The 104,854-nt window shown below is 42.3% G+C and overlaps 1 protein-coding gene across 1 annotated transcript; it reads left to right on the top strand.

The window, feature by feature from the left end:
* The first annotated feature begins 13,251 nt into the window (after nt 1-13,251).
* LOC102458176 (amine oxidase [flavin-containing] B) lies at nt 13,252-84,848 on the top strand. Its single transcript, XM_075912844.1, has 15 exons — nt 13,252-13,485; nt 43,610-43,704; nt 44,197-44,334; nt 59,886-59,990; nt 60,475-60,566; nt 67,282-67,423; nt 68,476-68,625; nt 69,264-69,423; nt 70,828-70,924; nt 72,254-72,307; nt 80,049-80,106; nt 81,819-81,916; nt 83,051-83,162; nt 83,689-83,751; nt 84,604-84,848. The coding sequence occupies exons 1-15, from the start codon at nt 13,440-13,442 to the stop codon at nt 84,757-84,759; spliced, it is 1,566 nt and encodes a 521-aa protein (XP_075768959.1). The 5' UTR covers nt 13,252-13,439; the 3' UTR covers nt 84,760-84,848.
* Nucleotides 84,849-104,854: the final 20,006 nt, after the last annotated feature.

Genomic DNA, 104,854 nt, shown 5'->3' on the forward strand with positions numbered 1-104,854 from the left:
CACTGCCATTCTTAGTGTGCTAGCTTGGGATGAGCTAGTGTGAGTCTGTCCCTCTGAATGGGGAAACTCTCCATTCAGACATTGTAGACATTGTTTTACAAAGATTATGTTGCTTCTTGTGAAGCCTTACCCACCTTTATTGCTAGAGGCCAAGATGATTCCAGTGAATTATGCACTGAGGTGAATTATGCACTGAGGTACATGTTTGTCCTTGCCTGGATCTTCCCGAATCATATGGTACACTGGGAAAAAATGGGATAGTGTAACAAGACGTATAACCATAGAAACAGGTTATGCGTCAACCTCAGTTTGTTTGCAGCTCAAGAGGTCACAGCACTGACCATTAATACTTGGTATAAGTGGGGAGAGATTAGGGATGTAAGCAACTAGTCAAGTCGCCTACTCGACTATTCTCATTTCCCACCCATCTTGCTGCCTCTGATAAAGAGGCAGCAAGTGTGTGTGTGTGGGGGGGGGGAAGCAGTAGCTGGTGCTGGGGGAGCTTAGAGGTAGCACTGCGGAGAGTGGGCAGGGGAGGCTGCCACGAAGCAGCCTTTGCCTGGAGTGGGCCCAGGCTCACCATGAGCATAGGCTGCTCTGCATCTGGTGGAGTAGCTCCTGTCTGGGGGTGGGTTTCCAGAGGGAAGCTGGGACCCCCGCAGACAGGGGCTGCTGCCAAAGCAACCTCTGTTCATGGCCAGCCCCAGCTGCCTCAGACAGGGGCTGCTTCATGGTAGCAGCCACTGATGAGAGGCTCTTACTACTTTTAAAATGCAGAGGCGCAGTGGGGATAGGCCCCCGCCCCAGCACAAGCTGGGACTGAGCAAACTCGGCTCGTGCTGGGTTCAGCAGCCACTGCAGCTATACATTTTGAATGTAGTAAGAGCCACCAGGATCTCATTATATTTAAAATGCAGAGCCACAGCAGGAGTAGCTTCCAGACCTGGCCCAAGCAGGGACTGAGCCAGGCTTGCTAAGTCCTGGCTTGCACTGGATCTGGGGCCTACTTCCGCTGCGGCTCTGCAGTTTAAATGTAGTAGGAGCTGGGCTGCCAGTGCACCTGGACCTGGTGTGAGCTAGGAAAGAGTGCCTTCCCTTATCAACTAATCATATACTCAATACAAATTGTATCGACTAATGATTAGCCAGTTACCTGCCTCTTAACATCGTTAGTATAGACACAAACATGACTGAAAACATATTCATACAACATCAAACAGCTACCACAACAACAGTCTGCATCCAGATCAATGTTATATTATTATTCCACTAGATCTCCTGAGGCATCAAGGACTCTCATCTCCCATATGCTACCTCCTCTAGGTCTTCTCTTACACTGTATAGTGTTTTATTGATATAATCTCTCATAACAGTAAGCCAGTGTTTTTTTTAGACATAGCGAACCACAATATTATTAAAGATTACAACAGGGACAGGAAAATGGAGTAGCAGGAGATGATACACCAAGACAGCAGGTCACTACAATGGATGTTTTTGCCAATTTATCATATTAGATTTACCTTTTTTACCTACAGCATATTACTTTTACTGGGCAATCAATCTCAGATACATTAGAGGCAAATGATAATTACTGTTCTAATGAGCTCAGGGTATTTTAAATCACTAAACAATATTCAAAAGGCCATTTCTTCCTGGTATGGTCAAGAATATAAATAACTTTGCAGAGCTACTTTTGAGCACAAAGCTTCTTGTACCATAAGAAAATAAAAAGCTTCCAAAATGTGAAATGTCACAAATGCAATCTTTTTTAAAAAAATTAAAAAGTGAGATAAATGCTAAAGCTCGTATAGTTGCGAACTCAGAAGACCTGACTGCTTATGTGACATGTATATAATGGAATGTAGTGGTGAAGTAGTCCACTCCATCAGGAAAAGGGTTACAAGCAGGCCAGAGGGATGCAGAGCAAGGAAGAAGGAGCTGGATCCCAGTAGGGGAGGGAACCCATGTCCTTTTGGACAGAGCATTTCTGGGCAGGCCCTGGGGAGCCAGAGAGAAGCTCCAGCATGATCCTTCCCAGACTGAGAACCTTGATACGGAGACCAAGAAGGTGCAGGGGTCATGGGAAAGTGCTCCAGGGTAGTGATGTGAAGATGTGGTTAATTGGCTAATCAAGTAGTCGATAGAATTTTTATTGACTACTTGATTAATTGATAAGGGAAGGCAGCCTGGCTCGGGTCTGGGACCTGCCCCCGCTGCAGCTCTGTAGTTTAAATGTACGAAGAGCCAGGCAGGCAGGTAGCCCAGCTCAGTCCTGGCTTGCGCCAAGTCCGAGACCTACCCCCTCTTGTTCTACATTTTAAAGTTAGCAAGAGCCGGGCTGCCTGCTCCCTGGCTCTTAGTACATTTAAACTGCAGAGCTGCAGTGGGGGTATGTCCCGGACCTGCGCAAGCCGGGACTGAGCTGAGCTGCCTGCCCGGCCAGAGCAGCTCTGTCCACAGCCAGCCCAGGCCACTGCAGACAGTGGTTACTACCCCCTGCCACTGGCCTCCCAGCCACCGCCCCGCCCTTCTGCTAGTGCCTTGTGGGCTTTCTCTGCTATGCTGCCCCCAGGCTTGGGCTCTGGCCCAGCCTCGCTGCTGCTGGGCTCTGGTCCCAGTTCTGCCACTCCTGGGGCCAGCACTCCCCACCAGACTGCCTGCTCCTCCTGCCATGGGGCTCATGCTTGAGTTACTAGCCCCCCTGCTGCACTCCCAGCCCTGCTGCTAGATCTCAATGTCCCTGGGCTTTGTGGTCCAGGAACATCCGTGGTCCTACCAAAGAGTGGACCAGAGAGTTCCAGTGTAGGAAAGTATAACCTGTAGTACTTATCTACCTATTCAGTTCTGCACTCTTCCAGTGTTTTGCCCAAAAGAAATGAGTCTGTATTCCAGTACATTCCTCCGCTGCATTCCACCTGTTGTGACTTAACAAATCAGCTTACCAAAACAATGACTTCAAAACAACAATTAAGAAATTGTTATCTGAACCTGAGAATCCAAATTACATTGCTTAATTATTGGATTAATCCATGACCAATGTGACAAAATCAGTCCATTGAACACACCATCTTGTAAAGGGTAACTTCTGACACATTGGTTGTATTACTCCTACTGAAGTTCAGGAGATATGTGTTTTATTCCAGACATCTAGCTGAAATCTCATTGTAATGGTTGACTAAGGGGACAACAGCAAAACCACCACACTTGGACAGTCAATGGCCACATCGTATGGCTTTATTCATAGTATCAAAAGTTTTATGGGGGTATTACAGATCTGGTGTAGCTCAATTAATCATGCATGACCATGTTGTCATCACCAGTCTGTAGCTTGGCAATGTCCGATTCTGACAACAAGTCCTATATCTAGGCTCCCTGTCCAGGGACTTTGCCCTCAAGGTATCTGAACAAAAAGTGCCAGGCAGTGGAGACTGATGATTTCAATCTTCTCAGGGCCAGTAATCAATATAGCCATACTACTGATAAAATCAAATCAATTTATGCCCAGTAGTCACTATTAGCAATGTACATGAAATGCTTCGAGTCTCCCAAAGTTTTGTTCAAGCAACTTTTGTTCAAGTTCAGGTCCGTATGAGAGGATCAGAAGTACACACCATTTGATAAATCCATACTTTTATACAATTTCTTTTTTTTTTTGTCCAGACCTTATGCAGATCCTTCACAGCTGATGCTGTTCAATGATTCTGATGATGTTTGGCTGGCTGCACCTACTGACTAGATGAAATCACCCACTACTTCCACCATTTGTCTGCCAGCACTGATGTCTTCCATTACCACTTTTGTGCCAATGTTCCAGATTTTTGTTCTTGCCCAAGAAAACCTTAGCCCTAGGGCAGCTGCCATGTGCTGGGAACTCACTAGAATGTCTTGTTTGTGTCTTCACTGAAGAGGACATCATCCATATAATGCAGGTCAAGTAAATGCCATTGAAACGAACGTTTATACCAGTATATTTGGAGATATGATCAGAGAGCTAATCCTCTGCAGGGCAGAATAAGACTGGAGGAAGGGCACATCCCTAGTTCACCTTGGATCTACTGTGAAACCTCAGATGAGTGTCTCCTTTCCCCCATACACAATATCACGCCCATGCCCCTGACTGAGTAATTATGTACATCTTGAATTAATCTTGTTGAGAACAGAATATACTTGAGTGTTATTGGCCAATGTCTGTATGCAATGGCAACTGCTACTCGAGCAATATCTAAGTTAAATATAATGATTTTTATTGAAGACAGTGAGAAGATTGGATTTAAGATCTGGTTATACATATGAAGTAAACACTGAAAGATAATTTTGTAGTAAGTAAGGAGACAGATGGCTGATACTGTCTGCACTATAGAAAAATGTTAAGAAAAAAATCAAATAAGAGTTAAAAAAATAACAAATTGCCTCAAGAAAAGCAGGATTTATAAATTAAGGACAATAATGTGAAGGCAAAATTATATATTTAGAAAGACTGGATCTCAACATAAAGATAAGAACAACAAAAAGCCCTAAAGGATTTTGAAATCTTGGTTCTGAATTTTTTAAACTACAGTACAGCTAACATACTTATTTAGTCTAAGCTGTTTTTAGATGAGGCTTCTCTTTTATTGAATCTCTGTTTAAGGAAAGGTACAAGGAAATGTCCACTAGAAGATTAACTTGTGAATTAATAGGGTAATCCAAGACTTTAAAAAAAGACTAGTGCTTGAAAGGAATGAAACAGTGTTCAATGGAAGAAAAATAAGTAAAATGAATCTAGAAAATAATCCCAGCCTTTCTGTATTTAGTACAGAAAGCTTTGTGTTAGACAGAATACTTGAGGCAGTGTTCTGAATATTTAAAAAATATATCGTGTAGAACACAACTATAATGTAGGAAATTAGTTCAGGTTCAGCACATGGAAGAGTTTGACTCACTCTGTGAGGTTAAAATCCTCAAAGAAGCACTAACACTTAATAACTAATGGCCTAATCATCCTTCTGAGATTAGTGGGTAGTGTGGCCCATCCATGTCACTGCAGGAGTCCCTATTGGCATGCTTCCAGAGACCTGGAATGAATGCACCAATCAGGAGATGGGAAGTGTGTGGAGAGGCAAAGCTCCTTTGCTGAGATGTTTCCACCTTATCATTGAGGGTCCGCAGGGCTTTGAGGTAGAACAGCTTGCTGCTTCTGAGGAGTGAAGAACAAAAGCCTTCACGCTATACAGAAGGATTTGGAAAGTTAATTCACTGAAGAGCTCCTCCCAGAATTGTCTTCACACATTTTAAGGACAGAAGGTACTAATGAGATTATTTTGCCTGAACTCCTGAACAGTGCAGGCCACAGGACTTCCCTGAATTAATTCCTGTTTGAACTGGAGCATGCCTTTTGTAAAAACAACCAATATTGATTTAAACACTTACAGTGATGGAGAATCCATCACAACCCATGACTAAATTGTTCCATGATTAGTTCCATGATTGCTCTCCATAAAAAAATGCATCTTAATTTGAATCTGAATTTGTCTAGCTCCAACTTCCAGCCATTACATCCTGTTATGCCATTGTCTAGTAGATAAAAGATCCTCTTATTATCAGATTTCTGTTCTCTGTGAGGTAATTTATAGCTTGTGATCAAACCACCCCTTAATGTTCTCTTTCACACTAAAGAGATTCAAGGAACTAAATCACTTTAAGGCATGATTGGCTAGCATTTAATTCATCCTTGTGGCTCATCTGTGAACTCTCTCCAAATTGTCAACATCCTTCTTGAATTGTGGAAACCTGTGGTGGACACAGTATTCCAGAGAGCAGTTGCACCAGTGCTAAATACAGAGGTTATATAATTTTCCCCACTTCTATTCAATTTTACCTTGTTTATTTACCCAAGGACTACATTGGCCTTTTTGATCACACCATCCCAAAAGGAACTTTTGTTCTTTTCACTGGACTTCCTCCATGTGGATTTCATTGTAAGAAGGGGAATCTGGGCCCAGCAGCTAGTTGCTGGCACAATTTTTTCCCTTGCTGCTGGCAATGAGAAACAGCAGGTTTCTCAGGAAGCTTTCCTGCATTCTATTAGAATAATCATTGAAAGAGAAGACAGTCTAACCTGCTTCTCAGCACCAAGACTGCCGAAGTGGAAGTGCTTCTGATTACAGTTCAAGAGAAATAATTTAGGAACGAACTAATAACTGGGTGCTACCCATCAAGAGATGGATAAAAAGTGGAAGCTGTGGCTATGGCAGTTGCTAAGCAGCAGCACCAGCATGATAAAAATGAAAGGCCACACACTGTGAAAGCATTAGATGTGACTGAGGGGGTGAAAATTGTTTGTCTCCGTGGGAACTTTTTGAATTGTAATGAGGGGGGAGAGAAGTTTATTTTGTTAATTGGATACAAATGTGGTATTTCACCAGGTGCACAGTGCTACCCCCAATACATTTTATTCAGGACATTTTCATCCTGGTAGGAATGGCAGGCAGCAATTTCTCTTTCACTGCTGCCATTTGCTCTGCATCTCCAAAATGTACTGCTGAAATTCAAGGCTAAGACTCAGATCATCAAGATTCTAGCAGGAGAGTAGGACATGAAAATGGCATTTCATAGCAATGATAGCTTATTTTCAGCCCAGTGATCTTTCTTCTGGCCATTGCTCACAGAGCAAGATTGACTATTTTTGGAATAGTATCTCTGGATTGTAAAATTAAACATAGTTCTACCTCAGGGAGGGGCAATAATTTTTGATGGGGGGGCACTCCAAGAATTTGGTAAGTGATCAAGGGCTGCCCTCTTTCATGATATTAAAGGAGGACGTGCAGGGTCTGGGATGGAGGTTGAGTATAGCAAGGAGCTTGGGGGTGTGGGATCTGTGGCAGAGTTTGGGTGAAGGAGAATGTTGTGACCTGGGGCAGAGGACTGGGGTGCAGGGTGTGGGTGCAGGGCAGAGGTTTGGGTTATGTGTGGGGGGGTGGAGAATTATGGGGAGGGATGGTCTGTAGTGCCAAAAGCAGGCTCTGGCTGGGAGATGTTTACATGGGTGATTGCTGGATATGAGTCAGCGGTTTCTCAGAAAGCTTCCCTGCCTTCCATGCCCCAGCAGGCTGCTCAAAGCAGCCAGCTGCAGGGCAATGTTCATTGCTGAACAGCTGTGAGCCTAGGAAAAGGAGGAGGAGAAGAGAGTGGCGGGGAGAGGGGTTCTTTGATCACTGCCTATTTTTTAAACAGGCACCTTCCATTGGCTGTAATCCAGCCAATGGGAGCTACAAGATAGTGGTGAAGGGGGCACTGTGTGAAGTGGGCTGGCTGTTGTTCACAGACAAACAGTCTTGCGACTGGCTTTTCAGAGGCTCACAGCCCAGATCCAGCAACTTGGCAGGCTAGATCTGGCTCCTAATCTGTATTTTGCCCAGCCCTGCTCTACTGGAAGCTTTTTAAAGCTCTCTTCCACTCTGGCTTGTCTGTAGATTAGCATCCTCTTCTAGAGTGCTCAGAGTTATTTTAGGCTTTGGTTACCCCTAATATTATCCCTTTAAAAATTCTCCATGTCTCTCCCCAGCTGTGGCCTATCAGGAACAGCATTGGTTCAAAGAATCCTAGCACAACAAATGCTAAGTATATAGCTTACTGATAAAGGAGGATTCCATTCCACTGATATGATTAAAAGCTATGTCAATATTTCCACATCATGCTGCTCTTGGTAAAGGAGTGATTTTCAACCTGTGGTCCACGGACTCCCCATGGTGTCTGTAAATCAGGGGAGCCAACAGCCTGCATGAGCCCCTGGTCAAGGTGGGGGAGGGGCTGGCTCTGCACTTCCTGAAGGTGCTGGGCTGCAAGCAGAAGGGATGGGGCTGGAGTTAGCCAGCCCTCCACCCTGTCCAGAGTGTGCAGCATGGTGCTCCAACAGCAATTTAAAGGGTCTGGGGCTTTGGCAGCTGCCTCAGTAAAAGTGGTGGTGTCTGGGAGCCCTGCGCCCCTTTGAATTGCTGGCCCCCAGGGCAACTACCTCCTTTGCTTCCTCTCTTCCCCTTCAGTGGGCCTGTTGCAAACTCTGAGATGCCCAAATGGGTCTGCACCTCCATTTGAAAATTTTCAGGAGTCCACCAATGAAAACATTTGAAAACAACTACTTGAGGGGATTTATTTCTTAGAACTGAAAACTCATTCCTTCTGTTGCAGAAACTTCCCCTCTGCATACAGTGAACAGAGTTTGTAGCATACAAAAAAAATTAAGTTTGCTGTGCAAGGGACTGCCACATAACAAGCAATGCTGAGTGCATGTGTGATTTTTAAATTGCTTGCTTTAAAACAGTTTGAATGTTTCTATAACTAGTTAGGCAAGCAGTTGAGTATTCTCACAAATGTGAATATTTGTCTCAGAGGGGTAGCGGTATTAGTCTGTAACTTTAATGCTTAAAACTTTAAAGTTACAAATATGAATGATATTTGTGAATCAAGTGACTGAAATCATCCAATTAGAACCTCTGAACATTTGGTCAATTTTTTTGGTCTTTTGAAACTATCTAGTCAAAATATTACCTACCCACCAACTTTTGAATATCTAATCCAGAATGTCAGTTTTGTCAGTTCAGTATGCATATCCGGTGTCCATTAATTTCTGACATTCAAAAATATTAAAATCTGTCAAAGGAAAAGTCACAGGTTATTCTATTACACAGTCAGATGCCCCAGTTTCTGACAAATCTACTTGCGTTACTCTCAAGAGGCACCCTGGCCTTCCAGATGTTGTCTTCACCCCCAACTGCCTCACTCTCAACCTTGCCTCAAATTCTGACATCCCTTCCTTGAGTTCAAGTCAATGCTGATCATCAGAATGAAAAGTAAAAAGCACAAAAGACTTTCTCTGTGTGGATATGCTGGGTATTGCTGTTAAAAAGTAACAAATCTAGCAGGTGATCCAAAAAGATCACCTCCTCCTATCTGAACTCCTGAGAGCTGTGATTGGCTACTCTTAGCTGGAAGTTGCCCTCTAAAGATTTATAGAATCTCTAATTAATGTTCAGTAACCCAACCTCTTTCCTTATCTTGAAATCAAAAGCAGGTGGCATGGGGAGAGCCAGTTATTTTTCAGTTCTCTGCTTTCTCACCTGTTCCTTCAGTTTCTGGAGGCATTCATTGTGTGGAGATTAAATCATGGTGCATTGCTCTGTCAGGTATAACAGACATTTACAGGGTAAAAAGAATGAAAGTTGTAGCAAATGGGAAGGAGGGGACTAAAGAAGAGCAATATCTAGGGCAGGGCAGGGCAGGGCAACTCAACACACGGCCCGTGGGCCCTTTCCATCCGGCCTGCGAAGCCTTGATCTGATTCCCGGCCGCCTGCCTGCCTGATTGCTACCAGCTGGCAGGGGTGAGGGTGCGGTGGCAAGAGGCGGCAGAGACTCCCCACAGGTGCTGCCATATGGGTGGAAATTGGGTAAATATTGAATTTTATTAATATAAGCAGAACTGACTTAAATGGGGCCTGTGTGTTGTATAGTCTTGTGGGTATCATTGTGGCCCCCGGGACTTCCAAAGTTGAGTAGCCTTGATCTAGGGAATGGCAGACCAAGCAGATATGGAGGGGAAGGTGAGGTGAGGAACAGGAAACATACAAAGGTAAAGTGACGAAGATGACAGCAAGGTGGTCACTACAGAAAATGAAGACAAGCTGACTGCTGAATTAGCTAAGATGGTTGTTGGGCCCTTGGGGGAAGTATGTGATTCTTTAGGAGGGCTAAGAAAAAACTTGGTTACATTTAGTTGCTAAGGGAAAGTGCTACTTATGCCCTTTTATTTACTTATATAAAAAATCCAAGGAAGGGGCCAAACCAAGGCAGTCTCCATCTATCCACATTAAGTGTTTTTGAGATATCTTATCACCAGCGTGCTTAGTATCCAGAAACCTTTGAAATGTAAATGATAGAAATCAATATTTTTATTTTTAAATTAAATTGTGTATTCTTCTCAGATTACAGAGCTGTATTTTTCTAACCTGAATCGTAACTTTCCCAAGGCTCAGGGGAGGTAATGGTTCACCTGTAGGGATTTAAATGGCATTTAATCAGCTAATTGACTAGTTGATGGAATTTCCATCGGCTAGTCTATTAGTTGATAAGGGAAGGGGGCTTCGGGGTTGCAGCAGGCTCCGGGAGCTAGTGCCGCTGTGGCTCTGCCTTTTAACTGTATTGAGAGCCATTAGGCTCTTAATACATTTAAAAGGCTGAAGATCAGCATGGGGGACCAGGTGTGAGCTGGGACAGCTGATTCCCCACTCCTGGTCGTCGTCCCCCCACTGCGCTTTAGCCTTTTAAATGTATTAAGAGCCTAGTGGCTCATGCCCAGGTCCCCCCCCCCCCACTATACCTTGGCCTCTGCTGCCCCCTGTGAAGATGGTGCTGGGGGGGGCTGTCTTTTAAGCCAGCTCCCCCCTGCACCAGCTCCTGCTCCACTTCCTTTGCTGCCTCTCTCTAATAGAGGCAGCAAGGGGTGGGGGATGTGACTAGTCAAGTCACTAGTCAACTAGTTGCTTACATCCCTATTTAGTTGTGCGGTTTTGGTTAGGGCACAACTCTATTTTAAGGCAGAAAGTTCAGCAATTGGTTCTTAAAACTTTTTTCATAGTCCAAATCACATTTTAACCATGAGATTTTCATTTGGACACACCCATACTAGTTTGCCACAGGGCAGATTTCATCCCATTCACAACCACATAAAGTCTTTATGACAATTGCCTATATGGAAAAACAGTATTAGAGAAAGCCTCCAATATATTATTTGCCTTCTTTAACATGACAAAGCAACTGTAAAGAAGAGGGGAACCACTCCAGGAGATCAGCAAGATTTGTGGGAGTTGTCATTTCAGGAGAGAAACAGGAGTCTCATGTCAGACACAGGAGGTAATTGTTCTCCACCTATTAGCACTGAAAGTGATGTGTCCAGTTTTGAGCCCCTCTCTGTATTTGTCCTTTCCTCTTTTTGCCCCTTCATCTAGTCCCCTCCTTCCCACTAACTAAGCTTTCCTTCTTTTGCCATGTAAAATATTGGCAATCAAAAGCCTCTTTCACCTCTTGGAGAAAGATTTGATCAAACTGGAGAACTACGAGAGGAAAGGAACAAAAATAAGAGATTTAGAAAATGTGAACCTATGAGTAAAGAGTGAAAGATTTGGGAGTGTTTAGTCTGGCGATGAGAAGAGTGAGGAGGGACGTAAGTCTTCAAATATGAAAAAGGTTATTATAAAGACTACAGTGATGAACTTTTCACCATGTCCTCCACCAAGTGTAGTAGAACAAGATTTAGGCTGAATATTAGGAATAACTGTCTAGCTATAAGGATACTTAAGCTCTGCAGTTGGTTACTTAAGGAGGCTGTGAAATCCTCCTCCTTGGAGTTTTTGAAGAACTGGTTAAATACTGTTTCATCAGTTTCATCTGAAGAAGTGAGTTGTACCCACGGAAACTCATGATACCATCTACATGGTTTGTTAGTCTTTAAAGCACTGCTAGACCATTTGTTGTTTTTAATTTTTTTCTGGTTAAATATGGTCAGTGATGGTCAAATTATTCTTCATTGTAGTCACAGAACCATAGTGTTTAGGGCCATAAAGGACCATTGTATCATCTAGTCTGACTTCCTGTATATCATATGCCACCAGCAGCCCCAGTACCTGCACTATGACTCCAGCAAAGGAAAGGAGCTCAAGTAAATGAGACTCTCAAGAGTCTATATTATTATGTGCCCACAGGCAGAATATAAGAGAAACTGAGGTGCACTAGTTCCTGAGGTTCCTGAAATAGAGAAGTGATTAGGTGAGTTATACCCAGGCAATCCCAGCAAGTAGGGTAAGGCTGCAAAGGAATTTTCCTCCAGATCAGACTAGCAGAGACCTTAAGGGGTAGGATGGGCTTTCTTTCCTCTGCAGCATGGAGTGTGGGGTGATGTTACAAAATGATCTTCGCCAGGATTAATCCTGCCTTTGTGCAGGTGCTGAATTAGATGACCTCCTCTATTCCCTTCCAGCGCTCTGTTTCTATGAGTCTATGATAAAAAGTTCTTTGGAGCAGAGACTTACTTTTTGGTTTCTGTTTATACAGCACCTACCACAATTGTGCGGTGGTCCCTGATTAGGACTCCTAGGACACAGACTGAAATGCCAACAAACAAATAATAAATAAAAATTAATAACAGCTCACTGGATCCCAATTTGAAGATCACTGAGTTACATAAGGACCCCGGACAACATTCAAGATGTAGGGCTAAATCAGCTGGTGTCAGTAGAGTTATTGTTCATGTATATGTGCTCTTTCACCAGTGCAGAATATTGTAAGGCCAAGGTTAATAATTGATTGGATTCTATGTGGCTAGGGGTTGTAAAGGGCCCTGCCTGTCCATCTAGGACAGGGATCTGAAATTCCCAAGCCATGGGCCAGCTGGAATGATTGTGCTATCTGGCCCATGTCTCCTGTCAGACTGGTGGGGGGGCAGGGGTCTTGTCCATTACTGGCCCCCAAACCCTGCCATCTCCCCCTGATAGCACCATCCCCCAACCACGTGGCTTTGGAGATCACCAGGGGGACCTGGTGCTGTGTGGTGGCAATGATTGTGCCATTCCCAACCCCACACTCCCTGTGGTGGCAGGAGCTGATGAAGAAGTGGGGCACACTCATTCCACTTCCCCCATGGCTCTTACAGCATCAGGGAGTGTGGGAGTGGGGGTGCAGTGCATCTCCTCCCGTGATCCCAAAAGCTGTGTGCTTCGGGACAGAGTGCCAAGTGTGGGGTGATGGTGGGGAGGGGCAGAATCTGGGGGCCGATATAGGACAGGGGATGCCAGGAGTCCCAAGCCAGATTGTGCAATTGTTTTGGCCAGGACTGACCCATGGGCTGGCTGAGCCTCCTGATCTAGGGTGACCAGTCAGCCACTGTGAAAAATCAGGATGGGGTGTGAGGGCAATCAGCGTCTACATAAGACAAAGCCCGAGATTTTGGGGCTTTCTTTCTAAACAGAGACACCTGTGGAGCCCTGCAAATATCTGTTTTATATCTCTGGGCATCGATATCCCGGGGTCATTTTGGCAGATGCCGATGTCGGTGCAAATTCTGTGTTCCTGCAGGGCTGTAGACCTCTGGTCACCCCGGGTCCTTCCCAGTTCCAGCAGGGGGGTGCCCCAGCTGTGGGACAGGACAGCCAAGCTCCATTAAGCCCCCCCCCCTTTTTTTTCCCTTTAGCAGTTCCAGCCCCTCCCGGCGGGGGCGGAGCTGCTGTGGGAGGGGTCTACGCATGAGCTCCCCCCTGCCCCTTGCCACCGGGGCGGGACACGCCGGCCGCCTTCGCACCTGCCCAGCCGGGACTGCGAGCTGCTAGTGGCGGGCGCGGCGCTGTCAGGCTGCAGCTGGGAGACGCGAGCAGCAGCAGCAGCAGCAGCAGCTCGGGGAGCCGGGGCCGCGCCATGAGCGAGCTGTACGATGTGGTGGTTGTTGGAGGCGGCATCTCAGGTCAGTGCAGCCCCCGGCCGGACACGCGCGCGGCTGGCCGCAGGGTCGGGCCCGCAGGGGGCGGAGGAGCTCGTGGCTGCGGCTGGGCTCTCCCCGGGGGGGAGCTCGGACAGGGGCGCGAAACTCTGCCGCTGTGTCACCGTCACTGCGCGGGGCCCTTTGGGCTCGCTCCCCACTGGGGCGAGCTGGCTCCGCAGTGCCCTGGAGCGCTTGCTAGTAGGACACCTTATTGAATGGCCCGACGCGCACCTTAGTGCACGCAGCTCGTGCCCCTAACTAATGTATTAAAACTTGGCTCCTTATGTGCGTATCACCCCCCTCCCCAGACCCAACCCAACTACAAACGCTTTTTCAGAGCCCAGCCTTTTTAGGGGTGCCAGATGGTTTCAACAAAAACACCCGATCCACTTGATATTACATCACAATCCACATTACATCTTGTCTAGAAAATACCGGACACTTCTGTTTTCTCAAGTTGTTTCCCGAACAGAAAGCTCAAATACTGGACTGTGGTTCAAATCCGGACACCTGGCAACCCTAAGCCTTGTCTGTCGGCTCAGTAGTGCACTTTGTACAGAAACCAACCTGGCTGTGTATGAGTTGCATTTTTCAAATAGGAAAGGCTTATTGGGTAATGCAGCAGGCGAGGTGTGGGGGAGGAGGGGAAGAAACAAGAGGGGCCAACCTGTCACTGAATGTTTTCTTGTCACAGGATCAGTGTGCAGCCAAATATTCTCTTAGCAAACCTAGAAGAAGGCTTCCACCGTTTGTCCCTTATTAGCTCACTAGAGCTGAGCTAATGCAGATAATTCATTTTGCAAGAATTAATAAATGTGTCACCAAGAATATGCTCACTTTCTTCATAAAAGAAGTATAATGATAAGATTCACTACCACAGTAATGTGACTGGCCTTGATGGTGAAGTATGGGTGATGGAGGGGGATCACTTCCAGGTTTACTCTGTTACTGACATTCAGTAAATATCACACTGAAAAGGAAATGGAGCCCCACTGAGTGAGATTATGATGATGATGTTGGACACTGGTTAATCTGGTATTGATGCAGTTTTTAGTCAATCTCACCCTCACTACAACTAATGTAAGAATAAAGTCCCAGCAAGGCCTGCAGGATTGGGAGGTTTGCTTTAGCACAGGTTTAATAATCCAAGTGTTTCTTAACAGAATAATCAATAATATTTTTGGTTACATTTTGAATCAAAATAGCACTCCTTTTTGGCAGTACCCTAGAGAACTCAATAAAGAATTGAGAGCTGTCCTGAAAACCACATAGCACTTATTTTCTACAAGCTCTCTAGGGAGGGTGACCATCAAATACTTTACCCTTTACCTTCTCACCCCTTCCAGGACTGCATGCTAGTTCTTCTTCATGGAACTCTAATGTGCTACATACATACATTTAATCTCAGCCATTACCTAAATATTTTTCTAAAGCAGGTGATGGACGCCCCTATTAACATGTTGATTGAAGAAGATTGGATGTTGGCATGGATTTTATGGATTAATGAAAAACAAAGGTGAAAGCAGAGAAATATAGAGCTGGTTCAAAGCTTCTCTTGTTTTCTGAGTCAAGACACTTCAGGATTGGCAATGGGTACCCTTTGGTCAATCTGTGCTGCCCATACCTTCTAGTAGAGACCTGCTGTGGGGTCCATCTTGTTAGTAGATCTCCTCTGAATTATAATTAACGTATAATTGGAAAGGGTACAGAGAAGAGCGACAAGAATGATTAAAGGTTTAGAGAACATGACCTATGAAGCCAGGCTTCATGAACTGGGCTTGTTTAGTTTGGAAAAAAGAAGATTAAGGGGGGACATGATAGCGGTTTTCAAATATCTAAAAGGGTGTCACAAGGAGGAAGGAGAAAATTTGTTCCTCTTGGTTTCTGAGGACAGGACAAGGAGTAATGGGCTTAAAGTGCAGCAGGGGAGGTTTAGATTGGACATTAGGAAAAAATTCCTAACTGTCAGGGTGGTCAAATATTGGAATAAATTGCCAAGGGAGGTGGTGGAATCTCCCTCTCTGGAGATATTTAAGAACAGGTTAGATAGACATCTGTCAGGGATGGTGTAGACGGAGCTTGATCCTGCCTTGAGGGCGGGGGGCTGGACTCGATGACCTCTCGAGGTCCCTTCCAGTCCTATTATTCTATGATTCTATGATTCTATAACTTATCTATTTGTCCAAACTACTTTTTATGGCACTTGGCTCTAGATTCACTGACAAAATTATCCAGAATCAGTTCCTTGATGACAAAGTGCTGACTAAATTTTATTATTAAAAGATCCAAATGCTTGATATGTCTGAAGGGTTCTGTTAGCTGACTTTTTTAAGCTGTCAGAAAAAAAATCACTAGTATTTTGTAAACTAAGAATGATTCTGAGGATTTGGCTAATTTTAACTCATACTTTATTTCATACCGAAAGGCTATTGCAATAAATTGTACAGTAGTTTTCAATCATATCTTCTAAATGAAACAGATTTCAATGGCATGTTTTTAAACAACATCAGTGCAATGGATCACTTCTGTTTAATGAGTGGAGTCAAAGAGTTCAGTACAACATAAATAGGTATTTTTAATATAACCTTGTTTTTCATTGTTGCCATGGAAATATTTGTGTGTAATTCCTGTACAGCTTCTGTAATAATACATCCTGAAAGAACCAGGCAAAGATGAGATAGCTGTTGCTTGAACAGCATAAATTTTATTTTTTGCTACCTGCAGATAGAAGTAAATAATGGGGGTTGCAATAAATCACTTTCCTTTGTCATTGTAAGGAGTAAGTCAGTCCATTTCCAAAACACTATATTTTCCTTTGGCCTATTAATGTTAATCCTGCCCTCCAAGAGATGGTACCAAAATAACACACATGCACATCCACAAAGAAAGTGGAATCAACCAATATATCAAACACTTCCACTCAATCATTTATCTGTAGTTATTTCCTACCAGCCATCCTCCACCTATGAGTTTTCTATCTAGTTTTTAAAATCCTCGGAGCAGTGATCTTGAATTTATACTTGGTTGGGAAGCACTTACCACACTTTTGAATGATAAAAATAAAAGTTATGTCTCCATGTGCCCACTGAAAACCTCAACTGGAGTGTAACTTATTGCCAGTTGTGTGATTGTGTTGGTTCTAATGTGCAATTAAACCGATCAGCTTTAAAGCAAGTCACATTACTGAGTCCAGATTTGCCCCTAATTCAGCTTTGATGCATCATTCTACCACAAAGGCATTGCCTTCCTGCTATAGGAATAGGCTAGCAGCCAGGTCTCTCATTCTTCATTTTTTTCATCTGTCTTCTGGCAAGACAGGCATCATTGAGGTCAAATGCTCAGGAAATAGTACAAGTTTGAACTATTCTTGATTTAGTGTTACAGAACTATCAATAAAGAAGGCAAAAAGCAGGTGGAAATGCACCATTTGCATTGCTGATCTAGCAATGTGAGTAAGCATACAAAACAGATTCCTTCCACCGATGTTAGTATTTAGAAGTGTACAAATGATCTAGAAGTATGCCCATCTATAATGCTCTAAGCACTCTTAACAAGCAGCTCCATCCATCATGGCCTCTCTTCATCCAGATTTAGAAAGGAGATTTCGACCTTTAGGGATGGAAAGGCTCTATTAGATCTTAATCCATCACTTTGCCAGTACAGGCTTGTTTCTTATAATTCAGAGCCATCACAATCCATGTTCTCCTAGGGAGGTGAGGAGATTCTAACCCAAGATGCTACTCCCACCAGTTTAATCATTTTTAGGCTCTTTTAGTATAGAAGTTTGTTGAAAAGCAAAGAATAAAAGTAAAGACCTGGATGATTCAGCTCCTAACTCAGTAATAAAAATCTGCTCTTCTCCAATTCTTTCAGGTATGTCTACAGTGCACTGGGGAGCAAGCCTCCCAGCCAGGGTAGATAGACTCATGCTAGCTTCACCTGAGTTACCACATTACAAACAATAGCATGGATGTTGTGGCACAGAGGGGGTGGCTTGTGCTAGCCACCCAGATCCAGGACTGTCTGCTATTCTGGGTCTGAGTTCAGGTGGTATGTCACAGTGCACACACTGCTATTTTTAATGTGCTAATTTGAGCGACTTCTAGCTGGAGACTGTCAGAGCTGGAAGATTTGTTCTCAGCTTAAGTGTGGACATACCCATAGAGCTGAAGAACCTATTGTTATGTCTACACTACAGCGTTATTTTGAAATATCTAATTTCGCAATAGTTATTTTGAAATAAATAACGCGTCTACACACAAAACGCATTTTGAAATAGCTTTTTGCTATTTTTGTTTTGCTATGCTTTGGTTAACCAAAATAAAAAGAAAGAAAAAGAAAAAAAAAGAACTGCTCTTTGTAGAGTCAGCTGTGTGCACACTAATGTTCACAATACCTGAGGCTTTTTACCAATATTCCCCCTTTCGCATTCTCCACCAAAATGTTATACCAAATAAAAGCAAGCAGGATCTTATGAGGGGGATAAGGCAAAAAGCCACATTTATTGTAAAGATGATAATAAAAAATAAAGAAAAGATAGAAGCAAACAACGTTGTTTAACTACTTATTCCTATCACTACTTAACCCTTATACACTTATATATAACCATTCATTCATACATCCATTCATTCAAGTTCTGTGTATAGTTACCAGCCTGGAAGTTGCTTGTGACAGAATACTGGCCAGGTACTCTGTACACAAGTGATGGTAGTGGGGAGCGAAGTCCTGATCAGATGCGCATCTGAAGCTCCTGGTAGGCTGGCAGCAGAACCTTGGACTCTGATTCCATAGTTTTTTAGTCCAGTTCTTATAGGAATTTCTTCCTATGCCAGTCTATGGAAATTGCTGTATCATGCTGATGTCTCCAGGGTGGCTGCCAGGTGCTCATCAGTGATCTCATTGGGTGGACCTCCAGTTTCTCCACTTGACACCTTTTGGTTGCACTGGCACCTGACGCCTTCTTCAGCCCTTTGTTGCTGTATTCTCAGGCTGGCACCTCTCAGAACCATTCACTCATCATCCAAGCATTCTCTCATACATTCATACAGTATTTTGTATAATAATAAAAGTTGTAGTTACAGAAAGTTTCTGGGTGGTATTGCTTAAAACATTCTCTGAGTGCTGAATAAAGTTACAATGTTTTAAAGAGAACAGGCCTCAATTAAGTAACAATGCCCTTAAGTCAATTACAGGGCTTGGCTCCCATAGCAGAGTTAGTGGCTTGACAATGCATTGTTACAATGTATCTCTGCAATGTCAATTTCAAGCAGCCCCTTGCACAAGCTTGAGTATGCCCTGGAGCGCAGAGAGGGGGGGAGGGGGCTGTTTCTGGCTACATAGGATTATATTCTTAACAGTTCTAAGTTACATGACCTAATACATTATATTCTAAAGGGACAATAATAATAATAAATCTAAACATTTAACAATCTTAACAAATAATAATAATAATAATAATAAGAAGAAGAATTAATAATAAATCTAAACACTAAGTTGTGGGGAACAAATTATGGGGAGTCACTTCCATTTGGAGGAATCATTTTCAATACATTAATATGTTATCCCTACATTTTGAAATAGCATGTCCACACTGATTGGACACTGAATAGCATTTAAGGCCAGCCGGATGCTGGTTCTGGCAGGGCATCAGGTCAGAAGTTACCTTGTGGCCAGGGTGGCCAGCAGGGCACCCTGGGAAGGGCGGGGGGCCCCCCTATTTCGAAATAAGCGTCTACACAGTGCTTATTTCGAAATAGCAATTTCAAAATTGGCGCTATTCCTCATAGAATGAGGTTTACCAATTTCGAAATAAGCCCTCCGCTATTTTGAATTAATTTCGAAATAGCAGTTGGCTTGTGTAGACGCTAGGAAAGTTATTTCGAAATAAACAGCTTTAAATGGCTGTGATGGCTGTTCAGCTTGCAGTTTTTAAGGATCAGATTCTATTCTGAGGGTAGAATTTCTGCTGAAGTCACTACAGTGTCTGTGCATGGGGTGACTGAAGAAATGGGCTCTCTGTGGGAAGAAGCTCTCCTGATTTGAAAATGTATTGGTGAAAGCACCAAGCTGTACAACTCCTAGAAAATCCTAGACAGAAAGTTGGTGACAACTGTAAGAAAAGCAATGGTGCACCCATCATACCAGCTGAGAACCTTAATTTATTTAATATCAGTGACAACAGCTCCTTTACAGTGGATTTTTGGGAATCCTTGAGTTTAACTTGTTTCTCTAAATTTTCCAAAAGTGTTTTCAGAACATCCTTTCTCATCTCTTGTGGTTCAGATTGCTTTTAAGAATGAAGTTTAGGTAGTTTCTTGGCTTTCAAAGAGGCTGGGTGAAAACAGGCTATTAGTTTAAAGATTTATGTCACAACAGCAGCCATCTAGTAAAAAAGGTGCTTTATCTAAAATATTCATCTACAGTGCTCCCAGCCAATAAAAGATTAATTGCATTTGCTTTCAAAGGTGAAAAACTTTTTGAAGGTTAAATGCTGTTATTAAAGATGTGGTAGAGTCATGTTTTCTTTCTACACATGGGAAACTAACATGACACTTTCTTTAAACCAAAAACTACTGTAAGAAAAAATCCAACCAAAATCTTGGATTTATAAGAAAATTTCAAACCTTTAGAGCATAATGGTACCATGAGACTACCCTCCTCCTTCTCATAAGACTTTACTGTTTATATGATACTTGAGTGCATTACATACTTGTTGTAGCTCTCACTGTATATGTGAGCCAATAAAAATATACTTCATAAAAGCAGGTCAGATGTACTACAGATAACATCTGAGGATGTTCAGTTCATTTTTCAGAAAATCTCAGTAACAACAACAGCCTGTTATTATTCAAGGATAAACTGTTGGAGCAGGAGTATAGGTGACCGGAGTTATTTCCACTGCTTATTCACCTCTTGTTCCGGATAATATTTTTGGCTTTCCCTGGTCCCTAAAGATGGGGGAGGAATATTTTTGTTATTTAATATCTTTGATAAGAGTTTAATAATGTTAGTATCCCCCTAGTATAAATGCTGAGGTATCTATGCCAGATATTTCTCTGTTTTAAAATATCAGATGGATGAAACAGCCTTAAGTGGGTGAAACAGCCCATGTGAGTGTAATCCCACAGAATGCCAATTATGTTCACTCTGGTACAGGGAATTCCAGGGAATTATAGCATTGTTAGTTTTAATGGTCCCCTAAATCCATATTCTGGCTACTCTCTTTCTTCAAAAGTTCTTCCTTTTGTTCTCAGTTACCTTCATTTACACTACAAAGTGAAATGAGATGAAATATATGAAACCTGGCATTCAGCCTCTCAGTGGTTGTTTGTATAGTCAGAAATATGATAATACTCAGCAACAAACCATGTACAGCAAATAAGTCCATTAGATTGCATCAGAATGGCGTGGTAATCAATGTACATGTCAGAGAGGCAAAATCTCTAGGCCTGCCTCAATCAATGGGCCTGGTAATGGATTTTGAAAAAGTATCATTGCAAAAAATTTGATGCCTGGAGGCTCAGATTGATTTCATCAGTAGGAAAAGCTTTTTCCATACCATCTTCCTCATTATCACGAAAAAGCATTCAGATTATATGGCAGTATTAGACAAACAGTGTTCACTGACTCTGCACACACAAACATCACGTATGACGAAATTTATATATTTGGTATCTATATACTAGGGTAGTGGGCACTTTAAAAGAAAGAAAACCTACTGTACAAACGAAGAATTCACTGGGGACTCTTTTGGATACACATGCTGGAAAGAATTCACATCTTTTGTCTGCAGTGACTAATGCAAATGGCTTGGACAGCAAAAGTGCATAAAGATAGAGAGATTATGAATGTGAATTATATGCTCAGGCTAAAAGCTATTAAATAGTCTCACTTTACTTCCAAGGGTCAGATAATAGAACATTTCATTAAGGATGTACAGCCCATTAGTGGCATCTAACATTTTATGAAATAGTGGATGAAGAGCTAGGTGGAACAATCCTTCGCTGACAGAGGGATAGATTTGATGACACAACTTCTAAACCTTTGGTTTTCTTCTGATGCATGACAGAAAGATCTTGCATTTAGGTTTGAAGCACCTTTCTGCATTCTTATGTATGCTTCACTAGCTAACTAAACATTACTGATCTGATCCGATTCGCTAACAGAGTAGGATGGATAGATTTAAATAAAAGCTAATCCATTTTAATTATAATTTAAAATAAGCAAATAGGAAACATTGTTATAAGCAATTGATTTTAATGTTGTTTTGCATCTCTACTTTTTAATAATGTTCCTACAGAAAGGGTCATTCTCTTTGATTGGAATAATCATTAAAACATGGTTATTTGCAACTCAGTTTAGCCTTAATATTATACATAATATCTATATGCAGAGTGGTTCCTAAGGAGTGTGGGACCCAGGCAGAAGTGACAAATACATCATTTCCAGGACCATCCTATCACTCTGGGACCTACTGTGCCAGCCAATTGTGCTGACATGTGAAGTCCCCCAAAGTATGGGGTCTGGAATAGTCACCCCAATTCACTGTATGCTAGGAATTGCTCTGTCTGTACACATTTATTTAGGAATTATATTTTCTAATGTACAGTTCATTGAGTCTGATTTTTTTACATTTCTTGTTAAGTTAGAAAATTATAACTGTTGCACTTATTCATTAGATTTTTTTTTTCATTCTGGATTTTTGTCAAGCTGCATTTGGGTGAAAATTGGAATTCGACTGAAATTATGCGGAAAACAACATTTTAAAATTGTTTTGTATTAGTTAAATATAGCTACCTTAAATGTGTTGGATCACTGAGAAAGTTTATTACAATATACTTGCATTTAAAACTATTTTAAAACAAAGTATTAATTGTGGTTGATGAATCAATGGATTATTTCTGGTCACCGTTGGCCAGATTTTCAGAGTTTTTTGGGTGCCTAAAGATGTAGATAAATGCCTAGCAGGATTTTTAAAAACACTAAAGCAGATTGATTTCAGTGGGAGTAACTGATTTTATCTACCTTTAACAGTGGTCATGCGGGTTCTGTAAGACCTCTTGTGGACCAATTTCTTCCTTTTATTCAGCACAATGGCTATTCACCACCACAAAATCAGTGTCAGTAATCATGTGGGTTTTATATCACTTATTCATGTTGTTACCGCTTGGCTAGATTTGAATGAAACTGTTATCCAAGAATTAACCAGTAATATTTATTCATGAGGTTATAAAGACATTGAACACTAAAAGGAGTTTCCTTTTCTGAAAGGATATTTTCCTTGCCCTGCAAAATAGCTTGCAACACAGAGTGAAATCCTTGCCACTGGCTTCAGTGGAAGAGGATTTCACCCAGAGTGTAGAAGCTTAAAATTCTGCATCTTTCTAGTGATTTACATTATTTTAAATAACACTTTTAACTGGGTTTCTGGCAACTATTCACAAAAAATGTGTGTCCAGATACACTGGCTATGTGTTGCAAAACTGGGGAAAGCTATTGGGAAAGTTATCAGTTAGCCTTCAGACCATAAAAAAGCAAGGTAAGCAAGTTGCTTTCCAAATTCTAATGCTGAATTTTATTAGATAAATAAGGTTGGGGAAGACTGTGAGTTCTTTGTCAAAATTCAACGCATTATTTATTAAGACAAATTGCAATCTTAGTTTTATTCTTGTGGATTTTTCAGACTCTCTGGTTCAGCTCTAATTCTGGGTTTTGACATGAAAGGTTCGATTTGGTCAGGTGGTCAGCAAGTTTGGATTCTCTGTTAAACTGCCTTTATTATGACATGTTTCTGCACAAACATCTTGCATTATAGCAGTGTTTGCAACTTTTCATTAGAAATTCTAATTGTATCAGAGTTGAGACTATATGCTAAACATTTTGTGAATTATTTGGGAAGTAATAGGAACATAGTAACAAATCTGAATGCTGTGTTTCCAGTGAGGAACATGCAAAGGCAATTTACTTTGTCATTTAAGGCACAAATGAATTGCAATGTTGTTCTGTCTTCTTTTCAATTTTTTCTCTCCGTTTTCTTTTTCTCTCTTCTCTTAGATTTTATCAAAACTACACTGGCCAGGAGATCAGCTCCTCTGTGCTCTGGGAACACTGATATTCTCTTTTTAATTTCTGGTTACAGCAAAGGAAGCAACAGTTCCAGGGACAGCATCTATTTGCCCCCCTCTTAGCATCCACACACTTAAGAACTGTTTTTCTCTATGACGTCTTCTCTTTGTTTGCCGGTGCAATGCATTACCATGTTGTTATGACAGCTGCAGATACCAAGTGCCTTATTTAAAGTATCTAGATTGTAGTAAAGTCTAGCGTTTTTGTCAAGGCAAGGATTCCATTTTCCTAAGTGCTGTACAAACACAGAGTAAAAGGTTCTATGCCACTCTTACTAAGATTGATAAAACATATCTTGTTAGTTTTCATAGCCATCAAGACACAGCTGGTGAATGGATACTACGAGCTCCAAAGATGGGGAATTGTGGCCAGAACCTGAGATAGCTTGTTTGTTGTGCACATATAGACTACGTTTACAGTATGCAGAAGGTTGACGCTCCAGAGATTGATCTTCTGGCATTTGATTTAGCAGGTCTAGTATAGACCCATAAATCATACACTGAAGGCAGTTCTGGCTAGTGTCCAGTACTCCTCCTTTTGTGAGGAGTAAGGGAACGCAACGGGAGCAGTTGCTCCCATCAGCCTCCCACTGTGTGGATGGTGCGAAAACACAATTTAAGATACGTTGACTTCAGCTACATAATTAACATAGCTGGAGTTGTGTACCTTAATTCGACCTCCTGCTGTAATTTAGACCAGGCCATAGATTAGAGAGCCTGAGCACTGAAGGTTTGCACTGAAGTGATGTCTCAGCAGAAATAAGCTACCAATACTTTTATGGTACAATAAACCATTCAGGAGTTTATTACATAAATAGCCAAGAATGTGTTTGAATAATTTCAGCAACAGTAATGATGGACTAGTTAATTTGGAGAGCACAGATAATTGTAGCAGGGAAGATAGGGTAGTGTGGGTAAGCAACTCGACTACATTCCCAGCGTACTCAACATTTGAGGCAGCTCACCTGTGTTGAAAGCCATGCTGCCCTGTCTTCATTACTGTTGTTACCCATGCTATTAAGGTTACTTTACTGCCTCCCACCACTTTACACAGTATAATAGTTTCAACTGGTGCAAGGCAATGATGAGGAGTTTCTACTAGGTTTGTAGAAGCGACAAGGCACCTTATAGACTAACAGATGTATTGGAGCATAAGCTTTCATGGGCAAAGACCCACTTCGTCAGATGCATGTAGTGGAAATTTCCAGAGGCAGGTATAAATATGCAGGCCAGAATAAGCTCTGTAGAGGCCTTTGGTATCTCTCCACCTATGTTAGGGTGTGAGAATGATTGATTGCTATTTAATAATTCATGTTATAATTGGGCAAAAAGTTCTGATAAGTTTTAACCAACTCTAACTCTTCTGCTCATCATATAAATAACATATTTCTTCCTTTGCTAGATAAACTTCTTCCATAATGTTGTTTAGTTCCTACCTAGTAATTCAGTTGGGAGAGAGAAAAAAGATGCCTTTGTAACCTCCTGCTTGTCAGCCAGATGGTCTTTATGTGCTCTTTAGACAATTGAGATAAAACACTGAATGCAGTTTGTTTTGTCCACTACCCACTGTAACAGCTGATCAAACAACCAGTTCATGCTGTACATTCTGACTACATAATTTGCATATAAACCATATGTTATGTTTGGTTTGGTGGCAGATAACTGATTGGAACATATTAAATATTGAAGCAAGATATCTTTTTTGTACACTGCTCATTTATTCTACTTTACAAAATGAGTCTAAATTAACTGGTGACTTTACTCAGTAGGGTACGGTACATATTGGATGTAAATGAAGCAGGCATGGGGTATAAATGGCATTGGTTTAAACCTTTCTGTCAGTGTCACCTTCTGCTGTGGCATCCTATCCACCTCTTTGTTTTTGCACACCTGTATCAAATTGGTGCAAATCATGTAACAGGTTTGATTCAATCTTTTATCCAAGAGGCCCCACCTGAATTTTGCTGGCTGACAGCTCTGGTTTTGGAATTGTCAGTTTTAAACCACATAGCATATCTCAGCTAGGGAGCAACCCATCCCCACTTCTACATCAAAAATATATTTTGGTTCCTGGATAGATTCTTGTGGCACTATTCATTAGAAAAAAATAGAGTGCAGCCAAACCATAATGGTATTACTGTAATTTATTTTTACCCCAACAGAACCTATAAGTGATTGTTTGAGAAATTGAACATAAAAATATTCTCCTGAAACGCGGAAGGCCCAGTTTTAGCAATTGAATATTTTCCCCTGAAAAGAGAAGACACGATGGATAGAATAGGAAGCTTTACTCATCTGCTGGGCACTCTCAGAATAACTAGATGGTTCAGTTCTGTCCTGAGCTACCACCTCCCTGATTTTGTACCCAAGTAGCTGAGAAGGACACTGTGTCGTAAGGCCCTGATCTGCACATGGGTGCACGGTTGACTCATTTAGAGCTTCAATGAAATTAATTAATGGAGCTCTACACAGGTGCAGTGAACAGCTTGCATGCCACAGTTTTCAGGATTGGGGATCTAAGATATGTGCTTAAAACTGGCCAGGTTCCACATTAAGAACATAAGAACGGCCGTACTGGGTCAGACCAAAGGTCCATCTAGCCCAGTATCCTGTCTACCGACAGTGGCCAGCACTAGGTGCCCCAGAGAGGCAATGATCAAGCGATTTGTCTCCTGCCATCCCTCTCCAGCCTCTGACAAACAGAGGCCAAGGACACCATTTTATCCCCTGGCTAATAGCTTTTTATGGACCTATCCTCCATGAATTTATCCAGCTTCTCTTTAAACTCTATTATAGTCCTAGTCTTCACAGCCTCCTCTGGCAAGGAGTTCCACAGGTTGACTACACGCTGTGTGAAGAAGAACTTTCTTTTATTAGTTAAACCTGCTACCCATTAATTTCATTTGGTGTCCTCTAGTTCTTCTATTTAGGGAACTAATAAATAATTTTTCTTTATCAGCCCTCTCCACATCACTCATGATTTTATAGACCTCTATCATATCCCCCCTCAGTCTCCTCTTTTCTAAACTGAAAAGTCCCAGTCGCTTTAACCTCTCCTCATATGGGACCCGTTCCAAACCCCTAATCATTTTAGTTGCCCTTTTCTGAACCCTTTCCAAGGCCAAAATATCTTTTTTGAGGTGAGGAGACTAGCTTAGGGCTAGTGCCTGGCAGGCTGTTATCGTTATATTTACCTGCATGGCTGTAGGTACCGGTAATCGCGATCCTGTTGGCTGTGGATCACCATTTCCTGGCCAGCAGGATGTGGCGCAGAGCGGGACACCACTTCCTGCCGCTCCCATTGGTCGAGAACAGTGATCTGGGGCCAATGGCAGCTGTGATTGCCAGTACCTATGGATGTGTAGGTAAATAAGTGGGGACCTGCCTGGAGCTAATCCTGGTGGGCTGGATCTGGTCTGTGGGCGGTATTTGACTATCTATGACCTAGCAGATACTGTGGTTGGGACAAATTAAACTGGAGTGATCTCCATGACAATTCTTATCATTTTTTTCCCCTCTCACTACGGCAGGGTGTGTAGTACATGAATTGCATAAAAGTATTGTACTAGTATCAGGGTCATTGATAACTATGGGCCAGATTCTATAATCCTGCCTCATGTTAAGCAATATTAACTCACAGAAGGACTCCCATCAAAGTCAGAGGGAGGGTTATGAATCAGGCTTGCTATAGAACACACTTAGTACATGCACTAGTATGTGAAATGTCAGCAAAAATCAATTTGTGCTTGCCTAGCCTGGGCAGTAATTCTTTATCCCTGTACAAATACTTTAAACAAGCATATTGACAGTCTGTGCTTCTTAGTTTCTTAAATTGTCACTTTTTGGAAGGTCTCACACTAACACAGATGATTCTCATTTTAATGGCATTCAGAACTGCATTCAGTGCATATACTCTAAAGACCAAAAGTATTGTTCTGTAACTACAAAACTGTTTCATGCAGAGAAGTTTCTGGCTGCCTTAGAGTTTTCTAGTGTGACTCTGACTGTCGCATCTAACCGCTAATCTCTAAGGGTATGTCTACACTACCACCCTAGTTCAAACTAGGGTGGTAATGTAGTCAACCGGAGTTGCAAATGAAGCCTGGGATTTGAATTTCCCGGGCTTCATTTGCATGTTGCCGGGCGCCGCCATTTTTAAATGTCTGCTAGCTCGGACTCCGTGCCCCGCGGCTACACGCGGCACGAACTAGGTAGTTCGGACTAGGCTTCCTATTCCGAACTACTGTTACTCCTCATTCTACGGGCTTCATTTGCAACTCCGGTTGACTACATTACCACCCTAGTTCGAACTAGGGTGGTAGTGTAGTCATACCCCATGGGTATGTCTACACTACAGCACTAATTCGAACTAAATTAATTCAAATTAGTTAATTCGAACTAAGCTAATTCGAACTAGTGCATCTAGACCTAAAAACTAGTTCGAATTAGCGTTTTGCTAATTCGAACTAGCATGTCCACATTGAGTGGACCCTGAACCGAGGTTAAGGATGGCCGGAAGCAGTGCCGGCAGGGCATCAGATTAGGCCTTAGAGCGTAGAGCTACTGTCTCAGGCTAGCCGAGGGCTGTGCTTAAAGGGACCCAACCCCCACCCCGGACAGACAGTTCTCAGGGGTTCCCTGCTCGCTTGTCTAACTCAATGAGGGACAGCAAAGCAGTCCTGGCTTGGAGTGCCCACACTCGGCACATCACAGCACTCATCCATCAGCCCGGCTGCACTTGCCGCAGGCTGCCATCCGGGGGAGGGTCAATCGGGGGGCTTCAGGAGAGCTTCCACCCCGAGGAGCCCGCAGAGCCACCCCAGTCCTCTTCGGGGACTCGTACCCCATTCCTCCCTCACCTCCTTCCACTTACCCCTCCCTAGCCCCCCTTCCTGATGTACAAAATAAAGGACACGTGTGTTCAAAAATAGAAACTCTCTTTATTGAACAAAACTCGGGGAGACTGGGAAAAGGAGGGAGGTGGGAGAGGGGAAGAGAGAGGGGGGAGAGGGGAGGGCAACAAAAATGATCAGGGGTTTGGAACAGGTCCCATATGAAGAGAGGCTAAAGAGACTGGGACTTCTCAGCTTAGAAAAGAGGAGACTGAGGGGGGACAGAATAGAGGTCTATAAAAGCATGAGTGGTGTGGAGAGGGTGCATGAAGAAAAGTTCTTCATTAGTTCCCATAATAGAAGGACTAGAGGACACCAAATGAAATGAATGGGTAGCAGGCTTCAAACTAATAACAGAAAGTTGTTCTTCACAAAGCAAAGAGTCAACCTGTGGAACTCCTTGCTGCAGGAGGCTGTGAAGGCTAGAACTAGAACAGAGTTTAAAGAGAAGTTAGATAAATTCATGGAGGTTGGGTATATATTAGCCAGGGGGTAGAAATGGTGTGCCTGGCCTCTGTTTTGGAAGGCTGGAGATGGATGGCACGAGACAAATGGCTTAGTCATTGTCTTCGGTCTATCCCCTCCGGGGAAGCTGGTGTTGGCCGCTGTCGGCAGACAGGCTACTGGGCTAGATAGACCTTTGGTCTGACCCAGTACGGCCATTCTAAGCTCTAGGGCTCAGGGCTCAGGGTCGGGGGTCTCACCTTGATTTTCATGCAAACCTGCTCCTGGGTGGCCAGGCTGGCAGCTATCCTGCCCTAGACGGCCACTTTCCTGTGCCTAGTGCGGAGGTCGTGGATGAGGTCCACAATGTCCGCACTAGACCAGGCGGGCGCCCGCCTCTTGCGGCCCCGGGCAGGCTCCTGGGAGCCACCAGCCTGGTCCCGGGAAGAGGCGGAGGGCTGGGTGGCATCGGGTGGCTGGTTCATGCCGTGCCAGGTGCAGGGTCTGCTGGCTGGGTGCTGGCAGACTTGCACCTGGCACGGGCACCGTAGCCAGCCCGTGCCCCTTTAAGGGGTCCGGAGCCGGGAGGGGGCCAGAAGAGTTTCCCTGGTGGTGCCCAGAGTGGCCACCAGGGAAAGCTGGGGAGGGCTAGCCTCCCACTAGTTCGAATTAAGGGGCTACACAGCCCTTAATTCGAACTACTTTATTCGAACTAGGTGTTAGTCCTCATAGAATGAGGTTTACCTAGTTCGAATTAAGCGCTCCGCTAGTTCGAATTAAGTTGGAACTAGCGGTTTGTATGTGTAGCACCTATCAAAGTTAATTCGAACTAACGTCTGTTAGTTCGAATTAACTTTGTAGTGTAGACATACCCTAAGGTACTTACTTCTTCAGGAAATCTGCATTATATTAAGGCTAACAAACTAGCTAATATGGCCCTCTTTTATTTAACGGAACAATCATACAGAATGGCATGGTGAAAGGTCCTCTTCCTGAAAGTGCATGTATTATGCATGTGTTACTTCAGTAACTGGAATCAGAGAGGCTGTGGCTTCTCAGCCAAATAGTGTCCAGGTCATGCTGTAGCACATCACAGAAGTTGAGAATCTTATCAGTATCCTGGCTGAGACTGTGCCTTGGGATTGCACTTTTGAGCAATACTGTCACCTAGAACTTCAGGAGCAACTTGGATGTTGAAACATTCCCAAGATGCAAACCTCTCTCTTCAGGGGTAGAAGGTGGGATTATCTATTATGATCTCATGTGCCCTGGCATCATCACTGTCATGTGAATTGATTTTTGGCCAGTTCACTCTCCTCCATTGCCGTTTGTTAGCATACAGATCACAGGGTATCTACTGAAAATATATAGCACACTTGTAATCTTCTTTGAAAAAGCAAAAAACCTCAACCTTTCGGTAATGTCAATACAAATTTTAAAATGCCTGCATAATCCACCTCTCTGCCCTGCCTCAAACTGAAGCTGGACCAAGGTTAAGGCTTTGAAAACATGATGTCTTGCATATGATGTCTTGTGATAGTGTCACAAGCCATTATTTCCATTAAAACATTCTTGTTCACTAACAATGAGCAAGCACAAAGGTAAAGGTGACCCATGCCAAATTTAATCTCTCAGCGTCTGACTGGTAATCAGATTGTGTTCATTAAGAGCAGTCAGCAATAGAAAAACAATGTTATTAAATACCAGTTTCTAGCACAGTAATGCAATAAAGATGATGTAGGGGATTGCAAAGAACAACAAAACATGGGAAATAGCAGCTTAGCTGTGAACAAAAAGATGTGTCTCTGCTCCACTTCTCTGCCCTAGGGCCTGTTGCGTTCAGTATTGTAGTAAGCTGCACCATATTATTCATATATCATGCTGCTGAGAGTAAACTTGGAGGGTGTTTTGAAGAAAGTGCTAAAATGTAAATCAGGGAACCAAAAATGTAACTAGGCAGAGCTAGTTTCTATAGCCTGTGAAATTGGCACAGAGGGTTGGTTCCCTTGGAGCCATGACTGGTTTTTTTTCCCACTCCCCATCATCCCTGCTTTGCCTCTTGGGGTATCTTTTTTTCTTTCTTTCCCTCTGTGCTCTCCATAGAATATTGTAATTGTCTCGACCAAGAATATATGGGTTCTCCTTGGAAGTTCTTCTAGAGTGTTGAGATAGCTTTATTGTGTTGTGCTCTGTAACTTCAATTTTAATAACATTAATTTTTTATATTGTGTACACTGTATTGACTCTGTTATCTGCTGTTAGCTCCAGACTGAGAAGTAGAACACCAGAGATTATAGATATTGACTATTGTGAGGAAGAAGTATATTCATCATTGCAGTTTCTTTCTCCACATGCCCCTTTCCCTCCTCCCCGTCCTTGGCAATGTTGTTAACTCCTGATTGTATGGTAAGTCTCATAGGGTATGTCTACACTACCACCCTAGTTCGAACTAGGGTGGTAATTTAGGCAACCAGAGTTGCAAATGAAGCCCGGGATTTGAATTTCCCGGGTTTCATTTGCATAAAGCCGGGTGCCGCCATTTTTAAATGTCCGCTAGTGCGGACTCCGTGCCGCGCGGCTACACGCGTCACGGACTAGGTAGTTCGGACTAGGCTTCCTAGTCCGAACTACCATTACTCCTCGTGAGTAGTAGTAGTGAAGCCTAGTCCGAACTACCTAGTCCGTGCTGCGTGTAGCTGCGCGGCACGGAGTCCACACTAGTGGACATTTAAAAATGGCGGCGCCCGGCTTTATGCAAATGAAGCCCGGGAATTCAAATCCCGGGCTTCATTTGCAACTCTGGTTGTCTACATTACCACCCTAGTTCGAACTAGGGTGGTAGTGTAGACATACCCATAAAGATATAAAGAAGGTAGATCAGAAACATTACATATTAAAGACCAGGGTGTGTCCTAATTCGGGGGCCAGATTATCCTACACCTGCCTGTTTATAAGTTTCTTCTCTGAAGCATCTTGTACTGGCCACTGTCAGAAACAGGATAGTGGATTAGATGGACCACTGGTTTGATCCAGTCTTGCAGTCCCTGGCTATGACTACACTGGTGGGTTCTTGCGCAAGAGTTCCTGTGCAAGAACCTTGCACAAGAACACGTCCACACGGCCATGTGCTTTTGCGCAAGAGCATCCATGGTAGTGTAGATGCTGTCTTGCACAAGAAAGCTCTGATGGCCATTTTAGCCATAGGGCTTTCTTGTGCAAGAAACCCCTGCCATGCGTCCACACTGCCCTCTTGCGCAAGGGCTCTTGTGCAAGAGAGCTTACAGTTGTTAGAAAAGAGCGTAGCTCTTGAGCAAGAAGCCCTCTTCCCATGCTTTACTGTAAATCTTCATGCACAAGAGTGGGCAGACTGTGTGGATCCTCTGCGGATTCTTGCGTGGACTCCCCAGCTGATCTCAGGCTCCACGTGCATTATTTCAAAGTGCGCAGAGCCCAGGGTTAGCTGGGGAGTCCTGAGCTGAACCTGGCTCCGCATGGCATTTCAAAGTGGCAGTGCCACATGGAGCTTGGGGTCAGTGGGGGACTCTGATTCCCCCACTTACCCCAGGCTCCATGTAGGTGCTTTTGCTTTGAAATGCACAAGAGCCCCCATTGGGGACTGTTTTACTTTTCAAAGCTGGCACACTGCATGCAGCCTGGGGCCAGCAGAAAATCTCACTGACTCCGGGCTCCACATGGGTGCTTCTGCTTTGAAAGTGAATGGAGCCCTGAGTCAGCTGGACTTCCAACTGGCCTGGGCTGCATGCAGTGTGCCAGCTTTGAAATGTACAAGAGTCCCTCCTGGGGCTCTTGTACATTTCAAAGGAGGAACACGGAAGTGCCTATCAACTAGTTGAGTAGTCAATGGACTATTAGTTGAGTAGTCAATTGACTACTAGTTGAGTAGTCAATTCCATTGACTTCTCAATTAATAAATTAACCGATATTTAGCACTCTTAGTTGTATCTCTTCAAGAATTGTTGTTGCACAAATGTGCCCCATCGTTCAAACTCATTTTGTATTCAGATAGACAGATAATGGACTTGCATGCATCTTTCTCTCTCTTGTGATTCACACACAGGCTTAACATGGCCTGATAAAAGTGGGTCATACTTGCTAAGAAGCAGAAGTGTACTGAGAAAGTTTCTGTTTTGTTCCAGTGAATGTATCAGTGACCCTATAAACAAAATCAATCCCCGTTCAGAAAGAAAAAGAATGACATTCAATATGCACTCAAGGAGTTTTTTCCAGTTATCAGTTTCTATTTATTTCACTTGAGAGTAAGTTTTCAATTGAACTGTCAGCTAGTGCTGCTCTACTAGCTGATTTCCATGTAATATAGTTATCTTTATGCGATACTGAAATTTCATGTGAAAGTATTTGATCTTTCAACTTCCACCAACCTCTACTGATACTCCAACTGTATGGATCAGACAGTACTGATGCATTTGAAGTATTACTGTTAAAAATGAAACAGGGTACACTGTACAGAGACTGCCTTTCCATGCTTCAGCAGAGCCAGTCTCTTGTGTAGATCTCTCCATTTGGAAGAGTTTTTGTCAGCAGATGAGTGGGAAAAGCATGGTTCTCCGCATTTTTCAATACAGTATATTATTTGGAATCTGAAAACAACTAACTTTGAGAAACGACTACATTTGAACAATTCTTATCAAGAAGTCCAATATAAGGTTCTGATGCCTCTGTTGTTACACTGTGTCCTGTGCTAGTCATAAGTTCTTGCTCTAGCTGTGCAGCATCTCTGAGGTCCTCATTTTCTGCCTGCATAGTCTCTAAATCAAGCATAGATTCTGCATCTGTCACTACTGTTGTCATTTCTGTGTCTTGATTAATGACCTCCTCATTTTGAGGCAGTGGCATTGAAATGTCATTTGTGGGTACAAAGTTTTCATCATCAGAACTGGAAGTGTCACTGTCAGTTTGGTCACTGTCTAATGGCTGAGGCATCTTTTCTATGTTAAATGATGTTATTGGCTTTAAACTCTTAATTGCTGCTTCACTCTGTTGCTCTCACCGTCTCTCACTTGCACCACTTTCAAATCTTCATTTCATTTTTATAAAGGGGTGCTTTTAAAACACAGTAACACACAATAAACTAATTTGCTAAAGACTACTTATTATACAAAATTTTAATTGTATATATTTTGCAATGAATATTATATAATAACTAGCCAATTAGCCCGTCATAAGACGGGATTTTCAGGTCTCTCCTCCACATCGGTCTTCTCTCCTGAGCCTCCGGTCTCTCACGCCGTCTCTCTCTCTCTCTCTCTCTCTCTCTCTCTCTCTCTCCTACTGCCTCCCCCCCTCTCTCTTTCAGCCCTCCTCCCCCTCCTGCCTTTCCCTCGGGGGTCCATGGAGCCCAAACGGCCGTTTGGGCTCCACTCTCCCCATGCTGCTTTGGGATTATGGAGCCCAAACGGTCGCTTGAGCCACTTGCTCCCACGCGGCGGCCTGGCTGAGCGGCGCAGAAGTCAGCTGAGTGCCACAGCGGGGGGCGAAGGGGGGCGGGGTGGTGACGTTCACAGCCAGGGGGCGGGGCCTGGAACCGATGTCATGCTGCATATCACCACCCCGCCCCCCCTTCACCTCCCGCCATGGCACTCACCTGACTTCTGCGCCATTCAGCTGGGCCGCCGCGAGGGAACAAGTGGCGCAAGTGGCCGTTTGGGCACCGCACTATCCATGCAGCACGGGCCGCCCAGAGGGAACAGCCAGCATTTCAGGCAACAGCGCCCCCCAGAGGGAACAGCCAGCATTTCAGCGTTACAGACTCTCAGACACTGGGGCTATGTCTAGACTGCAAGCCTCTTTCGAAAGAGGCTTTTTCAAAAGTATCTTTCGAAAAAGCCTCTTTCGAAAATGAGCGTCTAGACTGCAAGAAGTACTTTCGAAAAAGCAAGCCGCTTTTTCGAAAGAAAGCAGCAAGTGAGTCTGGATGCTCTCTTTCTAAAAAGCCCTGTTGGCATTCAAGAACGCCTTTTTTCGAAAGAGCACTTTTGAAAAAAGGCGTTCTTCCTCGTGAAATGAGGTTTACCGCCGTCGAAAGAAAAGCCGCGTTCTTTCGATTTAATTTCGAAAGAACGCGGCTGCAGTCTAGACGCAGGTGAAGTTTTTTCGAAAAAAGGCTACTTTTTTCGAAAAAAACCCTGAGTCTGGACACAGCCTGGGCTACTATATTATGTAATAATAGTTTGGGAGTGTTATTTACTATAGACCTTAAAGCTTATTTCAAAGTCTTGAAATTTCATCAGCTAACATGTTCCTGTTATTAAATTCCCCTAATAACTGGTGTGTTGTTATAAATATGAACATAGGGCAATTAGATATAAAGTTCATTATACAACTAGAATTAAAAGTTTACTATCACAAAAAAAGTCTTTAAAAGTGAATCTAAAACTGGGCAAAATAACTTATTTCAAAATAATAACTCTCAAAATAACTATTTCGAAATAGCATCTCCACGCTATAGGGAAGCCTCAAAATTAGTCCGAGGCAGGCTCCTTTAATGTGGATGCGCTACCTTGACTTAGAGCCCCCAGAAGCACCGGGGAGTAATTTTTTTGAATGACTCTGGGGAGTCATTATTTTGAGTGAGAGTGATCATGAAACATAGCGTTCATGATTCTAAAGAATAGTAGAAGGGAGAACAGCAAAATAGAGACAATGGATTTCAGGAAGGCATATTTTGGTAAACTCAGAGAGCTGGTAGGTAAGATCCCATGGGAAGCAAGAGTAGGAGGAAAAACAACTGAAGTGAGTTGGCAGTTTTTCAAAGGGACATTATTAAGGGCCCAAAAGCAAGCTATTCTGCTGTGCAGGAAAGATAGAAAGTATGGCAAAAGATCGACTTGGCTTAACCAGGAGATTTTGTATGATCTAAACATCAAAAAGGAGTCACATAAATAGTGGAAACTAGGGCAAATCACAAAGGATGAATATAAGCAAATAATACAGGTATGCAGGGTCAAGATAAGAACGGCAAAGGAACAAAATGAGCTTAAACTAGCTATAGACATAAGGGCAACAAAAAGACTTTCTACAAATATATTAGAAGTAAGAGGAAGACCAAGGACAGGGTAGGCCCATTGCTCAGTCAGGAGGGAGAAACAATAACAGGAAAAGAGGTGCTTAATAACTTCTTTGTTTTGGTCTGCACCAAGAAGTCTGATGATGAAGGAATGCCTAACATAGTGAATACTAGTGGGATTGGGGTAGCTTTAGAAGATAAAATTAAAAAAAGAACAAGTTAAAAATTACTTAGAAAAGTTAGATGTCTGCATGTCACCAGGGGCTGATGAAATGCATTCTAGAATTCTCAGAGAGCTGATAGAAGAGGTGTCTGAGCTTTTAGCTATCATATTTGAAAAATCATGGAAGACAGGAGAGATTCCAGAAGACTGGAAAAGGGCAAATATAGTGCCCATCTATAAAAAGGGAAATAAGAACAACCCAGGAAACTATAGACCAGTCAGCTTAACTTCCGTGCCAGGCAAGATAATGGAGCAAGTAATTAAGGAATTCATCTGCAAACATCTGGAAGATTATAAAGTGATAGGTAACAGCTAGCATAGATTTGTAAAGAACAGATCGCATCAAACCAATCTGATAACTCTCTTTGATAGGATAACAAATCTTGTGGATAAGGGAGAAGCGGTGAACGTGGTATATCTAGACTTTAGTAAGGCATTTGATATGGTTTTGCATGATCTTCTTATCAATAAACTAGGCAAATACAACTTAGATGGGGCTACAATAAGGTGGGTGCATAACTGGCTGGATAACCTTATTCAGAGAGTAGTTATTAATGGTTCACAGTCATACTGGAAAGGCATAACAAGTGGGGTTCTGCAGGGGTCTGTTTTAGGACCAGTTCTGTTCAATATCTTCATCAATGATTTAGATTTTGGCATACAGAGTATGATTATTAAATTTGCAGATGATACCAAGCTGGGAGGGGTTGCAAATGCTTTGGAGGATAGGGTCATCATTCAAAATGGTCTGCAGTAAATAGGATGAAGTTTAATGAGGACAAATGCAAAGTACTCCACTTGGGAAGGAACAATCAGTTTCACACATACAGAATGGGAAGCAACTGTCTAGGAAGGAGTACTGCAGAAAGGGATGTAGGGGTACTAGTGGACCACAAGCTAAATGTGAGCCAGCAATGTGACACTTGCAAAAAAAGCAAACATGATTCTGGGATGCATTAACAGGAGTGTTGTTAGCAAGACACGAGAAGTCATTCTTCCGCTCTACTCTGCGCTGATTAGGCCTCAATTGGAGTATCATGTCCAGTTCTAGGCACCAGATTTCAAGAAAGATGTGGAGAAATTGGAGAAGGTCCAGAGAAGAGCAACAAGAATGATTAAAGGTCTAGAGAACATGACCTATGAAAGAAGACTGAAAGACTTGGGTTTGTTTAGTTTGGAAAGAAGAAGACTGAGAGGGGGCATGATAGTGGTTTTCAAGTATCAAAAAGGGTGTTTACAAGGAGGAGGGAGAAAATTTTTTCTTCTTGGTCTCTGAGGATTGGACAAGAAGCAATGGGCTTAAACTGCAGCAAGGGAAGTTTAGGTTGGACATTAGGAGAAACTTTCTAACTGTCAGGGTGGTTAAACACTGGAATAAATGCCTAGGGAGATTGTGGAATCTACATCTCTGGAGATATTTAAGAGCAGGTTAGGTAGGCATCTGTCAGGGATGGCCTAGAGGGTGCTGGGTCCTGCTGTGAGGGCAGGGGACTGGATTCAATTTCCTCTCAATGTCCCTTCCAATTCTAATGTTCTATGATTCTATGAAATAGCAACAATGGAGTGTCCACATTACTTCAACTTCAAAATAACTATTTCAAAATAAGTGTTGTTCCTCGTGGACAGCAGGCATTATTGAGATAACCAGTCTCTTATTTTGAAATAACGGGCTTGGTAGTGTGGACACTCCGCTTGTTATTTCAAAATACGGGGAATTATTTTGAAATAACTCCCTAGTGTAGACCAGAGCTCTGAGACTAACAAAAATAATATGTAGTATCATGAGCTTTTGTGAGCAAAACCCACTTATTGGAAACCTGGTATACTGCAGAGGTGTTGAGCTTGGTTTGCGGGAGAAAGAAATGAATGACTGACTTGTCATAGGCTACTTTAACAATCCAGCAGGCTTTTCTCAGAAACTATATGGAAATGCCATAAGTAAAAGAATAGGAACATCAACATTTTTCAATAAAAATCTCATAAGGACACTACAGTTTAAAATGGAAAGAGTATTGCAATCCTAATAAAATGTATACAATCTCTGGTATAGTTGGATCAGAGCTCTAAAGTGGATCAAAATTTGAGAACACCTCAAATGTCAAGTGTGCTTAGTTCTGGGGTTTCTTTTTATCTCAGGATACAGAGAATACAAAGAGGTCAGTGGAAAAATCTGGATTAGATCTGTGTTCTGCACTTGGACAAACTCTAAGCCATCCTCTAGGTTTTGAACAATTGACAAAAGAGCACAGGTTTTGTTGTCTTGCTTGTTGGTCTAATTTGTCCTATTTTAAGGAAGCTGTGAGGAGAATGTTGATGGGGAAGTTTTGTTATTTAAAGCTCTGTTCAACAGATCCACCATCACCACCAACTGCCAAAAATTAAATAAGTTTGGATTTGATATGAAATCATTATGATTGAAGAGACTTCAGTAAAATAGTCACTTGAATGCTGGAGAAACAATTTCTGTAGCTTGAACTCACAGAATAAAAGCTTTAGAAGGCAATCTCATCTCAGTATCTTCAAGTGGATGCATTTTGATATCAGGTTGCCATAGTAACTTCTGAAGGCGTACGACTTTTGCCTTGTTTAACCTGTTCTAAGCACAACTGTACTCTCAGTCTAAGGCTTCAGATGAGACCTTTTCTCTCTGCTTCTTTATTATTTGCATTAATTTTCTAGGTATTGATCCTCACGGAGGAATCAGAATTAAGGCTACAGTGCTGCCATGGCAGCACTCGGTATGTCCTTTTCATTATGTGAATTGGTTGTGGATACAGTTCCTTGCTTTCTTTTGAAGTAAGCAGGTCTGTAATGGAAGCTGTACTAAATTATTGCTCTTTGAACTGGTGACAAAAGATAGGTTGTGCTTTTTTTCTTCCTAAATTTGCATGTTCCTTCCACAGCAATGAGTGTATATAGACATCTCAGGAAAAAAATACCATTTTGGTACAAAATATCCTGCAGGAAAAAATCCAAATGACAGGAGAATTAGTCCATTTTTAGACACGATCCTTTATGTTGGTCTGTTTGTGTAAACTCTAAAATCTTAAGCAAATTTAAAGTGGGTGTTTTCTGTTTGCAAACCAAGGGGAAAAAAAGATAGATAAATCAGTAGCTATGCTGAAATGTGTAGTTTTGAACAGCTGACAAGATTTCACAGCATATAAAAGATTTTTTTTCCTGGACTTTGATTTATGGAGTTAATACATGATTGCTCTGTCCACAGGAATTTAAAAAATTACTCCTGAGTCCACACACACAGCAGAATTCTGCATTTGCTCCAAAAACAGGGTTACCATTTATATGCTTTTCCCATTGCGACACCTATTACATTTTTAAATGCCTTTCTCCCATCGTCATCAAATGTAGCTTATAAAATTGATGCCAGTCATTACTATGTTAATTTACTTTTCAGTTATATCATTATTTCCAACAGATTCTCCATGTTTATATAATTTAGGGTAGGGGTGGACAATAATACAATGACGGTTCGCCGGGGTTAGCCCCAGCAGCCTGCCGCTGCTTATATTAACTGCTCAGCCACAGGTACTGGTGATCGCAGCATCTGTTGGCTCTGGATTGCTGTTCCCAGCCAATGAGAGCAGCAGGAAATGGTGTGGACTGGGGCACAGCTTCCCACCCTCAAGAAATACCCAGTCAAAGGTGAAGTTATCCCTAAAAGCTGTAATAGTACCTCTAGGACATTATCAGCTGATAATGGCTGGGCAGGCAGAGGGCCAGGAGAGAGAAGCGAATTATCATCTTTAGTTGCCTATACCTGCTAGACCAGACACTTCTCATTGTTCCTTATTATTATCCCTGTTAGCTATGAGCCTTTTGCTTCCCCCGTGAAATTTTACCCTACTTACAAGCCTCTGAAAAATCTGTTCGCATATGGTAAGTAGAGACTTGGTAAACTTTGGCAAGTAAATTTTCTGAAGGTTCTGTCTGCACTGAGCATGATATTCCCTCCCTCGCAGCTCCTCCTATACACCCACTGCACTGTGCATATTCCATTTCCACCAAGAGACTGGGAATGCACCAATCCAGGGCTGCAGGGACTGAGTCTGGCTTTCGCCGCAGTTTCTCCTCCTGGCTGCAGGGCACCTGATCACAGTACAAGAAGACTCTCTCTCCTATGCTCTCAGTGCTATCACTGCTGGTGCCTAGGTGGCAAGGAAGAGAATGAAGTGGTTATATATAATGTAGAGAGGCAATGAACAGAACAATTGCTACCCACCCTTCATTCCGCTTCTGCTATTTGCCACGCTCACTAGTTCAGTTTAGTTTTGGTTGAAGTGTAAATTCTTTGCAGGCAGGGAACCTGTCCTGTTATGTCTTCTAAATATTAAGGGACTCTAAAAGGTTTTAGCATGGAAAGGAGGCTGCTTAGAGCAGGCTTGATTGAACCATCTAAACGAGGACAGGCCTGATATAAACTTGACTTTGTCAATTTCATGCGGTGAGTTTAAAAAAAATAAAGACAACTCTAGAATTAGATAATACACTCTTGAATGCTTCCCCCCCCTCAGAGAACTGCACATGTGTGTATTCCATGTACATCAAAATGACTCTTTCTCCCTCCCTCCCATCCATACCCTCCCCCCCCCAAAACTGAGACTGCCTTTCAGAAGGACTGAGCTTACTCTGGCCCAGTTGAAACCATTGGCAGTTGAAGGTGCTTGGCACATGAAAATGTGACTGCTAGTTTATTTTATATTCATCTTTAGTTGTGCCATTGGAAATTTTTTCCGCTTACAAGTAGGGATGTAAGCGAGTAGTTGACTACCCAATAAGCCTAGGCTTATCAGGTAGTTGAGTGACTACTCACTTCCCCCCCCCCCCCCCACTCCCTTGCTGCCTCTGTATCAGAGGCAGTAGTGGGAGGTAGGAATAGGGAGCTGGCTTAAAATCTGGTTCCCCCTGGCACCATCTAGGTGGTGTGTGCGGGGGGAGGGTTCTGGGGCAGAGCCGCAGTGGCCCCAGAGCCACCCTGGCTTGCACCGGCCCCGGGATCTACCTCCGTTATGGCTCTCCATTTTAAATGAAGTAGGAACTGCTAGGCTCTTAGTGCATTTAAAATGTAGAGCCGTAGCAGTCTTGGAGCCAGCGCGAGCCAGGACTGCTCAGACCTGGTTCGTGCCAACTCTGGGAGCTATTCTCACTGCAGCTCTGCAGTTTAAATGTACTAGGAGCAAAGCTGCCTGTGCACCCAGCTCCTCCTACATTTAGATGACAGGGCCAAAACGGATGTAGCTCCTGGAACCGGTGCAAGCTGGGATAGAGTGCTTCCCCGATCAACTAATTGTGTAGTTGATACAAATTATATCGACTACATGATTAACCAGTTACCTGCTTCTTAACAGCCTTACTTACAAACACTTTATAGTCAAATACCATGTATATTATGGGCTGCAATTTGCACCGTCTCTTGCAAACCAAAGGATGCCAACAATAGTAAAAATCAGTTGTCGGATTTATGTACAATTTATATAGGATATATCTTAGGGCCTCAGATTTTGATGGACCTCTAAATACAAAAAAAGACGGGTTTTTAGTTGCATTCTTGCCTATGTACTACTATGTATGCACATGTAAAACTTTATTTCTATTTTCATTATCCTTTCTGTTATAATAATAAATTTCTTTGGTAATGCTATGGGGCCTTTTAAACTTCTGCACCTAATGTCTGGAAGATAGCTAATGTGATGCTAATATTTAAAAGGGCTCTAGAGGTGATCCTGGCAATTACAGACTAGTAAGTTTAGCATCAGTACTGATCAAATTAGTTGAAACTATAGTAAAGAATAAAATTGTCAGACACATAGAGGAACATAATTTGTTGAGGAAAAGTTAACATGGTTTCTGTAAAGGGAAATCATGCTTTACTAATGTACTAGAGTTCTTTGAGGGGGTCAACAAACATGTGGACAAGGGGGATCCAGTGGATATAGTATACTTAGATTTCTAGAAGGCCTTTGACAAGGTCCCTCACCAAAGTCTCTTAAGTAAAGTAAGTTGTCATGGGATAAGAGGGAAGGTCCTCTAATGGATTGATAACTGTTTAAAAGACAGGAAACAAAGGGTAGGAATAAATGGTAAGTTTTCAGACTGGAGAGTGATAACTAGTGGTGTCCCCTAAGAGTCAGTACTGAGACCAATCTTATTCAATCTATTTATAGATGATCTGGAGAAAGGGGTAAACAGTGAGGTGTCAAAATTTGCAAATGATACTAAACTGCGCAAGATAGTGAAGACCAAAGCAGACTGTGAAGAGCTTCAAAAAGATCTCACCAAACTAAGTGATTGGGCAACAAAATGGCAAATGAAATGCAATGTTGATAAATGTAAAGTAATGCACATTGGAAAATATAATCCCAACTATACATACAATATGATGGAGACTAATTTAGCTATAACTACTCAAGAGAGAGATCTTGGAGTCCTTGTGGATATTTCTCTGAAAACATCCATTCAATGTGCAGCACCAGTCAAAAAAGCAAATAGAATGTTAAGAATAATTAAAAGGGAGAGAGAATAGGAAAGATAATATTGTTTCTGTATAAAACCACAGTATGCCCACATCTTGAATACCGCATACAGTTGTAGTCGCCTCATCTCAAAAAAGATACATTGGCATTGGAAAAGGTTCAGAAAAGGGCAACAGAAATGATTAGGGATTTAGAATGGGTCCCATACAAAGAGAGATTAAAAAGACTTTGACTTTTCAGTTTAGAAAAGAGGAGACTAAGGGGAGGTATGACAGAAGTCTGTAAAATCATGACTGGTGTGGAAAAAGTGAATAAAGAAAAATTATTTACTTGTTCCCATAACATAAGAACTAAGAGTCACCAAATGAAATTAATAGGTAGCAGGTTTAAAACAAACAGAAGTTTTTCTTCACATAGTGCACGGTCGGCCTGTGGAACTCCTTGCCAAAGGAGGCTGTGAAGGCCAGGACTTTAACAAGGTTCAAGAAAGAACTAGATAAATTCATGGAGGTTAGGTCCAGCAATGGCTAATAGCTGGGATGGGTAGGAATGATGTCCCTAGCCTCTGTCAGAGAGTGGGAATGGGTGATGGGAGAGGGATTGCTTGTTGATTCCCTGTTCCGTTCACCCTCTGGGACATCTGGTATTGGCCACTGTCAGAAGACAGATACTGGACTAGATGGACCTTTGATCTGACCCAGTATGCCTGTTCTTATGTTCCTATGACATACCTTAGGGCTTCGGCATGTTTTAATCTGGCCCTGATCAAAATTCCTAACTCCTCTTGCTAAATGTGTGAGTGCTAACTATTGACTGTCCAGAAGCCACACTGGCTACAGAATCCACAGTGTGAAGTAGTTCACTCTTGTTTCTCATTTGTCCTTTAGGTCTTTCAGCAGCCAAGTTGCTGACTGAGTCAGGCCTGAGTGTTGTGGTGTTGGAAGCCCGTGACAGGGTTGGAGGAAGAACTTTCACTGCAAGGGTAAGAATCCCCACAAATAGTATCTACATTACTGTGCTGATTTCTGAGCAGAGTCACCTGTGTACTGAAGAACCCCTTTGGAGGGTGCAATTCCAGAAGGGAGGCAAGCAGGAAAGTCCTTGACTATGCAGAACCAGGTGTGGGGAAAAGTGTGGAGTGTCTGTGCTGGCACAGAATTTTCCAGACTATTTACAAGTTCTGGGATTATCACACCTCCTCTCCAATCTTTTCCACATGGAAGGAAAAGAGGATTCTGTATGTAGCAAAAACTCACCTTGCAATGACGCTCTACAGAACTGTCTGTAAAGAGACCTACTGCAGAGCTTTTGCCTCTGTGGCTTCCTCTTGCAGATTTTCTGTAAAACAGGGTAGGGAGGCAGGGAAGTTGGCTTAAAATACTCAATTAACAAATAGCTTTTCTGAATTACATTGTTTATCTCATGATAGATTGAAAATGCCTTGGCTCTCTTCTTTTGTCTTTTGGGAAACCAGAATAAGCAAGTCCAGTATGTGGACCTTGGAGGAGCATACGTGGGGCCGACACAAAATCGCATCCTGCGGTTGTCTAAAGAGCTAGGAATAGAGACATATAAAGTGAATGAAGTAGAACATCTTATTCACCATGTCAAGGTAAGGTCGGATGCATCTCTAAAAAACACTGATTTAGATGAGTGTAGATTGTTGTAATTTTATTTCAGTGGCGATGCCTTTTTAGAAAATGGGTAGCGACGTACTATAAACACGTTCTGCTAATGGATCCATTTGTGAAGTCTTAATGTAGTAATTTGTGCTTGCATATTGTGTCTTCAATTAAAAGATTTCAGAATGTGTTAAACTCAGTGTTTTTGATGGTGGTTACTGACTGATTTTTTTTGGTGCATAGCTGCCTGGCGCTGACTTTCAGAAGTGCTGAACACTGACAGCTCCTCCTAACATTTAGTAGAAGCTGTGGATATATCTTAAGTTGGGCACAGCTAAGATGGTGGCCACTTCTGAAAATTTTGGACAAAGAATTAAGCTTTCCAAGTCAAATATTAGGCCCGTTTTACAGATGGGGGAACTACAACACAGCTTAAGTAATGCTCTGATCTCACATAGTGCTGAGTGCCCTCGGAGTTGAGGGTGTTCAGAATCTTATGCAACTGGCTCCCAAATGACTCATCCAAGATCTGAAAGAAAGGACATCTATGTGGCAAAGCAAAAGCCCAGATGTTCTGAGTCCTTGTCCTATGCCTGACACAAAAGAATATCTTTCCACCTGTTAAACATGCAGTAATCATGCATCCGTCTAGAAGAGAGACTTTCAAAGTGTTACATTTACCCATATGGGTGTAATACTGTGGAAAGCTATTGTTATATGGTCTTGTGACAAGTGAAGTGTGCAGCCAGTAAAGTTTCAAGATTTTCGATGCGTAATTCAAATTTAAATAAAAATTTAACAGACTTAACAACTGCAATGAAAGATCTTCAGTGTCGTATTTTTTTCAACTATTTTTCCTGTCTGATTCTTATGAAAAAAGCCCCTTCTCAAAGCCAATGATGTAGCTTTTTATGCTGATGCTGAATAATTCTTACTACCACACCAGCATCAATAAGACCATGGGAATTGACTGTACATAATGTATCTTTCCTATTATAATAGGAATATAATTGATGGGATATCAAATACTGTCAAGGGTTAAATATTTATTTCTTTAAAGGTAAATGTTTTGATTTCATTATGATTATTTTTACCTCTTCTTTTCCATTTACTTCTCTATTTATCCCACAATGGAAGAATATTATTATAATATTATTGTCACGGATCTAAAGGTCATGCTTTGCCTCTTGTCCTTTAAACAGTTTTTCTTAGAAGGTATTTCGGTTAGTGATAGGCCAAAATCTCAAGGCAGGACCCTGTGATTCTACTACTTTGCGATTGGGTCCACGGTTTCATCTTTGCTTTGTGTCTCTGTTGCTTTTTCAGCAGATCCAAAGTAGTTTGGATCACAGTTGGAGAATTTCCTTCTTAAAAAGTGTGTAACCAGTGGATGTTTTTGGCGACCTCAGACAAAATTTTCAAAATAAGCCAGTATTAATTAGAAAACAGGAGCATGGTATTTAGGCATGTTGGGTCAAGAAAATAAATCAAAGCCAAAACACATAATTCTTACCTGACCTGACCGTTCGTCCTTGTTTAGTTAAGCCTGTTCCTCTTTGTCCTTGCAGCTAATCGCTCTCTGATCCTGTGTTTTGCCAACCTGTCATCGTTTCACATACACCCTGGGAAGTCCCTCACAGCTCACCCAGAACCCCTCCTTTTTCTAAGATCTTTGAGGTTTTCTAATGTTGTAGTGTTCTCTTTGATTTCTCTGTTCTTAGCCTGGACATAACAGTAGTGTTTCCAGGATTGGGCGGACGAGTTGCCTCTTCAAAGCTATGAACCTGGCTGTTGTGTTTGAACGTTCTTCTGGGATGTTCCTTATGTAGAACATTGTTTTACATTTTTTGCTTAATTTCTCTAACAAATTCTCTTGATCTCATGTTTTGCTCAATTTCTCTAACAAATTCTCATAGCAAGTAACCCAACATAAACACATATGAAGGCATGCATCATACACAAAAAATAATATGGTATGTTACAATGTATCATAAATAGAAACCTTAATTATAATTAAGTAAATAGGGTGAGTGCTTTAAATGAGGCAGGAACTTCTATTGTACAGCTAACTCCGTTTCTTAATCCTGGCTTCTTGCAATTTGATTTCTTGGTTATTATTTATAAATTGCGTAAGTATACAGATGTCTTGCCTTTAATCATTTAAGCTTCCAAAGCTTTTCCTCACAGTATTCCAGAAGCAATGCACACACCAAAGGCCAGTCTAGATGGTGACAAATGGTGTCTGCACCCTGAAATCTAGGGGAAGATATCAAAACTTTTGACCGAAGTTCTGTCCTGTCAACTGAATTTCAAAGTGTCCAAAAGTCTGCCAGCTCTAAATGGATTCAGATCCAAACACTAACTCCAAACTTTGTAGTGCAGGCCAAATCTACTAATGTGACTCTTGGGGAATTGATGAAATCTAATTTTTCTATTCTCTTTACAGTATTCTATCAGAAATCCCTGTACATCTTTTAAAATTAGCTACTGCTTTTATGTATACCCAAGAGCAAAATCAAGCCCTTTAAAGTCAATTTAGTTCATTTCAGTGGTTTTTTAAAATCTGAATAATGTATGGTTCTTTGTACAGCAAAATTAAATACTGTGCCTTGTTTATCTCTGAGTAAGTCCCTCCTCATTAGGCTTTGTCATCTAGATTTGGTTCTGCATTTATTTCTCTTTAATCTTCTTTAAGTACCCAGTTCTATTGCATGATTTTTTTCCTCCTTGCTTTTTGCATTGTTTGATACCTTTATAGACGTTTGAACATAGTAATTCTTGCTCTGCATATTTTGTTTTGGTGAACAGTGATGTCTCTCTTTGCTAGTCTTTTAAAGGAGATTAAATCTACATACTGTATTTGCTTTTGCTTGCTATTGCATCAGCCTTATTTAGAAAAATAATCATAGCTCTGGGAATAGTGTGTGCTGGTTTCTGCAAGTTAAAGCCAGCAGAAGCAATGTATGCTTATATGCCAGAATTTACAAACATGCATGTCTAATATTAAGATCCTAAATATATGATTTTTATTGAGCTGTTTAAGTAACTGAATTTTCAAAGGTTCTAAGTGCTTGCAGTTCCTGTTCACTTGATTTGTGGGAGATAAATATTTCTTAAAATCAAACTATTTTTATATAGAAGCCTCTTGTATAGTGATTTAAGAAAATGTTGTCCAGAGGTTTTATTTGTCTTATCAAAATGCTGACTATTGTTTCTACTGGCAATCATGTTGGATTAAAAAAAAAACCCAGACAATATATATATAATCCAGATATTTGCCATCTGTTTACATTACTGTTAATTTATATCAAGCATGGGACAAAAATCCTTCTAAAGGAGTGCATTTAAATATGGATGTGGATTTACCAAATTATCAGCAGAGCTGCCTATTGATGTGACTGTTATTGTATCTCAAAGCCCTTTAGGCTAATCCCATTATCAATGCCTATATGATCATGAAAATTTTGTGTTTAAAACAACGATCTGCAATTTTTATCATATACAAAAGAGAAATTTATTTGTCAGGTGTAATGGCTGGAATTAGGAGGTGGTGCTAAAAAAAATCTGTGCATAGAAATACTAGAAGATTTACCCAGCATTGCTTGGGTCCTTAACTCAAATAAGTTTTGTTTTTCTTCATTTAAATAATTGTTCTGAAGTGGGGCTTGGGATGAGGGGTTCAGTATGCAGGGGGCCCTGGGGAGAGAGGACAACGCCAGCCCTCTGTCACTGCAGCAGCTTGAAGTCAGGTGAGAAGTGCCTCTCCATGGCTGCTGCAGCTGGCACAGCTGGAGGAGAAGTGCATACCCCAAGTTGGGAGACAGACAGACACACAAACTGACCTACACAAACAAACAAACTCTCTGAAACTTATAGTAGATAGCTGTCTCTCTCTTCACCCTGTCCCTTGCTGTCCGGTCCCCATCTTTGGCCCCTGGCTGCCCCTGTAGTCATTTTATGGTTTAACTCCCTCCTACCAGACTCTTTCCTTTCCTCTTTATGAGATACTATCGAATCCCACATGTATCCCGTTATTCTGGCACAATCATACCCTGACCTTGCTTTAAGTTATGATAAGAGGATGCTGCATACCAAATTTGGTGGTCCTAGCTCTTACCATTTAGGAGGAGTTCTTGAAAAAATGAACTCACAGCCAGAGTGAGTATAATGTATAGTAAGATTTTATTGACGTGTTTGAAATTAATGATCCTCCAATTTTGAGTTTAAAAAGTGCTTCTTTCCCATAAAAAGAGAACAGTCCACCCTTGCAACAACACATCTCATGCCAACATGCTCATGTCTGTGATCTCATCTTTCCCATTCCCATCTGCAGAAAATTTCCAGATGCTCTTGCCAGCATCACAACATTCCATTTTACACCTGTGTTTCAGCAGCCTGACAGAGCTCACTCCTCCAAGGCAATCCATGAGACTAGGGTGGACTCACTAGTGCTCTTTTTATGATACAGCTCTTCATTATAATTCACACTCATGTTTCTTGCCACCATCCAGAACTGTTCGTAATGGAATATCGTGTTTCTTATGTTGCATGTGTCTTATGGCATCGCTGTAAGAGGTAACAACACATTTATCTTTTAAAACTCCCTGGGTGCGTCTAGACTGGCATGATTTTGCGGAAATACTTTTAACGGAAAAGTTTTTCCGTTAAAAGTATTTCCTCAAAAGAACGTCTAGATTGGCACAGATGCTTTTGTGCAAAAGCATCCGGGCCCCGTATAGACGCGCTTTTGCGCAAGAAAGCTCCTATGGCCATTTTAGCCATCGGGTTTTCTTGCGCAAAAAATTAAGATGCCTGTCTACACTGGCCCTCTTGCGCAAGTATTCTTGTGCAAGAGGGCTTATCCCTGAGTGGGAGCATCAAAGTATTTGCGCAAGAAGCACTGAATTCTTACAGTAGAAAGTCAGTGCTCTTGCGCAAATTCAAGTGGCCAGTGTAGACAGCTGGCAAGTTTTTACATAAAAGCGACTGCTTTTATGCAAAATCTTGCCAGTCTAGACGCACACCCTGTTGTCTTATGGTGGTGCACTGAAAATACCAAGCAGTAACTACTGAAGATGGTATCTGTCCAGACATGTAGTGTACCTGAAACTTTTCTCATGAAATGACAGTTGTCAAATCCCATTGGATATTTTCAAAACACTGAAGGCTGGACTGGCCAGCCCCTACATAAGTTAATGGAGTGGGACAGGATGCAGTCCTTTCACAGAGTTGGTACAGATTCTTGGCAGCAAGGACAGCTCCTGTTGCCTCCTAGAACCCTCACAAGAGCTATGTTCCCAACAGAGAGGAAGGTGGAGCTCTGTCTTCACCTGTGCATTAGCTAACAGAGCTGGCTGGTTGTGCATGAGGTAGGGTGCTGTACTGTATTCAAGACTGAGCCAGCAGTACCACTAGCGTACATAGCCTGGAAACTCCTAGGAGGAATTCCAGGTGAGCTAAATTGTCTGGTATGTCGCTGAAATCACTTTTCTTTTGACAGATGGTGAATATTTACTCTTGTCTACATAAAATCTTTGACTGAAATAACAAATGGGCATTAATCAGAATAGGTCACAATACTCATGTGAGTCTGTGTGAAATTCTTTGCAGCCCTCCTGGGTGTCATTCATTTTCAATATTACTGCGGAAATGACAGTGATTATTAAAATGTAGTTTGCTATAGTCTTGTTTATGAATTACAGCTGTGATACACTGCTGTATTGGGATTTAATTGGCAATGGGATAAGTATTGACAGTATCGGTAAGCATATGGATCAGTGGCGTTCGTGTATTTCTGTAGAATTGTACATATTGTACATCCATACGAATTAAGCAATATGATTTATTTAAGTCTGTTTCTTGCTTTACAAAAATTAATGGCAATTTCTATTAGCAAAGCTTAGTGTATAATGATTTAAATGGATTTTAAATGACTAGATTAAATTTAGACAATTTTTCTTAGTGCATCTCTTCTTTCTCTGAATGCATTATAATTAAAATTATGCAAGAATCGTAGTTACCATTAGTGGCAGGTGACTCAAAATGTCATCATCCCTCTTTCCCCTGGTCTTATTAATAGGGATTATTTCTCTGAAACACTGACAGCTGGTGTGCATGTAGGAATTAGGCCACTGTATAGAATCAGATTTCGTCTTGAGAGAAGCTGAGCATATCATGGTTTGAAAATGAAGCCAAATAAATTAGAGAGAGTAACAAAAATTATTAAAGGCCTAGAAAACATGACCTATGCTAGAAATTTGTTTGTCTGGAAAAGAGAATTCTGAGAGGGGATTCTCATGGGACGGACTCACTGCCACGGCACCTCCTTCCAGTAGCCCTGGGAATTAGCTCATTAGCCCATAGGGTGCCTCTCTCTGGCTGGTGTCTCCCCATGTCCGCACTCTACGCTGTCCCTTCTGGACCCATATCACTCCCAGACCATGGCATCCCCTTCAGGAACTGCCCTCCAATAGTGCCAACACCAGTGTCTCTCGGCCCCCTTCCAGGGGGTGTTTATCAGTCTCTTTACTCTGTGGTCCTCCCCTCCCAGGGAACACGCAATTTCCCTATACCCACCTTGCCTCCGTGACCCACTACCAGTCTTCATCTAGCCCCTGCCACAGCAGCAAACTGCAGTCTGCAGTGGCCACTCATCATTGGCAAGGGGGTGTGGACCTGCTGCCTTTGCCTATCCTGGCCGCCTCCCCACAGCCCTAGCACTCTCACCCCTTGCTTCAGGCCCTGCAGCCTGGGAGTGAAGCCAGGTCAGAGCTCTCCTGCCCTGCCTGCCTTTCCCCAGCCCTGCTGTGGTGTCTCAGGAAGCCTCCAGTTTTCCTGGCAGCCAGGTCTCTCCTGCTCCCCAGCTAGAGCAAGAGTCTATCTTCCTCCCTCCTGTAGCCCTTATTTATGTAGTCCCAGCTGGGCTCTAATTGGCTACTTACTATCTGCCACAGCTGTGGGCTTTGCTCTCAGCCCTCTCCTCGGGCTGGGTTTTTACCCTTAAAGGGACAGTGCAGGGCAGATGCCCCATTATAGGGACATAGCTTTCAAGTACCTAAAAAGGTGATACGAGGAGGAGGAAGAAAAAACATCCTCCTTACCCTCTTATGATAGGATGAGAAGCAATCGTCTTAACTTGCAGTGTGGGAGGTTTAGGTTGGCCATTAGGAAAAACTTTCCTAACTGTCAGGGTAGTTAAGGACTGGAATAAATTGCTTAAGGAGGTTGTGGAATCTCCAGCTCTGGAGATTTTTAAGAGCAGGGTAACACCTGTCAGGGATGGTCTAGAGAGGACTGCTGACCTCTTGAGATTCCTTCCAGTTCTAGTATTCTCTGATTCTATGACATTTAAAGTCATTTTTTAAATTACATGATCACAGAGGGACTTGGTGCTTGAATGTGTTGGTACTGGGATATGGAACTTTTTGACTTCACCTCAAATTTTACCCAGCTATAAAATGGTCCCGAGAGTGAGGAGAGGTAGCAGTCCATATCGTGGAAAAACACAGCCACCACCATCTTTGTGAAGTCAGCCTCACTGACATTCTGAAAAGAGAGGCCAAGGACTGAACAGTGAGAGACTTAAAATATGGTCTGACCCCTGAACTTGATCCTCTCCATGTTGTAGTTGAGGTACTAATCATTGATGGGAATGTGTAAGGACCTTGCCCTTGTGCTGTCTGCTTTGGCCCCACCCTGTGGATAAATGTACATCTTCACTTTCTAGTGCCAGGCATCTGGCAGTAATTGCAAGCTGTGAATTCACATTTAGATTATTTTTTAACAAATGAAAGTATGACAGCAGGATAAAAGGTGCTATGCACAGTTGCAGAAACAAAATTGTACAGTACCTAGTCGCTCCTCTCAGTACTGTCTTATCTGCATTCAGAAATACTAAATATCAATGAATTTCGCTTGAACTCTGCCAAGTATGCCCTTACGGTTTTTGTGTGGATGGAAGGAATAAGAAAAATTACATGATCAAACAAGATTTTTTGATTAATTAAAATTGGCAGATGAATGGAAGGAAACTTTGAGTCCTTTTCTTCTGTTTCCTAGGAGATAAGGATAAGCAGACCTAGTACCCACTCAGCTTGTTTAATCCAGGCTGCTTGGAGCAAGCCTAAATTGCACTCAGTTATAATGACCTTTTTTTTTCTTATAATGCTGATTTAAACATTATAATAGAAACGGAGACTAGACAAATTATTATTTCATATAGGAACAGCTGGTTGATTCCCATAGGTTTCACACATGCCCGTTGGAGTCGGTCTGGCCTCCGATATCAGTTTAAGCCAACAAATTTCAAAGCCTGGAGCATCATAAAATTTGAGTGAGCCCAACTTTTTTTGTTTGTTTTAAATAAAATATATTTTCTGGTTTGTGCAAGGGCCCTATCACTTTACCAAAACTAGAAACGAGCAGAAATCTAGAAATGCACACACAGGGTTATTTTTACAATGAAACACCAGACATTGTCAATGGGATTAGTTTTATAAACATTTTTATTCAAGCATAAAAAGGCACAGAAAGAAAGGCTGGCAAATTCATTTGCACTGATTTCTGGTGACACTTCTTTTACTGACTGGTATTAATTTTATGCACTTTAAAAAACTTATTACTTTTTAAAGGTAACCAAGGGTCTGAGAGATTGTACAAGGTCATCTGTTAGCAGAACTGAGAGCAGAACTAGGGGCTGTAATATGGCAGATCATAGTTTTGACCACTCAGCTAGATCCACTGCCTTGCAGAATGATGGGTCTAAGTCAGTGTTTCTCAAAGTGGTCCGCAAAACCACTTGAGAAACATTTTAACTGGCTGTTCTGGTTTTTTACTTATGGTTGCCGTAGCCACAGTGTATTGGCTCTGTTTCGCCGTTTGCAGCAAAGGGAAGCTGTGGGAAGCGTTGTGGGCCAGGCTACTGGTTCTTGTGGCTCCCCTTGGCTGCAAATGATGAAATGGAGCCAATTGGAGCCGCGGGGCTCCCTGGCTGCAGTCCTCATATGTGAAGAAACTGGCATGGCCAGTTAACAGGTTTCTCAAAGTGATTTTGTGGACCACATTGAGAAACACTGGTCTAAGTGTATTTGCCTGGTTATTTCTGCATATCTTTGTACACAAAACACGGACAGACATAGTTGACTAGAATTAATATAGTTTGCTCAAGTAATTAAAAGCTGTTCTAATGCATGTGTGCCAGAGAGCCAAATTAAGATTGCATAGAGAACACTATTTCCTAACCGAATGCTTGACTTTGTAACTTCATTGATCTTTTTGGTTCACATTTTTATATGGAATTTATGTGTGTGTGTGTGTGTGTGTGTGTGTGTATATATATATATATATATATATATATATATTCTTAGATTGATTACCCCAGCTTTATATTTATAGCATACAGATGAGTATGGTGACTAATTATCTTAACATATGATGTCCAAAACAACAAAAACTGAGAGAGAGAAAATGGAGCATGTAGTTCAAACTGGCTGTTTTTTAAAAAAAGAAACAAAATTCTTTGACAGCTGTAATATAATTTTATGTATAGATCAATCACTGCAGTAGGTGTGTCGCTTGGCTTGGTTTGCTAACCAGCATGCCTTAAAAAAAGTTATATTTGCAAAGAATTTAAGAGACAAATTCTGCACAATTTTAGGTGTCTTACTCATAATGTGAGTGCAAATTTCAAAGTGTATTCCTTAGTGCTTCAGTTGTAAAACTGTGATTTTTATATACAGGCAGTCCCCGAGTTACGCGGATCCGACTTTTCCGCAGTTACAAACGGGGCTTTTCTCGCCCCGGAGGACGGGAGCGGTGGGACGCCCAGATGCATCGCGGTCCGCCGCCCCCGTCCTCCGGGGCAAGAAAAGCTGCTCCCCGTCTCCTTGGTCTGCAGGGAGACGGGGAGGAAAGCCTTGGAGCACGCCCGCAGCGGGACAGCCCAGGCGCGCTTGAGCTGTCCCCCTGTGGGCGTGCTCCATGGCTTTGCTCCCCGTCTCCCGACCAGCAGACCAGGGAGATGGGGAACAAAGCCTCGGAGCACGCCCGCAGTGGGACAGCCACGGCGCGCCTGGGCTGTCCCGCTGCCCGCGTGCTCTGTGGCTTTGCTCCGCGTCTCCCAGGTCAGCAGACCAGGGAGACGGAGCAAAGACGTGGAGGACATGGGCGGTCCCGCCACCCCCGTCTCCCTGGTCTGCTGGGTGGGGTGCAGCTAGTGCCCCCCCCCCAGCACACCAGGCTTTTCTTGCCTACCCCTGGGGTAGAGCAGCTGGGGGCTGCCGGGTTGGTCCCGTAGCGCCGCTCCGGACCAACCCGGCAGCACCCCAGCTGCTCTGCCCCAGGCGTCCCCAAGTCAGCCGCTGCTGAAACTGACCAGCGGCTGACTACAGGAAGCCCGAGGCAGAGTTGCTCTGCCCCAGGCTTCCTGGAATCAGCCGCTGATCAGTTTCAGCAGCAGCTGACTTGGGGATGCCTGGGTTTCTTAAGTTGAATCTGTATGTAAGTCAGAACTGGCGTCCAGATTCAGCCGTGGTTGAAACTGATCAGTTTCAGCAGCGGCTGACGCTAGTTCCGACTTACATACAGATTCAACTTAAGAACAAACCTACAGTCCCTATCTTGTACGTAACCCGGGGACTGCCTGTATATATAAAATTTATTTTTTTACTGACATAATTCTCTACCATGTCTCTTGTACCTTGTTTTATCAGACATGACTCATGTTATCACTTCATTTTCAGTAGGAAAGAGAACTGGTACATTTGTGCACATGCTATAACTCAGTAGAGGGTACCACATACTGACAAACGAACCAGTTCATAGAGTGACATTTGTGGTGGGACAAGAACCCATGTGTGCAGGGCTGAGGCAGTTTAGCTAAAGGAATAACTATGCTAGTATCATGCAGAGAATGCTTTGCACAGTACATGCAATGCCTTAGAGCAGTGGTTTTCAACCTTTTTTCCTTTGTGGGCCCATAAAACATTTCAAATGGCAGTAAACTCTCTTAAATAAGAATGGTTTATTTTTATTTGACTTATACAGCACCATAAATGGAAGCATGGTGTTTTACAGGCACATGGGACACGGGGCTTTTACTACTAACTTCTTCGTCGAAGAGCTGCTTCATCATTCTTTAGCACTCTATTCAGGCATCGTAGGAGGTGGTGCATAGGCACCAGGAGGCGTGGTGCCTCAGAGAGCCATAGTTTCATTTTGGGAATCTCTAGCTGCTGGAGGACAATAACAGCCAACACAGATTTGTGAGGTGCAACACCACCCATTACTCTCCCTCGTGACCAGAAAGCTCTGTGGGTTGCAGTGTGGAGGAAAGAGCAGAGTCATGGCCTCCATCTACCTCCTCCATGGTTCCTCTCTGTTTGCTCCCAGGAGAAAGCTCCTGAAGAATAGCCTCTGTCCCTCACCCGCCCCCCCCCCCTCACCCCCCCCCCCCCCGGGTTCAGGCAATCCACACTGGGCTCTGGCTCTATCATGACTACAGTTTTTTCCTTTTTTTGTGCCACAGTCTTGATATAATCAACGAATGGGTGCATTCAGGAGAATGATACCTATAGGCCTTACAAGGCATTAATTGTAATACTGTTTTCCAAAATAGATGAATGGGATAATTTCCTTTTTGTTTTTGTTCTGGTAAGACTTTATCTGAAGCTCTTTGGTTCTCTATTTGTTTTCCATCTAGTATGTGTAACAATCTTTCTTGCATCTTGTCCAAAATGGCATTGTGTTTTTTGTTGCTGTATCTCATCATCAACTTATTTCCACTTTGCTATTGTTATCACCCTTCAGTTTATTTTGACATTATGCTTTCTAAGTAGCTCCCTCTCTTTGAATTGGATTTCCTCAAATGTTATTAGCTTTGCATTTTTCAAAGTTGTATTTCACTTTGTTGTTTCTGTCCCACTTTTCTAATCTCTCAGGCTCCCTTTATGCTATGTTGTGTTGCTGTACACTCTGGTATCTCCAACACCTGCAGATTTAACTAATGTGAACATTATCCTCTCTTCCCGAGTGCTGATAAAAGAGGTTAAATAAAACCATGTCTAATACTGCTGCATGCAACAGCCCATTGGACACTTCTCAACATTATACACCAAGAACATAAAAACGGCCATACTGGGTCAGACCAAAGGTCCACCTAGCCCAGTATCCTGTCTGCCAACAGTGGCCAATATCAGATGCCCCATAGGGAGGGAACAACAGGTTATCTTCATGTGATCCCTCTCCTATCATCCATTTCCAGACAGAGGCTAGAGACACCATTCCGACTCATCCTAGCTAATAGCCATTGATGGACCTAACCTCCATGAATATATCAGCTCTTTTTTGAACCCTGTTAAAGTCCTAGTCTTCACCACATCCTCTGACAAGGAGTTCCACAGGTTAACTGTGCACTGAGTGAAGAAAAACTTACTTTTTGTTTGTTTAAACCTGCTGTCTATTAATTTCATTTGGTTACCCCTAGTTCTTATATTGTGGAAATAAGTAAATAACTTTTCTTTATTCCCTTTTTCCATTCCAGTCATCATGATAGAGATCTCTATCATGTCCTCCTCTTAGTCTCCTCTTTTCTAAGGTGAAAAGTCCAAGTCTTTTTAATCTCTCTCCATATAGGACCCATTCCAAATCCCTAATCATTTTTCTTGTCTTTTTCTTAAACTTTTCCAATGCCAATATGTCTTTTTTGAGATGAGGTGACCACATCTATATGTTGTATTCAAGATGTGGACTTACCATGGTTTTTTATAGAAGCAATATATTCCTTTTTAAATGATTCCTAACATTCTGTTTGCTTTTTTGACTGCCACTGCACATTGAGTAAATATTTTCAGAGAACTATCCACAATGATTCGAAGATCTCTCTTGACTAGTTATAGCTAAATTAGTACTTATCGTATGTATAGTTGGGATTATTTTGTCCAATGTGCAATTACTTTAAATTTATCAGCATTAATTTTCATTTGCCATTTTGTTGCCCAATCACTTAGTTTGATGATATCTTTTTGAAGCTCTTCACAGTTGGCTTTGGTCTTCACTATCTTGAACAGTTTGGTATCATCTGCCAATTTTGCCCTCTCACTGTTTACCCCTTTCTCTAGATCATTTATAAGTAAGTTGAATAGGATCAGTCCCAGGACAGACTCTTGAGGCACCCCACTAGATACCTGTCTCCACTCTGAAAACTTATCATTTATTCCTATCCTAGGTTTCCTGTCTTTTAACCAGTTATCAGTTCATGAAAGGACCTTCCCTCTTATCACATGACAACTTACTTCACTTAAGAGCCTTTGGTGAGGAACCGTATCAAAGGCTTTTTGGAAATCTAAGTACACTGGATTGGATCCCCCTTATCCACATGTTCAGGGCTCGACAAATCATGTAATCTACTCGCCCATGGCAAGTAGATTACAAACCGGCATAGCTGGCGCCACACGATCTGCGCACGCGCAACACGATCTGTGTATGTGCAGCTTGCAGAACCACGCGGCTGGCGAGTGGGGCTCGCCACCGCTTGGCGAGCTCTGCACATGTTTGTTGATCCTCTCAAAGAACTCTAGTACATTAATAAGACATGATTTCCCTTTACAGAAACCATGTTGACTTTCCCTACAACAAATTATGTTCCTCTATGTGTCTGACAATTTTATTCTTCACTATAGTTTCAACTATTTTGCCCGGAACTAATGTTAGATTTACCAGTCTGTAATTGCCAGGATCACCTCTAGAGCCCTTTTTAAATATTGTCATCACTTTAGTTATCTTACAGTCATGAAGTACAGAAGTTAATTTAAAGGACAGATTACAAACCACAGTTGTTAATTCCACAGTTTCACATTTGAGTTCTTTCATTACTCTTGGGTGAATGCCGTCTGGTCCCGGTGACTTGTTACTTTTAAGTTTATCAATTTGTTCCAAAACCTCCTTTAATGGCACCTCAGTCTGAGACAATTCCTCAGATTTTTTACCTAAAAAGAATGGCTCAGGTTTGGGAATACATTGTTTATTGCTATCCATTTCTGAACATTTTAATTGTGTTATAATGCTCATTTAAAAATAAATTTGTATTCACGTTGCCAGTAATCTTTTCTGGGACTCTGCATGAAATGTGTATTGAAATTTAGTATTATAGCCATTGTATTCCTATTGCTGCAATACTCTCTTAAATGCATTAGTATGATTTTTTTCCACTAAAGCTGTGTATTCCTGCAACATTAAACAGTGTTCTTACCAGAGAATATTCTCAGCAGGTTTTGGAATGTGTTTTTTGGGAAGGGGATAACAAACATCAGTGACTTTTGGTAGCTTCAGAAAGCTGTCAAGTCTGCCAGCCACAAAAGCAACCTGGGAAATCCTGTGCAAACAAAATAATATCTATAAATTATCCATCTTTCCTCTCTTTCAATCAGGTCAGACTTTCTGAATTCATAGTAATAACTACGTATAAAATATGCAATTAATAAAATAATGACTTCCATACTGGCTATCCTATGTCCATGAAGCTTACCTATACAAACTGTGGAAAATATCACAGGCTGATAAAGATTAATGATTTACAAATGATACCTTTGTATTTAATCTTTCTGAAACTATACGTTGCTATGGGGTTTTTTTTTTTCAGAAAAACCTCTGAGCTATTGACAAGATCATCTTCCTGAAATAAAGCCTGTCACAGTCACTTTGCTTTGATTATATTTTCTTTCCTAAATGAGAGAGAACATATTACATGGTTTTTCATGTTAAGGATACATTAGTTTCCTTCAAAATCAAACATAAACATATCATACAAAACAGATCACTCCAGAAAAGTGCCACCACTCAAATATGCTTTTTATGCTGTCCTTCCTAGGGATGTTACATTTATCTTAATCAACTAATCGACTAGTCAATTAGTCGATTAGCGGGGGAGCTGCAGTGGGATTAGCTCAGAAGCTAATCCCACTGCAGCTCTGCCTTTTAAATGTATTAAGAGCCTGCCGGCTCTTAATACATTTAAAAGGCTAAAGCGCAGCAGGAGGGACCCAGTGCGAACTAGGACAGCTGATTCCTGGCTCGCACAGGGTCATTTCCCCCCCCCCCCCACACACACACACTACTGCTCACCAGCCTAAAGTGCAGCAGTGGGTGGGACCCAGTGTGGGCCAGGAATCAGCTGTCCCAGCTCGTCAGAGCCGGCCTAAACTACGGGCTGACAAGCTACAGCCTGGGGTGCCCCATGGTAGGGGGCACTGCATGGGGCTACCTCGCATGCGCCGGGCGCCTGGGAGTGGGGCTGTGCCTGTGCCGTGCTCCTGGGGCCCGGGGCACACAAATGGTCAGGCCGGCCCTGCAGCTCATTCCTGGTCCCTGCTACTCCCTTGCCTCCTCTGTCCCTCATTGAGACAGTGCTGATTAATCTGTCAAATGATTATTACTGTGTGAACTCTTTGGAGTTGTTTGTGACTATTTAAATTTAAGTTGTGATCATCCAAGCAAATCAATCATTTTTAATATTGGATTCTGATTATGCTTTTTTTTTTTTTTTTAGGGTAAAAGTTATCCTTTTAAGGGTGCATTTCCTACCATGTGGAATCCTTTTGTCATCTTAGATTTCAACAATCTGTGGAGGACAATGGATGAAATGGGAAAGGAGGTATGTAGCCCTAGTGTGGGATTTAAAGTGTTATGTTGGCCCATGTTAAAGGACTCATACTAACATGCATTAATAGCCTAGTGTTGGCAAGTCTTGCTGCCATCATCATATGCTGCACTTCTTCCCCAGAGACTTTAACTAACTTGACCAGTTAAGTACATGTTAAAGATTATGTTCACTAGTTCTCACTACACTGTCGAGCTATGAGAGTCCAGGTACTTCTAAACATAAACAGAGGAGTTATAGAATTGCACACTTCTGAACTTCATTGCTGCATTTTACCTCTCTAGCATAGGTGTTGGAAGGAAAGATCCTGGGGATGTGGCAGCATCCCCTAGCTTCTCTCAGTGTGGGCTGTCTGCCCTATGAGTTTATGCCAGCATAGCCGTACAACATAGCTGTGCTGTTCTAGTGTATGTAGTGAAGACATATCCCCAGTGTGCAATTTTATTACTGAACATTGTCTGTTCCTTTCTTGTCTTAGATTCCTAATGAAGCCCCTTGGAAGGCTCCACATGCAGAAGAATGGGACAAAATGTCTATGCAAGATTTCTTAGACAAAGTTTGTTGGACAAAGTAAGAACCACATTGATACTCAAGTTTATAACCAGTTATACTTGTATAGTGTTGTAGGCCAAGAGAATTGGAAATGCTTTGCAAACAATGGATAATCTTTGACTGCCACTGATATACAGCTACTTTTGAGTGGGAGTGTGGCAGTTCTCCAATCCCACAGAGCAGCATTTCCGGGGAAAAAAATACCGGGCCTCAGTGTGGCGGCTGGGAGGAGGTGTGTGTGGGGGGGGGGAGGAGGGGGAACCGGCCGCCAGGAAACAGGGTTGGAGGCAGCAGGGCTGTCCAGCGGAGATCGGGGCGGGCAGGTAGAAGCAGGGCTAGACGGGGGGTGAAGGGGCTGGATGGGGGAGATAGGGAGGAGGAGGATGGGAGAACCAGCCGCCGGAAGCAGGGCTGGACGGGGGCTGGCCAGGGGAGATCAGGAGGAGAAGCGGGGGGTGTGGGGGGCAGGGGAAGCGAATTGTCCGGCGGGAAGCGGGACTGACCCAGGCACATGCAGACCCAGGCACACGAGTGAGTCTGGCTCTGGGGATTCCATTTTGTCGCCCCTCCCCCATACCCTGCCTCGAGTAGTTGCGAATTGACTGGCTGGTAGACACACTCACGCAGCGTGAGCACATGTACCAGCCAGGAAGTTTGCAGCTACGGACTGATACACTAATAATAATAAAACTTACCTAATTAGAAAATACCGGACATCTTATATGTCCGGTATTTTCTCAATTTGTTTCCCGGACAGAACCCTCAAATATGGGACTGTCTGATACAAAACTGGACTCCTGGCAACCCTACCCTCCTTGTACCCTTCCTCCTAGCCAGATACCTTGCCCCCAATCTGCTCCTGCTCCCGCCTCCTGGAGTGCCCGTGCAGCGCTGGAACCTCCAAGCCCTGGCCCAGGCTGGGTGGAGGATGCAGCTGGGTGAAACACTGAACATTTATTCATTTTTATTTCTTTTTTTATATGTGTTTATATTTTTGGGCTGCAAAAAACAGTACTGAAAAAAAAAAACAGGTTCCAACTAAAGTAAAAAGTTTGTGAAACCCTGGTCTAGCCAGTTTTCTATCCATCTTACAGTCCATTTATCCAATCCACATTCCCTTAACTTGCTGGCAATAATATTGTGAGTGACCATATCAAAAGCTTTGCTAAAGCTGGCACGGGGGGGCTTTGGAAGGACCAGAAACAACTTATTTGAATATTCATCATTTGCTTAATGAATATGCACATATGCAAATGAATGTTACTGGTCCTCCAAAAGCTCGTGAATGGTCCCCGTGTCAAAAAGTTTGGGAACCCCTGCCGCAGAGCAACAGTTTAGTACAGGAAGTGTACCCCCATATTCCATTGTGAGTGCTTGGGGGAATTAGAGTAGGCAAATTCTAATTATCGTAATTGAAATTTGGCCACAGCTAACACTACTTTTGCAGAAATGTGCAAAGAGATGTAATGGTCACAAATGAACAGGATATTGGTTTTACATCCTAATTTGAAATACAAAATTTCCAGCAGTACAGTGTTCACTGTTGTTATGATGAGGTATTGAATAAATGTTAACTTCAAGAGAGAGAGCCCCCTACCAATTCACTGATACCACTTCTTGTAACACTAAATGTTTTTCTCTGGAGGCCTTCAATCCAAATACTGCCTTAGCTTGACACTGGCACTTGAACATCCTCATTAATATGACCTTCACTGATGGCATAAGGGAAGAAGAGCAACGGGTTCTAAATGGTGATCAGGTTTGATATCTACAGTACTGAGCAAACACACAGTGCTTCCTGTTATTTTCTATGTGTTATTTTAACTCAAAATAAAGGTATCAGATGAAAATGTAATATTTGCTAACATTGAAACCAATAGTAACATCTCTGTGTATTGTATACTCTTTTATTTCATTTGCTAATGACCTGCTGTTACAGGTTTCCCTTGTGGAGTTCAAGTTCTCCCCACTCTCCTCAGTTAACAAGCACCAGTTTGAACCTCAGTGCATGGTAGCGCTTTTTATGGTTTATTTTAACAGCTGTTTGTCGGCTCAGCACACTAGTCTGGACGCTCCCGCGCTGACCTGAAAGCCCTTTATCGACCTCCCCGTTATGCCTCGTAGGATGAGGTTTACCGGGGAGGTCAATAAAGGGCTTTCATGTCGACAGGGGAGCGTCCATACTGCCTCGATCTGCTGACAAACAGTTGATCGGCAGAGTGGGGCAGCCATTTAAATTTAAATGACGCCGCGATTATTTAAATCACGGCTTCATTTCCCTTTGCTGTACAAACAAATCTACATGGCTCCATTGACGGAGCCATGTAGTCTAGACGTACCCTAAGTGTCCCCTTTTGTTGCCATGGTACTATATGTATCTTGAAGGTACTGACATCACTGCTTGTTGTTATGCATACATCGCATTAATTTTTATTTCACCTGTAGTTCAATAACTGACTAGATTTTAGCATACCTTAAAAATTGTAACATGGTGTTACACTAAAGTAGACCCATTTCGAGAAATACACTATCAAAATTACTCAATAAACTCACCCAGGAACAAGAACCATGGTGAGCCTACAGTTCTAGAAAACACATACCTGTATCTGCTTAAGCTAAAGGAAGTTATATGTTATGTTTCAGCCATAAAGTCAATGCTTAATGTTCTTTCTAAGCTTTAGCTAGACACAACAGATTGAACCTCTGTAATCTGGATTTCCCTAATCTGGCAACACTCCCAGTAAAACATTGCTGGCAACCCTGTGAATGTTCTGAGGTTGGAGAACTTACGGGGAAAAACTGGTGGACTGGCCCCAGGAGCGTTGCCAGACTGGGGAAGAGAGGAGCCCTGGTGCCCTGGGAGTCCCAGGGCTGGTGGCCAGGAGTGGAGGGACAAATTCCCTGATTTGGGACCAGTCAGGTCCTGAGAGTGCCAGACCAGGAAGGTTCAACCTGTAGTGGGCCCATGCTCACTGTGGCTTGAACTCCTGCCCTAGTCTGCCACACAACATAGTTGCAACAGGCTCTTGTCCAGAAAGTTCCTATGGTCAGGGGCAGATGACTGTTTTGTGGGGCCCCGGGCAGCGTAACTCTGCAGGGCCCCCCCTTTGCCACGGCGCATGCGCCGTGACGCCATGCGCATGTGCGGGGTCCGGGGTGGCCGCCCCGTTCGCCCTGCCCTATATCCGCCCCTGCCTATGGTTTTTGCCTTTAGAAATGTAACATAAATAACAAAATCCTAAAATGTCTAACTATACTGCAATCTGTTATTCATAGATCTTGCCTGAGAGAGTCCCCAAGGGGGATATTCCTGGGAATAAACCATTTTAGACAAATTCTATGGAGAACAAGCTTGAGCAACAGTAGAGAATGCTATTGATTTAGATAGGTGTGTGTACGAAACACATTCAGGTATCTGCTACTTTACTGTGGTATAAAGGCCTTCAGAGAGTCTTCCATTGGTGTTGTCATCCATGACAACTAAAACAGAATAAGAATGAATGAAATTCCACTTGAGTTGAGCAGTGTGCATTTTCAAAATCTTTGTTAGGTAACTTCAACATGTTTGTTAATGTAAGGTGTAGCTCAGCTATTTTGATATACATAGTTACAGGTGATTCAGCCTCTTAAATTGTAAATGAAACTCTATACAATTTTGCACAATCTCATACAGCACCAAGGAGGAGAGTCACATCTTTCTAATCTGTGATGAAATATGACTTGACATTTTACCTGAATTTTGACATAATTGCCAGCCTGTCTTAATTCCAAGATGCTTTTCAGATTTCATATGTGCATCTCAATTTGATCTGCCGTGTATGATCAAAAGTTAAGTTACATGCCATACCACTTTTCCTATCCCTAGAATGCAATGGTCCAGAAGGGTAATCCTCCTTTCTTTCCTTTTGTCTGGCAAATTGAGCAGATTTGCTTTTGTTTGGCATACATGTCATTGTGTGCTAGTGACTGAAACCAACCATTTTGGTGTGAAATAATAGATTAAATTGTGGAGCTGATATACCAAAAATGATGGGAAAGTGTCAAAATATTATGGAAAAACCAGTCCATTAGCTAAAATATTGTATGTAAAATATTAATTTATATGTTTATATTCCTCCATTAAATATAATAGAACATCTTTCAGAGATATTCATATTGCAATGCATGTAAAGAAGAAATTCATAAAAGTCTGTTTTGCCATAATATTTTTATGGGTCTAAAGAAAGAGAGGTAGATTCTTTATAGACACAGATTGTATGCAGTTTCTCAGTGACTAATGGAGAAGAGCTAGCATGAAGCTAATAAACATGCCCTTGTGTGTTAGTATCACATAAACAGCAGCAAGCAATCACTATACTTCAATCAGTTCCAGAGCCAACACTCCCAGTTTATACCTAACTTCCCAAAGGTGTAGAGTAACTGATTATAATAAAGGGTTATAACAACACTGACTAATCTTTGTACTAAACTGTACTTCCAGATTTCATCTTTGTGGAATGGCTGCCTCCAGAAATAGACACATATCATGAACAAATATCTGATTAGTAGTTTAAAATACCACATAAGATCCCTCCCCCCAAAATGCCCCACTAGTCCCTGCAAGTTTACTTTTTTTTTATCACTTGCTTTATAGGCGAGCTCTGAGCACCCAATTAAGATGCTGGTAAATAACTGAAAGATGGTGGTCAAACCATACAAAGAATACCACATATCAAACTGCAGTGTTGCTATACAGTGGTTACCTATATACAAATATTCCTAGGCTATTGAGGACCCGAATTAAAGCAGATCAAAGGTCAAGCTTCCCTGGAGGGCAACTCTGTCCTTAGCCTTTTGCTTCCATAAAAATGTATCATCCTTAAGCTGATAAAGACAATGCTGTTTCTGTGAAGAACTAAAATTGTGAAATATTGAAATGAAACTTGCTTAAATGTTTTTCTTTTTTAAAAAGCCTCTTTACTTAAAAAAGAAGTTTCAGTAAACAAAAGAGAAAACTAGTTTTAAAAGGGGATTTTTTTATTGGTGTCGGAGGTTATTTTCTGGGTGGCAGTTGACAGGTGCAATAATCACAGAAATCCACATGGCTTCCTTCCTGTGGCTTTAATACTCTTATACAAACATGCAACGTGAGACTAGAGGAAGTAATTTCAGTTCAGCGACAAAGTGTTTGCTTCTGCCTATATTCACACATCTTTCAACTCATCCTGAAACCTTGTCTTGATCCTGGGTCTGTAATAATACTCAGCAGATTTTGGTCCTCTCTTGTATCAAAGCTCAAACAGTCAGAGAGAAAACAATGATCACACGTTAGACACAGATCACTTTTAGTTAGGACACTTTTTTCTACATGGCTGTGTCTACACTGGGCCACTTATTCCGGAAAATCAGCCGCTTTTCCAGAATAAGCTGCGAGCTGTCTACACTGGCCCTTGAATTTCCGGAAAAGCAACGATGCTCTACTGTACAAAATCAGCCGCTATTCCAGAAAAACTATTCTGCTCCCGCTCGGGCATAAGTCCTTATTCCGGAACACTGTTCCGGAAAAGGCCAGTGTAGACAGCCCAGTAGTCTTTTCCGGAAAAAAGCCCCGATTGCGAAAATGGCGATCGGGGCTCTTTTCCGGAAAAGCGCGTCTACATTGGCCACAGATGCTTTTCCGGAAAAAGGGCTTTTCCGGAAAAGCAGCCTGCCAATGTAGACGCTCCTTTTCCGGAAATACTTATAACGAAAACTATTCTGTTTTAAGCAGTTCCGGAAATTCATGCCAGTGTAGACACAGCCCATGTATGTTCATCAGCAGAGGCCATTGCATGGGTGCAGGACCTGATGCACAACATGGCATCACAAATCCTCGTTTGTCAGTCTGTCTCATAAATCTGTCCTGATTCTGCTCCGGGCCTACTCGGCATTCTGCTTTTTTTTTTCCTGACTCCCTCCAGGCTGTTTCTTGTTTTGTGTGTCCCCACAAAGGGGAATTCTGTCAGATTTCCTGCAAGCCGCTACTCTTAAAAAATACACAAGTGGTTGGAGAAGGCAGTTGGATGGCAAACCATCCAAAATGTAGTCAGGACAAGGATGAGAATGGTCGTCACCCACCTGGACCATCTCTCACAGTCTCTGCTGCGTTTTACTGTCCTTGTAAACTGTCCCACTCCTGCAGGGTTTAAGAGCTATACATCAGAGGATGCTTGACTGTCTGAAAAAGTGGGGAGACGAGTATGACTAGCAGCAGAAAAGACTGTAGGTCCTGTGGGTGACACAAAGAGGGTTGGGGGAATAGGAAGCTGCAGTCAGAGCTTCAAAGTTCATTAGAGTGGTCTGGCCATGCTCCATGATTTCCTCAATCTTGAATGACTGAAAATTGTCTCCAGATATTAGCAGAAAAAACTACAATCTCCCTCTGAGTGTGGCACCCAGAAAGGGTCACTTGGCCACCTTAAAACAGGTATAATACTTACTAACCTCATTGGGAGGTTGTAGGGTTTAATTAATTTTTAGCAAGCTCCTTTGGAATTCTGCTGAGTAAAGCACTATGTAAGAGCAATTATTTTAATTACTCAGGACCATTCCTGGTCCCACTGATGTTGAGGGCAAAATACATGTTGACTTCACTGGCAAAAGGGGGTTGTGAGGCCCCTTTCTTTTACCTTGCTAGAGAACAGGGCTAGGATATGGATACTGTTTTGCTGCTTTTATAATACCTGCACTGTTTTTACTTTGATCCCATGTGCAGTGCTAGCAAGAGGTTTGCAACGCTGTTTGTGAATGTGGATGTCACCTCTGAGCCTCATGAGGTCTCTGCTCTCTGGTTCCTGTGGTATGTGAAGCAGTGCGGCGGGACAGGCAGGATATTCTCCACAACGAATGGTGGACAGGTACAATAAGCCATCAGCTTTCCTTTTTGGAAGGACACTGTGTGCCTCCTTGCAGAAACTCTTTAAGCTTGCCTATTTTAAAAGAAAGGACAAGAATCACTTAGACACAGTTCACTGCTGCATTAACAAGGCAGCTAAATTCTGATAGTTTTTACTTTACATAGAGATCGTAGATGCCATTGATTTCAATATTAGTAAGGTTCAAATTGTATCAATGTGAAAGGTATTTTTTGTGGTTCAGACAATGGACCAGGCATCAGGAGATTTGGGTTCATTTCCTGAGCAGATCACCCACTGTCTCTTAATTCATCCTCTTTGGAAAATGAGAACAATTGTAATACTTCTGGTCCTCATAGGTTAACTATATGAGAGGTGAGGAGTGTAAGGAGATAGTAACTGCAAAAGTGCCTAGATAGATAACAGACTAATATTTGAATCACAACAACCATCAGCTGGGTAACTAAAATTGAATCCTTCCAGTGTTCATCATTTGTAAGACTGTCAGAGCAATCTGATGACGATATGCCTTAGCCTTAAAAAGTTTGAGAAGTGATGTTTTTAATGCAATTTACACACATGCAGAAAAGGAAGAATGGACTAATGTTCTTGTACACTATGAATGTATGCATAATTACACTCCATTATATTGAAATGAACCTTTTTGGCTCACTTGTGATATGTTCAAGAGAGGGCTTTTTAACATTTTCTAGTTATAATTAATACTACTAGACAGATTTCAGGAGCATACTTCATGCTTTTTATAGCTTATTTATGTATAATTATGGCCATGATTGTTGCTATTACTGATGGGCAGACCTCCAAAAAGGACAAGACTGGCTTCAGCTGAGCAATGAGAAGTTCAAATACTTATCCAGACCTTACCTAAACCTCTGGGACCTGCAGAGTTGCAAACTAAGTCACTAAACTTTCCAAAAGGTCACACAGGAGTTGGGTTTATTTTGAGTGTTGAACAAAAGTTCTGTGTGATTTGTATTTTGTTCACACCAGTCTCCCCATCTCACATTGTTGAACTGACCCTTTTTCTCTTTCAGGAGAGGAAATTTGTTGGAGGCTCTGGTCAAATTAGTGAGAAGTTAATGGAACGCCTGGGAGACCGAGTGAAGCTAGAAAAACCTGTAGTCCGCATTGATCAGACAAGTGAAAATGTAATAGTGGAGACCTTAGACCATGAATTATATGAGGTAATTCTATACCTTACATTTGAGCAAATAATTTTCAGGATATGTTTTTAAAATCTTAAATTGCTCGGTTGGCCTGCTCAATAAGCCAGTAACACATGACACAGTGTAGCAGAGGGAGACAAAATAATCAGGTGTCACATTTTCTGGTATTTGCTAAGTCATACCAAGTACCCAGCTTGGAATGGATACCAGAGAAGCAGAAAATGCTATGATGTGCATTCATGCCATTTCTTTTTTATTTCAACTCCTTGCATTCTGTTAGCTTCAGAATAAAAGAATACCTCTGGGGATGATGATAGCAATGCAGTGCAAGAGAAACATTTTCCAGAAACATTTCAGACTTGGCTTCCAAACCACTTTGTAAGCAGACTGGTCTTCTTATTGTCCTATTTCAACCAGCTAGAAAAGAATAGCAACCTGATTGGATGGTCTTATATGGTACTTGTTATCATTTCACAATTTCTACACCCAAGAGATCCTAAGGGGTCTATTTTGTAACTTTCATGCTATGGGCAAGTGTTCTTTTCTTTGAAAGATATTACCATCAACATGCATACTGTAAAGCTTCCCCAGCTGTATTACAGAAAGGCTCGAATACTGGATAATGTATTTAGTTTTATTTACTATTTCTTTTCCAGGCCAAGTATGTTATTAGTGCCATTCCCCCACTTCTTGATTTGAAGATTCATTTCAACCCACCATTACCACCAATGAGAAACCAACTGATTAGCCGGGTTCCCATGGGCTCAGTCATCAAGTGCATGGTATACTACAAAGAACCTTTCTGGAAGAAAAAGGGTATTACATTTTAATCAGGGATTTTTTTCTGTATTGTATGCTAATGAAAGAGTCCATGTTTCTGTCAAACCTTAGAAGTAGATTTCCTATCTTTTCAGCTACTTTTCTGAGAGTCCTAGAAATGGGAGGGGACAGAGAGAATATGGGGCATGAGGGAGGAAGTTGGGATACCCTAACTCATGTTCATTTTTTTCTTAACCTATGACTGTGAGGGAGAGGGGAATGAGGGGGCAATTGCCATGGGGCCCAGTGATCCTAAAGGGCCCAGGGCTCCCACCTGCTGTTACTACAGCAACTATGGCTGGAGTCCCTGGCCCTTTAAATCATCACTGGAATACTGAGCATCTCTCTCCAGGCAGCTCTAAGGGCTGGGATGGGGAGGCTGGAGAAGGGGCTGCACGGCATGTTCTGGGGAGCATTGAAGACTGGCTTCCCTGGCTCCACCCCTTCCACCCAAGGCCCATCCCCTTCCAGGATCGTGGAGCTAGCCCCTACCACCTTGCCCAGGGTTCTGATGTGACTGTCGGCTCCCCTGCCTTTCTCTGTCCTCTATATTTTTTCCAGTGACAGCTTGGAATGAGTTACATCTCTGCCATTAGTTTACCTTAACAAAATAGTGCGGTTGGGGCATAATAGAAAGAGATTTTATGCCACATACTGCATGCCTCTAATAACTTTGTTTGAGAATAGCTTGTGGCTAAAAAAGAATAGCCATATGTGTTAGCTAACTGGAGATCTTATGAGTTTGGATGTTGAAATATTGGCTGAACCATTTAGACAGCACTGATCACAATGTTTCTTTAATTTATTTTAATTCTTGCAGGAGTGCACTACGCAGTCTTGGTTTGCTTTTAAGCTCTTGGGGAACATTTTTTTGCAATAGGAGTCCAGAGTTATCCAGAAAAACTGGTGCTTTGAATGCCAAGTTTTTAATAACAGCTGTATTCTGTATTTCCAAGATGTTAGTACCAACATCCTAGCGTATCTTATATTTGGCATATGCCTGTCATAAAAACCTAGTGTGTATAGCGAAATGTTAAAAACACACACCTGTAATACTCAGAAACAATGTGCTTCTGTGTAATTGTTACCCTATTGTGCTGGTTATAACATAATCTTTTTGGTCATAAATTCAATTACATGAATGTCCTTATTTTGTCCCTTCTCTTCAAGAATTCCTGGAACAGGTTGCTATGGGATCCTATAACTCTTACCTAGAATATCTCACCTACCTAGAAAATAGTATGCCTCAGAGCTCAGGTGGCAGGACAATTCTGTGGAGCAAAACACAGGTGTCATGTTCTTGATCATATCACACTGGTGCTTACACCTCCTTCTCTTTTTCAGTTTGCCAAATCACTTGGATTAATAAAATCTGGGTTTTTTCTCCTCTATGTTTTCTAGATTATTGTGGTACCATGCTCATTGAAGATGAGGAAGCTGCGATTGGAATGACTCTTGATGATTGCAAACCCAATTGCAATGTGCCTGCTATAATGGGGTAAAAGAGAAGAGGAACAACTGCATGTTAATGTTTGTGGTATGGGGTTTGAGGTGATGTGGGAACCTACCATTGGGGAGAAGATATCCAAAAATAAAAACGGAAGTGTAGAGCAGGTCATAAAGTGATAAATTATTTTATTTTAAAAATGTAGTCAATTTTTGGTTCCAAAATGTAGTCTTTCAAAAACCGTCACTTTAAAAAAAAATTTTTTAATTTTTTGGTTGGAGAAAACTGCGAAAACCTCCCCATCTCCCTTGCCTCCCCAGTGTGAAAATGAGAAAAGGATAAGAGGAGAGAAAGGAAGAAGAAAAGTTGATATTGGCGGTGGTGATGGGAGGAAAAATCCCAAAATCAAATATTTAAAAAAAACCTAACATTTTCTCCAAATATTTCTCCTCCTCAGTTTTTTTAATAAAAATGTTTAGCAAGCTCTATTAAAAGGGATTTCTTTTCAATAAATGTTTTCTCTCTCCATCTTCAATAACATAATAAGCAACATTTTCTTATATGAAGTTAGTGGATCATATTTCCTAATTCCACTCTAGCCTTCACAATTGTTACTATTGTATCAAATGCTATAGCAATTATAAGTAGATTTACTATGCCCATGAAAAGAAATCTTGTAGATCTTCTGATGCTGACCACAGTATGATTTCCACATGTGCAGAGACCAAAACAAAGAGGTCTGTACAGTGTCAATATTGTGGCACACAACCTGTGTGGGAGGTACTTGGCGAAGAGACTGCAGCTGTGTTTAATTTGCAATGGAAGAGGTGCTGGGGACTCAAAACAGTTTTTTTTTATGTTCATAACTTATTTAGCAAGCCCAGAGTTGCTGGGGGTAAGAACTGCCAATGCCAGAGGTGCCATGACTCCACACTGGCACAAAGAAAGCATCAGCCTTGACAAAGTTGACTTTCTAGATCCGCCAGCCAGCCTGCTCCCCACCCCCCTGCACAGGAAAAAGAGTGTCCCAGATGTAGTGGCTATGGCAGCCCTGTGGCTACCTTCCTCTCTGCTGCGTGAGGAAGGAAGTTTCCTCTCTTCCGGGTACTGCAGTCCTAGTAAATTTCTCAAGCAGACAGTTTCTTTATCTCAGGCTGTCTGAAAGTTGAGCTTAAATCCTGCAGAACTGAAAACAAGTTTATTCCACATTTCTCAAAAAGAAAGAATTGAAAGGGTTGGAAAGTTGGCACCAGGTAAAGACTAAAAGATAAGAGACAAATGTTGTAAGTTGGCATCATCAAGCCACTATCTGATAGTGTTTCAAAGGGTGCCATGTATATAATGAATGTCATCATTTTTTTTGTGGTTTTCCTTTTTTAGTTTTATTCTTGCTCGGAAGTGTAGAAGACTGACACATCTCACAAAAGAAGAAAGGTAAGAATAAAGTGCCATTGTTTTATACAGTGTTTACGTTTTTGTTTAAATTGTCAGAGACTCTGTCTCCCTTCATATAGTAGATGAAAAATTCCCTATATACGATAATTACAGGGATGTTGGATATTAACTAAGCACAGTTTGCAGTGCTGTCACTTTAAAAATAGGTTGTAAATGGTAGTACTGGTTTTTTACCTTCAAAAATATTCCCAGCATTTCATTGAACTATCAGCAAAGCTAAAATTATATGGCAGTGTTGGGAGGCGGAGTGAGGGAGTGAGGGGAAAGACCTTTATTTACATATGGACAGGGTATGTTCAAACTTAAAAACATGGGATGCTCTATGATCAAGCAGACATTTTAACAGTAGTGGTCAGCCCAATTAAATACGATATTGGTGTCCTCAAATCAGTGATACATGAGCTCTTGCAGCATTTGTAAAAAGGGATCATGTGGAACATTACTCCTCCCGCTCTTAGAGCAGCTGCACTGTACCACTAAGCCTCTTACTTTTTTATGACTAGATTAGATATTTTCCTTCTTCATTTAAGCTTTGGAATGGAACTTTAAGAGGTGATTGTCAGAGAAGAAGCTACAAAAAACCTTGAAGTCTATTGTGTCCAGAATTTCAGGCTACCATTAACACCAAATGGCACATTTCACCATGTGACAGCATATTAAGTACAATCGAGCATTTGCAGCACTTGGGAACAGCGCACATGTCTGTGTAATCAATAGACACCTTTGTTACTAGAGAGGTGCCATAAAAGACAAACCAATTTATGAAATGGGTGTCAAAATCATTAACATGTTTATCTGTCTCAGATTAATTATTACACAATAGGACTATGAATACTTAATGAGTGAGCATTAAGCTATTGATGACTCTGTGGTAAGGAACGGTTCTGACATACACTGTGCTTAATGCAGTATAGTACTTACAAATAGAAATCCACCTATGCACACAATTTAAACCTCACTTTCATGCTGCATAGAGAAAAGAGGCAGACAGAATGTTTGGCCAGGAGTCTCCATGCCCACCTGTAAGCTGTGTAGTGGGGCTCCTCAAATGGGACAAGTACGCTGAGTCACTGATGGTGGGACTAGGTTTCCAAGGATCCAGACATCATGTTGTGATTGCCTGAAGGGGCTGTGACCACTATGCTAGCCCATTGGCTGGAACAGAAGTCACAGTGCAGCAGTGCTGCAGCCTGTACACCTGTTGTAGGAATAGTGATAGAAATGTAGCCGTGTTAGTCTGGGGTAGTTGAAGCAAAATGCAGGACAATGTAGCACTTTAAAGACTAACAAGATGGTTTATTAGATGATGAGCTTTCGTGGGCCAGACCCACTTCCTCAGATCAAATAGTGGAAGAAAGTAGTCACAACCATATATACCAAAGGATACAATTTAAAAAAATGAACAAATATGAAAAGGACAAATCACATTGCAGAACAGAAGGAGGATGCGGGGGGGTGGGAAGGGGGAGGAAGGAAGGTAAGTGTCTGTGAATTGCTGATATTAAAGGTAGGGAGAGTGGGATGTTTGTGAGTTAATGGTATTACAGGTGATAATTGGGGAAACTGTCTTGATAATGGGTGAGAAAGTTCAAAGACTTGTTAAGTCCCTGGTGGTAAGTGTCGAATTTTAACATGAATGACAGTTCAGAGGATTCCCTTTCAAGTGCAGATGTAAAAGGTCTTTGTAGCAGAATGCAGGTGGCTAAGTCATTTAGAGAGTGTCCTTTCTGGTTAAAGTGGCAAGAAACTGTTTTCTCTTTGTGATCTTGTCTAATATCTGTTTTGTGGGCATTAATCCTTTGGCGAAGTGTCTGAGATGTTTGTCCAATGTACATAGCAGACGGACACTTTCGGCACATGATAGCGTAGATTATATTTCTGGATGCGCAGGAATATGTGTTCTTGATCTTATAACTCACTTGGTTAGGTCCAATAATGGTATCAGCAGAATGAATATGTGGACAAAGCTGGCAACGGGGTTTGTTGCAAGGGAAGGTACCAGGGTTGGTATTAGTGTGGTATGTCCTGTGGTGGTTGGTAAGAATCATCTTGAGGTTAGGTGGTTGTCTATAGGAGACTATGGGTCTGTCTCCCAGAGCCTCTTTGAGTATGGTATCCTGTTCCAATATAGGCTGTAGTTTCTTGATAATGTGTTGGACAGGTTTAAGTTGGGGGTTGTAGGTGATGACAAGTGGTGTTCTATTGTTGGTTTTCTTGGGTCTGTCTTGAAGTAGATGGTTTCTAGGTATTCGTCTGGCTCTTTCAATTTGCTTTTTTGTTTCTCTGGGTGGGTAGTTGAGATTTATAAATGCTTGGTAGAGATCCTGAAGCTTCTGGTCTCTGTCAGTGGGGTTAGAGCAGATGCGGTTGTATCGAAGGGCTTGGCTATAGACGATGGATCGTGTGGTGTGTTCTGGATGGGAGCTGGATGCATGTAGGTAACTGTATGAGTCAGTGGGTTTTCTGTAGAGAGTGGTGTCTAATTTTCCATTGTTGATTTGTACGGTGGTGTCCAGGAAGTGGATCTCTCGTGTAGAATGGTCCAGGCTGAGGTTGATGGTGGGGTGTAGGTTGTTGAAATCTCTGTGGAATATCTCCAGTGTTTCTTGGCCATGTGTCCAGATCATAAAGATGTCATCGATGTACCGTAGGTAGAGGAGGGGTGAAAGGGGACGGGAGTTGAGGAAACGTTGTTCTAGGTCAGCCATAAAGATGTTAGCATACTGTGGGGCCATGCGTGTACCCATGGCTGTGCCGCTGATCTGGAGGTATAAGTTGTTCTCAAACCGGAAATAATTGTGGGTGAGAACAAAGTTACATAGGTCTGCTATCAGGTTGGCAGTAGTGTCCTCTGGGATAGTGTTTCTAATTGCTTGTAATCCGTCTTCATGTGGGATGTTGGTATATAGAGCTTCTACATCCATGGTGGCAAGGATGGTATTATTGGGGAGGTTATCGATGTTTTGTAATTTCCTTAGGAAGTCAGTAGTGTCTCGGAGATAGCTGGGGGTATTGGTTACGAAGGGTTTGAGAAGAGTGTCTACATAGCTGGATAGACCAGTAGTGAGCGTGCCAATACCAGAGATGATGGGACGTCCGGGGTGCCCAGGTTTATGGATCTTGGGAAGTAGATAGAACAATCCTGGTCGGGGGTCAGAAGGTGATTCTGTGAGGATTTGTTCCCGAGTAGCTGTGGGGAGGCTTTTAAGGAGACAGTGTAGTTTCTTTTGGTAGTCCAAGGTGGGATCAGAGGGGAGAGGTTTGTAAAATGTGGTTACCCTTCGTAACCAATACCCCCAGCTATCTCCGAGACACTACTGACTTCCTAAGGAAATTACAAAACATCGATAACCTCCCCAATAATACCATCCTTGCCACCATGGATGTAGAAGCTCTATATACCAACATCCCACATGAAGACGGATTACAAGCAATTAGAAACACTATCCCAGAGGACACTACTGCCAACCTGATAGCAGACCTATGTAACTTTGTTCTCACCCACAATTATTTCCGGTTTGAGAACAACTTATACCTCCAGATCAGCGGCACAGCCATGGGTACACGCATGGCCCCACAGTATGCTAACATCTTTATGGCTGACCTAGAACAACGTTTCCTCAACTCCCGTCCCCTTTCACCCCTCCTCTACCTACGGTACATCGATGACATCTTTATGATCTGGACACATGGCCAAGAAACACTGGAGATATTCCACAGAGATTTCAACAACCTACACCCCACCATCAACCTCAGCCTGGACCATTCTACACGAGAGATCCACTTCCTGGACACCACCGTACAAATCAACAATGGAAAATTAGACACCACTCTCTACAGAAAACCCACTGACTCATACAGTTACCTACATGCATCCAGCTCCCATCCAGAACACACCACACGATCCATCGTCTATAGCCAAGCCCTTCGATACAACCGCATCTGCTCTAACCCCACTGACAGAGACCAGAAGCTTCAGGATCTCTACCAAGCATTTATAAATCTCAACTACCCACCCAGAGAAACAAAAAAGCAAATTGAAAGAGCCAGACGAATACCTAGAAACCATCTACTTCAAGACAGACCCAAGAAAACCAACAATAGAACACCACTTGTCATCACCTACAACCCCCAACTTAAACCTGTCCAACACATTATCAAGAAACTACAGCCTATATTGGAACAGGATACCATACTCAAAGAGGCTCTGGGAGACAGACCCATAGTCTCCTATAGACAACCACCTAACCTCAAGATGATTCTTACCAACCACCACAGGACATACCACACTAATACCAACCCTGGTACCTTCCCTTGCAACAAACCCCGTTGCCAGCTTTGTCCACATATTCATTCTGCTGATACCATTATTGGACCTAACCAAGTGAGTTATAAGATCAAGAACACATATTCCTGCGCATCCAGAAATATAATCTACGCTATCATGTGCCGAAAGTGTCCGTCTGCTATGTACATTGGACAAACATCTCAGACACTTCGCCAAAGGATTAATGCCCACAAAACAGATATTAGACAAGATCACAAAGAGAAAACAGTTTCTTGCCACTTTAACCAGAAAGGACACTCTCTAAATGACTTAGCCACCTGCATTCTGCTACAAAGACCTTTTACATCTGCACTTGAAAGGGAATCCTCTGAACTGTCATTCATGTTAAAATTCGACACTTACCACCAGGGACTTAACAAGTCTTTGAACTTTCTCACCCATTATCAAGACAGTTTCCCCAATTATCACCTGTAATACCATTAACTCACAAACATCCCACTCTCCCTACCTTTAATATCAGCAATTCACAGACACTTACCTTCCTTCCTCCCCCTTCCCACCCCCCCGCATCCTCCTTCTGTTCTGCAATGTGATTTGTCCTTTTCATATTTGTTCATTTTTTTAAATTGTATCCTTTGGTATATATGGTTGTGACTACTTTCTTCCACTATTTGATCTGAGGAAGTGGGTCTGGCCCACGAAAGCTCATCATCTAATAAACCATCTTGTTAGTCTTTAAAGTGCTACATTGTCCTGCATTTTGTTGTAGGAATGATACTCACCTTCACCCACTACTCAAATTCCTCTGGACAAAGCCCAATCACTAATTACAGTGGGTTGGCTTGAGGCCCAGCTTGCACAGTTATGCAAGGAGCATCTGTTGCTCCCTTGTGCCTGCCTGGACTGTGAGTAGTAGTGCAGGAAGGAGAACAGTCTCCATTGGCTACTACAGCGCCACCCCCATCTCATGCACAGCACAACACGGGCAATACAATAGCCTCTGGCTAACGGAGCTGCACAGAGCACTGGGGAAGTACACTGCACTGGGTACTTCCTCCACAGAACAGGGGGAAGCCAGGAGGTAGCTTGTGATGCTTAAGAGTCGTAAAATGCTTCTTTGGTTGCTTTGGGAGTAAGACAACGGCATTTTTCCTTCACTCGTGGCTTGTGAGAAGCTGTGATTGAGCCCAGGGCCTGGAGATGAGGGTTTTGCCCAGGATGCATGTAAGATGTACAGCACACTATGGAGAGAATGTGAGCAATAGGCCATTTCAATTAAATATTAACCCATTCCCGGGGAAAAGGCTCCACTGTGTGAGCAGCAGGCACCTCTGCAAAGACACACCTCGCTATGGGGACCACTCCGATAAATCTCGTCAATAAAATGTTGTCACCAAATCCCATTCAACCCTTTTGAAACAACACATTTGTTATTGATGATTAAAGCTATTGAGTGCCCTCCTCTGCATTTCTTTGGCTGTCTGAAAATGCCCTTGATACGAAGGTGAATATTTACTTGGCTTTAGCAAAGTCATTTTGCCTTTGCAGTTTAGTTGGTAAATAGCAGTGGCACTTACAGCTCTCAGGACCCAATTGCTTTCTTCACATCAGGAGCTCCACCTGCCTGCCGAAAAGTTGGTTAGCTCTGCTATGCAATTTCATCTTCCTCGGACCCTGCAATGGGATCTCTGGAGGATTTGTGATCCACATCGGGGAAGGGAGCAGAGCAGGGCTAGGTTTGGAGGGAGGCTCATTACCCCTGTCAGAGCTCTGTGAGGAACAATCAGGACAGTTAATGCAGCCTGACGTGGCACTTCTCTGTGTGGTGGGGCCACACTTAGAGGGGACTCCAGGAACAATTGTGGGGTGGGCTGTCAATGGTGGTAACTCTCCAGTGGGCTGTGGTGTTAATTGGGGGGTAGAGAAGCAGAGTGTCCTAGGGCTGGTCCAGTGGCCTATGACTTCTGGGAAATCCTGAGAACCATGGTCTTTTAGGGCTGACTCCCTCCTGTTTTTGCCAGTTTGGAAACCGAGACTCAAGTGGAAGAATGCAGAGTTCCCTGGAACTCGTCTACAGATTGCTTTGCTAGAGCACTCAAGCTGGGCTTTCGTCTGAGATGGATAGAAGCGACTTTCTTTAGAGTGGAAAAAGAGAGAGAGCTGGTGAAGATGTCTTCTAGTCATGGTTACTGGCTCTCTTGACCCATTCACTGCAGCATGACTCCCGCATTGAGGCATTGCAGCTGTTTGAGCTCCTCCTGGTGTTACCTAGGGTACCTTGTCATGTCTGTGGAATTGAGTTGACAAGGGTTAGGAAAAGCTTGTGTTGGGGCTCATGGCATATGACAGTATCATATTTAAACTGTAACACCACAGTCAGTGTGTAATGTGCGCGTGCACGCACACACACGCATGCACACACATGCACACACTGTGCAGTCCAGCAGAGGTGGAGTGGGACAGAAATCCTCCTCTGGGCACAGATCAACAATCCAGTCACTCCATGGGGCTGCCGCTGTAGCTCTGGATGTGTATTATGCAGAGTGGAACAGGCTTTGGAGCTGCAGAATGGTGCATCCTCTGTCTCCACTTGTCCTCAGCCAGTTGCTGCACCCTGGAAACCTGCTGCACAGGAAAATAGCTGAACTTCCACAAAGGTGGGCTCCATATGCCACGGGGGACAAGGTCCACTTGTGTAGTTCACATACTCAGCTCTCCTGTATATGTGCTGGGTCTGGGGCTCTACATTTCTTCTATGAAAGAGACAAAGGTTTACATACAAAAATGGATTGAGCATGGGTCTTTTCTTTTTTTTTTTTTTGGTTCTTATCTGGTTCACTCATCTCATTCTGATCCTTTTCCTTTTGGGAAAGGATGGGATATGTCTAGAACTAGATAACAAGGGCCAAAAGATTACTCAGAAGTGAGACTCCATTGCTATTGCCTTATTACAGAAGGAACTATATTCATGGATCATAAGTCCATACAAATGAAAAGGGAAAAGGGATTTTTAAATTTCATACCGATTCCCTGAGATCACAACCCAGCAGTTTCTGTTTCCCTCATGAAAATTCAGCAAAGGCAGTCTTCCATGAGTCAAAAGTACAAAAACTTACTTCTTTCTTTCTCTGGCAGATTAAATGACTTTTGGATAATATAAAACTTTGAGATGATAAAGATCTGTCTTAGGGAGTGATTTTCAAAACTGCTTGTGAAGTTGGCTCATATAAAACAGAGCATTGATCATCTTTAGTGACTCTCTTCTGAAGTACAACTTCTGACCTCCAAGCTGTCGGTGTTCAGAATAAAACCAAAAGAGTCGAAACCTTCAGCTTAGACACAGGTTAATCTTTATTCTCTGAAAGTAAGAACATAGCAGCAGAGAATGATTTCCTTTCTTGTGTTTAAATCTGTGTTGCATTTCTCCCCTAGGAAGAAGAAGATCTGTGAACTCTATGCAAAGGTTTTGGGATCAGCGGAAGCCTTACATGTAAGCACATAACTTACAACATATCACATCCAGTCAGTCTCATTATTGTAACTGGGAGGCACCGCTGAAAAGGTGATGTAAAACCAGTGTTCTTGGCACAGTGTCCCTTGTTTAATAAGGATTAGTGTTCTCACCCTGTTTACTAATTTGTACAGAAAAGTGATGAAAATCCTGGCAAGCTTTAGGTCATGTTTGAAAGTTATTAAAATGTGTTTGTGTGAAATAGTTAAAAATGCAAAGGAGTTCATTTTAAAACAAGCTGCTAAAATCTTAGTGCGGAGTGTTCCTTTCATTATTGTTGTACAGTAAACTTAAGCCATTTTCAGCTATCATGTGGCTTTCCTCCCCATCCAGTGCATGCCTGTATAGTGTTCCTTTTTGTCTCGTGATTGCTCCCTCCCATAGCAACATCTGCCTTTGTTTCTTTTGGTTTTTCCCTTCCTAGTAAGGTAAGTTAACTGGTAACGTTTCTATGGTCTCCCTGTTTCTGAAAATTCATTTGCTTTATATTATAAACAGCCTTTATTTTATTAAAGGCAATAACATGGTTGAAATGTTTAGACATGAGCCACAGTAGCATGTCATTTTACACATCGCTCCCACATACTGCTGTGCTATAAAAGTGGCCATACGTGGCATAGTTGATGTATAAGAACATAAACATGGCCATGCTGGGTCGGACAAATGGATTTAACCCATTTAACCCAGGATCCTGTCTTCTGACAATGGCCGGTGCCAGATGCCCCAACGAGAGAGAACAATTATTGAGTAATGTATTTAAGTAAGGATGGCTTACAGTTTTTTCCTCCAGTCCTAACAAACCTGTGATTTTGGGAACTTAGGCAGCCTGGGAGTAACGAGTGCAACTATAATGAATACAGTGGTGTGACGAATTGAGGATTTTATTCACCTTGTTTTGTTGCATGTGAGTTCTACTGTCCTATAGTAACCCTGGTTGTGTGCCTCAGTTTCCCTGGGCACTGTACTAATATCTAGATGGGGTTGGGAATTTCAGTGTGATCGCCTCCTCCATGTACACAATGGCTGATGCCTTCATAAACTAAACCCGTGAGCCAGTGCGGCCAGGTGACACCTTTTGCCCAAGAAGCAGGACAAAGGCCAGAGGAGGAGCCTGGCTGGGGGACTGGGACTTGCCTGCCAGGAATGGGTCAGTTGCAGCTGTCTGGGGAAGGACAGAGCTCTGGCTCTGGACCCTCTCCCCCAAAGGTGGATTGTACTAACTGCTTCTGGTTATTGTGCTGACAGATCTGTTTTATACTGTGTCCCTGTCGACTAATAAACATTCTGTTCTATCTGCTGGCTGGAAGTCACATCTGAATGTGGGTATGGGGTGCAGGACCTAGTGACCCCCCCCCCCCCACACACACACTCTGGTAAAAGTACAATGGGAATTAAAATCGGTTTTACACCAAAGCTGAATTTTTTACTTTACGTTGTCTCTGCTGTCTGAAGCACAAATCTACAAAAACAAGAGAATTAAGAGGCATCTAGTTCTACAATGTACAAAATAACCACTTAATAAAAGCTAAGAGTGTCTAAAGTTAAGGTTTATGTCCAATCCATGTTGCATTATATGTTATATGTTGTTAAATGTGCTCCTCATCTTCTCTGCTGCCTTCTCAGGTCTTTTAATAGTTTCATCCTTAAGGATTTTTCTTCCTCTAGAAGTTTCATTAACTCTTGTTTTCCAGCCGGTGCATTATGAAGAGAAGAACTGGTGTGAGGAGCAGTATTCTGGCGGGTGCTACACAGCATACTTCCCACCAGGGATAATGACTCAGTTTGGAAGGTACAGTGACTTGCTAAGGAATTCAGCAACAGGAAAATAAAAATGACTAGCTAAATATCCTCTGTAAAAGCCGTAAGCCCTTTGTGCACAGATTTTCTTTAGACCTGGAGTATTTCTAAAGGAATACCTCAAACAGTCTTGTATGATATTACTTCCCCATTTGCCTGGATTAAGTGTTTTTGAAGGATGAGTCTCATTATTAGTCTTTTCACTTTCATCAATGACTACAGGGAGAAGTTGATTGATTTGTTGGGCTTTTTGTTTTCTTTTTGTGCCCAAGGCAGTAAATTTTCATGACAATTTTACCTTTCAGATTTTGAATTGGCTTTCCAATTTCCTTCATGGTTTTTAATACTAGAATAAAAAGGCCTTACCCTGTAAAATATCTATGAATACGAGTTATTTCAATTGACTGTCCCTGTTAGTAGACAGGGACTAATGCAATAACTACTGTGCCAATACGTAGTGTCCTCCCTGATTCAGGTTTATGAATGAAAACAAAAGTGGCCAAAAAAGCAGCAGTGGCCAAACTGGCAGTTACCATTCAGTTGTGCAGTTATTTTCAGTTACGTGCTCTGGATCTTTTTGAAGTGTAAATTTTGGCAGTTCTAAAATAACTCAGAGCACTAAAGAAATCCAGATTTAGGATCATATAGTGCCTTTCATTTTTAAAGTAGACAGAAGTTACCTTAAAGTAAATTGTCACAGATCCCAGCAAAGCTATGTGATCCAGCAAAAAGAAGCTGTTGTTTTTTCTTTCTTAAGTGTTATGGGGGCTAAAGTATGCCATTTAAAGTGCTAGTGAATTCACCTCATCTCTAGTGGTTACAAGTGAAAACAAGCCATGTCTCAGTCTAATTCTCATTTGGACTTCCAGGAGTCCCAGAATTGCACCCAAAATAGCATTAGCAGAATTGCAGTAATACTTTCTGACTCTTTAGAAAGATAGGGAAAACCAAGAAGAGTCTAAAGTAAGAAATGAAATGAAAGGCTGATTATCCTAATAGTCTGCTGCGTTGCTAACTCTTAAGTGCTCAGTGATGTTGAAAGTATTCTCCCCTTGCTTCTTACCCAAGGAAGTTTGTCATGCTTTTCTGATCTGGCTGATATGACACATTTTTATCTGTTTTAAAGGATCATTCGCCAGCCGGTTGGCAGGATCTACTTTGCTGGCACAGAGACAGCTACAGAATGGAGCGGGTACATGGAGGGCGCTGTACAGGCTGGAGAGAGAGCAGCTAGAGAGGTACTGACCCATGCCTGTACGTTTTGCCTGTACCTGTTTTATGTCTACGTGTCTTGTATGTGCTCCTTTGATGGCAATTTTATAGGAGGTGACCCACAGATTCATGGTAAATATTAGTCCCTAGTTCAACAAGATCTATAAGCAGGACTATCATCAGCAGGACTACTCACATCTCAAATTAGGGATACGTTGAAGTATCTTGTGAGTCAGAGTCTGAATGAGTTAAAAAGGCTTCTTTCACTCCTTTATCCTGAACCATTTTTTTCATAGAAAACCCACTACCACTCACATGTGAGTGATTACCTGTTAGGGAATAGGTGCTTCTCTGGGAGTATGTCGATAAATAACAGCCCCTCCCAGAAATCTGATATGCAAACATCAGATTTTCTGTTAAATTTGAATACACACAATCATATTTGCTAAGCCCTTGTCTTGATGATAGCAGCATCAACTTAAGCAAAATCTGAAAGCCAAATGTCTTGCCCTTTAAAATAATGAATGGAACTGACCTGTTCTTTATTTTCAGATACTATGTTCTATGAGGAAAATCTCAGAAGGTGAAATTTGGAAGTCAGAACCAGAATCAGCTGTAAGTTTTCCTTCAGTTCCCGCAATCTTTATTTTGATATTAGCGATGCGATAAAGTATGTGTTGTCTTTATCTTCATCACCTACAGCTACAATTTTTATTCTACTACCTTCCAAAACTGTCCGTTTATGGATAATGGGGACCATGACAGCTATCCAGGGGTGGTGGAGGAGGGGGGGAGGCAGTTTCTAAATACTTTGTAAATGTGGCACAGGGAAGATAAGGCTAAAATCAGTACAGGTATCTTTTACAATGTTTGCATTAAATTGATAAGAATGCTTTGGGCCTCACATTTCTTCACAACCTATTTATTGTTATAGGTTTGAAAGCTTTTCAAGCTCAGGTATATTTATTTGTTCTCAGACACCTTTAATAATGCTGGTTGAATTTCTTTTTTAAAAAATTTGATAACTTTTTTTTGCTGAAATTTTTATGAAAAAAACAAGGAACAATTTGAGTAAATTTTGGCAAAAAAATATTTCCTGCTTTTTAAACAGCTCTTTTTTATTGAAGTGAGAACAAATATCTAGTCTCAGCCTCTTTCTTTTGAATATGTTAATTTCAGGTTGTAAGGACCATCAACAAATATATCCTGTTGAATTCCATTTCTCAAGTAGATGCCATCTGCTTGGTTCTGGGTGTTTCCTGATTCATCAGGAGGACATGGGATAAGAACTGATGATAATAGAGTGCCAGACATTGCTTGAACATTAGACTTCTGTTTAAAAGAGGAAGCATACCCAAACAGATTCAAACAGATATCTCTGTTTCTGCTGTGATGTATTTGATATTTATATTTTCCCTTTCATAGCAGAGGTGATCCTGCACTAATGCTGAATGTTCTCCCATCCAGGATGTCCCAGCCTTGCCAATCACTACTACATTTTGGGAGAGAAACTTGCCATCTATACCAGGACTGCTAATGCTGGTTGGATTTTCCACTTTCTTCACTTCAATGGCTGCTGTTGGTGTATTTGCCTACAAAAAGGGGCTGCTAGTTAGAAACTGAGAAGGATGGTAGCACAAATCTGCACACTTGCCATGTACTTTTTCCAAAGGTGGTTTTTGTTTTGTTTTGTTTTGGTGTGCACTTATCTGTCTCCAAAGCAGATCAGAACAGGTAAGGGCAGTGTGTGTGTGGGAGGGGGGGGGAGGAGAGAAGTAGAGATGCAACTTCAGAGTGGGGATGAATGAAAGGGGTCAAATAAAGTAAGAACCACCTGAACATTGACCTATTTTTAGCGTCATCATCTGAGGTTCTGAGGTATTCTGTTCTGTGTTACTTCACTTTGAACTTCTGTCCAGGTCTGTAAATGAAAATGTCCCCTCCCCCCCCAAAAAAGTGAGAGAGATGATCTTATGATATTTTCAGCCTTTTGTACACTATCTCTGAACCAACCTGAATTGTGAACATTTAAAGGCATGCCCATCATAAGTGGAGTATTGCCCCCTCATGTTCTAGCAATCTAAAAGACTTCTGTTGTAGCTTCACATCACTTTTGAATTAATGCAAATTGCAGATGAGACTCTTTTAATGAATGTTTTTCCCAAAATGCCTTGAGCCCAAACATCACTTTAAAAATGTATGGCTAAACTTTGAAATTGTTGTTCCATGATGCAAGTGCTCAAGGGCTTGTCAAGAGCATAATTCCTCACTTTACATTTCCAATCACATGTTATGTAATAGGAACTGCTTGGAACAAAAAAAGAGTAAAAATCTGTCTTAAATAGCCCCTTGAAAATTCCCCCCAATCTAACAGTTGTACAGTGTGCTTATCCTGTCTTGGTTGCATAAAGATGCTCTAGGTAGTGCTGGGGTCAAATTAACCCCTCTGTTGACTCCAGGGAGCCATGCAGTAACTTTTCAGTACTTACTTTTTGGCACCCTTGTCTACACTTTTTGGAGCAGGGACTCTCTCTCACTGTATGTCCATAGAGTACAGTGGGCCCTAAATCTCATTTGGAGCCCACAGACACTACCATAGGAAATAACAACTTTTTGTCCATTGTTGAACAGAGCTTATCTGGGTTGCAGAATCTGAGTTTGTCAAGGCTGTTCCCCGCTCTGGCACTCAGATTGCAGAAGATGGGGGCTGGCAAGAGACCTTAAACACCTTGCTTCTATAGGCTTCTGTTTAAAAAAAATCCCCACAGTTACAGATTCCCTGGTCTTGGGAGATAGGCTTGAGCCACCATCAAGTGTAAAAATCCCCTTCTCCTTAGACCCAGGGAGAAGCACTTGAATTTCTTCCAGAGGGGTACGCCCAAGCTCTTTGACCACAAGAGAGTGTCAAGAAAAAAAGAGAAAACAAACTACAGTCTATGATAGCTGACCTCTCAGTCTTAGGTGGGCACACACAGACCTCCTGCTATCTTCCAGGACATAAGAATCAAATCATCCCCTTAAAAAAGATGATTTTATTAACAAAACAAAAAGCTGTACTTGATAAAGCATACTGGTTGCTAGATGTTACAGAGCAACTGAGAAGAGAACAGATTAAAACACAGAGAAAAATGGTATCTCTAGGTGCAGCTTAGATGCAGTAAATGGGGGAGGCAGCACATGGACTTAGCACAGAGAAGTTTAACCAAACAACAAAACAAAGAAAATAACCCGACCGCGACTAAATATACATTTTTCCTATGTACTCACGATCTGTGCTTCAAGGTCCAGTCCATTTCCATGTCCAGTATTCTTGGTAGACATGCTAATTCTGCCTAGTTCAATTCATCTTGTTTCCCCCAGCTCCTAGCTTAAATTCGCCAAAGAAAAAAGCAGGCAGGTATATCGTTCAATTCAAATTTCAACACCCTCTGCCATTGGCTTTCTTGACTCTCTACCAACATCCCCCACCTATATGAGTTTAACCCTTTAGTAATTGAATGCAGGCCCCCATTCCTTCTATCCATCACAGAGCTAATGTCTTGAAATATAAATGGAAACCTCTAAACATTTCCATTTGTATTTCTTGGAATGTATGTTGGGTTGATGGGTGTACCTGGATTTACAAGGGTGATTTCTCTTTGGGTATGTCTGCACTGCGGAACTATTTCTGGATACCAGAAGTATCCCAAAATAGCTATTCTGTGTCTATTGAAGCAGCCCATTATTTCGAAATAGATTTCAAAATAACGGGCAGCTTATTCCAATGTCCTGGTAACACTCGTTCCATGAGGGTTAAGGGGCTTTTTGCAATAGCGAGTTATTTCGAAATTTGGCGCTATGTAGACAGTGACAAATTATGAAATAAGCTATTTCGAAATATACTCAAAATAAGCTACACAATTTGCGTAGCTGTCCTTCTGCTGTACAACGACAACAAAAAGCCCCTGCTCAGCTTTGCTTCTTGATTCATATCACTCTAAATTGGAACTTATATATACACTTTTAATAGAGTTTTTTTCATCACACCTATAGCCATACAGGATTTGTGATGCCTCCGAGGCCTCAGTATTTCACTTAAAAGGAAATGTTATTGCAAGTCTGCTCTTTCTAATATAGTTTCCAGAAGAAAGGACTCTTACTTCTTTACCTTAGTACCATCAGACCTCATTATTTTTGTAAAGGAGAAAGACAAAGCAAGGGAAGAGCTTTGAAAAATCCTTTCAAATCACTATAGAACTCTGCCTTAATAAAAAGGTACCTGATCCTTTTAGGCACCAAAGGCTCAGGACAATGGAATTAAGTGTGAGTGACAACAGCATGGTTTCTAGGGCTGTGCACTCATCTTCTTGTCCCTCAGTTCTTTTCTGCACTGTAATTGCTTCCAAGGAGAAGAAGTTGTTTCTGGTTCCTGAGAGTGAGAGCAGCCATACTGCGCTTGTTAGTCAGCCATTCTTTGACGAGATCTTGTCTTAAGCTTTTGGGTCTGTAACTACCCGTGTTTCAACCTGCTAGCAAAATGTAGAGCAGGTTTCTTTTTTCTGCTACATCTGTAGTGAGATCTAGTTTTAACCTGATTCATACCTCTGAAGACTACATGATTAAGAAATATACAATCCTGTAGTGGGAGTGTGGAAGTCCTATGAACAAATTCTCTGCTGGTGCAAGTAGACACAGCACAAACATAGGTGAAATACTGAGCTACCAAAATTAGCATATTTTCAATTGTCCTTTTCTATTCAACCTTCAGTTAAAGGCTTTCTGTCATTATGCTAATTAATATAAAGCTACTATCCCAAGGTACATTGAATGCCATTCTAACTATGCCCCATAAAAAATTCTCTTGATGACATTTCACACTTCTATGAGGAGAAGCCATGAATGATTATGCACAAGATTGTTGCTTGTCCTACAAGCTTGCATAAGGGAATGCGGGGGCATAAAATTTCTTGCACTGCACCTCGCAGGGCAGAAAAAAGAGCAGTCTTTGAAGAGAGTCTCCTCTCACTCAGGTATGCAGAGTGGGGATGGGAAAGGTGGAACCTTGACTAAGCCCCACAACAAACCAGTCAGCATAGTTGAGTCAGCTGTGTGTGGTAAAGGACTAGGGCAGATTACTTTCCGATGGAGTAAAGGAGAAGTAGGAGACTGAATTGCAAAGTTTGTTCCAGGGGTAGTGCAGCTATACACTACCCCTTGGTCAGGGTAGCCCACTAAGCAACAATCCAGTTCTGTGCTCTCTTGTCTGGTGGGAGACGACATGATCTAGCTAGGCAAGATTTTGTAGAGTCTTTAAAACAAACCCCCTGAAATCAAGATGAGGAGAATAGCTCATCAGTAGTGTGTTAATTGTCAAAGGGTCAGTTCTGATGCTGTGCAATAGGAGTTTCCATGTAAGTAGTTAGAAATGCAGTACAAGTCCTAGTGATGTTCCCAGGCTAGTCATAACTATTCAAGGGGCTGAATCATAAAGCAATCAAGTGGAGCCCTGGAAAGCTTAAGCATAGACTGGTGCTTCTGTCCTCCTTGCTTTGGGGACTTTGAAACCATGCAAACAAGAATGAAAAATTAGCACCACTATAAAGAGAGCATCACAGTTCAGGCCAGCTGCCCCTCTGCTTCCTTTTAGTCATTCAGTAAGTATATCCACTCTTAGGCTTCCTGGTCCCAGCTATTGCCTTTCTTGTGTGGATACCTGTGTTTCTCTCTCTCCTGACTGGGTGATTTCTAGGCTGTATGGTTTCCTGCCTTTGCTGTAATTCCCATCAAAAGGCAGTCTGCCCAAATAGGCCTTCTTGCTTTCTTTTCAGAGGCTATTGCCAACAGCTGTATGTTACTACACAGCAAGTCCAGTACAAGCCTTTCTTATTCCTAAGGTAAAAGCACTTCAGGAAAAAACCATATTAAAACAGTACATATCTCTATGCATGCTAATATGCTTGCCAAAGATCCCCCACTACAGTTGTCTCCCGTGTGATTTCTGCAGATGAGTCTCTCAGACCGGGCTATCCCTACAAAGGGGGCCTCTCTGCATGGGGGGGGGGGGGTCTGACCCTTCTGCATTGTGAGGACTGCACTGTGAGGACTCCACAGCTGGTGCCACCCAATGTCCAGCGTGCAACTGCCTAGGACACCATGGAATTTGGGGTAATTTGGTGCTGCCTACTTTGTATACTGGTAGAGACAGCCCAGAATTAGTACACTCACATAAAGTTTAGTTCCTCTTGTCTGCAGATTGGAGGTCTTTCAACTGGAGTTTTCAGAAGCAGGTAATCAGAATGCAATTAATTTCTCTCCTCAGGGCATATCTTGAAAAGGATGGATTTGAGGCAGGGCATTTGCATCCTCGAGTATTTCCTAAGAAATCACATGTATTGCCCCCCAAATCCTTTGAAGTTCCTGATATCCCCTAAGATAGTGGTCCCCAACCTTTTGGGGCTGCTGGGCGCCCGGGGAGCGGGGCTGCTCATGCGCCGCATGTCTGGGGGCGGGGTCGCTCACACGCCTCGTGCCCAGGGGCAGGGCCGCTCATGTGCCGTGTGCAGGGCTGGATTGGAGGGGAGGAGGTTAGCCTGGCAGCTGCCTGGGATGCCAACCTATGGGGGCACCTGATGGCAGCTGTAAGGGGCGCTGTGCTCCTGGCCGTGCAGCACCTCTTTGAGCTGCCATCAGGCGCCGCGCGCCTGGGACCGGGGGCTACGCGGCGCCCCTTAGAGCTGCCATCAGGTGCCAGGGGGTGGGGCCGCGCATGTGCCGTGTGCCTGGGGGCAGAGCTGTGCATGCATCGCACGCCCGCTGCTCGGGGCGCAGGAATGGCTCGAGCCGGCCCTGGCCGCGCGCCCGGGGCTCGGGGTACAAGAATGGCTTGGGTCAGCCCTGGTCACTCGGCAGGTGCACATAAATGCCCCAGCAGGCACCATGGCACCCGCGGGCACCGCGTTGGGGACCACTGCCCTAAGAGGTTAATTCTGTCTTTCTGCTTAGGAGTGCCACACAGCCCTGCAATAGTACGTAAACATTTGCATTTTAATAGTGTGAACTCCGACAATGTTGAACTTAATTCACTATGGTCTAATTTAATTCAGTAAGGTTTGTCCAGAACATCGCCATCATGGATACACAGAGCATGTTACACCACATTGTTTTCTCCTTCTACACCTTGGCAATCTGAGTCATAGGTGTGATTGAGAACACAGTTCAGTCCAATGAATGTAGAATTCTAAGAAATCTAAGCTGGTTATCCAACTGGAACCATTTTGAACTATCTGCAGTTTTTGCTCCAGCTGATGATGATTTAAACTAACTGAAATTGCACTGCAGTAAAACATTATACTGAGGCAAGAAATCAATTATCCCAATAAGCAGCTGGGGCATACGTAAGAAGAAGAAATTGTATGCCCCTTGGCTAATGCTTAGGAGCACTTTATTCCCCAGGCGGTCCCATTGAAATCCATTTAATTTCTTATGGAGTTGTCATTGTGAATAAGGGTATCAGAATCTGACTCTGAGATTCATTCTGTGCCTTTGAGTTGGATGCGCCAGACAGAAAATCTCTTGTGATACACTCATAGTAGCAGTGTAGATCTTATGTTTTCACATCAACTTTTAAACTAGATAGGACAACTCTTCAGATATAAAGATCTTGAAGTTAAAGGGACAGCCCAGGTACAGTATACTAGATGGGACCTTGCTCACCATTTCAAACAGAGAAACAGATGGATAGGGTACTTCTAAGACCTATACTTGTAGATTGATTTGTGTCCAATCTCTCTGGGAATTGATAGGGGTATTATCTACCAGAATTAAATTATGTTGATTGGCTTTTAACTTGATAGCTTTTGTTGGCTCCAAGTTCTCCTGCTTTTAGTTTTTAATCTACCTGGGCACACTGGCCTGTTTATTCATTCTTCACCCTCAGGCTTCCTGGAAAGCACAGCAGAGAGCAGGCTGGTTTTTTTCTTCTTGGATTTTAACAAATCTGTCATGGCACCCAGTGATCTTTCAGTACCTCTTAAGGATTTACTCATATCAGAGTCTTTCCCTTTCTCCATGACCTGAAGTTGTCAATCCTCTTCTGACTCACGGGCAGCTCACTGCAAATTTTTTTCCCTAAAAAGGACAGGACTGTAAGAGGAACTGAGCAATGTGAGCGTTGCAGACACAGGAAACAGAAGAGAAAATCAGTGAGAGCAGTTTAAAGTAAATATCTTTTCTTCAATGTTATATATTCTGAACAGCACTGAACCCAGTTGTACTTTGTTTACTAAACATTTTAGTAAGTGATGGCTCAGATTATTTTTAAAGGGAGTGCTGTATGCTCAGCACTTTGTGAAAATCAGATCGCTTGTGTAGAGCCTGAAGTACAGACAAACAAGCCCTACTTTATCCCTCCCTCCCCCTTCCCTTTTTTAAATGTTCTGGTGTAGTACTTATAAGTTTGACAATGAAAATATACTTAACACCTAGGCTGTGTCTAGACTGGCCAGTTTTTCCGGAAAATCAGCCGCTTTTCAGGAAAAACTTGCCAGCTGTCTACACTGGCCACTTGAATTTCTGCAAAAGCACTGACTTCCTACTGTAAGAAATCAGTGCTTTTTGCAGAAATATTATACTGCTCCCATTCAGGCAAAAGTCCCTTTTGCACAAAGCTTTTGCGCAAAAGGGCCAGTGTAGACAGTTCAAATTTGTTTTCCGCAAAAAAGCCCCAATTGCGAAAATGGCGATCGGGGCTTTTTTGTGGAAAAGCGCGTCTAGATTGGCATGGACGCTTTTCCGCAAAAAGTGCTTTTGCGGAAAAGCGTCCGTGCCAATCTAGACGCTGTTTTCCGAAATGCTTTTAACGGAAAACTTTTCCGTTAAAAGCATTTCCGGAAAATTATGCCAATCTAGACGCAGCCCCAGTGTGTTACTACATTTGTGGACTAATAATAATAGTGCCCCCATTCTTTTCATAAACAGATCCCAAAGTGTTTTACAAAGAAAGTGAGTCTCAGTAGGCCTGAATGATTTTGTTGACAAAGGGGTTTGGAATACATGTAGGGTTGTCTGGTGTCCAGTTTTGAATTGGACAGTCCAGTATTTGAGCTTTCTGTTCGGGAAACAAATTGAGAAAATATAAATGAGAAAATAGAAATGTCTGGTGTTTTCTAAATAAGATGTAATGTAGATTGTGATGTAATGTCAAGTGTGTCCGGTATCTTTGTTGAAACCATCTGGCAACCCTAAATACATGTGGTGATGCTGTCCCAGAAATATTTGAATGGACTGCATAGGGGAACTGCTCTTGAGGCTAATAAAGGCAAAGAGCTTTTTCTTTGTGCCCAAAATAGATCCAGCTTTTTCTCATGCACCTTCTAGGAATTTTCCAGTCAAACTAGAACGCATAGTAGTCAAGTGAGGGAGAACTAATTTGGATAAAATTGGAAATGGTCTGAACCATCACCAACACTTCTCATGAGCATGATTAACTTTTCATAAAGAATTATTGTGCACAGGAGCAGCTCGAGGTGAGCTGCCGGGAGCTGGCGCCCAAGGCGGAATGCACCATCGGCGCCCCTGCCTCCATAACCCTAAATGGCACGATGTCATCATTGGGCACCCCATTGAACGCAGTGCTCTAGGCAACTGCCAAGGTTGCCTGCATCTATGATCTGCCCCTGGCTGATCTTAAATTCCTGGTTTCAGTGGTAAGTGGAATTAGCAATACTAGAAGAAAGGCAACTCTCTGGATTCTTCTAGCCCAACCAGAAGTAGGAAGTACTTGATAGATCATGATAAAACTGGGTCCTATGAGATTTCCAGCCCCATTTTGCAGACTTACGGTATTTAGAATTAACTAGTGGAATAAAGACTTGAAGCTTTTGAGTGGGTTTTTTCACTCTCAAACCTCTCAGACTTTTGAAATATATTAATTGCCACTGCAAATTCTTCTTGCTACAAATAAGTTTTGTATCCTAAGGACACTAAGTAATGAAAGATAAGTGCAGTCAGTTCTCCTTTTGTTTATTAAATATTTTAATGGATAAAATAAAAAATAACATGCTGTATGTAGGTATATCAGGAAGTCATAAATACACTGAGCATCTGTCTTTACAGAATTCACCCCCCTTTGCACATATGGAAGGAACATTGCACTACCCTGGGGTGGGCAATAAGCGGCTCGTAAGCTAGATGCGATTTGCCAGTGTTTAGCTCTTATTTACCTAGGGTTGGGTAATAAGCAAGCTGCAGGCCTGACACAGTTTGCCCAGGTTAGCCCCTGGCAATTTGTGGCCACTGGGAACTGCGAGTGGCCATACCTGCGAACAGTCAGGTAAATAAATAATCTATCCGTCGGCCAGTGGCTGGCTAACTCTGGTGACTTATTGCCCACCCCCAAACTTACCTCTTTATACTCATTCTGACAGTTAAAGGAAAGGAATTTGAAAATCAGGTTTGAAATGTGATTATCACTGTAGTATTCTTAACTGATTGACATGTCTACTGGGAAATATGCCTCCCTGATAAATCCCCCACTGTAGTGATATAATCAAATGTATTATACAAACTGCATAATTTGTATTCTCATGTATATTTTTGACACTTTTAAGGTCTGTTTTACAAGGCAGTGTGGTGCTTGTATACTGTACCTATAATTATGTATTAATGTAACTGGCTTTTAATTTTACAGTGATTGCCCTGAACAGATTTCCATATCATATTTGACACCAGTCGTACATGCTACTCAACAGTATTGCCAAGTGAACATTGAGAGAAAACACATGATGTCAGTTCTTTAACTGGTTCATTACTTCTCAGCACAGACCCTGATTCAGGAAAGCACCCTATTTGGGTAACACTTAAGCAGGTGCTTAAAGTTAAGCAAGTGATTTCCTGATTTAGGGCTTAAAAGCTGGAGGACAAGCAAGTGACTATTCAACTAATCATGATATTCCCTCTATGGGACAGTGATGTTAATTAAGTCAGGAATGAGAAAGATCCAAAGCGCTTACCATTTGATTTTTCTCAGATGAAACCAAATATTTACATCAGAGGAAGAAAGTGCTGTATGCCTCCGCCTAACATGTATGCTCAAAAGAGAGTTGAAAATAAATCACAGCAGAAGTGCCAGTATCTGCAGTCAACAACCAACAGTGCAGTTAAAATGTAGATACCAAAATAGACTGGGCCTATGGTTAAACATAGTAACATTCCCTCTAGCATTTCCACCTTGAGACCATCTTGATTCTGCAGCCCACTCTCCAGTGAAGATAAAAATGAAACGACCAAAGTTATTTTGTTTTCAGAATATCACCACGCATAGTCACATAGTTTTTATACGTTATAGATTGTCTTATGTGGTCTCATACAGGACAGTGTTAGTAGTATCTGTCTCTGTGTTTTGAAACTAAAAGTGAGTTCCCATTACAGGAATGTGGATTCTGTGTGTGAGATTCATTTGTGCCTTATCTAATGGTAGCATTTTTTAAAGTGCCTCTGTGTTTGCTGTCTCGGTTCTCTTTTTAAGTTCCCTTTTCAGTAGGTTCTTCAGATATTTGTTACTATCAGCTGTGAACCTTTAAAAAAATCTAGAATCAATAAACATTGTTTATGTCAAACTTGTTTGTATTTCTTTTATGAATCCAGAACCCTGCTTTTGATCTGCGTGATCCTGATTATTATTTTGTGATAACACAGTACTTCATACACATCAATGAGAACTTTTAACATTTCTAGCAAAAAGGCATCTATGTAGAACAGAAAATAGTAGGTGGGGCAGATGTGCTTTGGAAAAGCTGGTGACCTATTGTTAAGCATTTAAGAAATGCTCCAGAATTCCTAGGAATACTTCAATTTGATTTTTTTTCTTATTATGGCTGCATTTAGATGTTCAATATATAACTTAGATCTTACTCAAAACCATACAGTTGCCAGTCTTTTATTATCTAATATCTATGTCTACGTCTACACTGCAGGCTTCTTGTGCAAGAAGCTTTTTGAGGAGGAGATCTTCCACAAAAACTTCTTGTGCAAGTGTGTCCATACTACAAAAGTGCATTGCAAAAGCGATGTGCTTTTGCACAAGACAGCATCCAGACTGCATGGATACTCTCTCGAAAGAAAGCTCTGATTGCTATTCACAGAATAGCCACCAGAGCACCTGTGCTTTTTTTTTTATTGGCTCTTTTTGCGCTGCGCAACCCCCCCCCCCCCCACTGCCCATCCATGCACACCTTTTTGCGCAAGAACTCTGGTGTAAAAAGGAATTTTTCCTCATAGAAAGAGGAATACGTACACCACAAAAACTCCTCTGTTCTTTTGATTTACTGTAAATTTTCTTGCACAAAAATGCTCTTGAGGTGTGGACACTCCACGGGTCTTTGTGCTAAAATGGCTGTTTTTGCACAAAATCCCTGCAGTGTAGATGTAGCCTAAAGGTTTATCTGTAAAAAGAAAGAAAGGTGAAAGTTACAATTATTTAAAGGAGTCAGATACATACAAAAATTGCAAAAATCTTGGTTCTGGCTTGTAGAAGTAATGGAATAAACTGCTAGCTTAAATAGATCATTTTGAATTATGACCATATTCTCCAAAGTGCTTGCAACACGTCCCAGCTTGGTGTCATCTGCAAACTTTATAAGAGTACTCTCTATACCGATATCTAAATCACTGATGAAGATATTATACAGAACCAGTCCCAAAACTGATTCTTGCAGAATCCCACTTATGTCCTTCCAGCATGACTGTGAACCATTGATAACTTTGAGAACAGTTATCCAACCAGTTATGCACCCACCTTATAGTAGCCCTATCGACATTATATTTCCCTAGTTTATTGATAAAACTGTATCAAATGCTTTACTAAAGTCTAGGTATATCACATCTACCACTTCCCCCTTATCCACAAGGCTTGATATCCTATCAAAGAAAGCTATCAGATTGGTTTGACATGATTTGTTCTTTACAAATCCAGGCTTACTTATCACCTTATTATCCTCCAGATGTTTTCAGATGAATTCCTTACGGAAGGATAACTAATAATAACCTGTAACCAATTAAGGAGCCTTCTCAAGATTGAGGGAAATCTGGAACATCCTCATACTTTGTAATTTATGTTAGTAAAGGCATCTATAAACCTATCCAGAGAGTGAAAATGAAGTTATTTCTCCACCTTGTTAGTTATAATTATTCCAAGCTTCCAAAGTTACTCCTTTTAAGCAAATCCTAAAGCATGTAGTGAGATGATTCCATCTTTAGGATTAATTCCCCTGGAGCAAAAGTGGAAAAAAACTGGGTAAATGAGAAGGGAAACTGGTCTGCAGTTTTAGAGAAAGCAGAGTAAACCAAAACATTGGCCAGAGACAGAGGTCATTAAATAAAAATCCATTGAGAGCAATGGGTGACTTTCCATGGATTTCAATTGCCTTTGAATCAAACACTTAGAGAGAGCGAGCCCTGTAAGAGCCTTGCACTCAATCCTGCAAACCAGCCCTTATTTGTCTTTATCTGTCTATCTAATCTTAGATGTTTGTGAGTCCTTCTGTCTGTGTGTCTATCTGAGAGTCCATTTGTTCAAGAACTCCTCCTAAATGGTAAGAGCTAGGACCACCAAATTTGGTCTGCAGCTTTCTCTTCTCCTGCCTTAAAGAAGGACAGAGATTGATTGTGCCAAGAAACCAGAAGTGCTGGGAATGGGACTGTTTTTCATAATATAGAAAGGGAGGGGCAGAGTGAGGAGGGACATGTATAAGAGTGGCCACAGGGGGCAGCGAGCCTGCAGGGGAGAGCTATCCTGCAGAGAGACCACTGGGGGCAGTCACACCACCAAGAGAGCGGCCAGCAGGGCTGGGGGCTCCATCATCTTGCCTAACACCAGACTGAGTAAGTAGTCCTCCTACCCTAAACCCTTTCCTCTCCCCCAGCCCTTGGCCATAGTGCTAGGAGAGAAGGCCCCTGGCAGCTGAGGGAGTAGCAGAGGGGAGATAGAAGGCCCCACTGGCTGGTGGAGGGAGAGAAATCCTTGCCGGATGGGAACCCCCACCCTGAACTCTTCCCCTTCCCTCCCCTCACTGCCAGTCCCTGGCCCTGAAGGACCTGGGCAACAGCAGGTACGTCTTCTAGTGTTAAATATATGACAAGTCTGATTTTGAAATGGGATCAAGGAGGAGAGTTAGTCTCCAGTGGACCACTAGCAAGTATTCAGCAGACCACAGTTCAGAAACAGTTGATTTAAGGTGGCACTGTCATATTTTAAATAAGGGGTGGGGACCTTTTTTGGGGTTAGGAGCCTCTGACCCGCAGAAAAATCAGTGGGATGCCACACACAAGTGGGGAAAAAAACAAACAAAACCCCTCACTGAAGTGGTCCCTAATGGAGGAGAAAGACAGTCTCCACATTCCCCTTGCATACCAGAGTCTTTGGGGGGGGGGGGGGGAATCTAGTAGATTTTGTGTGATCCAGCCCTGCAGGGGGTTGGCAGAAGGACTGGAGCACCAGTGCAGGTTCCCCAATGTTGGGGGGGCTGTGAGCCTTGGGGGCCAGATCCAGGCAAGCTGGAGGTTGCATCCAGCCCCCCAGGCCTTAGGTTCCTCACCCTTGTTTTGAAGTATGATTTTTACATAATAGTGTCCCTGTAAAAATACCCTAAATGCTTCTGTGTAAAAGAATTAATAGAATAATTCCAATAACTGGCTTTTCAGCTATGTTATGTAATGTACCTGCCACGAGCGTATGTTTGTCTTCTGTGATCGAAGACATTTCTGTGCTATGTATAGGGCCCTACAAAATTCCCTCTTCATTTTGGTTAATTTCACCATCACAGTATTTCACTATTTAAATATGAAATTCCACAGTGTTGTACTATTAGGGCACCTGAGCCAAAAAAGAGTTGTGTGAGTCTTGGGCGGGGGAAAGGGGGAAAGAGGTTTGCAAGGTGGCAGTACTGCTAACCTTACTTCCGGTGCTGCTGCTGCTGCTGGTGCTGCCTTCAGATCTGGGTAGCTGGAAAGTGGCAGCTGCTGGTCAGGACCCCAGCTCTGAAGGCAGAGCCACCACCAGCAGCAGCACAGAAGTAAGAACTGCATGGTATGGTATTGCCACCCTGGCTTCTGTGTTGCTGCCAGCAGAGCTGGACCCTTTGTCTGCTTTTGACCCTTATTTCTGTGCTGCTGCTGGTGGGGTGCCAGATCTGTGTTCAGTCAACAGCTGCTGCTCTCCAGTTGTCCCGGTCTGAAGGCAGCACAGAAGTGTGGGTGGCAATACTATGACACCCCGTAAAATAACATTGTGGAATCCCTGCAATTCCCTTTTGGCTCAGGACCTGCAGTTTGAGAAACACTCGTCTCCTCTGTGAAATCTCGATTAAAAACACACAAAAGACCAGATTTCACAGACGGATATGAGATTTCATGGTCCATGATCCTTTTTGTATACCATTAATTTGATAGTATCCTATCTATATACTGCACCTGCTCTGTGGGAGTAGATCTCTGGACTATATAGCATAACTGCTCTGTGAGAGGATAGGTCAGTATTATATAAAATACTTGCTCTGATGGAGGATATGTCTATGAGGCATAGTATAACTGTTCTGTAGGAGGCCATTAGAGAATTGAGGAAGATATCCAATTACCATTGAATTTCACCGAGATTTAGGCTATGTCTACACTACATACTTTTTGCAGAAGAGGCAATGCAAATGAAGCACTCATTAGAATTTTTCACGCTTCATTTGCATAATCTCTTCCAATTAGTTTTGCGCAAGTAGTTTTTGTGCAAAAACAAGCAGTGTGGACGTGAAATAGAGGCATAAGGATTTTGTGCAAAAAGGCGGGTTTGTGCAAAATGGGCATGTCCACACTGCCTGTTTTTGCACAAAAACCTCTTGTGCAAAACAGATCGTAAGAGATTATGTAAATGAAGTGAGAGAAAATGCTAATGAGCGCTTCATTTGCATTGCTTCTTCCACAAAAAAGTAGTATAGACATAGTCTCAGGCTCTAAATCTCTTAGGTCATCAATGTTATTTCATTTTAGAGCAGTAGACCTTTGTTTTTACAAAGAGTGACTCATTTGTCTGACCTATGTCAAGTTTGAGCAATTAAATGCCAACTTCATTTGCTTAGAAACTTTATTTCATGGAACTTTAATATTAACTCTCTGGGAGAGCTGGTAAACACAATTTCCACTCAGCAAATGAAAAGTTGTTAAAGAACTAATGGAGCCAGGGAATGGCTACACAGCAGGATACACAACTTTTGGGTGATTAGGTTTTGTCAAGTGGATCTGCAAGTGCTGTGTTCTGAGACCATTAATCACTGGATTTTGGATGTCGTTTAATGGCAAGGGGGAGAAATCTAAATGTATTAGTATTACACTAAGGCAGTTCTGTCAGATGTCATGCTCTTGGTTTTCAATTTGCACATGCTGTAAGTTTGGAAAAAAAAATTTTCACAGCATTGGTGCATGTAGCAGGAATTACATTATAATTTCAGTTGTGGAAATTAACATTGCAGAGCTAAAGCATCCAAATGGCCCACTGGATTGTAGAGTCGTCATTCTAAACAATTGAAATGCATGAGCAGCTTAAAGAAAATGAAGTGTGACAGCTGTGTTAGCTAGTGCTCCCCAGTTCAGTCCAGAGGAAAATGAAAATATTAATTCATGTTATTTCCTACATATTATTAAATAGCACAGAGTAGTAGCTGGGAACACCCCAGTGTTGTAAGAGGCAGAGTATTCAAGCAGAAATAGCTTTCTATGTCTGTAACTCAAACATGATATTAGAGGACGTCCCTCTTCCCCAAAAACGTGCACTTAATACTCATGAAGGGCCTGATCCTCACTTCCATTCTTGCTGTTTTACAGTGCTGCAGTGGCATAATGCAGCTGGAAAGCTAGCTTAATTGCCTACAGGTAGATTCCTCTGATGTAAGGGAATCCCTGGGTGGCATAGTGATGGCATGGCAGCTTTGGGGCAGCTCTAACTTGCACCAGAGACCAGCTGGCCCCAGAACTCAAAGGATGCAGAAGTGGCATAGAGCTCCCTTTATCCTCCTCAATTTACCCAGATTGCACTGGGTGAGCCTTGGGCACAGCGCTGCTTTGGGGCCTGAGATGCCGCCATCTCTCCCTCCTCCAACAATTTGCTGCTTGGCATTTAGAGTTTCCATTTGCTTTACTTTTATAGTTGGATAGTTTGGACATGCTGAAGGGGTGAGAGATCTACCTCAGAAGGTGCTAACAGGGAGGATAATTGGAGCTCTCAGCCGTGCTGTGCTGGGCATTTCTTGTGGGAGCTGGGTGCTGGGCATTTCTTGTGGTTCTTTGATTACAATGTTAGATTCAGCTGTGCTGTGTTTTTTTTTTTTATTAAGAAATGGGTCTCTAAGAAGTGTCTGACCACAGCTGCTGTTGCTGTGACTGGCATATAAAGAAACAGTCCCTTTTGAATTCTAGGGGCTGCCATGTATTATTTGGCTAGACAGCACAGGGTTAGCTAATACTTTTGGCCAACGTAACTATGCCTGAGCTATAAGACAAAGAAATAGGTTCCGAGATGGGAGTCTGATCATCCAGGCTAAAGGCTAGCAACAGCAATAATTACATCCCTTTGCTTTATTGTCAATGCTATTTTGAATAAAAGCCACCTTGACACATTATGAGTGAACCAGTTGTATCACAGCCTGTATTTCAAGAACAGGAATATGAGACAGAGTGCATCCCCTAGCTCCAAATAAGGGAACCCCAGTATGGTTCCTCTCCTTAAGACCTTTCTGATGACTCAGCAAATTGCAGGTATACCCACCTTGAAACTATTCATTGGCATCTTTATGTTCTTTTACTCATTAATAAAAAACACCAGCTTTTTGATGACTTTTGGTACACATAATTGTTTCCTCTGCCTATGTTAGCTGGGGGCAGGAAAACATGGATTAGAAGAGAAACTAGGGGGCTGTGCCTAGACTGGCCAGCTTTTCCAGAAAATCAGCCGCTTTTCCTGAAAAACGTGCCAGCTGTCTACACTGGCCGCTTGAATTTCTGCAAAAGCACTGACTTCCTACTGTAAGAAATCAGTGCTTTTTGTGGAAATACTATGCTGCTCCCGTTCGGGCAAAAGTCCCTTTTGCGCAAAAGTTTTGCGCAAAAGGGCCAGTGTAGACAGCTGACATTTGTTTTCCACAAAAAAGCCCGTCGCGAAAATGGCAATCGGGGCTTTTTTGCAGAAAAGCGCGTCTAGATTGGCCACAGACGCTTTTCCACAAAAAGTGCTTTTGCAGAAAAGCGTCAGTGCCAATATAGACGCTCTTTTCCGCAAATGCTTTTAACGGAAAACTTTTCCGTTAAAAGCATTTCCGGAAAATCATGCCAGTCTAGACATAGCCACAGAGAGACGTACTGTAAATAACAGAGCAGAATAACAAATATAACCCAAGGCAGGGAAGCTAAGATAAATGGTGTAAAGTTGAGGTGCTGTGTGAAAAACAAACAAACAAAAACCCCTACCAAGAGCAGTCACATTTATGTGCCCTTCCAATTTTCTACAAAATTGAAACTTGCCTTTTGCAGGCAGAAGACAATTTTTGCCTCAAATATTTACAAAGAAAACTAGCAAGTCTGTAAGCTGAAGGGAGGAGAAACAGAAGGAAAATTAAGAACAAAAAAATATGCCACCACACTGTTGTTATAGAGCTTGATTTATTTTGCACTCCTCTTCCAGGATCCAGATAATGCAAAATAACAACAGAAATATGCCAAACCACATATGCTTTATTTTTGTTCTGGTTTGCTGGCTACAGAACAACTCTCACATGGTAGTGGCTGGAGCCTAGAAATCAGAGCTCTAGTCTTTGGTCTGCCAGTGCTTTGCTGGGTAATTTAGGTTAATCTCTCTCTCTCTCTCTCTCTCTGCCCTTTTTTTGGTCTTTCTAAATTTGGGTATGTCACCACTGCAGGCTGAGGTGTGACTGCAGCATGTGTGGGCCGTACATGTACTGGCTGTGCTCCAGCTAGCACAATTACCAATAGTAATGAACCTGGAGCAGCATGGTCTTCAATGTGGGATAGCCAACTTCCTAAGGATCCGGGGTCAAAGATGGGTTTGTATGGCTTGAACTGAAGCTGCTGCTAGAGGGGCTTCTCTGCTATTGAGACTCATGCTACCTAGATTAACTCTAGTTCAGGTATGTCTGCATGTGTTGCAGTCACACCTCTGATTCAAGTAGAAATGTCCCCAGTGTCTATCTTATCTGTTTAAATTGTAAACTCTCCAGGACAGGGACTGTTCCTTACCATGTGTTCATACAGTGCCCAGCCCAACATGGCTCTGCAGTCAATGGCTTTGGGGCCTGAGATGCCGCCATCTCTCCCTCCTCCATCAAGTTGCTGCTTGGCACCTACAGTTTCCATTTGCTTTAATTTTATAGTTGGATATTTTGGACATGCCGAAGCTCTGCCTCCATTGCTGTGAAGAGGTTACAGACAGACCATGCTTAGGAAATGTGACAGATAGGACAAGGAGAGAGCTACTGCTGCAACCCACTCAGAGCAAGGGAAGCTTATGATCACATCAGTGTGATATATTGGGACCCAAACACAGCACCTTGGGATGTGTCAAGCAGATGGCCATGTGTGTACAGGGCTGTGGTTTGCCCCTCTGGGCTCTCATTAGGGCTGAATTTGAATGAAAGTGTGAACTCCGTCACGTGCATCCCAACAGCCACTTGTTCCGAACTCCAACCTCTGAGCACAGGCTATTTCGTAATTGCTCAACCCTTTGTGTCAAGATGGACCATGCTGTTCCAGAGCCTGCCTGAGAGACTTTTTGCCTGTTGTGACCTCAATACCTCTACCTGAAAAATGGAGCTAATAGTTCATGCCTCCCCTATGAGGGTATTGTGAGGTCAAATGTGTTAACACTTGTGAGTGTCTCAGGTGCTATGGCAGCCAAGATAGACAATTTAAGAGCCGCTAGGGGCTGCAGCACATATGGCTGGACCGATCTGTAAGGATAACCATTCAGTATTTCCTTAGCTTAGGCTTTCCTTGTGGGGTACAACGGTGTCCTATTTTAATAAGGAAATGAGGTTCCTGGAGAACTGCAGGTCACTCCTGTTACCTGTGCAATCCCTAACTCTGTACAACCTCACCCCACTCCATACTCATTGCAGCACCCGCTGGGCCAGGGCGCGTTCTGATGGGGGCTGAGGGAAAAGCAGTGGGGGAGTGCTGAGCTGTTATGAGGCCCTGCACTGGCAAATGGGTACAAAGTAGGGTAGCTCTGAGGTTGTTCTAGTCTGTGCTGGGGGAACCATGCCAGCACCTGGCAGTCCCTGACTAGAGGAGGCATAATCCATTTCCCTCCTGTCTAGTGCTGATGCCTGCATTACAACGTGGATGAATCTGACTCAATTTATTAAGCGGTTTGGGCCTGCTAAATGCTGAGCACCCTAGCTAAATCCAGTGCAGGCCGTAAGCACAAGCTTAACTTTAAGCAAATATTGATTTCCCATTCTTACAGTCAAGCATGTGCTCAGTGACTTAACTGAAATAAACCAGGATGCTCAGTAAGAGCTCCTGGTGATGAGATAGTTGCATATGGGTGGTGGTGAGGGGGTAGGGGAGCAGTACGGGGGAGCCTGCATTATTACTGCCTGTCCTTGCTTTTCTTGCTTGGTAAACTGACAGCTCAGAGGAGCAAGGACATGTCTTTTATGAGCACTAAATTCATGTATCAAAATAGCAACAAGAGCACATAACTGAATACGCATGGTCAACTTCTGATCAAAGGCTTGCAGTGGCAGGAAGTGCTTCCACTTTTGTTTCAACATCCATCCTTGCATTTATCCTTATTTCCACATGGAAACATTCCTAGTGTTAGCCCAAGCAGAAATGATCAACTCAGTAAGAACTTGGGTGTTTACTGTTTAAACAGTTGGGCTATGTCTACACTCGCGGCTTCTTGCATGTGTAATATGCAAATGAGACTAAGCATGGTATATTGCTGAGCCTTATTTGCATACCTAATGAGCCACCATTTTTTTCAGAAGAGGCTCTTGTGCCAGAAGGAGCGTCTACACTGCCCCTTCTTGCGCAAGAAAAACCCTCTTGCGCAATGCCGTTACACCTATTACTTGACAGGAAGAACGGCATTGCACAAGAGGGTTTTTCTTGAGCAAGAAGGGGCAGTGTAGATGCTCCTCCTTGTGCAAGAGCCTCTTCTGAAAAAAAATGGTGGCTCATTAGCTATGCAAATGAGGCTCAGCGATATTCCACGCTTAGCCTCATTTACGTATTACTCGCGCAAGAAGCCGCGAGTGTAGACATAGCCTTGGTGTTAAAATTAAAGTTGTTCCAATTGTCAAAGAGGTACTTTAAGAGTTTCTTCTGTTTTTATAATCTGACACAACCACTGACTTTTTTCAGCAGCAGCATGATGCCTACACACAGCAGGCGATTGCAAAATGCCAATTTTAATCACTTTTAGTTCAAATACCATTTACAGTCTCCAAGGTAGTGGGGAGCACTTTTCACTGTGTGCAGCTTTGGAACACTCAATATTAAATTATGCAGGACAGAATTAGCTGAATTATTCCATCATTGTAGCACTGAAATATATTGCAAGCATTGCCTCTGTTTAGCAGGAAAAAACTTGAGAAGCGAACATGTCCGCCACGCATAATAGCTCTTTGCTTTAATTCCACTTTAGCTATGGGTAGCTTTGGGTTATTTTCCATTACTTCCA

This window comes from Pelodiscus sinensis, chromosome 1 (assembly GCF_049634645.1).
Source record: "Pelodiscus sinensis isolate JC-2024 chromosome 1, ASM4963464v1, whole genome shotgun sequence".
NCBI classification, from domain to species: Eukaryota; Metazoa; Chordata; order Testudines; family Trionychidae; genus Pelodiscus; species Pelodiscus sinensis.

Excerpts from the sequence above, each read along its gene's own strand:
- LOC102458176 (XM_075912844.1), top strand. The coding sequence starts at position 13,440 with ATGAGCGAGCTGTACGATGTGGTGGTTGTTGGAGGCGGCATCTCAG. Across the intron at positions 13,486-43,609 it reads TGTTGGAGGCGGCATCTCAG|GTCTTTCAGCAGCCAAGTTG; the intron begins GTCAGTGCAGCC and ends TTTGTCCTTTAG. Across the intron at positions 70,925-72,253 it reads AATGTGCCTGCTATAATGGG|TTTTATTCTTGCTCGGAAGT; the intron begins GTAAAAGAGAAG and ends TTCCTTTTTTAG.